Genomic DNA, 103,928 nt, shown 5'->3' with positions numbered 1-103,928 from the left:
TTTTAATTTATTATTTTATGCTCATTCTTTAAATCGATTATATTTTTTAATTGTTTTTTAGATGGATTCTCAATTTGACGGTTCTTTCACTGATTTGCTTATGAGTAACACCGATTTATATGATGATACTATGCGGTCCAATCCCGCAATATTGGCATCAGTACAAGATGAAGTCGTTCCAAAAGTGAGAAAATCGCAAAGAACAAAGAACTTCTCCCAAGAAGAAGATAAATTAATTGTATCTGCGTGACTTAACACGAGTAAAGATGCAATTACTGGAAATGAACAACAAGGTGGTGCTTTCTGGAATAGAATATTGAAATACTTAGAACTTCATGGAGACAATCAAGAAGAACGTTCACAAGCTTCTATTAAAAGTCGTTGGACTGATATAAATGCAAAATGTGCCAAATTTGTCGATTTTTATAGTCAAATTGAAAGACTGCGACAAAGTGGACACACCGAGCAAAATAATGTAATGATTGAGTTTTTTTTTAGATAGACACTACTATGATTTAATATTTGAACTATTGATTTAATGATTTCATATGTTTTTCAGGTTGATGAAGCTAAAGAAATGTTTGCTAAGATTATTGGAAGACCATTTCAATACGAGCATTGTTGGAATATCTTGAAAATGGAGCGAAAATGGACTGATAATCTCACCAGCAACAAAAGAGCAAAAACCCATTCAACTGGTAGTCCTACTGAATCAAATCATGTTAAATTTTGTTATTCAACTCCACATTTAGGGGATGACATTGAACCATCGTCTACTCCCAACCTCAATAGGCCATTGGGCAAAAAAGCTTCGAAGAAACAACTTAAAAATAAAGAGAAGCAAACCGGGGCTGAAAATATACTATATTATCACCACTGGAATCAAAGAATGGAAGTGAAACGACAAAAAGCGGAGCGACATGAGAAAATGTTTGCTCAACAGGAGATAGCATTGGAGCAACATCGTAAACAGTTAGAAATTGAAGAAATGCAATTAGAAGTTCAAAGAAAGAATGTAGAAGTTGAAAAAAAGAATAATGAATGGCAATATGAAATGAAGATCATGGAAACTGACACTACTGGTATGGACCCAATTTCTGCAGCATATTGGAATAACTTGAAGATGGAGATTATGAAAAAACGGGATTTTACTTTTTAGTCATTATTTATTATGTCGTTATTATTAATGAAAAACTATGTATTAAGTTTGATTGTTATGAAAGTATTTTTGAAATTGACTAAAAAATCTTGAAATTGAAATTAGAGTTTGATTGTTATGAAAGTACTTGTGAAATTGAAATACAACTTGAAATTGAAAATGGAAATGAAAATACAACTTAAAATTGAAATTGAAAATACAACTTGAAATTGAAATTGAAAATACAACTTAAAATTAAAATTGGAAAAATTATTCTTCGCCATGGCGTTCCCACAAATGCTCGATAAGATCTGATTGTAGTTGAGAATGAATTACACTGTCCCTAATCTGATAATGGGTTTGCATGAAATCTTCCAATTCTGGTGTATAGGCATGCGACACTTCTACAGGTGGATTTGCATCACTTCCATCAAAGTCATTGTTACCAATATTTCCTTCATCCTCAATGATCATGTTATGCATTATTATGCACGCTTTCATAATATCTGCAAGTGTTTCTGTTAGATATGAGCCCTAAAGACCAGTTCTAGTGACACAAAGGGATTCGATCTTGTAATTCTTTAAATATTATTTAAATGGCAAGTTTATGTTTTTATTTAAATTGCAATATGGTTTAAATTATAAAACATATATCCATTAGTATAATAAGAAGTGGATACCATTCTTAAGTGTTAAGAATACGAGTTACGGATAATCCACAATTTGTTATACTATAAACATGTTCCTGGCCATAGAATTCCTATCATGGATGATAGCAACTCGTAAAGGCCAGCACATTGTCTTCCTCCTTGTTTCAGTATGAGATACTGAAAGATAAGGTTGGTGAGTCTCGTGCCATTCTGTATGAGCTATAGAAGGAAGATAAGTGGGTGCTCGTTACAAGAACGAGTTCACTGAACGGGACTGTTAACATTAAATCACATGGGTTATTTCTCACGGGTCAATGATTTAATGTTAGCTGCGATTTTACAACTAGTCCTTAGACCTGAGATGACATGGATATCTGTGTATTGGTGGATTAGGATATCAACGATATCATGTGGTTGTTCTAATCAAGGATAATCATACGTATCTATGTGCCTGATTCAGTGATACATGAGGTATGTGTGCATTAGACATGGAATCTATCACCTCGAGATTTATGAGGAAGATATCCTATGCGATCCAGTAATCACTTGACGATAAATCCTTGGCCGAGGTAATATGACGATGGAATTTGTTCCATACGGGTTGTGTCATAATTTGTCAAGATTGATTTTGGATTTGGTCATATGACAAGATTAAGAGATTCGACCTACTGACCATGATCTCATATCTTGTCGGGATATAGGATGATAGAAGGACCGTATTGTATGGTAACGTAGTAAAAGGTTCACAATACCCGCTTCACAATAAATTGGGTAATCATGATATATTGCTAGATGTCACTCATGATTTACGAGAATTAATTGTTGATTATTCTTGTTGCCAATTTATTTGTGGACCCAGAAAGTCCCACCCAAAAAGAAATTACTTTCAAAGAGAAAATAAATAAATTAGTAATTTTATAATTACTAATTATAGTGCATTTATTTATTGGATAAATAAGAATAATTAAATAATTATATTATGAATGTAATTATTTAATCATAGATTGGGTTGGGCCTTTTGCTAGTACATTAGGCTTGGCCCAATGGCACTATTGGATTCAAATAAATTCCATTGGATTGGGCTTGGTCCAATTGCATTAAATGGAATGGGCTTGAGAAGCCCAATCCATTTAATGAAGAATAGTTTTTAATTGGAACTATAAATAGCTCCAAACTCTTATTTTCTCTCATAAGTGTCTTCTTGATTCACTTGAATGTAGAGAGAATTTTGGAGAAGTGTTCTTGAATCCAAGAGGTAAGTTAGAAATTTTTGTGAAAAATTTCTTCTACTTATCTTCTCTCTTTGATATTCTTGAATAGAAGTGATTTCGGGTGGACCGACTCGGCATCCTACACTTGGAGGATTATACGGCGGGAAATCTAACGGTGAAATAAGATTTCATCAAAGAGGTATTTTTCGTTTATGCCTTCGTTTTATTAAACCATAATTTCTGAAAAACGGGATACCTCCAAATTAAATTTTAATTTCCGCTGCGCATATGATAAGATCTATGTAACTCAACAGTGGTATCAGAGCCATCGTTTTTCAGTTTTATGGTTTTATTCATGTGATTATTGGACATTGAATTGGTATTTTGAAAAATAAAACAATTTTGGATGAGATCCGAAGAAGAGTTGCATGCCGGCAGCGTTTTAAAACTGATTTAACACTGTTAGACAGTGCTGGAATCAGTTTTGGCGTAGCTGGAAGTATCGAAATTTGTTTCGGGACGGACGGGCAGTACCGGGTGCATCCCGGGGGGCAACCAGCACGCTGGGTGCGTGCTGGGCGCGCCCCAGCGCGCCCAGACGCGAGCGTTGGGCGCGCTGGGCGCGCATGGGCGCGCCCAGATGCGCGCCCATGCGCGCAAGGCGCGGGGCTAGCCCGCGCCGCGCGGGCAGGTGCGCGGGCAGGGCCCGCGCACCAGCGCCGCGCGCTGGTGGGTGCGCGGGCCCCGCCCGCGCACCACCGCGCGGAATGCGCGCGCAGTGCGCGCACTATGCGCGCGCACTGTGCGCGCAGTGGGGGCTGGCCCCCCCCTGTCTGCCATTGGCAGATTTATTTATTTATTATTATTTTTTAATTGTTTTAAATAAAAATAATAATAATAAAATAAATAATAATAATTGTTATTATTATTTGTTTTATTTATTTGTTTTATTATTTAAAAATAAAAATAGAATAAATAATAATAATTGTTATTATTATTTGTTTTATTTATTTGTTTTATTTAAAATAATAATGATAATGAATAAAATAAATAATAATAATTGTTATTATTATTTGTTTTATTTATTTGTTTTATTTAAAATAATAATAATAATGAATAAAATAAATAATAATAATTGTTATTATTATTTTATTTATTTATTTTATTATTTAAAAAAAATACCAATGTATAATTAGTTATACAATTGTCCAATAATCATATGATTGCTTATAATATGCTTTTAATTGTTAATAGCATGTTGTGGATGCCTTGTTGCATATCGGTAATGGTCATGGACTTAGGACACTACATGGATGATGTATGTGTGATGTGGATGTATGGATTATTTTATTTAACGGCCTGCGTGCTGAAGGTAGCCGTCTTTTTCATGACGGTTGTAAAATAATTATTTATTGTTTTTAATTTTATTGTAAAAGTAGTTTATAGTAAATTGTAAAAGCAATGGATTCACACCAATCGAGGCAAGGCTTGGAGTGAAGTCATTGATGGCAAAATAATCAAGGAAATGAAGACCCTATGTGAAAGGGTTATGCTTGTAATAGTTATAGGCGTTTCCTTATTTATTCACCCACGAATGCACCGCACAATTCCAATGGCTGGAATTGCGCTTAGAATGCATGATTGAGTCCATGACCATATCGACTAATTTTATGCAATGTTTATTTACATAGTTGATGTATGTTAAAACGTTGCATGTGAAAAGTGAGACCAATTAATTTAAAAATCTCCCATATTTATAAAATTAAATTGTAACCGGTTGGACCTTAAGAGTTAAGACAATCTAATCGGGGCTCTCCATCACGGTAGAAATTGGGGTTTTTTTTTTTTTTTTTTTTTTTAATTCGTGTGTTGATCGGCTATGGATACATAGGGGTTGCACATTGATTAAAATACTTTAATTTCTATTTAAAACATTTGATGAGATGGGGATGCACAAATATCGTGACCCAAGAATCTATTATGTGAGGCAATCGATATTCAACTGTGCAGACTTGTCATCGTGATGGTATGATTTAACTATGTTCAATTGCCAAGAAACTATTATGTGAGGTATATTGGACTGGGAGCCGAAACAAAATATTTGGGTCGTACATAAGATGTACTGGACAAGCGTTGTCCACTTATTGAATTTATTATTCCAAGAATCTATTATGTGAGGAGTAATAAAATTAATAAGAATCCAAATACCCACTAGAATTCATGCCAATGTGAATTTGCTTGTTCCTTTAAATGGGAGTAAGGAATTTGAAAAGCTTAGTGGGAGGTACTGTTTGATTTAAAGACCAAAATCAGATAGTTAAGAAAACAAGATATCTAATAATCTACTTATTTTCTGCAGATATATCAAATGGCTTCACTAAATGCACTTTCTAAATTTGTTGACGCAAACCGGCTAACTGGACCAAATTTCAACGACTGGCTTCTAAATTTGAAATTGATTACAAACTTGGAAAAAATCACATATATCTTGGAAACGCCTATCCCTGAGCCAACTGTTGAACATATTACTCAGGAGGAACAAGATACACTCAATAAGTGGCAAGATGATGATCTTGTTGCTAAGAGTTACATCTTGCTTACTATGAGTCAAGAGTTACAGCGGCAGCATAATAAGATGCCAAATGCGTATTCGATTATTGCTCGTTTACAAGAGTTGTATGGTGAGCGAAGTCGAAGTGCTAGATATGAGATATCTAAATCAATCTTTCGAGCAAAGATGTCTGCTGGAGGATCAATTGGAGACCATGTTCTCAAAATGATCTCCTGGATGGATAAACTGAATGAATTAGATGCTCCAATGCATCAATATCTTCAAATAGATGCAATTCTTCAGTCTTTGCCAGATTCGTATGGGGGTTTTATTTCAAACTTCTATATGAACAAGATTGAGTGTACCCCGGCGGAACTTATGAATATGCTAATAACGGCCCAGGGTACCATGAAAACAGGCACTGTGATGGCTGTGTCCTCTACTAGTAAGACTAAAAAGGGGAAAAGTAAAAAGAAGGCCACCCAAGCAACTAAAGTGATTGAAAAGAAGAAGGGAAAAACTGTTGCCAAAGGAAAATGTTTCCATTGTGGCAAAGAGGGACATTGGAAAAGGAACTGTAAAGATTACCTTAGTTCCTTGAAGAAGGAAGCGACAGGTATGATGATAGTTCATGAGTATTTTTCCATTGCTTACTCTTCTACTTTATGGATTCTAGATTCTGGAGCGACAACTCATGTTTGTGCATCTATACAGGATCTGGAACAAAGTAGAAGGCTTGCAGATAATGAGATTGTGCTAAAGGTAGCAAATGGGGCAAGAGTTGCAGCCACAGCTATCGGCACTGTATCTTTAATTTTATCGCATGAACATAGTTTAATTTTAAACAATTGTTTATGTGTACCTGGAGCTTTTAAGAACATTATTTCTATTCCTGTATTGGTGAAAGAAAATTATGAATTTTCTTTTAAGAATAATGTTTGTGAAATTTATTTTAGAAATAAATTGATTGCTACTGGTAATTTTGTCAATAGTCTTTACATTTTGAATGTGACTGTTGATAATAGTGAGCATCTGCATGTATCAAATAATAATAAGAGACCACGTGATAACCCAAATTCTAAAATTCTGTGGCATTACAGATTGGGTCATATAGGGGATGACAGAATCACTAAGTTGGAGAAAGATGGGCTTTTGGGTTCATTAGGTTCTGAACCATATCCAACTTGTGAATCTTGTATCCTTGGAAAGATGACCAAATTGCCTTTTACTGGGCAAGGTATAAGGGTCACAGAATTGTTAGGACTTATACATTCGGATGTGTGTGGGCCTATTAATGTAATAGCCCGAGGAGGTTATCAATACTTTATAACTTTTACAGATGATATGTCTAGATATGGATATGTTTATCTCATGAGACATAAATCTGAATCTTTTGAAATATTCAAAGATTTTAAAGCTGAAGTAGAAAATCAAACTGGTAAAAAGATAAAGGCCTTACGATCAGATCGTGGAGGCGAGTATCTTAGTAACGAGTTTGAAGATTTTCTTAAAGTCTCAGGTATTATTTCACAACGGACCCCACCAGGAACGCCTCAACTGAATGGAGTTTCAGAAAGGAGGAATCGGACTTTATTAGATATGGTCCGAAGTATGTTAAGTTGTACAGACTTACCTTTGTTTCTATGGGGACACGCCCTTCTTACTGCAATATATATCTTAAACAGAGTTTCTTCCAAGTCAGTTCCTACAACACCACATGAGATATGGTTTGATAGGAAGCCCAGTCTTAAACATGTTAAGATTTGGGGATGTACAGCTTTTGTGAAAAAGCTTAAATCAGAGAAACTTGAGACACGATCTTTAAAGGGTAGTTTCGTGGGTTATCCTAAAGATACCTTAGGATATGAGTTCTATATTCCTGAACTGCAACAAGTAGTTGTAAGCAGGAATGCCATTTTTCTTGAAAAAGAGTTTATTCAAGAAAGAGGCAATGAAAGGAAAATAGAACTTGGTGAAGGGTTCACCGAGCCTGAAACTATGCCACGAGATGTCCAAGTACCAATTGAGGAGCCAGGGTCGAGTGTTGCACATCCCATTAGAAGAAGTGAGAGGATACCCCATCAACCTGAGAGATATGGTTTTCTAAATGAACAAGAGTTGTTCCTTGTAGGAGACAATGATCACTCAGATGATCCTACCACTTACCAAGAGGCGATATCAGATATCGACTCGAAAAGATGGCTAGAAGCCATGAAATCTGAAATGGATTCCATGTATGAGAACCAAGTCTGGACTCTTGTAGATCCACCAGAAGGTATAGTACCTATTGGATGTAAATGGGTCTTCAAGAAGAAGATAGGTTCAGATGGAAAGGTAGAGACCTATAAAGCAAGACTTGTGGCAAAAGGTTATCGACAAAGACAAGGGATTGACTATGAAGAAACCTTTTCTCCAGTCGTCATGCTTAAATCCATCAGAATTTTACTAGCCATTGCTGCTCATTATGACTATGAGATTTGGCAAATGGATGTGAAAACAGCCTTCTTAAATGGTTATATAGATCAGGAAATCTATATGGAACAACCTGAAGGCTTCACACCTAAAGTTAACGCAGGGAAGGTATGCAAGCTTAAGAGATCCATTTATGGTCTTAAGCAAGCATCCAGAAGTTGGAACATTCGTTTTGATGATGAAGTCAAATCGTTTGGTTTCATACAAAACGTTGATGAACCCTGTGTTTATAAAAAGGCTAGTGGGAGTGCAATAGCATTTTTGGTCTTATATGTAGATGATATCTTACTCATTGGGAATGATGTAGGGTTGTTGTCAAAAATAAAGGTCTGGTTGTCAAGTAAGTTCTCCATGAAAGATTTGGGAGAAGCAGCCTATATTCTCGGTATACGGATCTATAGAGATAGAACCAAGAGATTGATAGGACTCTCCCAAAATAAGTACATAGAAAGAGTGTTGAAGAGGTTCAACATGGAAGATTCCAAAAGAGGACTGTTGCCCTTTAGACATGGAATCCACCTCTCTCGTGATATGTGCCCCAAGACACAAGAAGAGAGAGAACGCATGTCTAGGATTCCTTATGCTTCAGCAATAGGAAGCCTAATGTATGCAATGCTATGTACTAGGCCTGATATTGCTCATGCTGTAAGTGTTACAAGCAGATATCAGTCTAATCCAGGTGAGCAACACTGGATTGCCGTTAAGAATATCCTTAAATATTTGAAAAGAACTAAGGATTTGATCCTTACTTATGGTGAAGGAGAACTGAAAGTGGAGGGTTACACAGATTCTGATTTTCAATCAGATGTTGATGATAGAAAGTCTATCTCTGGATATGTGTTTACCTGCAACGGAGGAGTATTCAGTTGGAAGAGTTCCAAACAGGATACGACTGCCGATTCTACAACAGAAGCCGAGTATATTGCAGCATCGGATGCTGCAAAGGAAGCAGTCTGGGTCAAAAAGTTTGTGACAGAACTTGGAGTGGTTCCTTCTATAAAGTCTGTCGTCCCCTTGTTTTGCGACAACAATGGAGCCATAGCGCAAGCTAAGGAACCGAGGTCTCACCAGAAGTCCAAACATATTGAAAGACGCTTCCATCTCATTAGAGAGATCATTGGTAGAGGAGATGTCAATGTGCAGAGAATAGATACATCAGAGAATGCAGCAGATCCACTGACTAAGGCCATGAACCAGAAGCAACTAGATTTTCATCTAGATAGGTGGGGTATGAGATACCACACTGAATGGTCTTAGTGCTAGTGGGAGATTGTTAGATATGAGCCCTAAAGACCAGTTCTAGTGACACAAAGGGATTCGATCTTGTAATTCTTTAAATATTATTTAAATGGCAAGTTTATGTTTTTATTTAAATTGCAATATGGTTTAAATTATAAAACATATATCCATTAGTATAATAAGAAGTGGATACCATTCTTAAGTGTTAAGAATACGAGTTACGGATAATCCACAATTTGTTATACTATAAACATGTTCCTGGCCATAGAATTCCTATCATGGATGATAGCAACTCGTAAAGGCCAGCACATTGTCTTCCTCCTTGTTTCAGTATGAGATACTGAAAGATAAGGTTGGTGAGTCTCGTGCCATTCTGTATGAGCTATAGAAGGAAGATAAGTGGGTGCTCGTTACAAGAACGAGTTCACTGAACGGGACTGTTAACATTAAATCACATGGGTTATTTCTCACGGGTCAATGATTTAATGTTAGCTGCGATTTTACAACTAGTCCTTAGACCTGAGATGACATGGATATCTGTGTATTGGTGGATTAGGATATCAACGATATCATGTGGTTGTTCTAATCAAGGATAATCATACGTATCTATGTGCCTGATTCAGTGATACATGAGGTATGTGTGCATTAGACATGGAATCTATCACCTCGAGATTTATGAGGAAGATATCCTATGCGATCCAGTAATCACTTGACGATAAATCCTTGGCCGAGGTAATATGACGATGGAATTTGTTCCATACGGGTTGTGTCATAATTTGTCAAGATTGATTTTGGATTTGGTCATATGACAAGATTAAGAGATTCGACCTACTGACCATGATCTCATATCTTGTCGGGATATAGGATGATAGAAGGACCGTATTGTATGGTAACGTAGTAAAAGGTTCACAATACCCGCTTCACAATAAATTGGGTAATCATGATATATTGCTAGATGTCACTCATGATTTACGAGAATTAATTGTTGATTATTCTTGTTGCCAATTTATTTGTGGACCCAGAAAGTCCCACCCAAAAAGAAATTACTTTCAAAGAGAAAATAAATAAATTAGTAATTTTATAATTACTAATTATAGTGCATTTATTTATTGGATAAATAAGAATAATTAAATAATTATATTATGAATGTAATTATTTAATCATAGATTGGGTTGGGCCTTTTGCTAGTACATTAGGCTTGGCCCAATGGCACTATTGGATTCAAATAAATTCCATTGGATTGGGCTTGGTCCAATTGCATTAAATGGAATGGGCTTGAGAAGCCCAATCCATTTAATGAAGAATAGTTTTTAATTGGAACTATAAATAGCTCCAAACTCTTATTTTCTCTCATAAGTGTCTTCTTGATTCACTTGAATGTAGAGAGAATTTTGGAGAAGTGTTCTTGAATCCAAGAGGTAAGTTAGAAATTTTTGTGAAAAATTTCTTCTACTTATCTTCTCTCTTTGATATTCTTGAATAGAAGTGATTTCGGGTGGACCGACTCGGCATCCTACACTTGGAGGATTATACGGCGGGAAATCTAACGGTGAAATAAGATTTCATCAAAGAGGTATTTTTCGTTTATGCCTTCGTTTTATTAAACCATAATTTCTGAAAAACGGGATACCTCCAAATTAAATTTTAATTTCCGCTGCGCATATGATAAGATCTATGTAACTCAACAGTTTCTTCATCCCAAAAGCGTACTGGTCCACGCACGATTACAAAACGGGCTTGAAGTACCCCAAATGCCCGTTCTACATCTTTTCTTACCGACTCTTGTGCTTTAGCAAAATATTTTTTCTTCAAACCTTGTGGGCAGGGAATTGTTTTTACAAATGTCGACCAATTTGGATAAATACCATCAGCTAGATAATATCCCATTGTATACTCATGGCCATTAATTGTATAGTTTACTGGAGGAGCATGACCATTTGCTAATAATGAAAAAACAAGGGACCTATCTAGAACATTTATGTCATTCAGCGAACCAGGAAGCCCAAAAAATGCATGCCATATCCAAAGATCTTGAGAAACCACAGCTTCCAAAATGATTGTTGGTTCATGACAATGACCAGTATACATACCTTGCCATGCTGTTGGACAATTTTTCCACTTCCAATGCATGCAATCAATACTCCCTAACATGTCGGGAAATCCACGTTGTTCCCCTATCTGTAGCAATCAAGTAATATCGCTATTGTTTGGTGGCCTCAAGTAATGGTCGCCAAACACTACAATAACAGCTTTCACAAACCTTCTTAGACTAAGTATGGCAGTACTTTCTCCAATTCTGATGTATTCATCCACAGAATCTGCCGGTGTTCCGTAAGCATGAATTCTGTAAGCAGCTGTTATCTTCTGAAGGGATGACAAATCAAGAACTCCAACAGCATCTGTTGTTTGGATGAAATATGGATCGTGTTGTTCAACTTCATTTGCAATTCGAAGAAAAAGATGACGACTCATTCGGAATCTCCTTCGAAAAAACCCTTCATATACACAAGGGGTTACAAAATAGTCACGATAGAGTCTTTCGTGGCCTTCAACTCTACCACGATTAATTGTTCTACGGCCTGGAACAGAACCACGATGCCTTCTTACCCGTCCACTATTAGATCCTTCTGACCTTCTGGTTGAATCATACAGCATATCTAATTGATCATCATCTTCTTCCTCAATATTGAGGATCCCTCCTAAAATATTAAGATAACGATTCATATTGATGGATGAATGCAAATATGAGAGGATGAATGATTTTAGAGAGAGAATGTAATATAGATGAATGAAAACATGAAAAAGATTATCATATTTATAGATGAATTTAAAATTTTTAAATTTTTATTTTGGCAGTTAAATTTTAAAATTTCAAATTCAATAGTTGAAATTTGAAATTTGAATTTCAGTGGTCAAAATTTGAATTTTGAAATTTAAATTTTTAATTATATTTTTTAATAAAAAATATTAAAATATTAAAATGGCACCTATATTTGCAACCTACCATTGGAGTAGATATAAAATTTAAAAGTACCATAATACTATTTAAAGTTGTAAAATACTAAAATAACACTCCAAAATAGCACTCCCGGACATGCTCTTATTGTTTCAAAGGGACCCCCCATTCAACCCCCCCACCCCCCCCCGCCCCACACACACACACACACACACACATATATACAGAGTTAGTAGTGGAGCACAGCCAGAAGTGAGAATTGCTCATTCCAAATTGATCCCGTAAAAGCTAAGCTCAGCTCAGCTCTGCCATGGATCAGAAACCAAACTCCGATCAGGTCGTTGTCTTCGTCGACCAACCGAACAACATCAGAACCCAACAATCCCACCCCGCCGGCGAGCCCAAGACTACCCCGCCTCCCCAACTCCCTTCTAGAGCCCAGACCCTCCGCCGCCTCAGCTTCTCCAAGCCCAAAGCTCGCAGCGTCGAGTTCAACCTTCCGCCGCCGCCCTACCGATCCATCCCAGAGTCCGAAGAGCTCGAGCCCCTCAAACCTAATTTCTCCGTCAGCGACGACGATTACAGCAGCGATATCGATGACGAAGAGCTCGAGGACGGTGCGTATATATATTAACTAATCCAACTTTCATATACGGCACCTCTAAAAACGATTACTTCCACCCATTAGAGTGCCGAATGCATTGGCCCGTTAACCCGGGCTTATTGCGTGTGCTCAGCTCAATGAGCTTACTCTGTGCGCACCCAAAGAGGACAAGTTCTCTTTGAATTCGATAAAAAAATAAGAAAAATATTTGAACTTCATTACATTAGCATTTCAATTTTCTCCTTCTCTATTGCCGATTTACAGCGATGCAGTATGATATATATATGATATATCTATATATCTATATATCTATATATATAAGTAGGTTTGTCTTATGTATATTATATCTTTATCTTGACTTGCTTAAAAAGGTGAAGAAGGAACGAGAGTACAGTACAGGAAGAAGAGAAGAAAGATCCGGGCGAGGGTTTTGGTGGAATGGGTACTGTTTCTAATCATACTAACTTGCTTGGTCTGCTCTCTCACCATAACTTCGTTCAAGCATCATCAAACCTGGGGCTTGGAGTCGTGGAAATGGTGCTTGATGGTGATGGTGCTCTTCAGCGGCCGGCTGGTCTCCGGCTGGGTGATGGGCTTCATCGTCTTCCTCATTGAGAGAAACTTCATGCTCCGAGAAAGGGTCCTCTACTTCGTCTATGGACTCAGGAAAAGCTTCCAGAACTGTGTCTGGCTGGGCCTAGTTCTCCTCTCTTGGACCTTCATGTTCAACGCCAAAGTCCACAAGAAGAACAAGATGTTGAAAAAGGTTTGCAATTTTTGTTCTACTTTCATTTTTTTCAGGGTAAATGACCAAATAAAATGAAAAGAATGAGTTTGTATGAAGACGATCGATGATGAAGTTAGCCGTGGTGTTTCTGGTTAAATTTTCAAAAACCTCAGTCTTTAGGAAATTTTCTCAAATGTTATAAGATATTTGAGCACACTGCCTGGTGAAACACTCACTAGAATATAAATAACGTTTTATTTACAATAGTAAGTGACCCACCATTTAAATTGCCACACTCACTAGAATATGTCATTGTTTTGTAGCTGTTTTGAACCCTAAAACTCACAAATATTTTGGATTCATCTAATACTAATCTTTCGTGCCCTTCCGGCGCCGGCGGCAGCTGTTTCAAGCTCTGGTGGCTGTGCTGATCGGCGCCACCATATGGCTGATCAAGATCGTCCTCGTAAAGGTCTTAGCCTCTTCGTTCCACGTAGCCACGTACTTCGACAGGATGAAGGAGAGCGTATTCCACCACTACATTCTGGAGACGCTGTCGGGGCCGCCGATGGACGAGGTGGCGCTGGAGGAGGAGGCACGACAGCAGCGGAGCCATCAGGCGAATTCGAAGCTGAGGAAGGGGAAGAGCTTGTCGAAGTCGAAGAAGTTCGGGTCGAGGAGAGTGGACATGGAGACGCTGAAGAAGCTGAGCACGGGAAGCCGTTCGTCGGCGTGGAGCGTGAAGAGGCTGGTGAATTACGTCCGGTCGGTGGGGCTGTCTACGATCTCCAAGACGGTGGATGAGTTTGGCCGGACGGAGTCGGAGATTACCAGTGAGTGGGAGGCTCGGAATTGCGCCAAGAGGATCTTCAAGAACGTTGCGAGGCCCGGTGCCAAGTACGTACTTAATGTTAATTATTCCAAACAGAATAATATAATATTTTGTGTGACATTTAATATTAATATAATTAATAGATTCACATCAACAATCCCATAAAGAATAATTTATCATCAATGTTAATATTGTATTAGCTTAACACTAATTTTGATATTTATTTGATTATATATAGATTTTGTTTTTTCTTTAATTAGTTTTAAGCTTATAATGAATAAACTATAATCACATATGATTTAAACACCAACAAGGCAATATAGCTAACCGTGAAGAAACTAGTTGAAAAATAGAGTTGGTTGTGTGTGATCGTAGATGGAGTATAGTGCTGCACCCATTTGAGTAATGATCATGGCTGTCGGTACATATATAGTCACCTTATAGTGGGCGCGTTTGGTCTATCTAGATAGGGGAAGCTATATAGAACAGTACGATCCTGGATGGATGTGCCGCATGCAAAGTGTACAACAACCTTCAATTCCCACATGTGCAAAGAGTAACTACCACTTTGTGGGTGGATGGTGATGTCATATATAGCGCATGCTGGGGCAAATGTCCATTAATTGTTTTTTCTTTCTTTCTCACTAAAGTATGAATATATATCCCACTTATCTCTCTCATTTGCATGCTTCCAAAAGTAAATGGCTTTCCTTCTCTCTCACTCTCTCTCGACCGGCCCTCTCTTTGTATTGGAGGTCAGCAGCTGGCACTGCAAAGATTTGGTGGTTTCTTACTTGACAACCCAACTGATGGAATATATTCTCTCCCTCCCACATCATAGGCAATGTGTGCTCATTTTCCTATCATGAAACAAACAGCAGAGATAAAGGCCTGCTGATGGCTTGGAAAATTCTATAGATGGGTGCGTGGGATATATATATACAGATATACAGCCAGAAGACAAATAAACCTCAGCCAGTTAACATGCTTGCCAAATTACCTGCAATTAAGCAGGTGGTCTTTGTGTTCAGCTAGCATGAGGTTGGAGAGAGAATATTAAACCTAGGGAGTCTTATCACTAGAATTAGTGTTAAAGCTATTTCTTTCATACATCTGTCAGTCTTAATTAAATTTAGATAATTAAACTTATACAAATTTAAGAATTTAATATTAGTTGATAACTAATCAAGGTATACTGAGTAGACTAATAATTAGCGAGGCCCACCAATCCACAACCTCAACGACAGTTTGGTGTCTACGCAAGGCTAATAGATATGCTTTTGTTGTTAATGTTGGTCTCTTGCCTTGATCTTAATGCAAGCAAAACAAAACCAAAAATAAAAAAATAAAAGAAAAAATGATATTAACTATATATATATACGTACCGTGATCATGATGGTCTGCTAGCTGCTAGTAACTAAATGTGTACGTAAAGTATTTTTTGATGAATTCTAGCTGATCCCATACATACCATATATTTGTATTATTATGGGTGTGGGTTGACTATTAATTAATTCATGAAGGTACATTGAAGAGGAAGACCTGATGAGATTCCTAACAAGGGTCGAGATTTACACCATCTTCCCTCTCTTTGAAGGTGCTCTTGAGACTGGACGGATCACAAAGTCTTCCTTCCGAAATTGGGTGGTAATTAAATCATTAATATTTCTAATATATATATAGATAGATAGATAGATAGATAGATATGTTTCTTATTACTCACAACATGAATACCTACTTTAATTTAATGTGTGTACATGTTTGGAGGATACTAGGTTCGAGCTTACTTGGAGCGAAAAGCCCTGGCGCATTCCCTAAACGACACGAAGACAGCGGTCCAGCAACTGCACAGGCTAGCGAGCGCGGTGGTGAGCGTGATCATAACCGTGGTGTCTCTGCTGGTGATGGGATTGGCGACAGTGGAAGTGATCCTGTTCGTGATAACGCAGCTAGTTCTGGTGGGTTTCATGTTCCAGAACACCTGCAAGACCGTCTTCGAGTCCATCATCTTCGTCTTCGTCATGCACCCCTTCGACATCGGCGATCGCTGCGTCGTCGACGGCGTCCAGGTCCACACTCAAACTATATATCCATCTATCTAATTATATATGTGTGTGTGTATTTATATATCTCCAAATAATGAAATAAACACTTGAGATATTAATGTGGCGTGAGGTTGCTGTATATGCAGATGATTGTAGAAGAGATGAATATATTGACGACTGTGTTTCTGAGATACGACATGGAGAAGATTTACTATCCCAACTCTGTTCTTCTCACGAAGCCAATTAGCAACTTTTACAGAAGCCCAGATATGTGCGACACCGTTAATTTCGCAGTCGATGTCTCCACTTCCATTGAATCCATAAATGGTCTCAAAAAGGCCATTCAAATGTACGTATAATCTTCGATGATTTATATATATATATATATGTATGTATTGGTTTATGTTTTTGAAAGGCTTTTACTATATTTGTGCTTTAACCACAGGTATTTAGAGAGCAAGCCGAAGCACTGGAGCCCGAAGCACTCGGTGATAGTCAAGGAGATAGAGGACATGAACAAGATGAAGATGTGTCTTTGCGTTCAACACACCATCAACCATCAAAACTACGGCGAAAGGAACAACAGAATGACGGATCTAATCCTTGAGATGAAGAAGATGTTCGAGAGCCTTGGCATCAAGTATCATCTTCTTCCTCAAGAAGTCCATCTCACCCAAGTTGCTGCTGCCAACTGGAGGCTACAGCCTGCGCAAGCCTGACACTTTCGAAGAAAATTTTCGTAGCAAAAAGTTGAATATCATCGGCGGCACAAAGCAATTAACTAACTATGAAAAGTAATCCGTAGTGAAGATTGTAGCCAAAGCCGCATAGCTTAATAGTATTTAATTAGCTACGGTTTGGAATCTCCTAGGCTACAAGACGATTTGGCCGGCGTTGCAGTTGAAGTGGTCTTGTTTACTAATTAATATGGAGGCTACCGAGATATATCTTTCATGCCTGGTCTTGCATAAGCTAAGAGGGCATATATATTCTCTACTTCTCTATCCTTGTAATTTGGCCTCCAGCTAGCTAGCTTGTCAAGAAGACACTTGAAAGTTCTTGATTTAGAGCTGGCCAGGGTTAACGGATGGCCAAGATGAGTATATATAATCAAACAAAATAATTGAATTTGCTCGATATGCCCTTATCTTTAACCATCTCTGTTCATAGCCTTTATCTTCATGCCATTCTTGAGATGCCCTCTCTTGCGACTCCCACCACTCGGTTCCACGATTTTTGATAGGAGAATCGAGCCATTCTTCATATGTGAATAAATATTCTTATATATAAAAAAACATATTTATGTAAATAATTTTTGTTTTCATTTCTTTTCTAATGAAATATTTTAACACCCAATGAAGACCAAGTGATTGAATTATCCTCTTCTACATTAATGCAAAAGATTGAAGCATTCATATATATTTAGTTTTCAAATGTTACATATACAATATCTTGTGATTTAACTAGATATAACATATAGTCTCGTAATGGCATAACATATATATCACATAACTTTTCAAGTGACGTAATTATTTAATTGTTGAGTTTTGTAATATAATTAATTAATAATAAATTTTATATGACTACTAAAGCACTAAAAAGTAAAAATAATTTTAAATGTCTTTAATAATGGTTCACGTAGTAATTCATCCTTTATGGTCACTATAAGATCGTAGTGATTCACACATGATCTAAGAGATGATCAAGTAAACCAATCTCTCTTTCTTTTATCTCATTTCTTTTCTTTCTCGATTAGGTGTTTATTAATGACAAGGGTTAAGTGATACGGGCTGATAAAAATAAAAAAAATATAAAAATAATTAAATATAATTTAATGAAACCTCAAAAATAATATGCCAAATTTACCCTTTGAATAATAATGCTATGATAAGAGTTCAAGCCTGTGGACAATTGGGCTGGTCTTGGCCATTTTGGAGCCCCAATAGCGGGCCTGTAATTGGCAAGTTAAATTTTGATGGGCCGGGTTAAAATCCTTTTATAATAATTAATAGCAAACACTTTCTGCTTCTGAATTATGATTATTAATAAGCTATGTTATTTATATAATTATTACGATTGTTGAAAGAGGAAGCAAAAACCTGCTCCCAAACAAGGCCTTGGAATATGAGGCCAGCCCAGCTGACGTGGAAAGCGACGGAAGCTGCACCTCCACCTCATCCCCCATTATACACAGCGGAAAACATTTCCCAAGACTTCTTCTTCCACCCGTTCTTATCAACATGAGGTGTACCAGCCGCCACCAAAGTAGCATTCTGCCGCCAAGCCAACCGTCCGTCTTCATTGCCCACTCCCATGGGAGTGGACCCCCCCACTTTACAGAATATTTGGGAGTCTATGGCCCTAGTGGAGCGGCCAGTGGGAGGTTTACTTTTCTAATTTAATTCATTAATTAATTTCACGTTATAAAGTTCATAGATTATTATGATTAAAGAAAGCGCCAAATCCCCAAATAATAATACATAGAGCTTTTAAGGTAGATTCCTTATATTTACCGTAAGCTAGCAGTGGAGTTTGCGTCTATAATCATACTCGTAATGATTCATAGATTACTCAAAACTTTAGTAATAATATTAAGAGTTATCGTTGATGACAGTGTAACGGGTGATATAACATATCTTCGTTGAAATAAGTATTAAGTAGAAAAGATAATAATTTATGAATTTTAGGACTATAAAATCTTACCAAGAGACTTACAGAATAAGGTTAAAAAAATTAAAATATTATTGCCCAAAATACAAATTTTCAAGAAATACCACTGCCAAGTCTTCGCCTCTCTCCCTTTTCCCTTCTCACATGGTTGCGCGACCATTGCCTGTTGCTCCTCGCCTCGCCTCCAGCATCGTCACCTCGCCGACCGTCGCTCGGCGAGGTGACAATGTTGGCAGCTAGGCGGTCGACAGTCGCTCGGCCATGGAAGAAGAGAGAGGTGAATGCTGGGCGAGGGTATTTGAGTCTTTTTGACTCCATTTGATAAGTCTGTCGAATAATGTAGAATAATCCATAATTTATAATCTTATTAATTTTTTCTAACGAGGAGGTGCACAACATTGATGATAATGTCATTAATGATGAATTCTAATATTATTATTTCAATTAGAGTGTGTCTTGTTTAGCAAAAATTAAATTTTATAACGAAGGTAACAAATTTCACTTAATTCAGCTGAGTGTTTTTTTGTTAATTCAATTTTAAAATTTTAACTTTGTCTTTGTCTTTAATATTATGATTTGATTTTTAATCAAAAAGATAAAAGTGATCAAAATTGAAAATTCTGGGCTATTTACGAAATTACTACTAAAATAAATATAAATTAATATTGATTGTTTTGGATAAGATTTGAATATTTAAATTAATTTTAAAATTTTGATTTGCATTAATTATAAACAAAAAGTTTTGTAAATTGTAATTGTAACTTTCACGTGATAACTCGGAATGTAGCAGATTTCAGCCCTCCGCACTATATAAAGGCGGTGCTCGGTTATTGCCCTTGGCCGCTCATTCCAAATCCAGAAGAATCTTCAAGTCAGAGAAAGAGAGAGATAGGGAGAGAGAAAAGAGGAGCGCGTAGCTCTGGAGCCGACCTTTTCGACTTTAGGTGAAATCGCGTTCTCTTTGTATACGGATGTATAGATGTGATTACATGTTAGTATCTATTTACGGGTATTTATGATTATTGGGTACGAATCAGATTCGTGTAGATTGATTAGGGTTCAGTCGGATTCGATTTGGAATTCGTTTGCTTGGATCTTGGGGTTGCGGTGTTTCATCTGATTAGGCCAAGGGTTTTGGATGCTGTATCTGAGTTTGCGTGCGGAATTATGGTTTCGTGTTGTTTTGTTGGCTTGATGTTTGGGTTAAGGTGATATTTGGGGTCTTCTTCATGAATACGAATGAATCTAGCGTGCAAAATTGTCTTGGTTGATTGGGTTTTTTTCCATTGGTGGGTGTGAGCTGAGAGAATTTACGTGTTTGTTTCTTGGAGTGCATAGCTGATTGCTGCTAGGTTTTAATTTTGAGGACACGTGGATTGACTTGTTTGATCACTGGATTTAATAATAGCAGATGAGATATTAACTCAACTTGTTGATTTGTGTTTTTTGAGTTTTAATTATGATGATTCCCGATAAGAGCTTATATGCTTGGATATACAGTACGGATTTTCATAATCTTTTTGCATGCTTCTCTACTCACATTGTGTTATAATTAAATAGATGACTTAAAATAACTAGGTAGTTGTTTGATTACTTGTGGCAGTTATAGAGACTGGAATTTATTTAGGGTTGGATAAAACTCGATTTTGCCATTTAGTTTCTGCTATATTATTGCTCCTATTCTTGGTTGGCATTGGATTGCTACACACTTAAGCATGATATGGGATGGGATGTAATGGACTTATAAAAGATATCGCCATGGATAGTGATTAATGGCAAGTTAGAATCTATGTAGCTAACCTCACATATATGGCTATGAATTGCAATGAATGATAAGTTTGAATCTAATAGCTAACCTGGGGGTTAAGTTTTTGTGGTGTTTTTGCTCTTAGAATCTTAGCACAAGAACCAACTCTATTGAACCCTGAACCTGAATGTAAAGATTATGACCAAAAAGTTGAAGATATTTTGATTGAACTTTCCCACTTTCTTGAATCACGTTATGAAATTATTTTATTCCTGCTGAAGATTCTTAATAACTTATATTGTAATTTTAAATTTTAACTACAACTTGAAATTATAATTTTAAGTTAGAACAATAACAATCGGAAGCCTTAGTCCCACTAGGTGAGAAAATCACATCTAAGATCTAGCTTGTCCCCTTTCTTCCATAAAATAAATTTTATTTTTCATTATAATAACTAAATCTAATAAGTTTTATATTTGATGCCCTTTCACTAAATAATTTTTATATTTTTTTCCATTATAACTAAAGTGTACAGTCCATTTTTAGCAAAGAGGCTGGCCCATAAAAGAAAAGGCCAACTAAAGGTTTTTGGGCCTTGAAAAAGAAAAGGCCAACCAAAGAGGCTGGCCCATAATGACCAAAACCTTTATGAGGAGCGTAAAAACCCTTTTTAGCTGCCGCCTTCCATTTTCTCTCTTCCCTTCTTTTTACCCCCATTCCTTTCCTCATTCGGAGCACTATTCTCCCTCCCTCAGGACCCTCACTCCCTTGTTTCTTTTCTCTTTTCCCCTACACCTCTCTCTCTCTCTCTCTCTATATATATATATATTTATTTATTTATTGTTCAGTTGGGATGACACTACAGCTTGAAGAAGCAAGACCCACCCAGCACTGCAACATCTCTCTCTTCCATTCTCTTTAATCTGTGTCTCCAATCTAGGCAAACTGGAATGCGTTTCATGGTGTTCCAAGATGCCGAAGCACCACTTTCTGGTGCAGATGAACTGGAATATGGTTCCAGTTTGTCCTTCACAAGAAACTGCCATAATAGAAAAGTGGTCTGCAGTTTATCTTTCACAAGTTCTAATACATGTCTACATCTTGTAAATGTTTCTATTAACCTGTATATAAGCAATTCAAACTCCTTTCAATTAAAGAAATGAGATGAATATTTGGTGGCGGCTTGATGTATTATTGCAGTCATAGACTGGATTTTGTTTGCACTTGGATTAAGTTTCACTAAAGTGTAATATTTGGGCTTGGATTAAGTTTCAAACTGGGATTCATATCAGTTTATACTTTTCTTGGATGGCCTTGAATTTGTAATATTCTCTTGGATTCTAATTGGGACTCATATCTGTTTGTCTCTGTTCTACTATATTTTAGTATATCTTAAATCATCTGCACACATGATATATGCCTCTTGTCTATGCATGTGTAGACATTTTTTTTTTTATCCTTTTTCTTCCCTTTACTATATGTAGAACTAACAAGAGACACTTAAAGAATCAGTGCAGTTGAGTAACATTGGAAGTTATAACTGATGTACATAATTTACATATTTACCCTACAACGAATTAATATCACTCTAAATAGAAATGTTTTAAGTCAGGGTGTGTGAGTATCATTAAAGGGTAACGTGCTCATATTAAGTTTGTGATGTGGGTTCAAGATTGGAGTACCATGTTTGCATTTCTCATTTTTGGTAAATAAATTAACAGGGGAAAGACTGCAGGCACTAGCCCATGTTCCAGTTTCATGTATGAGAAGGATATGCATTTTTGTTTAGAGAGCATTAAAGTTCAAAACAATAATTGGAAACATAGTTGTCAAAGGCACGCTTGAGGTGCGCCTAGGCGTGACCCGCAGCTCTGTGCACCCCATCACCACTGAGGTGCTGCCTAGGCATGAGGCATGCGCCTCATGCAAAGCGCAAGGCGCATGAGGCACATGCCTTGTATATACAAGCGTACTAAATACTATTTCTTGTCCATTTGTCATCTTAGATCGTATTCTTGTTATTCTTGCTGTTTGATTGTATATTCTTATTCATCGGTGAGAGGCGAACCTAGAGGTGTAAGCCAGTGGTCTGCCAGATGTCCCACTTGCTGGAGAACTACTCACATCTGCATTCTGCTTCATTCTTCTAATTTCTTTTGCAATTTAAAAGAAACTACTTATTTGCTGTAATTTTTGTTCACTGTGTTCTACTCTTATTTTTTCTTTCTTTCTTCTAATTTCTGTTGCAATTTAAAAGACACTAATTGCTAAAAAGCAAATGTTTTCATCGTGTGCTCTACTGATTTTTTTTTCTCTCTCATAATTTCTTTTGCAATTTAAAAGAAAATAATATCCAAAGAAACTTATTGTTTTCCTGTAACTGTTTTTTCTGGGTGTTCTGTTCTAATTTTTTTTTTCTTCTAATTGCAAAAGAAATTAGAAGAAACTAATTGTTTTCCTGCAATTGTTTTTTGCATTGTGTTCTGCTATAATTTTTTCTTTCCTCTAGTCTCTTTTGCAGTTAGAAGAAACTAATTACAAAAGAAACCAATTGTTTTCTGCAGTAGTATTAGTTATTATATCGAATTTTTTATTTCTCATTTATGATTTTATGACTTTACATCTACCTCCTTATAGGTACATATTGAAAAGATAGGGTATAAGTATTCTATAAGCATTTTGAATAAATGTGCTCCTCATGTGCCTGAGGCTCACATTCCGCCTTGCGCCTAGGCCCCAAGACCTAATTTGCTCCTCAGTGCGCTTTACGCCTTCGCCAACTACGTTTTTTTTATTATTTTTCTTCAAATGTGTAACTATCAAAGTGTTACTGTTAAACATATAAAATAAATACTTGAAAGTTAAGACTGTCAAATGTGTAACCGTTTCCATTGCTGTTGACACAAAAATAAAGAAGTAAATATTTGAAATGGATGGTACACGTAATTTCCACCATGGCTTTCAATTTCTCATTGGAGAGTGGGACTTATTATTGGTATGGTACATATTGGCGTGATATATTTTAATGAATTGTTGTGGATATATACTGATTACTATTACATCTATAAAGTTAATGAGTATGCATATTCTCTGTTATACTAATTTGAATCTGTCATGCTAATTTTTATATTTTTAAAATTTATGCATGTTCATTTATAAAATTTAGTTCACGGAAGGGAAGTGTGAGATATTCAATTCTGAACGCAGTGAAATATTATACTATTTTCAGAATATTATCACAATATTATCTAATATAATAATGTATAAAACAACTTAAAACTCAAGTTCATTGTTTAATGTAAATCTAAATTCAAAGCATAAATGTAACTTTTTTACATTCTTCCTATCAATTTTTAATTAATAATAATTTTTCTCTTCTATCAGCAAGTGTTAAAATAGCCAATTATTTTAATTGATATAGTATCAATCTTATTTCAGATGAGAAGTGAGAAGTGGCAATAGAAATTAAAAGCTTCAAACGACTAGCATGTTTTGCACCATAGGATATTTCTTTGTTCAGACATAATCTTAAGCTTGCTTGTGCATCATGTAATTCAGAGATGCATTGTTTCCATTTCTTGTATAAGACATTCATATTTTCCTAACAGAACAAAATGGTATAAGAATGCACAGCATTTCTATGTTTGAGTAAATTGTTGCATAGTTTCTTTCTTTCTTTGCCTCTGCTATTTTCTTAACTCAGTGGAGTGATCTTTGTCTGTAGTTGTTAATAAAGACAACAGAAAAGTAAATTATATGAAATCCTGTTCAGCTGCTAATTAGAATTTACCATAGTAATCTTCAATTCAGAATTTTCTTTTCCATGTTTTAATGGTTTTGGGTTTTTTTTGGGGTGGGGGGGGGGTGTTGTGGTAAGTCATTCTTCTCTAATTTGCTCAATGTTATGTTAGTTGAGATCCTGTGTCTGCCAGACTAGCTCCGCTTGAAGTTGCTAATGCTCATTGTGACCAATAAGACTGTCCTTCTATAGAAGTGGTTTTGATGTGTGTGTATCTGTGTGTGCAATTTTTTGTTGCATTGTCAGGTTGCTTTGGAGTTCAATCTCAAGGACGGACACTTTTACTTTTTCAGTAAGTCATGGAGAAACCGTGCCTTCAGTCAGATTGCTGCCAGCTTCGGGTTTCCGCATCTCAGCAAGTTCCTGATTGGCGATCTTTCTTCTTGGGTGATTTCCTCCTTGTTTCCTTTGTCAACTGCACCTAGTGATGAAAGGGAGAACTAATGCAAATTTTTACTGAGGGGAGTTGGAACTTTAGTGCACGTATACTCAAGTAAGCTATATATATACTTCTTACATCAGGGGTTATGCATGAGCATTTTTTCTGATAAATTTCTTACTTGCAGTGCATCATGATACATCATCCAATTGTGATCCACAGAAATGTCTTTTTGGGTATGATATGCTCTGAATGTTTTCCATCATTTACATTTAACCTGGCTGTCTTTAGTTGTTGGATGGCACTGATTTTTTTATGTTGGCTTTTCTTGATCACAGGATTGAGGCCTGCAAAACCAAAAACAATTATTGATTCTTACATTTTTATTAGAGAAGCCTGTTAAATCAAATTTCTGCGGAGTTCATAGTTCTAGCTTTATTGTGGTCTTCTCTCTGATGGCTACTGGTTTTCAGTGACAATAATATCTGTAACAGAAGATTCAGCAAAATATTTTACATGGAAGAGTTGAAGTAGCTATTTTCAAGTTTGTGATAGTATCGGCTGGGTTTTGTCCTGCGCAAAGGATCTGAACTTATGGCTTAAAGCAATATTCTGGCTTGATTAGTTCTTGGATTGTGTGATGTTTAAGAGAACTCAACTTCCCTTTCCATGTATGCCTTGCTGTTGTCTTGGGTCTTTTGTTCCATCATATTTTATGAATAAGCTATGAACCTTGTCCATGGAAACTTGTTTGGTCAATGCTCATGATTGGAGCTACAGAAAATTGACGCCGGGTTCTGCTTGATCAACTAAGCAGAGATTCACATCTTGTAGTTCCTTTTTGTTATTATTTGCATAAATCTTCTACTGAAGATAAGCCTCTGTGTTCCATTCCTTTCTTCAATAAATAGAAGATCACCAGCCATCAGCATCATAAAAAATGGAGAGGTATGTTGGTTGGTCTGATGTTAATTGATTATCCCATTAGTTAATTTAATTGATTGATTATACAGTTCTGGGTGGTACAGGTACAGGGTAATCAATGAAGTTGGTGATGGAACTTTTGGCAATGTTTGGCGAGCCATAAATAAGCAGACTGGTGAAACTGTAAGTCTATTTTATACTTTCCCCTGACCTTAGATCAGGATGGCTCTTCAGTATGCTGGTCCTAATTAAGTGTTTATTTTTAACAGGTTGCAATTAAGAAAATGAAGAGAAAATATTATTCATGGGAGGAATGCATAAATCTGAGAGAAGTTAAGGTAATATAATTTACTGTTTCACTGTTTTGCCTTGATGTATTTAATCTGTGCATCAAGTAATAGATGTATTGGTTTTATTGACAGTCATTGCGCAGAATGAACCATCCCAATATTGTGAAGCTGAAAGAAGTCATCAGGGAAAATGACACATTGTTTTTTGTGTTTGAATACATGGTTTGATTCCTTGCATCCTGACATGGATCTCTTGATATAACCTTAAATGCCATCTTAATTTTACAAAATGTTCTCCCCATTACAGGAATGCAACCTATATCAACTTATGAAAGGCAGGGCTAAGCTTTTCTCAGAGGCTGAAATCAGAAATTGGTGTTTCCAAGTGTTTCAGGGTCTTGCATACATGCATCAGCGAGGATTTTTTCATCGGGACCTTAAGCCAGGTAAACATTGCTGGTGATGCTGAGTGTGAAAACTCTTCATCTGTTTTATGTTGCACGACTATGTGAATCTATGGTTGATTTTATTCAGGACCTGTTTGAGATGAGAAGAGGTTTCATGTCCATCTTTGTACATCAATTGATAAAATCAGAAAAATGAAGTAATATGTTCAGGGTTCTGACATGAATCTAACATAGTGATATATTTTGCTGCATGTTTAGATGCATCTATCCCGACAAGATGGATATAATTTGATCCATCCTGTTGTAGTGGATAGTTTTGTGTGCTCGTGTGTGGATAAAGTATGGATAGGCCTTATCCTTGGTTCTTACTCTTTAGCATGGGCAATGGAGGTAGCTTGAAGGGTATAAATACCATTGATAAAAGGCCAACCTTTCAGTTTGCAGTATCTGTAATGAGGAAACGTCATCTCTGCTAGTGTGGTCAAGGGGAGTTGATTTCTTATATTGAGGAGTCAGATTACTGTTAAAAGTGTGATCGTGCTCATGCTAGGAGCTGGCTGAGAAGAAACTGTTACATCCAGTTTTATAGATGGAACCAGTAACCATCAATTATATCCCCAAAAGAATCAGGTTCTGGAAACAACATAGAGATAGAGGAATAATATATCTTTACTCCTTGTTTTGTACATTTTTGAATTATGGACAATAAGGCAGCTTGAAGATGTAAATACCAATGGAAAAGAGCTGCTCTACCTTTGCCTGACACCCCCACACCCTCCCCCCCCTCCCCTCCCCAAAAAATATAGATATATATATATACAAAGAGAGAGAGAGAGAGAGAGAGCAAGGGGAGAAAAAAGGAAAAGTAATGGTATTTTACATGCACAATCACACTTCAGAGCTGTATCATTGTGGCTGTATGAGATGCACTGGAATGTGTACCATGTCTCCTTATCTACAAAACCCCTGAACCCACCCAAAAGAAGAAAGAAATGGAAGTATAAATTTTCTTGCTTTAACTTTATGCTTTTGTGTCATCATTGCTATCTGAAGATACACATGCACATATGTATACTGGTTCCATGTCTGTATTCTTATTTCCATTTTACATGTAATGAGTGACATTAAAAAATAGTGTAAAAATTACTAGGAAATTATTTAAACTAGAAAAATAAAATTTTTAACTGTTTTTTTAGTATGAAATTTACTAGATATAATTACTGAATTTGAACAGGATTGGGAGTTGAACAAAATACCCAATGAGGATGGGGATGGCGATGGGGACGATAAGTGGGTCCTTGGTCCAAGCCCTCCCCATTGCCATGGTAGTAATTCTGGCTCCAATGCAACCTAGTGGTATTGGTGTCAAAACCACAAAAATGACCTATCTACAGCTGTACAGCATGTGTTTTGTTGTTTTGGTTTTAACTTAAAATTGTTCTTGTCATCAACTTAATGGATGCAGGGCACTTGCTAGTTTTAATTATAACTTCTTGATAAGTTGTGGTGGTATCACAAGGCTTTTGGTTCTATAAGACAATCTACTAGTTTTTTTTATAGGCTATCTACTAGGTTTTTTTTTTTTTTTTATTAGTAGATATTGGAAAAGTTGATACAGAAGGAAGTAAGAATAGAGAACACCAAAACTTCTTTTTTTTCTTTTTTATATGTTTTGTCTGTCCACTTGGCATTCTCATCAAGTTGATTTATATTCTCAGTTCTAGCTGTTTTCCAGTTTTTATTTGGTGATTGAACATGTTTAGATGCTTCTTGTAACCCCACTCCATGTGGGGGACCACATGAACCATTTTAGCCTTTTGTATGCCTTGCTTGTTCATCTATATTTTCCTTTTTTTTTTTTCTTTTCATCTCAAATCAAATTTTCACTGCATGCCTTACAGAGAACTTGCTGGTCTCAAAAGATGTAATTAAAATTGCTGATTTTGGTCTTGCACGTGAGATTGATTCTCAACCACCCTATACAGAATATGTCTCAACACGCTGGTAGGTCCCCCCCCCCCCTCCCCCCCCCAAAAAAAAAAAAAAAAAAGAAAAAGAAAAAAACCCTTTCCTCCTCTCCCAGTAATTGGAATTTGAATTGTGGGCTTGGCAGGTATCGTGCCCCAGAAGTTTTGCTTCAGTCACTGATTTATAATTCTGCAGTTGGTGAGTAATTAATGGAAATAAACTATTTACAGTAACATCTTTAATAATCATGACTTAAATTTGATTGATTTTCTTCCTTCCTATGCTAGATATGTGGGCGATGGGTGCAATAATGGCTGAACTATTTACCCTGCGGCCTCTTTTTCCAGGCTCAAGGTGTATATCTTATCTTTTTGAATTCCTTTTGTTAGATGGTGAATATTTTGGCATGCCAGTTAGTGGTGGTGACATTAGATTGTGATTTTGAATGTGTTTGCTTTTTGTGAGATTGCTGCTGTTATTATGTTTGTCTCCTAGTTAGTTATTAAACAAACCATGACTTGGTTGCTGTAAATATGACCGTGACCTTAAAAGATGCACTCAACGTTACTCCCATCATATACTTGCATTGCCTATGATATAATTGTATACCTGCTCCTGATAGAAATATATGGGTAGGCTAAATTTCCTATTCCATCACATTCATTGCAGTGAAGCAGATGAAATCTATAAAATATGCAGTGTTATAGGCACACCGACTGAGAGCGACTGGGCTGATGGACTGAAACTTGCAAGTGCTATTAAGTATGAGTTCCCACAGGTTAGTTGATATTTGTCTTTAACTCGGCCGTGCAGCTTTGGTCAACCTGAAGGAATAGGTTTAAGTTCTGTTCAAATTCTTGAAATTTTACAATGGTTCTAGTAGTTAATGGATGTGGTCACTTCTTTGATGTGCTTTAGCTTTTCGTTCTGGTTCTACAAAAATGAGCGTTCGGAGAGCTGTAGGGGCCTGAAATCAATTCTATTTCAGACCACCAAATTCAAAATTTTGAATTTGTAGAGATAATTTATGATTTATCCAGACAATTAAAAATATTTTCTCAATCTCCCATTCCAGGATTATGCCTGCACATGTATGGAAAATAGTAGCTAAATCATTTCTATTGGGAATAAAATTCTGTATGTTCTGGAGTTAGTACTTTTTGACACCAGAAAACATTTTCTAATTCATAGATGAGCCAATTTAAAAATTGGTCAGCTCATACAATTTTGGGAATGACCAGGTATGCTAAGAGAATGTTAGAATTTCTAGTGATTGCCTACCTTTTTTTGTGTGTTTGCTGCTTTTTCACACACTATGAATTAGAATGCTTACATGGTTATGTAGGAACTGTTCTGCAAGCTGATGTAGCATTAAGTTTTATTTTTCTTAAGTAAACATAAAGAAGTCATTAAGATTGTGTTTTTAACTTTATGACAGATGAACAGTGTCCATCTATCTGTGTTGGTACCATCTGCCAGTGAGGATGCAATCAATCTTATTACAGTTAAGTATTGGGTGTAGATTACTTCATTGGTTCCCAACTATCTACTTCTTTTCTTGGTTGTAGGTTACTTCATTGGTCCCCAACTATCTACTTTTTTTCATTGCCACCTTTTCCTTTCAGAACTATGATTTTTTAGAAATGGTTCATTTGGAAAATCTTAGCTAATTGTACTATGATGATTGATTTCTTTTAATTATTCATATAATTTGATTTTATGTTATTTCATTCTCTGCCATAAATGTCTTAGTTGCTTTGTTCCTGGGATCCTTTAAAGAGGCCAACAGCCATAGAAGCCCTCCAGCATCCATTCTTCCAGGTAATGTATATGTACACCTGTACATATGTTATATCTACATAGATAACTTTTGGGGTCTACACTACATTTAATATGCAGAATTAATAGGTTAAGAGTGCGGTATTGCTATGTTACTAGCATTTAACCCCTTCTGGTTTTGTTGGTCTAAATTTGTATCCCTTTGATGTAGCAGAGTTGCTTTTACGTACCACCATCTCTCCGTTTCAGAACTGCTGTCAATAGGACACCTCCATCTGGTTTGATTTCTGCTATATATTCTGCTGCTGTCCTTAATGATGATTAATTGCTGGTCCTTAATGTGTTGCTCATGTTGCAGGTGGGATGAGGAGTGTGTTGGAGCAGAAGCCTGTCAGGAGGTGCTCTGGGACTCTGTCAAATTCAAATCCAGCAAATAACTTCATTCCTCCCAAATCTCATGTCTCAACAACAGGTGATGTTCTAATATTTTGAAGTTTCAACTTCTGGTTCTGTGATATAACCAGGAGAAGTGAACTTCTTTTGAATTTAAAATGACACATTCATTGTTGCAAGGATCCTAATTATACTTTCTTAGTTTTGCATTGAGATGGTGAATTTCATGTTCTTGCTAGCACCAGCACTAGGATCTTGTTACTAACGGAATTAAAACTTGAGTTACTAATGGGATTCATTAAGACTATTATATTTTGTTGAATCACTTTATGATTGTTGTCTTACCTTTTCAATATTTGTTGCAGGTGTGCAACGGAAATTGGAAATGAATAATAATAATCAGGTAGAGCATAAATTTTATGTTTTTTGTAATTGTCTAGGTCACTGAATATGACAATGAATGATTTGTTGCGTTTCACTGATTCCTTTTCCGGTTGTTTCCTAATGCTTTATCTGTTTATTTTTGTTGGTATTAGGATGCAACCAAGAATTATAAACTTCCAAAGATGGCAGGCAGACAAGAACCCAGATACCACCCACCTGCAAGAAGCAATCCTGGTAAGTGTGTTGAGCCTTCAAGGGATTCTGGTGTTGTTTTTATATTATAGGGTGCTGTATGTTTTCCCCAATTGTTTGCTACTATTAGATGGTCCTAGTGCTTGGCAAAAATAATTTTCAATTTGGTTTTGTTTCATATTCTGATGCGTGCTTGACACTGTTCCCTCGCTGAAAGTTGCATGGAGATAGAGAGTCCTTTTGGAATAGATCATGTTGTGCTTTACGGTGATCTTGTTTCTGTGCTTGTCCTTGTCCATAAATAACACGTTATAGACTTGCATTGGTTCCTTTGTATATGGATTGTACATCGAGTTACTATAATCCATGGTATGGAACTAGTTGTTTCTCCTCAAATGTTCTGCTAGTTAAATTAGTCCATGCGCCATTTGTTTTGGTTAAAAATTGAGCACAAATACCCTTGATGATGTTTAGTTGGGGAGGTTGTGAGAATACAGGGGGCACTGAAATTAAGTGTTACTTGTAGCAATTATCCATTCCAATATTTTGTTTTGTCATCTTGCATACAGTATGCTGAAATGCATGTTTTGCAGCTTCTAATTACTATGCCAAGGTTGAATGTGAGGTGTCGGAGACAGCTGAGAAGCTGGCAAATATGAGGTTTGGTAGCAGATTACCTAGGAAGCAGGTTTTTCCGGCACCAATGAAGGCTGGAGGATGGCATGGCCAATCTGACTCGTTTGTTGGGCGTTCTCGGGAGGTTCTTCACCCTGCTGGAAGAACCTTCACTAGGAAAGTTGCTGGATAAAGATCGCAAGGGCTGGCTATATAGTGATCTGGGGTAATGAGTTTAATAATGGGCCCCCTGCTTATACAATAAATAAATGGGTCCCCCTGCTTATACAATAAATAAACATGTACTGCGTTGCTGTGGTTCATATATTATGACGTCTGGAGTCTATATGTTGGTTGTTGGATGCGTTGACGTCTGGAGTCTATAAAAAAACCTATACTCATGAATGTTATATTTGCTGAATGGTGGTGTCTTATAATAGCAGATTTCATATCTTCTTTTCGGTTTTTTGTACCGACGTACATCCTTCATTTAGCATCCCCGGTATAATATTAGGTTGGGGCTGTTTAGTATTCTTTTTATAGAGCCAGAAGGGGTACATATTATTTGGTAATGCTTAAAAAAAAAGAGTATCGAGACTACTTAATAGTTCGTATTAGCGGACGTATCATTGTCGACTCTTCCAAGCCAACCACACCCAATTTATTTGTGGACGAAGAGGTTGCCATACTCGAAATGCTCGCTTCCAAGTCAACCAATCTCTACTTGAAGATTTGAGCATTTCGGCTTCCATTATTGCTTGCCAATTGCCATCGTGTTTCAGACTTGAGGCCTTGTATAATTTTCATGGAATCTCGCCCTTGAGAGTTGTAATGACATTGTCCGTGATATTAACCAACGATTCGATTCGTTTCTCTTTTTTATACATGGGGGACTACTGTTTTGTGGTTAAAAATGTACAATTTTAATTCGGTAATAGAAATAACTTTTTAACATTGCTCTTTGCACCATTTTTCTTCCCTTCCCCTTTCGCTCTGAATTGATATCTCAAAGTAGTACATGCTACGAAGAACAGACGTGAAAACTTGAGCCAAATAATTCTAAGACGCCCTAAGACCAATTTTTTTTGAAATTAAGGCTCAGAATCGAGGAGACGTGAAAGAACAGGGAACAAACAAAAGAATCGCAATTGAAAGGCCTTCATAACTGATGCCATTACTCTTTTTTCCTGGCCATTTTGAAAGTGGATACATCTGCATCATCTTGGGAGGGGGGGGGGGGGGGGGGGGGGTGTGGAGAGAGCTTCTACTGTGCAAAACTCGATGCGAAGAGCAAGTATGGCCTCGATCAAAATGAGTCCTGTGAAGATGAATTGTCTCATAGATATTGTGCTTGTATTCTCTCCCTATTCTCCTCCCACCATACCTTTGCATGTGCCTCTCCAAATCTTTCACGACTGTTAAAAAGGCGAGCAAAACATAACGATCATTAGTAAGTAAACTGGAAGCGTCAATTTAGAGCGCCTAAACAGATTGCCAAGGCTGCTTCTGTTAGAACTCTAATAAATGATGAAAGAAAATGGCATTACTAGTAAACAAAGGCCTAGGAGGAACTCAATGGAGCCAACATGAGCATTATTAAGAAATTTTAGTAAGATAAAACAAAATTGAATGGTCTCCATTGTCTCATGCTGAAAATTTAGATTTGGTACCTGAATCTGACACGGCGAAGCTCTCTGGTACCATCGGCCAATTGTCTGATGGTAATGTAGACGCCAGGTTCATCTTCCTCAATCCACTCTGATTCTAAGTCACTTGCATTGCTTATTGAAATGGAAGCCTCATCTCTAGAGGAGGTAGTTGTACGGGATGCATCCATTGAGGATGTCTCACCCTTTGGGCCGCCTGTGCCATAAGTACTTGAGCCAGCGTGGTAGTGGTGACTGCCTCCTGGATCTGAAGAATCAGGAGGAAAATACCCTTTACTGCCATAAGGTTTATGATAGTTTCTTGGCGTCCATTCTTTGCTTATTGATGAAGTCATGGGGCTTTCTCTGACTGATCCTAGTCGGGAGTAAGAACAATCTCTCTGCATTGCAAGAGTATAATTTCTGTTAAGACATTAGGAGTCTTTAATTTCTGTAAGCTACGAGGATTCCAATATCATTTCATCTTGATAATGGTGGCAAATTTTGTAGTTGAACCTAAGTGCTTAGTATAAAGGTAGTTAAGCAATTAGCAACCAGTATTCAAGAACTTAACCGAGAGTAACTTGTGTTCTCTTAGAGGACACGCTTGTATTACCTTTCCTTTCAGCTCGATTTGCTCACTGACACAATGATATGCCTCATTAAGGATTTAAAAGGATTAAACTAAGAATCTCTCTAAAATCAAGCCCACCGCAAGATTCCTAGGTTTTGCTCTATATTTTCTTTCAACAAAAGCTCCAGGACAATATCAATGCTTATTTTGATGTTTGAAGGCATGCAATAACAAAACTTTAACTGTCACAACCTGAAGACAGGTCGGAACAGGACCAAAAAACACCATTTTTCACTTCGATGATAGATGAAAGAAAGAGGAAAGGGGTAATGATAATGTATGCATTCCAATGAAGGATACTGACAGGTGAACTGGGATAGGTAGACAACAAATATAAAAAGGGTAAAAAGTATTGCAGAGTTTTCGGTCTTTATGCGGGAAACTCTTGAGACACATAAGTTACTGCAAATGAAAGAAGCAATATAGCAAGATGGTGTCTAAATGTTTCATGAAAATTGAATGGCTTAGTGTTGTTGGTCTAGCTCTAAAGAGGCAAACTATTACTCAAAATGGGACTATTGACAGAATTAGGAGAAAAGTGGCCGATTGTAGGATAAAAATATGTCATAGGGCAAAAGCTATTGTACCTGAGCTTTTTCTATAGGACCCTTCCATATTGACTGATCTGTTTCTTTTATCATGGGGGAATGAAGGCTGAATTATCTATTTGGAGTAAATAAAATTCTTCTCATTCCCTGAGGCTGAGATTAACTTTCAGATGTGTCGCTAATTAGTTGGGAAGAGCTTACTGAAAAAATAATCATAGCATGCCAAGAAAGAGCACTCTTGTGGTGGCATTCATATGGACAAAGCTAATACTGGAAGAGTCTACGAGTGTGATTTTCATGAGGATTAAGAATGGCCAACGCATAAAAGTGTCCATCAGCATAAGAGATAGATTATTACACCAGGCAAGAGAGATTATTGCACCAGGCAAGAGAATCAGTTGTTAAATGCGATCTTCTTGTGATTTGGGGATCGGTTGTGTTTTCATCTAGGAAAAGCGCAGCTAATAAAATAAATTTACTGGTAACAAACTGATATCAAAACCCCAGGAGTCAAAGGTGGTTTACCTCATCTTCAGACCTTGAAGGGGTGTGAAGAGCTTGCTGGTTGAATCTCCGAACGTTATAGAGCTCCGTTATTCGGTCATAGTTCTCACCCCACCACCGTTGTGCTTGCCATTTATTGAACATGTCTCGGCTTGAAAAAAAAAAAAAGACTAAATAGCTTAAGTGTTGAATCATGGAAGCAAATTAGCCACAGAAGAACGTACATTAAACAATTTGGCATTGAAAATCTATGATTTAAGCACTTTTTGATAAGTAAGTTCAAGCTGTCATTAGCCAGACAACTTTCTCATCATTACATCAGTTCATCTGGGTGGCCAAGTTAACTACACATAATGAATAGGTTTAAAATAACTACACATAATGAATAGGTTTAAAATCTGTGATCTACAACAATCCAACAGCCTTGGTGACTTATCAACTTGCATTCTTAGATATATGGGACTGCATCCATCAGATATACATAAATAGGATTGATGACGGTTAAAGCAGGGGCACAAAAAGCCCAACAAGACATCAAGCATCTTAGAATTGCTTGTTCAACCATGGTGAGCCAGCTTAATATCTACCGAAGATATGACACCTTGATAGATTAAAAAATTTGGTAAAATTCCCCTCCTAAGAAGTGCAAGGACGAGAGACTGAGAGTCAGTTCTTCATTCAGGATTAAACTATGCCATTCAATACTAGGACTTAAAATTTGAGACCTCCTGAATGACAAATAGAATAGAACACCAACATACCTGAATCGGATTCTTTTTAGATCATTACCACCATGGGGGAGAGACACAAACGTAATTTGGACACCTGGCTCCACCTGTGCCACCCATTCTTTGGGCTCGTCTTGATCCGGCACCAATTCACCAGACTGGCCATAGCTGGATTCTAATCTTCCAGGTGTCTGATCACCAATGAATACTCTCGTGAACCTTGAATCAGATGCACCAGTATGATGACCAGTGGTAGTAAAATCCCATGCAGGTGTTGAACTTGAGCTTCCTGGTTGCAAGTAGGGGTAAGGAACCCCTTCTGAAATGGTATCGAAGTCTGGAAAAGGTCTCTGTCCTTTCTTGTAGCTGCTGGAACCTGGTTTGTAGGCACCTGACATTTTCAATGCCATATCCTTGATCTGCATGTTTTTGACTTACTATAAGAATCATATAGTGGAAGATTTAGCTAATTGCATGCACCTATTTGAAATCATAAGAGGTTTGTATGAAAGGAAAGATTACACGACAAATGCTATGATATTCTTTTCTCTTTAAAGTTGTAAGTTTGTCAAATACTCAACAAGTAGCGTGTAGCAGCAAAATTGACCACGTTTTCTCAATTAACCTTTTGTAACCTAATTGGCGAGTGGAGAATGTGCTAAGGCTTGAAAAAAGTTGATAACATGTTCGTTGTTTTCTCAATGGTATCAGCTTTCTCGCTTGTTTGAGACCATAGTTGGCTTTCTTTTCTGTTTTCGGAAACTACTCTTTGATGAAGAACATAAGGCGGAAACAGGAGAGAATGGCAAGAGAAAAAGAAGACAAAATGAACAGAGAGAAAACAAGCAGGAAAACCCACTCTTTGCTTTCAGTCGCTTGGAAAGCATTCAAATGCCTTCTCTTTGTGGAAAGTCTACAATTTGGTGGAAAAACATAAGATCTATATTTTATAGAAACATTTTCTTAGTAGCACTCTTTAATCCTAAACCTTGTACCTGTTTCTAGTCTAGAGTAGGGATGCTGTTTAAATAAAAAAACAGGAATTTCTACATTAAACTAGATTATGGAAACTATTACAGTATCTGCATAACATAGCAAAGAATTGATAAGACTGTCACAGTTGCAAAAGGAAAACAATTCAACTTCTAGCTGGCCACCAATAAATCTTCATCTCTTGCCCCTAGGACCAGGATTTGGTGCAGATTGCTGTGTGTATCCCATACAATGAACAGAACATGGGGCATGTAGCTCCGTGTGTAAGAAAAAAAGCCATAAACAAGAGAGTTCGAAGGGTGCATATGTATAGATATTTGTTACAATTTGGATTTATATTTGTTGTCGTTAAAAATAACCTCCGCATCTCATAATAACATTTAAAACATTTGAATGCAGAGAATACTATTAGGTATTTGATATCAGAAGATTGCCTTAATTTTCCTTTGACAACTGATAATGCCATCAAATTATATAATCAGGAATTTAGCAAGTAATAACACTACTTCATCTTTAATCTTTTTGAGTAACCTCTCCTGCAAAGATTTGCATAAAAAAAGCTGGGGCTGGGTCAGATCATTTCTGAGCTGTTTCAAAGTAGAGAATGCATGGTTTTTTAAGACAGTGAAGACCTCAAAACTGATGGTGTAGTTCTCTACTAATTTCATGTTTAACATGAATCAGCCTAAGGTCTAGAAAATGGCAGCATATGTACTATTGCATCACATAATGGGACACACTTGTGAGGAGTGTGGATAGAATGGAAGAAGCGTGAAGCAAAAGAGGTTGAACGGGATCCAAAAAAAAAAATAGTGGAACCCTCTTAGGAATGATATGGAATGTAATGACCTTACACAAGATATGGTCATGGATAAAGATGTTTGATAAGCTAGAATCTGTGACCTCACAGAACTACTAATTTTTGTTGTTGGCATTCCCCCTCCCCACTCTGGGTATTTATGAATGCTAACTGGTCCAGAAGAATTAAGTGGTGGGTCAGAGCAAGAACGCTAGGATGTATCTTTTCTCAATGTGATTCTTGCCTTTTCCCAGGATTCGTACTCTAGAATGTATCCTTTCTTGACGTGAGTCTTGCCTTTCCCAAGGATTCCCCCTAGGATAACACGTGCAATACATTGTCAATACTGTGTAAGTGCAATTGCATTACTAGGAAAACTGCTGCATCATTTAAACTTCCTTTGAACCTAATAAAACAAAATTTTGACTTAACAGAACTAAAGAATGATCATATCATAAGAAAGAATTGGATTCCAATTTTCTTGTTTGCCTGAAACAATTTTATGTTGGTAATCAAATATCTTGTTGCAGGAAACTGGTGTAGCATTAAGTTGTTATTTTTTGAATTATATGAAAAAATGTAAGGAATAAGAGAGAGGTGGACAAAGCCTCTGCTGAACAATACTATAGCTTGGAAGAATTATCAAGCATGCAGTCAATTGCCCTAACAGAACTTACATATTGGTTTGCATGACTTCACATTGTCCTCATCACCTTCTAGGAGAGACTATGGACAAACTCAGTTAAATATCCTCCTACCAAGGACAAGTTATGTTGCTTTTTCCACAAGCGCATTCAGATTCCCAAGATAGGGATCTGAACAATATCTCAATTTTACTTTCTGATCACAATCATACAAACTATCCAAAAAGATGCACTAGCGAACAAAACAAAAAAATGTTACCAACCATGTGGTACGTCCAACACTTCACCTAGGAACCACGTAAGAGGTGGTAGTTATCACAACAAACTTTGACAAATTGACTATTTACAGTTACATAAGGTGCTGCGAAATGAAAGCTAATCAAAATATTAGTACATGATACCAGAAAGGTCATTTATGTAGAAATTTCTCATCAATATTTAGAGAAATTCAAACATTGACATTATTGATTGAATTAGAAAAATAATCAATTGAACCATTCTGATGGACTGGCCAAAAGAAACATATAGTCTCAACCATTTCAAATTGCTAAAGTAACTTTTGGTGCTTCTTGATATGGAGATGTGCAATAATTTTATTCACCTGACCATTTTTCCCAACCTTGAATGAAATCCATTAAACTAAATTAATCCTTCAAAGTGCATCTCTATATTACACTTTTTATTATTATAGAAGTTCCATACAAAAACTTCATTTTATAACAATAGGTGTTATATTTTCACGAGCTGTTCCTCGTCTATTATGAAGTGACAGCCTTCACTTAGTAGACAAGGTCGATGCACTCAGTTTCATGGTGATGGCATTTAGCACATCACTTTTAGAATATTTATGTCATGAACCCAAGCCTGACTTGTGATTATCTTGAAGATAGAATCGGGAGAATAGGAGAAATGGGAAGGATCAGACAGAATAAGAGAGAATAACAGAGAGAGCTGGAGGATTAGACAGGAAAATAGAGAGAGAGAGAGACGGGAGATGGGGAGAATTAGAGAGAAACCAAGAGAGAGGAGAGAAACCGAGAGAGAGGGAGGATTTCAGAGAGAAGGGAATAACTTTTAATTCATCAAAGCTTAAAATTGGCCAAGAGGTTACAGCTTTATATAGGAGGCTATCCAACAGTTTATTTGTGGCAGTTTCCACTTCTCCACTAGATATAACTGCTCCTAAACACTACACAACTATCTCTAATCTGTAAATAATTAACTAATACAATTTTGCAGAAAGAAAAATAAAATAAAACTAGTCTAAATCGTGACAATTTAATAGTCTACTCAAAAGATACATGAAAAATTGCTCTGAGAGTTCCAAACACAGCATTGACAAGACAGAGTTTAGGGACATATTTTCAAATGGGGAACCAAGTCAGTATCTTAGCTGACCTGTCTCACAGGAAGCTTTATAACCTATGAACTGGATTGGCCCTCCACATGACTTGGGAGATTCACCTTTGTAGGTAATAATTTAAACATTGCACACCACAATATCATTTTCTCTCACCCATTAAAGGATGATACTTGTATACTGCCAGATCACTTTAACTACTGCTAGGCCCATTACAACTGTCAAAGCAACAAAAACATTGCATCTTTATAGTAGATTTAATTAGCATGGCAGTACCCTCATCTATTACTATATTTACATAAAAATGTTCCACAGCAATTTATTACTCATAAACAGATATAAATTGGTCTAGCATATATTTGATTAGCTAAATAAATATAAAAGTTGATCTGGCATATATTTTTCAGAACATATTCCACAACCTTACACGTCGTAAGCAAGAAAACAACAGTGAGAAAAATCATTGAATCTTGTATGCAGCATTATCCTACTATGAACCTAAGAAGAAAATAGTACTAACGATCTTTTGATATACCAATTTGTTGAAAATAATGAGCAACATAGAATTTTTTTTATATCAGATGGATATAAGTTGATCTTGCACCAGTATACACGCATATGTACAGAAAGACATCAAAGGAGGAGCCACCTACTTGACCCATTTTACCGCCTCAATCCACCAGATTCTTGTTATCAAACATATTTTTAAGCACCTTAATGTAAATATTGAACAATAGATGAATTGAGGTGATCCAATAGCTAAGATAATTTATCAAATGTGATCTAATGTCTTTTACCGAAAAATTCAATACCATTGTGTTTGATTTTCTCCAATTCTTGAAAACTATTTTGTGGCAGTTTTATCTCCAAATAATTTATCTATGCTCTTTTGAACCGTGTCATTTTGAATAATGTTTGGATATATACACGTGTAAGTATATGCTTATGGGCTAAAATTTCCAGATTCTCCTACCTGCATCAGGTGAACAATTACCTCAACTCCAACAGCAGTATAGATGTGTGAAAAGGAAGAAAAAGAATCGCGAAAGAGTAAAGACCGGCAAAGGATATTCTGGCACAGATCTAATATAAATTTCCCAACAATTGACTTGTGATAGAACGAAAAAGAATGGAGAAAAAAAAAAATTAAAAAGACTGGAAAAGAGAGATTCTGGCACGGCTCTAAAATAAATTAAGCTCTGACCAATTGCCTTGTAATGTTATGATGATATGAAGTGAAGGACAAGGGGCATCAGAAATTTGCTTGGCAGCATTATTCATGCTGAATCGGGGAAAAACTCCTCAGTATTTTTCTTTTGATTGAAAGTTATTTTGTTCCATGCAATTACTGAAGTGATTAAGCATTTAGGTCAACCAGATTATTAGACCGATGCGTTGTCATATTCATTGTGTATGAAAAATAGAGGTGGACCCACCATTATTGACTAAAGTGTATTATCATTAGTTAGCTGAGAATTTTGTTAGTTTTCTCACCCGAGAAAATTTCACAAGACAATTAGCGAAAGAAAAAAAGAAAATCACAAGACAAGGAAAGAATGAGAGTGCCAAAAAGTAAAATATATGCAAGAGGGAGGTGAGGACATAGGATTAGAACCTGCGCCGTCAGGCTTTTGACGGCTTCTTTTGTTCTTGGCGTACCACGCGCCCCTTCCCCACCGCCCTCCTCCTCCTCCTCCACCCTTTGCTTCGAACACGTAATACACGTCAGCATTTCCTCTTGTTTCTACTTAAACCCTTTTCCTCTTGCGGCTTTTACCTGCACTCACCAGAGTAACCAAAAACAGGAACGATAAGTGATAACCATAAAAAAATGAAATAAAACGAATACCCAGAAAATAAAACGTGTATGGAAGAAGCCTCAGGAGCATCTACCGAAGGGAATAAAATAAAATTTTCCGCTTTGTTCTTCTGATGATATGAGATTCCCGTGAAACACTTCCCAGGATAACATTCCGCAAGGATATTTTACTATTTTTGGCGAATAAGTATGAAAGAAGCGAATATAAATATTAGAACATCCTTGGTAGACATCATTGGACGGGCCATTTCCTAACATTTCCGAATAAAATATTCACGAAGAGTGCTGTTTGGTTGTTGGGAAAATAGGAGGAATAATATCATGACGACCGGGATTTGAGAAAAACGAAAAAGAAAACAGAAAAGTAGACCAGGAGAGCTCGGGATCAGAGAAACTAAAATGGCATAAATAACGGAGTCAATTATTGAAGGGAAAATTTTGAAAGTGGTTCTCAAAAAACGAGTGCAGTGTGAGTGCTTTAATATGTGCAGAGCCTCCGGACGAAATAAATGAATAAATAAAGAATAAGCGGAAGTTTATGACGAGTATATTAAACAAATCGACTCAGTTCTGGTTTTGTTCGTATCGATCATTCCATTCCACATTCTTCAATAAATCAAAAATCAGAAGTGAGTAATTATACACACATATATATATACACACATGTATATGTGTGTAGAAAGAGAAAGATATATACATGTATAGAAAGAGAGAGAGAGAGTGGCTAGAGAGAGAAATAGAATGATGAAGATTATTTACGTTATGCTGATCAAAGTAGAACGACCGATTACAAATCGCTTTAGGAATCGATGGGTGTGGGGGGTGGGGGGGCTCAGTGTGTCGAATGCTGAAAGCGCCCGATGAATCGACAAACAGACAAAAGCACAGAAATCACATTTGATTACTCGTCATTCTCTGTAAAAGTCATTTACATTGCACGTTATTGTCGTCCGCAAACGACTCACCTAACCAAGCACTCTCTGACTTCCCCTCTTCCTTTACCCTCTCTCCTTCAGATTACTTTTATTCCTGTTGAACTTATAGTTCAAAACAAACCGAAATAACAAAAACCTACAAATGTTGATATACGAACTAACAGTTCAAACAAACTGAAAAAACAAATACCTACATATGTAGATATAATATAAAATTGTTGAGATGACTAGAGAAAGAAACCGTGATTTCAACGAAGCGGAAAGCGAATAATCGTGTTGATAAAAGAAAATTCGGAAAATGCAAAATCAATCACGGGAATCGTCGAATTAGGAAATCGCCGATAAGAAACGGATTAAATCCTAACCAACTTGCAGAAACGCAGAAAGTCGGGAGTGCCAAATGTTTATCAAATCGAAATCAGAGATGACTGCAAACTGTAACAGGAACAAACACATTACCTCAGAGCAATCTCTTTCACCGGCAACGCTCTGCTCTGCCTCCGAAAACAACTTCAAAATCCGAGAAATCCTCCACTAGAGATCCAAATACCGCTAACGTTTGCCTATTCCGATCCACTTTAACCATCAAATAACAGTACAAAAAGCCCTAGATCTTCCTATGCATCAGTATATCCCATAGGAAAACCTGGAATTCAATCTAAGCCATCAACACACACTTGCCAAATTCGGAGACGCATTGCCTTCAGTAGCAGAGACTTCAGAGAATCTCCCGAGAACGCCAACGGCGAATCACCGCTGGCGCCGCTCGCCGGCGAGACTATGGCTGTTTGATTGGTTACGAAGAGGGAGAGAGAGCTCCAAAACGGAAAGTTTTGGATGCTTTGCTCCAGGTTTTACGTTACCATATGTATGCACAAACAAATATTTATTGTATGTGTTACCATCTCTCTTCTCTCTCTCCCTGTCTGCACATATATATATATATAGGGAGGCACAGATAAGCGATTGAGACAAGAGAAGAGAATATCTAGGGGCTCTTTTGCATACGCAGAGGAAGAGCAGCGACGCCGTCACTCTTTCCGTTAAGTATGCTTAGACGTAGGGCTTTTAAATTTGTGGTTCATACGAGTCGTATCGTACCCCTCATAAACGGCAGTATTTTGTTGTACGTATAAATTGAGAATACATAATATATTATATAAAAATGATTCGTATTATTTATATTTTTAATATAAAATGGACCTCCAATTGACTTGCAGTGCATATTTGTGGAAAACCGTTAAGTTAGACGTCGTTAACGGGGCAAGAGAAGAGCGGACGCATGGAATAAACAGTTAAGGTCAGTAAAAAAACGGTCTCGGTGATTGAGAGCATGTGGGAGCCACCTGTCTTGCGGGTGACGAATCGTCTAGCGTGTGTTACAAGTAGACCACGTGTTTTACTGTCCCTGGATTCAATGGTCCTGATTGTGTCACCTCATCAAGACTGACTCATCACAGCCATCAAATCCCTTGTCAAATTGATCACCTCATCACTTGTGATCCTTCATTCTATTTTGATTAAAAATATTTTTTGTTCAATACCACACACGAATGTAATAATTTTATAAAATATGTATATATATATTTGGTTTTTTATCAAAACTTAATAATTTTGTTTTCCTGAAGCAAAACATGATAATTAATTGTAGCACATTGTTTATATATTAATTATTATATTATACTCATAATGTCAACGAGTAAAGAAGCGGCACGTGGATTTGAAGGGAACCTAAGATCCGAGAGGTCCAATCAAGAACCACGTTTTGGAAGCACTTTGAGATCCCTCCCTCCCTACAAAAAGCAACATCACTGAAGTACAAAACCTCAGATCCTAATTGGAATGTGCGAAGATCTCATCTCTCCAAGCCTCCTCGGCTGCTCGCCTCCTCCTCTTCGTCTAGTCAAACCACAACCCTAACCAAAAGATTCTAAAAGCCACACCAGCGTCAGACACCCTGCACTGCACGTACCGCAACCATTCGGCATTTCGCCCTCTGACTCCCGGACATGACCCCTGCCCCTGCCCCTGCCCCTTGCCCTCTTTTCGAGTTTTCTCGCAGAGCTTTGCCTCCTTTGGTGCCGGAGCCGCTTCGCCCGATGCCCCCCGCCCCCTGCCGTTTCTGTGTAAAACTTGTAGGTTCGGATCGGATGCGTGCGTCTTGATCCAGCAGCGCCAGAGCTTTGTGAAAAGTGCGCTCAAGGTCCAATAAGAAGATTGGCTGGCCACGGAGTCGTCTTTGTCGTCGTCGTCGTCCTTGCCGACGGCTCTGGATAGTGGATTTGAAATTGAGGTTTGGCGGATTGACCTTTTGCATTATTGAGCTTGCTTTGTCTGCCGGCCTTTGCGGATTCAGGGGGCAAGGGCGCCGTGAGCTTCGCTGGCTTGATGTACGGTTGAGGGCAACGGGAGCCGTACGGTTATGGCGCTATACGGCCATCATCGGTTGCCGGTTGGACTTGACGTTACCTCCCAAATCTTAATTAATAATATATATATATATATATAAATTTATAACCGTTCTGTCTGACTAAATCTATAATTATTCAATTAAAATAAATAATAATATATTTTATCATATTATAAAATAAATAATTATCCCTTTTTGAAAAGCGCGCACTCGGTCAAAAAGCGGAAGAGGCAAAGAGAGAGAGAACCAGCAGTTGAGTTTTCTGTGCTTAAAATGGCTACAAGAAATCTAAAGATATTATAAATATATAATTAGGGTACAATTTAATTATTTTAAAATTTAAGGAATTATATTACAACACAGTTTTAGTGGAGATATTTGAAATTGATCCAACTTTATTAGTCTTAAAATTAAGCCATGCATTTAAGAATAACATATATAATTGAAAGGTGTAATAAATAAATGAATTGAGGTGATACTTTTCACAATCGAGATGGATTAGAATTGCAATTGAACTTTACTGATCTCAACACGAGCTTGAGAACTTGCTAGCGGGCTCAAGTTTAGATTTGTCAAAATTTGTTATCTTGCTTAAATATAATTTTTTATTTTATTTTATTATATATATTATATTATATTAAATGATTAAATTAATATATATAATAATTTTTATTATATTTTTATAATAATTTAAAATTTAACAACTTTATATTAAATAAGATTATTCATGACCTATTCACAATTTTTTAATTAAATATATTTACGAATCTCTAATTGAGTTTATTAATATTTATAAATCTAATCAAACATGTTTGCGAGTTTCAACCAATCAAGTTTTATTAAATTCAAATTCGACTCGTTTATAAATAAAATTTCAAAGTTAAATTCAAGACCGAATCATTTACCTTAATAAAAAAATTTAAATTTTTTTTATTAAATCGAACACCGAATCACTTGCGAATGTGAGGGAGGTTGTATTGAAATGTATCTTACAAAATTTGTTGTACAAAATAAGCCCCTTCACTTCACTCAAAAGGGTATTGTCATTCAGCTCAGTTCCACCCCAATCAAATATTAAAAGGAACGCATAAAATAGAGTCAGAAATATTATCAGTACTACTCTTTAAGCTAAAGCAAAAGCCGACTGAGCTGAACTCAGGAGGCATGCAGTCCCCCGCTTTTTGGTAAGTTCAAGATCTCTGAAGAGTGAATCGCCATCGCCATCGCCATCGCCGGCGCCGGCCAGCAAGCTACCTCTTCTTCCCGGATCCTGGCCCCCAAATGGACTGCCAGAAGACGGGCCAATTCTTCTGCGCCTCCTTCCACCCCAACACGGACCCTTCCCTCAACGGATCCCAGCTCGACGACACGATCCCGTAACTCACCCCCAACAGCGCCGCCCCGAAGAACACGAACGACACTATAAACGGCACCCACGTCGGCACATCGACCTTGGCCACAACCTTCAGGTAGTAAAAGAACGGGAAAAACATCAACCCGATCAACAGCGGGATCCCCACTGAAAACCCCATTCGGCTGATCATTCGGTTCGTCACCACCTCCGGTATGATCCCCGCTTCCCGCTCCTCTTCTTCCTCTTCGTCCTCGTCTTCGTCGTCGGTGTTGTAGCCGCCTTTCTTCTGTGTCTTTCTCTTTCTGGTTTTCTTGGGGGCGGGGCCGAAGCCTCGGGGCCTGTTGAGCGCTGCGGAGATGGGCGGGAAGTGGGTGTGGGTTTGGACTGGGTTTGGCCGGAAGATTGGGGATTGGGCGAGAGATTTGGTTTGGTTTGGTGAAGGAGAGAATGGCGAGGGCAGGGCTCTGGTGGCCAGCGAAGAGGCTTCCATCGTTCGATAGCTGCTGCTGCTTCCCTTGTTTGGAATGGTTGGCGTTGGTGTCTCCTCTATTGGATCTCAGCTGCAGGAGCTTATCCATTCCATTCCCGTTTGGCCGCCGTAATTACGAAGTTGCCCCTTGTATTTTGAGTTTAATGTTTGTCACCTAAAAAAAATATATATGATTCGACTCTACACGATAGTAGTCTACGCCTTATAATATAAATACTTTTCTTTACTTTTATCTAATTTTCTCAAAAAAAAAATATTTTCGCCTTCCATTCTACTTATTCCCATTCTAAGAAACTCTTATATTATTTGCATTGTCCAATATAAAATTTGTTCAATACAAATAAATTGAGAGATAAGAGAAAAGAGAGATCCATGGAGGTGGGATCCGCACACTCACTCTTGTTAGTTCGTGTGGGGCAACCGTTCATCTCCCTTCTATTTTATTATAATGCTAAATTAAAATTTATATTTTTATATAAACAAACAAACTATTTCGATATTATGAAATCTTATCAATAATGTGGATTTTTAAAATACTCTTGGATGTGTCTTGGATCATGACTTGTTTGTAAAAAAATTAAGCCCTATAATAAATAACTCCAAAAGAAAAGAAAGAAAATCATGAAAGTTGAGATACCCCTCTCATCTAGGTCTTTCAAAGACCCTCTTATTATGTATCCAAGAGATCGCTTTGATAATTCTTATTTAGATGTTAAGGGAAGACTCTACGAAAGAGTGATAACTGATAAGTCTCTTGAAAATTGTCTGAGTGTGATCTTTGATCGAAGCGTGCCATCTAATATTTGAAATTGATGCTTTGAAAGCTAGAACAAATATTGTTAAAATGTGCATATACTCTCCTATTTATTAACATCAACCTTTATAAATAAAGAGTGACCCCTTACTCTTTAAATATACAAAAAATACTATATAAAATATACTGTTTTCTCTTTTAATTTATAGCAAAACTAATTTAAATATTAGATAGCTCATGTTGAAGGCCTACTATGCCCTCTAACTTTCTTCCATTTTACAAGTATCTCGAAGATTGTAAATTAATTTGTAATGATAAATTTATTATCATATATAAATTTATAATTTATTTAAAAAACCCTCTATACATTTTATTTAGAAAAACAAAACTAAAATTTACCAATAAGATTCAAACTTACTTATAGTCTTCAAATTATAATATATTTAAATTTAACATCACATTAAATTTAATTTCTATTTAAATTTTATCTAAAAATATAAAAAATTAAACTGTAACTGTCAATAAACTATTATTAAAAATATTTTACTTTTTAACTGACAACATGCGATCACATTTCTAAATCTCCATACAAATAAAGTTTAATCAATAAAAAAATATTATGCCCATAAATAACTCTTAAAAATAACATTTATAAATCTAAGGGACACTATAAAATTTATAATAATAATTTATAATAATTTTATCTAAAATTAATAATAAATTTGACCACATTGTTAATTTTAGAAAATATTATTATAAATTATTATATATTTTATTGATTTATAAAATTTATTTAATAAATTTAGTTTGTGAGCAGTGAGCATAAAACCAATTCCAAGTCAACAAAATGAGTTTGGGCTTGCCCTCACCAGCATGGAAAATGGTAAACCACTTTAAATTTTACATAAACTATTGAGGTTTGAATTAGCACGGTGACTTAAAAAGTAAAATTATTACTGAAATATAATATTTAGTTGGAAGATAAATTTCACATAGACAGTATTGAATATTTAGTTTTGAGTGTGTATAGACTGTGACAGTATTTGAATTTATCCAGAAAATATATCAAAAGAGAAAATTACCATTCCCTAAGAATTAATTGAGCAAAACTCGGACCTAGTGAATGAAAAAAAAAAAAAAAGTTTGGGCGGAGGGATTGGTACATTTGCGGCTTCATTTCATGCTACCAACAGTATATCCATTTCGCACCTCTTTCTTCTTTCTCGCTTTGAGCCATCTCTTTCGAGAACCGCCGGCGTCGCCATAAAGCTCCGCCGTTGAAGCGCCGTTGATGGTAACTCTACTCTGAGTAGCCTCTCTCTCTCTCTCTCTCTCTTTCTGTTCATGCGTGAATAAATTATGACGGTTACTTTGTGTTTGTGTTCAAGGTGCGTTTGTTTTGTTCCTTATTTTTTATTTCTTTAGGTTTGATGAAAATTTGAAATTCCTTAGACGTGTAGAAGCTACGCATTTTTTCTTTTGATAAATGGTATCAGTTAAGTTGCTAAGGAAACGGACAGACTTGGATAGTTATTTCAGTCTTTCAGGTCCGTCTGTGGGCTTCGCTTGGCTATTTTATTTTTGAACGTGCAATTGAATTCATACTATGGATGCCCGATATCTAGGATAATCAACTGGAATCTGATTTGGGTTAGTATGAATTATATTGGTGGTGTTGGCACCCTGAACTGCGCGGCGGATTGGAGTTTCTGCTTTGGAATTCAATTGGACACGCAATGTGTTGAAGTCTCTATTTAGGTGGCGTGTAAGTCCTATGCATGGCATGAATTCAAAACTCCTTCCTTCGTCTATTGTAATAAGCTGATAAAAAACTTAATGCAAAACCTAGCTGTCTGCGAGCTAAGAACTGTTTAATTGGTGTCACCATGTTCTTTTCTGTTGTGCTAGAAAGTTTGATCGATAATTTATGTTATACATGTAGTCAACTCTATTAATGTTATTTCAAAATGAAACAGTCAGCTCAACCCAATTTTAACTTGTTTTGTGGTCATTACGTTGAAACTTCACTATTCAACTTCATTAAGGACTTTAATATATACGAGTTATCTTACTTGGGAGCCTATCTTGTGGATAACAGTAGATATACACATTACTTAGGGAATTTGCTTGAGGTTGTGGTTTGGTGGACACAGTGGTATGCTAGTAGGGGGAGATTCAAGTGGACCTCGCCATTGATATTGTATTGGATTGTAGGTGTTGCTCAGTAGCTAGTGTGATTTTATCTTGAGGAGAAATGTAGGAGGAAGATATGGGACACATCTTTTCAGTTTTCAAGGGAATAGCTCATTCGAAATCTCTCGTCTTTATCACACTTCCTTCTTGTGTATGTAGTCCTATCTATGGAACATAAGCATTTTTACCATCCACTCTTAAGAGAGAATCACTAAGATTGCCCTTAAAAACCTCTGTATTTTGTCTCCCTCTTATCTATGTCTCCCTTTTTTCTTCGTTCTCTAGCATTCTTTCTATCATCACTGCTACCCAGAAATGGGTATACTGTATCCTTTCTCTTTTTTCTCTCCTCTGCTCCCTATCATTTTCATCAGCCACATCTTCATCAGGTCAGTCTGGCTTTATGGGTTCAGGTCCTCTTTCCTCAATCTTCTTCAACGCTCAACATTTTATATGCTACCGAGCCTGAACTTTTCCTAGAGCACCAGGGCATAAAAATACTACTACTTATTAATCTTTTCTTTGTCTAATTAAAGGAAAAGCTACATCAATAAAATAGCGCTTAAATAAGTGGTGCACCTTGTATAAAAAGAATAGGTGGAAACCTTTTAGTAAATCTGCCAAAAATTGCACAGTAGTGCTTGGAACCACATGGTGGTTTTAAGCTAATTGAGTATTGCTTGGTTGAAGGATGAATTCATGGGTTTTATCTGGCTGACATGTTGTTGACGACGGTGTACAGATACAGTTGTATGTGGCAACTGCTTTTCATCATTTGGATATAGTGTTTAGTGATTATATACTGTGGTAAACTATTATTGTTTCTTTTCTTCAGAGAAATCAACATAACCGTAAAAGGGTCCCAAGCCAGCAGCAGTGTTGCAGCTAGTTTTTCAGGGGCCACAACTCGACAGCATTTCTTGATGTTGTAGGTAGTTTCAGGGATTTGAACAGTAAGTATAGTGCACTGGATCAATTAAATGTAACGAAGGTGTATTTCATTTTAGGCATAAAAAAGATATCTTCATCTAGGATTTGTTTTTAAAATATTATTAGAGACATTTCAGTAATTTCATTATATATATATATTTTCTTTTTTTTGGGGGGGGGGTGGGGGGGGGGGGTCATCTATCTGATAATCTGCAGGAGCTCAATTGATTACTTGCTTTTCACTTAAAAAACTGTTGACATTGGCATTGCAGGGACTCTTAACATTCTCAAGCAATACTCATGCAATTCTGCAAGTCATGTAATTATATCTTGTTTATGATAAAGAAACATGCTCCCTTAAGAAGTGGAATCAAGATTGAACAGCAAGTCTGGTTAGTACACAAGTAACTTCTAAATATTGAGATGTTGTTTGAGTAATGATGGTGCCTAAAGATCATCATTAATGGCATTTCTCTTCTTTGTTGTTTGTCTTACATCATTTGGGGGCATTGGAGGTAACCAATGGTGCCTCTCAATAGTATACTTTAGTTCTCGAAAAGAGAGAAAAAGAAAAAAAAAAAAATTTTATGGTATGAAGTGTCAAATTTGGTAATTGTGTTCATATCCCTTCATCTACATTCTGTAGAGATACATGCTATAAAATTTCAGGGACAAGTAGTTTTAGAATCTCACTAATATCGTCACCACACCACGCTTACCTTGATTTCACATCCATACAGTGTTTCTAGTTGAATCAAATTGATTTAGTTGGCATGCTCTGGTTCGCACTTCTGGTGCTGTTTTTCAGTTTGGCGTACAATTTTATATTCTTGACCTTCATGTCCCCTAGGATGGGAGCCGCTTGACAATTTATTTTCTTTTCTTTTTTTCTCAGTTGAATAGATGGTCTTGGTGTTGGCCTCAGCTAGAGTTGTTCCAATAAATTGTCTCTGAACACAAAACATCTCAACCTGGAGGCTCTGGTCCTCTACCTGTAAATCTTCCATTACTTATCTCTATCTCCACCCCCGCCACAAAGTCTGTTTCCGCTTTTATACTTGCCAACTTCCAGTGCCAATCTTAATACCTGTCACACTTCACAAAAGGTTCTCTAAGAGCCTATAATCCTCCATGCTGCAAGTTTGTTATATAGGTAAAGTAAGAATCCTTGATTTTCAATCTCTTGAATGTCAGGAATAAGTATAAATTGTAAAGTGATGTCTTAATATTTGATGGCAATCCCTAATCAGAATAAGGAGTCTGTAACTGGAGCTAATCTTCTGGTCAGTATTCTTTTTGTTGTCTGGGAGTGTCAACCCTATACATGAGGATCGCTTGTTTTTATTTGTGGAAATGGAGACATGTATTTGAAGTTTAGAGTGGACAATTACTGTGATGGTCAGATTTCAGACATTTATATTCACTTAAAAACGGATTTACAAATATATATATAAGCAAAAGAATCTACGTAGGGTGTTTATAGATAAAAGTTTATGATAAGTCTCTAGAGAAGTCTTATGAAGGGTGTGTATGCACATGCGTCCTTGCTTCTTATGTACCATACAGTACCTGTTTAAAACCATTATTTGTCTGCTTTGCGTTTCTAGGTTGCCCATCAGTGGAATAATCTAATTCCTTGCAGCTTGATAAGGAAACTAACTTATCTGATTTCTCCTCTTTAAATGAGCATTAATTTCATTAAATTAGCCTTTCGCTCCTTCTTGTGGAAATGGGAAAAAAATGGCCTCGCAACTTAGAATGAGTCAAGGATTAGTAAAAAGCAAATGCTTCTCTTATAGAACAGCAAGGGTTTTTTAGACATGCATGTGGGTGTGGGTTTAATATAAATAGGCAACAAATACTTAATGCAACTGAAAAAGTAACTATATAATTTTGTTATGTTTTTAAATGAAACCAATTTTGTTGTGTTTACATGTTGTACTGATTGATTTCACAATATCACCTATGTGATGGAACACAACCATGTCAATTATCTTTATTCACCATCATCTCATAAAACTTTTCATATAAAGATGGTGTTAGAACATTTATCTCATCATTCCCTTGCTTCAGGGTGTATCAAAAAGGGCATCCGGCGTAAAATTTTGACACATTGTTCTTTTGCATGGATTTATATTATCAATGCAACTTTTAGAAGCCAATTGACACTATGATTGCCATGCCACCGACCCTAACTTAGTTAGGATAAGATGTAGATAATGATGAATGATGATGATGATCTTTAATTGAAACCAACTACCTAATATGGTGTGTGAGGCACGTCATGAATTGTTGCTTGTAAAAGGTTCTCTTTTGAATCCTTACATATATGTCAATTCTAATTGCAGGTACTTATGATCATAAAAGGTTTATTCAGGAGATATGAAAGATGGAATCCTGTGCACCCAACCTCTGGAGCCTTTTGGGGCATGGGAATAGGCATTGGTTGTGGGGTTGGATGGGGTCCTGGTTTTGGTCCTGAAGTGATTGGCTATGTTGGAGCAGGTTGTGGTGTTGGTTTTAGCGTTGGCATCACTCTGGCTGGTTTTGGTATTGGTCTTCCTGCAAATTATGTCTTCAAGGTTCCTTATAATGGTATTGTCATCATTTCTCTATTAACTTCTTTAATTAGGATCAAATACTTGTTTCTTATTTACTGAAGGCAGCATGGTTACTTTTTTTTTTTCTTTTAATTTTTTTGGCTAGAAAAGAAGCAAGTTCATGAAAAAAATGGAATTCATTAGCCTTCTACTTTGTTTCCTCTCTCTCTCTCTTCTCACCAGCTTTTCTGGCTACTAGAAGTGGTGTATCAATGTTTTCTAGATCCAGTGGTCTACTTAGTTTGAGAAATGCTTCAGCAAATGGCTGGAATAAGATTGCCCCACACATTGGATTACAAAAGAAAGCAGGTGGAAGTTTCTCTACCTTCAACCTTAAAGATTCAGTTGACAAAGTGGCTGATTTTTCTGATATGAAGAGTGTAATATCATCCCATACTAGATCTATTCTTGATCGTTTACAGAAAGTTGGTGCCAACTTCCATCCTCAAAAAGGTATTCAAAAAACAACGGACTTTAAGTAATTTTTGGGACATGTATTTGCTTATAGTTTGGGATCTCTGTCTTCTTATTGCATTGAAATGATCCTTTTCTGATCTTTATCGCCATTGCAATTGTGTCCTGTTTGTATGTGATTCATGTCACCCACTATTTGTAATTATGCTCTTAACTGTTCTTGAGAGGGCTAGATTTGTTAGTGATCCTTCTATAGAGCAATTACATTGTATTTCTAAAGCTATATTACATTGACCCCTCCAAATTGCTGTATCGATATTTGAACATTTGATTCTTTGATTAGGATATGAGATGGTAAATGTGGCTAGTTTTTGATATGCTCATCATGTGTTGAATCTTGATGTCCTCGAGTATGAGAATTGAACGAATCCAACTATAAGATTATGCCCACATTAACACCTTTAACTGAGTCTATGTAACTTAGGCTGGAAACATGGGAAGTATAATTTCTAAAATGTAGATTAATCTCGTGGTCATTTCCCCCTATGACCTTGCAGTTTAGATGCCTCTGTGGTTCTGCCTTCGCTCATTCATGTTATGGCCAATGATCAACTGTGGAACTTTTTGCCTCGTTAATTTTCAGTCTTTATGGAAAGCCTTGAGATACCTTCATGCTGTAAATGTGCAAAAACCCATGAGCATTTGATATATAGATCTGTGTATGGTAAGCTATTTTGGAATAACTTGACTTAATTTTGAAGAAGCCAGGATCACAAACAATAACTACCATTTTGAGGCAACTCCACCTATTTGATACTCTTTATGATATGGTTTTACTCCCTCCTTTTCTCATAATTTTGGTTTCTTGCCATTAATGGGGTAGGCAGCCCCTTTAACCCCATCCCTGCTATCTCCTAAGGCAAACTTATTTTTCCAACCTATGGATGCTTTACTATTCTTATCTTTCTAACTTATTTGTTTGACTGTTGAGAAATTGGGTAAGCAAAATGACACTTGCTGCACCTACTTGCAGGCTTGAAAGATTGATTTCGTGGAAGATTCTCATTCTCAACCCCATTGTGAGAATTATAACCCTTTCATTTGCCATTATATTTCTGAAGCTATTGATTGCAACAATATTTTCTTTCATTAGCACATCATTTTTGTGATACTAAAGGAAAAGGTTTTCTTTTCTTCTCATTTTCCATTCATTTCTGCTTTCCTATTTGTTGTTTTACTTTGGCCTGTAAAAGAAATTGCGAGCATTGTTCTATTGTTCTTCTATGAATTGTTGAACATCTTTTCAAGTTTCTCTTGATTATGAGAGAGAAGCTAAGAGCTAAAAGATAGAACAAAAAAATCCTGTTTGGTTGTACATGTGGTCTTACAGGTTACCCGCAATGGCAGGTAGAGAAGTAAAAACTTTCCTCTGCTTTAGTGTTTCATATTTGAAAAAGGGGTTGGTGAGAGCAATGAAAGGGAAAGTAGCATTTGTCCATCTTATAGAATTTTGGCGCTAAAGAAGCGGGAGAAAGATGATATTCACAAAAAGATTGCAGGAAAATGAGAAAGGAAGGAATGCAATCGAACAGCAAGTCTAGGATGAGAGGATCTCATTACAAGTGAAGCTCAGATGCTTACTTCTGCTGGTTGTGGTATAAACAATGTATCTAAAGATGAACTCTTTAAAATGGTGATGATGTTGCAATTGAGTCTTGCTTTTCATTGAATTTTATTTGTCATAAAAAAGGCATTCTCTCTCAGTGCACTGGAGTTCCCCCTTTATGAGAGTCAGGGAACAGGTTACTTTGTAAAAGAAAGTTATTTCTATACAATTTGAGTTGGTGACCTTCCAGTCAACCCTTGTGTGTTATTTGGCTTTTCACCAAGGTTGTTTCCAAGACTCTCTTGAAGGGAAAATGATGTTTTGATTAATTTCTGTGTCTCTTCTCTTGAATTCTACCACTTTACAGGATTCTTTCAACGGATTTATTTCAAGACAAGAAAGGTTTAATTATAATCCAATGGTAGTTTTCTCCCTCTCCAACCTCTTTTGACTATATATGTTTGTTCGGTGGGAATTGGTTTTGGGGAAGAATATCATGGGGTTCTGAATATTATTATATTTTTAGCACGGAATAAGGAATGTTAAAAATATGTTATTTTTCATATGTACAAGTAAGTTATAATTTACTAAATGTTGCAACAAACAAATTAATGTATAATATGTATGCGTATTATAATATGTCGTCTCAATATAATGTTATTGTAGTATTTCATTACGCACACTTTATGTTTACAAAAATTAGTTCAATTAAAACGAGGGCAAAAGTACCCACACAACAATTGAGTGCAAAAGCATTGTTGAACCTTAATCTAATAAAGATTAGGCTCAATACCCAACTAAACAAGAATATATATACTCCGGGCCGCGCGGTGGCAATGGAGCTGCGCCAAGAAGGTGGCTATGTGACTATGCCCTAAGCTTTGTTGTTGTTTGTACCCCCCTCTGGGGGACATGAAATTCTGGTCTTTTACAGATTGTCGCTTTCTTTTCCTTTCTTCCTTTTTTGGTGTTGATATATAACTAACATTCTATATATGAATCAAAAAAGAAATTAAAAGAAAGGACCCAGAAACTGGCTAACGAGCCCGACGAAAACAAATATAATAGATTGAAGGCACGTTCTATTTTTATTTTTTTTTTAAGATTTTTAACAAAAGGTACCAACCCTGATTGGCCCGTTGGTTTTGTTAACAAAGGCTTACCACACTGCAAAAATACACGACAAGACACAGTCGTTTTTGTAGACAGCCTTACTCATCTTTGCAATGAGATTATTTTCATGTCTTGAACTTGTAAGCTTCCAACTTGCTCCGCTTGTTACTTGAGATTTTGTAGCTGGAGCGGAGAGTAAAGTAAAAATATAATGGATGCAGTGGTCATGTAACGTTAAGATGCACAGTTGATGTAACAATTGAAAATTCCAATTTGTGAAAATTAAATAATTTTCAAGCATATTATATAAAGTTTAATAGCTAAAAAAGGTTAAGAGTTGCCATATCGTTTTAACTGTGTGTGTGTGTGTGTGTGTCCCAAATTAGAGTAAAAAGGACAAGGCGTACCTAGTCCCTAAAATCATAGATCCCCATAAAAAAACTAGAACCTAGAGGCAAAACAAACCCCTTGCTTATTTGAAACACGTTCAAACAGGGTACCTCTATCCTCAGGAGATTCCTCAAATATTACAGACCAACTACAGTAACCATGATGGCGAAGCCAACAAAGCTTAGCAACATCAAAGGCCAATTATGAGTTTGGGAAATAAGAGAAAGCGGAGTACCTCCTCAGAAGCACATTATTTAATCCATCAGACGTTCCACCTTCTAGCATTATCATCTGTTGTTGGCTTCTTTCAATCTTCTGCACCCAACCCTACCAAAACGGAAAACAAGAGAAAAAAGAAAAGTGGATCAGAATCCCAACTTATTTTAGATTTTCCCTACAAATTGGGGCTTGAGAAAATTGGTTTTCTGAATGTCGGCTCACCATTTGGGGAACAAGCACTGGAGGTGGAGATTTCAGACAGAGGTGTTGGAACTGAGATTGATAGTTGAGTGCTGGATGATTTCTTGTCGTATCCCTGATCATCAAGTTCAGGCCATGAATCTCTAGCTCTAGGCCAGTCATCCAGGAAGGGCCTTGCAGCGTGACTCTCCTGTTTCACAGGACCTGATGAACCCACTTCTCTACCAAAAAAGTAATGTGGCTGACGCTGTTTCGATGTTGCAGGAGTACTCATGGACTCAAAATCCTTCCCTATGATTGGTTGACAGAAACCGCTCTTCAAATATGCACCATAACTTGGATTTGGGAAGCGGTTTACCTGACCACTTGATGGCATGAGATGCCATGTGTTGTTGTCTACATTCTGGTCCATGCCAAGTACTTGGAAACTTCCTGGACCTTCTGGATGGAAACCATGTTCATCTGCTTCAGGTTTCAATCCATGTAGATACCTGCATGTGAAATTTGCCAACAGAAACCAAGTCTTAATTTTATTTTCTTCTGCCAGATGATACGATCACATTATAGAATAATTCGTGTTGGATCCACCACATACACCAATGGACATTAATCGAATGCCAGCCGGAAGAGATGGATCTAACACACTAAACTTCTGCACTCCCAACCACCCTGACAATGCATAGATGGGATAGTATAACTGCTTGAACTAAAAACAAGTCCTTTAAATCTCATTACATGCACAACAAAAACCAGAGAGAAACAATCAGAAACATGAAAAAGGGATATTAAAGATTTGGATTCAAACTTTTTAATTGAATTTAACTACTGTCACCAACTATGATTCCTCAAAGAGATTCATCTGAAAAGGACTACACAATTTTGTTGCCAACCATAAACTCATTTCTGTAATCTAAAAGTTCAATGTTAGGAAGAACTCAGGCAACATGACTCAAGAAAACTAAGGGGTTGTTTACTTGTGGAGAATGTTTTTTATTTTCCATCTCTAGTTTTCAACTCTGTTTCTGTATTTTCTTTTCTATAGAAAATTAAAGAAAAAAAAAAAACGCATGCGTTCATTTTTGTCAAATGTGAAACTAGTTTTAGTCTTCAAAAAAAGAGAAAACATGTTCAAATCAATAAATTTTGTACTTGGAAACATTAACTGAAAATAAACTAACATTGACTTATTCTTAACTTTTTTTTTCGTCTATTTTGCAAAACCATTTGTTGTATTTTTATTAAGTAAATAGTAACTCTAATTGGTTCGAAATTGCATGTCTATAAAATTCTAGCAAGGTTTGATAGTGGGTCTTTCATGAATTGGGTGTTTTCACAAAATAAATTGTCAATACAAATCAAAATTAAGTTAAAACAAATGCTCTGCAACTCATGGTGACGGACAGCAGCAAAGCTGAAGAGGAAAGGTTGATGACTCACGGCGGCAACAGATCTATGACAATCGGCAAAGGATCTGTAGTGATTGGCAGCAACGGGTCTGTGAAGCTGAAGAGGAACAGTCACTAGAGGAAGCTGAAGGCTCTGCAATGATCGGCGACGGTCAGCAACTCCTAGCGATGACTAGCGGCTCGTGGTGAGGGATCTGCAATGATGGTGGTAAAGGACCTGCAAATCTGAAGATGAGAGGTCGATGGAGGAAGAGGACAAGATGGCGACGATCGGTGACGATGGACGATGAAGACAGAAGCAATGATCAATGATAGTTGGCTCAGTGACTCTGAACATGTAGAAGACTACTGCAAGGGGAAGAAGAAGACGTGAAGGAAGGCATTTTCCTTTTGATCTCGGGACAATCCAGTTCAATCAACAGATTTTGCGGAGAAGCCAGTTCGATCGGTTTTCCCTTGGAAAACATGGCATAGTTTAACGAAGGAAACAACAGAAAACATCTAAAGTTTGGGAAATAGAAAACTTTAGAAAAAAAAAAATCTATTTGAACATAGTTTGTGGTTTTCTATTCCTATGGAAAATTTTTGTTGGAATCTCGGGTAAAGATAGCATGCAAAACAGCTGTTACAGTAATAAGTATATGGTTATTATGGAAAGGTTGACCCTAATGGTGCAAGGCTGTAAATGGCTGATTCTATGGCAGTAATCAAGGAAGACAACAAAACAATCAATCTAAAATAATCATGAATATATATAAGTTGTAATTAGGATGTTTCTTGTATATGTATTCCTTATGTATTCTTTCCTCTTTTAGATTCCTAAATTGTAGATCCTGAGGTTATAAATAAAGGATAATCCAAAGAGGCAAGTAGTCTTTTTTAGTTGCTGTTATTTTTACATGGTATCAGAGCCACAACTAGGTAGGTGCAGAAAAGACAATAGTTTGAGCAAAAATGTCCCAAGAGGAGGTTAGATCATCTAGTGTCACAAGGGTTGTATTGCCTAGTGAGGGGCCTAAAACTGCAATACCCTCCTAAAATCCATCCTCACTGATTAGTCCAGTGAAACTAGATGGAACTAACTACCTAGTCTGGTCCTGCTCCCACAAATTGTTCATCAAACCCCAAGGATTGGAGGACTACACCACTAGTATGAAAAGTCAAAAACCTGTCGCTGGTGATGATATACAAGCTCAATAATGGGAGATGGAGAACTCCCTTTTGATGTCTTGGTTGTTTAACTCAATGCAACCAAACATTGCCAAGGGATAGATCTATTGCTTGATACAACAGGGAAGATCTGGAATGCTGCATCCCAAACCTACTCTCAAGTAGGACATGATGCACAAATTTATGAGATCTAAAAAAAAGTACATGAAACTAAACGAGGTGAGTGGTCAATTTCTCAATTCTATGCCAAATTAAACAGTTTATGGCAAGAGTTAGATTATTATCAAGATTCCTAGACAGAACGTCTCAAGGATGCTTCTAAGATCTAAAAAATGAATAATAAAGAAAGAGTATTTATTTTTTTTGGCTAGGTTGAATGTAGAGTTGGACCAAATAAGGGTTCAGATCTTAGGTAGAGAGCTTTTTCCCACCTTGAAGCAAGCTTATTCTTATGTTCACCAAGAAGAAAGCAAGAGTAGTGATATACTCTAGCCTGCTGCAACAAACAGATCAACTATGATGGTGAAACCATCACTTAGACAGAACCTCTATCGACCATGGAAGTATCAATAAGAATCTACTGAGGTGTGAATATTGTGGAAAACCTAGGCATACAAAGGAGACTTGCTAGTCTCTACATGGCAGACCTACTAAGGGAAAGGAAAAAAGGCAAGAGGGATGTCGTCAAGTTCATTTGTCAAAAACTGTCAAAACTAAAGGGGAGCCACAATTAGAACTTGAAAATACTAGTCTCTTAAGGGAAGAATTAGTTTTCATACCGCAGCTGATGACTATGATGAAGATGGACTCAAGCATCACTTCTACATCACACCATGCCCAGTCAAGTACAGTTGGGTAGTGCTCCTACTCAAGGTATTGTTATAGCATTCTATTCCTCAAATTCTATAGAACAACCAACCTGGATAATAGATTCTGGGGGCTTCAGCCCATATGATTGGATTATCTAATTCCAACTTGACCTATACCCCATGTTTCGGTAGGAAAAATGTTAGAATTACAATGGTACCCTCTCTCCTATTTCTGGAAAAGGGACTATTAATTGCAACAAAAATCTCAAATTGTCATCTGTTCTTCATGTTCCTAATTTTACAAATAACTTACTATTTATAAGTTCTATCACAAATTCCCTAAACAATAAAATTACTTTTTTCCCTGCCCATTGTGTTTTCCAAGAGGTGAGCACAAGGGAAATGATTAGCTCTCGTAGACTAGTTGACGGCTTGTACTTGTTGGACAATAAATCATTCTCTTAGTCTGAAGACCAAGCCCTAAAGGTTAACCAACTAGCCTCAGCTGAGAAGGAGTTAATGTAGTGGCATCAAAGATTAGGTCATCCTTCTTTTTCAGTGATAGGGAAGATTATTCCTAGTTTGAGTATACAATGTATACAATGAAGGAATAGATAAACAACAACAACAACAACATATCCAGCCTTTATCCCACTATGTGGGGTTGGCTACATAAATTCTAGACTTCCATGTATTTCTATCTTTTGTCATATCTTCATTTAAATCCATATACTTCATATCAAATTTTAATATCTCTCCCAAAGTCTTCTTGGATCTGCCTCTACCTCTTTTTTTGACTAATTGTTTCATTTCATCAACTCTCCTCACAGAATCGTCTCTCAGTCTCCTTTTCACATGACCAAACCATCTTAGTCTAGTCTCTCTCATCTTTTCCTCGATTGGCACTACTCCTACCTTATTACGAATAACTTCATTTCTAATTTTATCTTTTCTTGTATGGCCGCACATCCATCGTAACATCCTCATCTCTGCTACGCTCGTCTTTTGCTCATGGTGGTATTTGACTACCCAACATTCTGAGCCATACAACAAGACTGGTCTTATAGCTGTCCTATAGAATTTTCCTTTCAGTTTTAATGAGATTTTACCATCACCTAACACCCCCGATGCATTTCTCCATTTTAGCCAACCTGCCTTAATTCTATGTGTGACATCCTCGTGAATTTCTCCATCTTTTTGAATCACTGATCCCAAATATCGAAAATGGTCTTTTCTTTGTAAAATTTGGTCTTCCAATTTTATTATAACATCCTCCACTCTTGCATTCTTACTAAATTTGCATTCCATATATTCTGTTTTCTTTCTACTTAATTTAAATCCCTTAGATTCTAAATTGTTTCTCCACAACTCAAGCTTAGTGTTCACTCCTTCTTACGTTTCATCCACCAACACTATGTCGTCTGCAAATAGCATACACCATGGCATCTTTGCCTGAATATCTTTAGTGAGTTCATCCATTACTAGAGCAAATAAGTATGGACTTAGTGCAGAACCTTGATGCAGTTCTATTATAATTTTAAACGGTTTAATATCCCCTCCGCATGTTCTGACCCTTGTCTCTGCATCGTGATACATGTCCTTAAGGGCTTGTATATAGGCTATTCGGACTCCTTTCTTCTCTAAAACCCTCTGTAATATTTCTCTAGAGACCCTATCATAGGCTTTTTCTAGATCTATAAACACCATATGTAGGTCCTTCTGATGATTCCGATACCTTTCCATTAGGCGCCTCAGTAGGTATATAACTTCCATTGTTGACCTACCAGGCATGAAACCAAATTGATTTTCGAGACCTCTGTTTGTTTTCTGAGCCTTTGCTCTATTACTCTCTCCCAGAGTTTCATGGTATGGCTTATTAACTTAATTTCTCTGTAATTTTCACAATTTTGAACATCTCATTTGTTCTATATAGGAACCAAAGTACTCCTCCTCCACTCATCTGGCATCTTTTTTGATTCAAGGATCGCGCTAAATAATTTCGTTAGCTAAGAGATGTCCATCTTCTCCCATGCATTTCCATGCTTCTATTGGTATATTATCCGGTCCAATTGCCTTATGATTTTTCATCTTTTTTAATGATTGCCTTATTTCATTTGAACTTATGCATCGATAAAATGTATAACTCACGTTCCCTTCAGAGTTACTAAGATGTCCAACCAAACTCTTTGTGTCGCCACCATTATTGAATAATTTTGTGAAATACTCCTTCCATCTCTCCTTAATTGCTCCCTCATTCACTAATACATTTTGATTTTCATCTTTTATGCATTTCACTTGATTTAATTCCCTTGTTTTTCTTTCTCTTACTTTAGCTAATTTATATATATCCCTTTCTCCATCTTTTGTATCAAGTTGTTTATATAGATTCTCATATGCTTTTGACATTGCTTCACTAACAGCTCTTTTTGCTGCCTTTTTTGCTTCTTTATAATTTTTTTGATTTTCTTCATTGTTGCACTGATATACAGCCTTATAGCAAGTTTTCTTATTTTTAATTTTCAATTGTACCTCTTCATTCCACCACTAAGACTCCTTAAGGTTAGAGGCTCTACCATTTGTCTCTCCAAGGACTACCTTTGCCATGCTTCTTAGGGCATTAGCCATTTTTCTCCACATTTGGTTTGTCTGTCCTTCTCCATTCCATTCCCTTTTACCTCTTAATTTTTCTTTGAAGATTAGTTGTTTCTCCCATTTTAAATCCCACCACCTGATTCTCAGATTTTGTTTTATGTGATTTTTTCTCTTCCAATTTCTTACTTGGACGTCAAGTACTAGAAGTCTATGTTGAGTAAACAATAATTGCCTCTCTTCTTATAGAGGAAGGATACAAAATATTAGGAAATGATTTACAGAATATACAAAATATTCCTACAATAAAATAAATCAATTGAGGAAGGAATTAGGGGCATCAATCAACAGATTGGAGTTGATTCCCACTAATTGAGGGAATTGGCTCCTTTTTCTACATAATGCAGTAATACAAGTGTATTTTGTGAAGCTTGTGAGTTTGAGTACTTACCCTACAATTAATAAAAGGAATACTAAGCCTTTCATGATTGTCCATTCAGATGTTTGGGAACCTAGTAAGGCTAAAACACTCATTGGATATAGGAGGTTTATTATATTTATAGATTGCTTTAGTTGAACAACTTGGGTTTATCTTATGACACATAAAGGTGAAGCTAGTCATTGTTTCAAGTCCTTTCACAAGATGGTAACTACTCAATTTAATACAAAAATTCAAGTCTTCAGCGGTGATAATGGCTTAGAATATAAGGATGTTGCTTTCCAAGACTATCTCTGGGATCAAGGGATCATAAATCAAACTAGCTGTGTTGATACCCCTACTCAAAATAGTGTAGCAAAAAGGAAAAACAGACATCTCTTCGAGGTCACAAGGTCAATGCTTGTTGCTATGCATGTTCCCAAAGTTAACTAGGGTGATGCAGTTCTTACTGCTGCCTATTTAATCAATAGGATGCTACTCACAACTGTTAATTTCAAAATACCTTTGGAGATCCTAATAGGAGTCTCTCCAAATACTATCCATCCCAAGGTGTTTGGTTGCACCTGCTATGTCGGAAACCACTCTCCTACAATCAACAAATTAGACTCTCAAGCTCTCAAATGTATATTCATTGGTATTATGCTATACAAAAAGGGTATAAGTGCTACCATTCACCTATCCAGAAGTTTTTTGTAAGTATAGATGTCACATTTAGAGTGGATGGCAGTTATTTCCAATTCAACCAATCACTTCTTCAAAGGGAGAATATCAGTACCAAAGTACAAAAAGAGGTGTCAATGCAGTGGACTGATATTGCTAATACTACTGGTACAGTGTTGGATTTGAGGGAAGAAGGCGGAGAGACTACTATTGATTTGAGGGAAGAAGGTCCTGTTGTTGATTTTTATAATTCAACTAATATTGACAAACCTAGACAAGAGAAAGAACCAGGGAATATTGATCAACATCAAGGACCAAACAGACTTGGTAATGGGGAGTTTTTAACTTATTTCCGAAGGAAACAAGCCCATCTGCTAGGGTGATTTTTCTGGAACTAGGACAAGGGCTATAGGTAACAAAGTGATGAGAGAAGGGGGTTATATGATCCGTAGCTCTAGAGTCTAAGATCCAAGAGGTAGAATGATTTTTTTCTGAAGCATATAGAGTAAAAGAATTAGAAGAGATACCTGTGAGACCAAAGAGCAGGCACCCCCTTTTGCAGTCCCTTTTTCGAGAGATTCTAAGAAGTTCTTTAACCTTTCAATTTTTGCCCGATTAAGCTTTAGGGTGTCTCTTTGTTCAAATCCCTTCTGATCCGGTTGCTGATGGCTGCTAGCCATGTACACTTGGCCTTGATTTTTTGGTGATCCACCCTTGGAAGGCTTTCCATAGAGCTTCCAACACTTTTCTATGGTGTGCCTCGGTTTCTTACAGTAGGTACACCACAGAGTATCTCTATCTGTAGCCTTCTTTTCCTCTCTTCCCTTACCTTGACCATGAGTTTTCAAAGAAACCAAGGTTGATGCCTCTACTGAGGTAGTCTCCAACATGACACCCTTTCTTCCTTCTTCTGCACGAACAATAGAGATAACTTAATTTAAAGAAGGCAAATCCTCCTTACCAAGGATTTGCACCCTTACCACATCAAACTCCATGTTTAGGCCGGCTAGGAGATCATATGTCCGCTCTTTCTCCACAAACTTCTTGTGTAAGGCTGCATCTTCGCTACATTTCATCTTTAAGCACTAGTAATAGTCCAGTTCTTGCCACAAAGTTTGTAGTAAATTTGCATACTCTATGACAGATCTGGTGCCTTGTTTTGTGGTTGCCACTTTTGTCCTGATTTCGTAGATTTGAGCTGCATCTCAAACCTTGGAGTAGGTAAGCTTGATCGCCTCCCAAATTTCTTTGGTGGTTGTTAAAAACATCACAATGTCACTAATTTCAGGGGTCATGGAATTCCATAGCCATGACATCACTAGAGAAACCTCTTCGTCCCATGCTGCAAACATCGGATCTCCATTTTTAGGACTGGTCTCTTCCAAATGGCTTAGTTTCCCTTTCCCTTTTAGGAACGTACAAATTAATTGGGACCATTTCAAGTAGTTCTTACCATTTAATCGGTAAGCCACTTGAAGACTTGGTAAGTCTCCTCCGAAGCCTCCACCATTGTTTCTAGCAAACGGAATCTCCGTTGTGCTGGTGCTGCTAAAATCAGCTCCATCAATTTGGGTATTTTGAGAGTTGGACATGGTGTCTGATAATGAAGATTGAAGGCAAAAAGAGAAGAAAACAAAGGCGGAAAAATGACCACAATATTCCCAAAGAAGCGACAACTATTGTCCAAGCTCTGATACCATGTTAAAGGATAGACAAAATAATTCTTCAATCTTATTCAAATCAATAGGGTACATGCTAATATATAAACAATCTTCCTGCTAAGTTAGTAAACTCCTAAAAAACTAAACAAGAAAGTTTCTAAATCTATTTTGGAAATTATACAACTTAGGATACAACTCAAAGATAGAAAGAGACAGCAATATATACTCTCTTATTCTAGAAAAAGGAAAGGATGTCAATCCCAATCTCTTGCTCTGATTGATTGACAAAATCTGGCTCTGATTGACTGATTGATTGACATTAATTGTTGACAGTAATCAACATTGTTAATAATCCTGTTCAACATGACATGACTAAATACATTGAGATCGATAGACACTTCATAAAGGAGAAATTAATCAATAGACAACTGTGCATTCTATTTGTTTAGTCAAGGCATCAACTGGCAAATGCCTTCACCAAGGCTTTACATAGCAAGGAGTTCATGACTTTGACATCCAAGATGGGTATGGAGAATATTCACACATCATCTTGAGGGGGAGTGTTAGAATCTCAGGTAAAGATAGCAAGCAAGACAGCTGTTACAACTATAAGTACAAACTTTCAGACCTGAGGCCATGTTAGCCATTATGATAGATTTTGTCTTAATACCTTCCAATGGCATTTTAATTCTATTAATGGCATTAACTCTATCCCCGATCAAACCCTAATATGAAATTATACTTAAAATCATATTCTAAACGTTGTAAGCAAAAGAGCATTCGTAATTGCGATCTAGGGTTCTTGTGTTTTATGAGGCAATTAAATTTTGTAGTGTTCTTTGAATCTTGATTTGGTGTTTGTTTGGGCATTTACAACTATGTGGGTTCTTCTAATCCATATTTGGGGGTCGATTTGGGTGTTCATGATTGTGTGAGGTTTTTTGAATTTGGATTTGGGCATTTGCGATTGTGTGGGGTTTTCCTAATTGGGATGGAGTTAAAACAATGTTGGACGGTGTTAAGACATTTATTTTCATGGCTAGTGTAGCCCCAATTTTAAAGTATTATGGCTTATTTGCTCAAAGTACAATGGCCATTTGGCGTCGAGTTTGAAAGTACATTTTAGGTGTACTTGGCCCTTTTAAAGTACAATGACTTATTTGGCACTTCACCTAGTATATTTCAATTAGTGTTGCACTAATTGCTTTCTTTGAAGATTTTTAGTTGCTTTAGTGACAGGATTCGAGAATTGTTCATATATTTTGAGAGTAAAAATAGTAATCTAAAAAGATAAAGTTAACCTTATATCTACCAACTTAAACTTTTAGATCAAATGATGGTTAAAAATTCAACATAGTATCATAGCAAACAAAGGTCTTGAATTCAAACCTTACACAATTCATGGCACCCTCCATGAACTGTGTTTTCGATTGCGCAAATCTATTCGTGGTTGGATCACATACTGAAACAAGGAGGGATGCAACTTGGATCGCCAAAATTAGAGATCCAAAAATCATGAACAGTACAAGTGCTGATAAACTGGTTTTTATTCATTCAAATATTCATCTTTAATCACGGTCTAGGTCAAAATTATGAAGTTGGACCTTTCTGGGAAAAAATCTCAATATTGTATTCTCTAGAAGAAAAACAAAAATTGTGTTTCATTATGGTCTTACAGAACAACAATTACTTAATCCGACTTGAGCAAGAATCGAAAGAACCAAATGGATACAGGCTTGAGCAAGAATCAAAAGAACCAAATGGATACATATAAAATCTATACAGTATCAATATCCACACATATATGCACACAAAAATGATATATGAATGATTCTATGTAAGAAACATTTTACTAGATTTCCTTTACTGGAGGTGCAATTAAATTATTTATTGCAAAGAATTCAATCCTTACAACAAGTAAATACTCAGTACCCAAGTAGCTTACAAAGTTAATCATGATATGATCAAGTGCATTCTAGGTTGTCACAAACCTTGCAATTGGTGCTTATCTCCAAAATACTTGGAAACTTTTTACATACACAAAGGGTTTCCTTGAGACTTGTGAGAATTCAGGTCTCTTTGGTTAAACTAGGATCATAGTTCTAGAATTTCTACACAAATCAAGCTCGAGAAAAGGAAGTTTTTCAATCACTAACTCAAACCCATTGTCATGTCCTACTCAGAGGAATAGAGAGGTACTTATGGCATAATAAGTCAATTTGGTCTTTTACTATAAGGAGGTAGACTTGCCATGAAACAACTTATTAGTCGATTAATAGATCACTTCAGAATGGCATACACCACACATCCTAGATCAAGTAAAGAGACTATGCATTTCCAGAAAGCCACTACTAATTCCATTTCATTAGGAATTGATGATCTTTAACAATACCTTCGAAAGGATGGTTAGTTTAGATGTTGAACAACAAAGTTTGATTTTGGAAAAAGGCCACCATTATGGGAATGTACACGTGGTAGATAAATTACATCAATCCATTGAGACATGGTATGTTACAAGTGAATATTTGCGATAAGAAACAAATCCTATTTTAGGATGATTGACCATTTTAATCTAATTCATATAATATCTTTTTTGGAAGCTAGAGGAAATGCATCTTAGGTACATCAATTAGTAGGTACGAGAGGATTAATATCAAATCCCCAAGGACAAATGATTGATTTACCATTCAAAGCAATTTACTCAAAGGACTCTCTTTAACAAAATATATCATTTCTTGCTACGGAGCCCTGTGATGTATGGAATAGATGACAAAGGTGGGGTGTTGGAGTATTGCTATTGATTAGTTATATAAGCCTAAGTCGGACATCCAATTGCTTTCATTTGCATTATTTGAAGCATGCCTTATATATTAAAAAATGAAAAATCAAACTGATTTCTCGATTCAACAGAAGCCAAAAGAGGTGAAAAGGGTCCCAAAGAAGGAGAGATGTGTAAAAAGCAAGTTCGATTACGTCTATTCCAGTCCTAAATGGAATGTAGGGATCCATATGGAAATATAGTATGTAGTTAGATACACCCAAATATAGAAGATGGGATATTGATCCGAATATTGATAACATAGAGGATTATGTTACCAAAATGGAGGAGATGAGATGAAGCTCTCTAGATAGAGAATATACTGAAATGCCAAATGAAAAGGAAGCTACACAAGATTGCTCGAGAGCTTTGCTTGCTGCCACATACAAGCCATCATCTAAGCTTGTGAAAGGAAGCAATTCCAAAGATAGGGGGAAAAAGTAAATTATAAACAAGGTGGTTAGAGATTTGGGATTTAGGTGCTCATATCATTCAGATTTTGAGATAACTGTTAGCTTTAAATTTGTTATGTTAGCATTCAGTTTTTTTCCCCTGTTTCAATTCTACTATTATGATTTTATGTAATTGCAGACTTGCTTTTAGTTAAGTTGAACCTTATTTTCATTGCAATATCTTATGAATTAACAAAATTTTCCTTCAAATTTCAATAAGAGTACCAATACATTATTCAAAGCAAACCACAAACCAAACTAGCATACCAACTAATCTTTACCCCCCACGAATGCATATCTGGCTAAGTAGCATACCTCAAACTCGAATACATACCACAAATCAAAACAAGCCACGTTCCATGTAACTATGGTTTGGACCAGTTATGCAGGGGGCATGCTGAAGTAGAACTAGTAATATAGAAAGATAAAGTTAACCCTTTATCTACTACCTTAAGCTTTTAGATTAGATGGCGGTTAACAATTCAACATTATATCCTAACATAGGCTACAATTCTCAGCCTCCAAAATATTTATAGAACTTGGGAACCAATTGAGGGAAATCTGTGGTACAAGGAATCAGTTCCTGTTGTCAGAGGTGGTTTCTTTAGCAAATTAAACTACTCGTCTGAAATGAGGGGACTTTACCCTAGATAACAGAGAAGGAGAGTTTGGTCAGGAAATCTTTTGGGTGGAAAAGGAAGTTGTAGAGAAAAGTCTTGTCAACTGGTGTCCTGTTAGTAGCAACTACACAGCATTTGAGGCTGTTGCTTTGGATTGTTCACCTTTAGCTGTTACTGAATCGGTCTTTGGGGCAGGAAAGTATCTGAACTCAAGTACTGTAAGTGATGAATCCAAGCATCATTTAGTTACTTTGGATAAGATGTGCCTCTGTTTAGTTGGAGCTGGGGTGGGGATTAAGAAATTTAGATTCTTCACTGTTGCTCCTCATCATCATCTTCAATTACACCATATTCTAACCAAGCTAGGGTTGGTGGCAAGTAATTATGGAGATTTATTAGTGAGAGGGATAGATTGTGGAAAGGGGCTATTGGGGCCAATGTTGACAAGTCAGTTTCCAGAGGGAGTTGCTCTATGAGCTTGATAGGTCTTCCCATTGAGATGGTCTTTGGAAGGAAATTATGAATATATGGGAAATCTTTGCTAGGTTCAATTCTTTTGAGATAGAAAATGGAAGTAGGGTTCATCTTTGTCTGCACGATTGGTGTGGCCTTAAGCCACCCTATGAAATGTTTATGTAGTTATGAAGTTTAACCAGGACAAGATGTGACAATTGATTCATTCTTTCCTTCTCCTTTTGGTAATTTTGTTTGGCCCCTCTTCTCAAGCTTAACCTTTTTGATTGAAAACTGGACTCCTTGATAGCTCAGTTTGATACACTGCACAAACATTTTAGAGTGAGGCACTTCACAGCCATAAAGTGATGGAACCTTTTCCATTCATTCTCTTTATGCAGTCATTTTATGCAAAAAGAAAAGAGGCTTTCCCTTTTAAGCTTCTGTAGAGTCTATGAATTATTAACACTCACAGTATATAGGGCTCAAACTCCACATGTGGATTGAATTATCCCCTCAATACTTCTAGTGTTGAAGCATTTCTTCTCATTTATAGCCAGTCTCAATCCCAAATAAAGGAGGAGAGTTGTGTTAGATAACCAACAACCAATGTAAAATTCATTGAATCAAACATCGTGAATTCTAGACTAGCCGACCCTACTTGGTGGGTTAAGGCTTGTGATCGTTGTTTTTGTATAGTATACAATGGCTCAAATTTTTGGAGCCTTTTTTTATTCTCTTTTTGGGTGGGAAATGGGAGAAGTCAGCTTCAATGCTTGGGTCTTTTCAAGTCATGGAGTTTGCCTTGCTGAAAAAGGAGACAACTTCATGCATGAAAGACTATTTGTCATTTTTTTATGTGTGTGACATATTTGGATGAAGAGAAATTTGAGTGCTTTTAATAATGTTGGTAGTCAATTCTTTTGTCTTAGGGGAGACATTTTCATTTCCCTTGTCCATGGCTTAGGAAGGAATATTTTATTCTTCCTAAATCTTCTTGAGTTTTCTGGATGATTACTCTTTGTAAGTAGCTTGTTTTATTTTTTATAAGGTTTGGCCCCTCCTTTGTAATTCTGTTCTTATTATAATGTTATTTATAAAAAAAATGAATAAAAGTTAGATTCTATGTGTGCATGTGGGTGTGCCTACATGTATGTGTCTCTTCTTTCTTCTTGCCTCTTTGTGGGTAGGAGTATATTGCAAAAATTGAGAGGATCCAGAAGAAGCCCTCTGTCCTATAAAGACAAGTTGTTTAGAAAAATTCTATAAATCCAAAAATTGGCTCAAGTCATCCAGATTTGAAACATTTAGGTTTTCAGTATACGTACACAAAAATATTCAGATGACTAACTAGGACTAATAAGAAACTCTTTTAGCATAGCATCACAAAGGAAAGATCGGGGCTACCTGTATTCTTTGTTATCCATTGCATTGGAGACAGGCTCTGTCTGCAACTTTGATGCGTTATTTCCAAGCAATGAGTCCTGATTAACCATGGATTGCAGAGGCAGATTTTTGAAGCTACTGCTTCCACTACTACTCCCAGTACCACTCTGTGATATCACAGTCAACAATGACTGAGAGGTAGATTGAGATTCCACAGGCTTTCTTGAACGGTTTCGGCCACGGTGCATGTGCCGCTCACAGTATTTAGAGCCAGGATATGCATCTTTGGAGCACCTCCATTTCTTACCATCTGTCCTCCGACACCTACCTGGCTCTGGATCCATTTTCTTCCCATAATAGGAAAAATAACCCACTGCAAACAAGAAACCAGAGTTATATACGAATAACCAAGTTTAGGCCCCCTCCCTCCCTCTAGTACTCTAGCTGCAACTTTGGTTGGAACAATCCAATAAGATTCATCACTAATCATAGAAAAATGAAAAGGTACGTTAATTCCTACAACCAATTTATATCTGCATCAGTTACACTCTTCAGATATCGAACACAAAATAAATGGCATATTCCAAACGGAAAAAAGAAACCCGTGTTTGAGGGAAGTTCACCTCTTGATGAAAAATGGGAACTCCAGCAGTAATAAAAGGTAACAAATAATCGTTCATCAGAGATGCCGTATACAAAATTTCTACCAAAAGGAAATTTTAATTTCTTCAACATTTTCATGCTCAGATTACAAAATTTAGAACGTAAATAGAAAGAAAATCAATTTCAGTTCACGTTGACCAAAAACCAAAAAACACGTCTCTATAATTGCGGAACGATAAATTGTTCAGGTTCCTATTTCCCATCCAATCACAAATTCATTTAAGCAAATAAAATTGCATGCTATACCTAATAAGAATAAACATGAACAGCAAGCATGTTCATACTAAAATGCATAAACACACACACACAGAGAGAGAGAGAGAGTATTTGACTCCTTACAGCTCGAATGCGGGAAGAACCTCGCCGACATGGACTCGAAGCTCTGCCGAATCGGGACAAGGAGTTCGGCCGGCACAGGCACTCCCTCTACCAGGTACTTATACACCAGAGCTTGATGTTCCAGCTCCCGCCACTGCGCCGCCGTGAACGGCGGCCGGAATCCCTCCCCAGCCGCCCCCAACGACGACGACGCACCGCTCATCTCACTTGCTCACTCACTCTCCTCCTCCTCCTACCTAAAGGCCTCTACACAGCTCCTTTCCTTCAGTTCCAATCAAAATCTGCAATAACGCAGCCATAAACGAATACATCCATCCGCAAATATGTAGAGAGAGAGAGAGAGAGAGGAAGAGACAGAGACAGAGAGGGATTGGCGGTTACCTTGAAGGAGGGGACAGGTGTAGGGTTTGGCGGCCATGGTTGTGCGTGAGAGCAGAGCAGAAGCTGGCATGTGTGAAGTACACTGGAATTTGGGATCTATATCTTCTGTCCCTGCCTCCCACCCTCCCTCTTTATTTCTTTTATTTTTCTCCCACCCGACTCAACACTTAAAAGCTAGGGGATTCTTTTTTTTTATTTTTTTATTTTTTGTGTTCTATAGATGAAGATTTATAATTATAATTATATTTTATGAAAATTATTTTCTATAGTCTTATTAATTTAATAAAATATTCTATTATTTTCTAAAACTGAACTATTTTAAGATAAAATAATTTATATAGTCACTAAAAGTTTGAGGATGCATAATCAAACATCTTGATTAATATGGTATATTGACATTAAGAAAAATAATTTTATTAATTTATTTAAAATTTGATTTTAATAAAATAAACATCTTAGATATGTTAAAGGAAGAGTGAGCTCTAAAATTGTTTTAATTTTTTTTAAATAAGAGTAAATAGTTGACTAAATGCTTGAAATTAAGAAAATCTATTTTATTAATAACAAACAATGATTAAAGACTTTTAAAACTTATAAATAATTTTTTATTTTCATCTCAAACTTGATAAAGGGATATGAAAAGGAACTTATAAATTAGTAAAACAAAAATTTTAAATATATGTATGAATTTTTTTTACAAGACCTGAAAAAATCTTGTAAAAATTTTCTTAGATAAAAGAGGAAAAGCTCAAATGAGAGCAAAGTTTGGATTAGTTTTGTAGTTTAACCTCTTGAGACATGTGTTGTTTTCTCAAATGAAGTGTCAAACCTAGGGGAATAAATCCCCTTTGGAGAAGATTGAGAGAATATATCCCCATGAAAAGAATTTTCTTCTGAATACGAATATTCTCTTGGACAACGCATTTACAACATTGGAACCCCAGCATCAACATGTGTCACCTGATTTAATTATTTTATGAAGGGATAACAAAGGAGATGTTATCCAGAACAATTCTCATGTAAAAACAAACTTGTCATTGCCCTACGCAATGGCAGCCCACCTCAAAGCATTATTTATCCTGGAGAACTCACTAGGCTTGTACTCCTTCGGATAGATCTTTTTTAGGCTTAATCCGTGCTTATCACGGGACAACTCCATACACCCCTTGTGCATGTGTGTTACATGTCTCACTACTGACATTTTAAGGGTATAAATACCTCATACCCTTCATTTAGAAAGGACTTATTCATCTTACCTTACACGATTAAGCTTAAGCATTCCATTAACCTACTTACTCATCCGAAAAAATGAAGATTACCTCTCCTAGACTACGTGTAACTCGCTTCTACACAATGATGATGACCACTATTGACTTAAGCACCAAAAAGCTTGCACATAAGGAATCTTCACATACCTTCTAAAAGTGTTATACTTTGCCGCTACTCTTTCTCGAATAGTGTAGTTCTTTCTTGAACAACTTTGTATATCTCACTTTCTTCAACAATACTAATGCTTATTCAAACCACAAATGTTTCTTTTATAGACTCAAGACTATTGAGCTATCATTTGGATAGCGGTGTTGAGCTTTTTTTCCTTGACAACAACAATTCTCTCTTCTCAAAACAAGTGGTCACCTTGAGTTTTTTTTGCCTAGTTTTACCTTGGTCTAACTTCCATACACTATAAATTCAGTTGTTATATTTATGGGAATAACAATTAATTTTGAGGGCGTTAGTCTCATCTCGATCCTAAGGTCATAGGAATAAGGAAATAATTGATAGGAAACCACATTTTTGTCATCCCAAAAATTATAAGAGGGTCATAAACTTATTCATATTAAAAGTAAAAAATAAAAAAATTACGAGCGAATGATAATCATTAATAGAAAAATTTTGGGACAAAGTATTTTAATTGATTTTTTAAAACTTTTTTTCTTTATCATAGTGATTAAATTTTCTTATATTTTTTAGCTATAATAACATAATCCTAAAAATACAAGGAAAAAAAAAACAAATAATAGGCACATTTTAGGAAATACATCTCTTAAAATTTGTCACCACCAATAATTATACAAATAAAAAAATTTGCCTCATCTAAGGTCAAATAATATACAACAAAATAAAAAAACTAATTAGTTTAATTACCAAACAATCATCCCAACATTTTATTTTAAGGTTTTTTCACCTCTACACCTCAAAATGAATTGTTTAACGTTGAAATTATAAATATAAATCAAACAGAGTCAATTTCATCGTTTTATGATGCAGGCTTTGTATTCGCCTGCAATTTCAAAGAAGAAATCACTATTCATCTCAGAACATTTGCAAGAAGCAAGAGAACTTTGCTGCGACGGCCATTCTTGATGATTACCCGGTCCTTGGAAAATCTGGCCGAAACTCATTGCGGGGTTGTTTAAAAACACAACCGGTACGTGTTCTGCTGTTATCCTAGAGCAGATATATAATAGTATCGATGGCAGTATGGCTTTAGTTTCTGAATTTACCCCGTCAACCGCCCTCTATTTTCAATGCCTGGTAGGACAACAATGATGCTGCAGTTAATGCATACGGATGGTTCAAATTCAACGTGTTAACTCACAGTCCGGAGTTGCCGAATCTTACTTCTGCGAGTATCAAATAATTGTATTTTTTAATGATAGTGTGTCTTCAGTCTTAAATGTTCACCAACTGCTTGATGTAATGTCTGGAGTAGGGATATTAATTTATCTGTTTTCGGTTGCCATGTTTTGAATTCCATTATAATCAAATCATGATATATTTACTTAGGAAAATGCTACTGGTAGTCCATGGGTTACCCCATGTGCTACATAATCATAATGTAGCTAAAATGTCTAAAATACCCCTCACTCAAGGTGATGAAGTGAGGCACAAGGGGTATTTTTGTCATTTATGATGCATTGTGTAGCCCATGGAGTACCTATAGCATGGTCCATTTACTTATAACCCCATTTACTGTACTGATGATTAGGTCTATCAAGGGCCTATATGGGTCACGTGTGCAAAATATATTGTTCCTTTAGGGAAGCTAGAATGTGTGGCCTAAGATACATGTGCATATGTATTTTCATAATTTCATTGATGGTGCAGTTGTCAAAGAGCATTTCATTAGGGTGTAACCCTCTTAGTAACACAGCATATTGTTAGAGTACAACTAAAATTGAGCCATGGTCATTGCATCGTTACTCAGATGTAGTGTTAAATTTGTAAGGATTCTTGCATCTTCATGGACAATACGAGCAAAGAATGTAGTTAGGACAAGAAACTCAAGATTGGATCTGGGAACATGAGAAACTCGACAAGAAAATCTATAGAGGTGGTGTATTTGATAATTGAGGGTAAAAATATTATTTGCCTCCAAGAAATGAGATGGGTTGGTGAGAAGGCAAAGATATTGGAGTCAGGATATAAATTTTGTATGGAAAAAAGGACCTTACAAGAAATGGAGAGGCAATTATCATGCAGAGAGGTTTAGGTTTGTTCTAGGAGAAAGAGGCTATAAATGCTATTAGTGTATATGTAGTGCAAGTTAGATTGGGGGAAGCAACAAAAACAAAATTTTGGGGGAATTTAGACTTTTAAGAGGTTGTTTCATGGAATAACTAGAAGAGAGAATATCATTATAAGAGATGACTAGAATGGTTTTGTAGGTAGAAACATTAATGGGTATCGAGATTTGTGGTGGATATGCAGCCATAGAGAGGAAGAAATTAGAAATGTAGTTGTTCACAATAAAACTGGAGAGACTTTTATTGAGGATAAGATATGTGAGACACAATTAAGATGGTTTCGTTATGCGAGAAGAAGATCAATAGATGCTCTTGTGCGGAGAGTGGATGAAGTGGAAGAAGTTTGTTATAAAAGAGGTAGAGGAAGACAAAAATGATTTGGTAGGAAACTCTTAGGAACAACATGAGTTAAAACAACCTTATAGAGGATATGGTCATAAATAGAGATAATTGGTGAGCTAGAATCCACGTAGTTGACTCTACCCAGTGGGATTAAGGCTTGATATTTTCTTATTTTTTATTTGTTGTTGTTCTTGTTTGTAGTGCAGTTGTCAAGTCACTTGAATACAACATATTGCAATGGAGCATCAGAAAAGTAGGTACATGGGAGTTAACTTGCTTTCAGTTAATTTCATGTATCTTATGATTTTAATTTCAAATTTGATTTTGATATCAATGAGTTGCAGTTCAATTTAGATATTTTGAATACTTGTCTTATGTACCAGAACTACAAACAAAAATCAAATTGAAATCTTTTAATTAAAAATGAACCATTACAAATGATTTACCTATAACCATGTTCATGGAGAATGATCAATAACATTCATTTGCATGAGAAGATTACAACAACAACAACAACATATCTAGCCTTTATCCCATTATGTAGGGTTGGCTACATGAATTCTAGACTTCTATGTGGATTACGCCCCAACAAATAGTTTGTCTAGAATTCATATTTGGATCCGTATAGGTTTTACGCTGGCTGTCGGCTACCTAACGCAACCCTTCTCCTTTATCCGGGCTTGGGACCGGCAGTGGATAACATCCCTGGCGGAGTAATGATGAAATAAAGTTTCAACACCATCTTCATATGGAGAAGTTTCATGAGATGGTGGTGAATGAAGATAATTGATATAGTTATGTTCCATCACTTAGTTGACATGAGAAGATTACATTTACATAAATTTTGTTCTTCAAATTTATGAAAATGATAAAATCCCAGAGGAAGAGTCTAAGAGAGCAAAAGGAAAACCAAAGACGGATGCTTGCCATGAGAATCTTCTTCTTCTTTGTTTCTTTCTCCTTTTGGTTTTATTTTTCAAATGCAGAAATGAAAAATCAATTTGAAAATATAAATCACATCAAACGAATTACAAGTGAAAAATTGAAAAAAGGAAAGGGAGTAAGAAAGAGAAAAGAGCAGGGAATCAGAGTGTCAGAGGGCAGATCTGAACCTGACAGAATAATTTATTTTGTAAAGGGCTTAGCAGTATCTAATGCACGGATCTGAGATATGTTGTATTTTTGTGTTATCCCCACCTTTTATTTCTGGATTCAACTTTTCAAACAATCTATGAGACATACCAACCAATTGAAAATCTTGAAGGTTCTTAAGATGCTCAATACCATCAGGCAACTCCTCCATCAACTTGCAGTTCCTGTTGATTAGTGTTTCAAGACTGGGCATTGCACCTTCTTCCAGTCTCCACCCATCTGAGTCCTGCCAATGTACCTAATGCTATATACTTGAGTCTTCAAAATCTTCCAACTTTGAAACACAATTCTCCCCATTCTTTGTGTTAAAGTGAAAGAATATTGTATGCTTGTATTATACTAGAAGGTATCTATAAGGTCTTGGATTAACCTAAAAGGGAATAAGCAACTATGGAAAGATTACAAAGAATATACAAAAGATGTATAAAATATTCTCAAAATATTCTAGTAATATTTTCAAGTTATTCTAACATCACCCCCCCCCCCCCCCCCAAAAAAAAAAAAAAAAAAACCTAAAGAAGCCAAGAAGTTAGCTAATTGAGTTTGGATACTAACCCATGAAAGTGCCGAGTAGGTGAAGTACAATTGCACACTGATTTGGATATCATGATGGACGGTGGCTCTCGCTGGAGGAAGGAGTAAAAATGTTGACTAGAAGTTGCACGATAAGAGGTTGCACGCTGACTGGAGGGGGAGATAGTGGTTGTGCTGGCTAGAGGCTCCGAGGAGGTGGCGACAACTGGGCAGGCAGAATCAGGGATGACCTTAGTGTCAGTGATGGAGACAATGGAGATTTGATTGGGTTGTTGGGAACAAAATGGAGACACTACGGAGTGACTAGAACAAAATTGATTAAAGCTAAACAAAGACAAAACAGAGCAACTGGAGATTGAGTTTGCATATAATCAGTCTCATTTTTTAGAAAACATGAGATTCAAAACACATTACTGAGGCTTTGATACCATGTTAAAGTCAGAGAATATGGTATGCTTGTATTATATTGGAAGGTATACAATGGGTTTATATAAGGTGTTTGACTAACCTAAAAAGGTAAATAAACAACTATGGAAAGATTACAAAAATATATAAAAGATCTATAAAATATTCTTTAGAATATTCTAGAAATATTCTTAAGATGTTCTAATAGTATGCTTGGCTAAGCATAAGGTCAACCATATTCGACATTGGAGAAATGATAGTGTATCATTACTTGCTCCTTCCTAAAGTCCTGTCAAGATTAATCTTTGGAGGAACTCAGGAACTTGAGACACTGATTGTGGATCGATGATTTCCTCCTCTACTATTGAAGCTACATTAACCTTCGAATGTTGACTTGCTTGTCAATAGACAAGCACAGAGCCTCACCATCTTCTCTTCTCTATTTCACTAACCCTAGCCTCCTTAGTTGAGTTAGCTTTCCTAGCTATCTCTTTCTGTATGATGTTGGCACCAGGTTGGTCTACCTGTACAGAGTACGAATTTTGTAGGGATTGCAGCTCTGCTATATTAGATAGAGCCTCAAAGCCATGTATAAATTGTGGGCGAATAAATGTGGCAATCCAAGAAAACACATCTGCTTTCATAACTAATACCAAAAGATGACACGCAATTGTCCTAGCCTTAAAATTTCAACAGCTAGCCTAGTCACTTTGGTATATTGTGAATCCAATATTTGTAGGTTCTGAAGCTTCCAGATGAAGTTTGGAAGCATTTCCACTTTTGTTCCTCTCAGGCCTAGACATGTGAGATGGAAGAGTTTAACTGCTTCATCTGGAAATGTCTACAATGAAGCATTCCTCAATTTCAAAACCAGCAACTTCAATCCTCCTTTGAACAAAAACGGGATTGTTGACTTCAGCACTGGCTCAACAACTCCAAACATGAGTAGTGAACGCAAATAAGGGAAAGATTTGCCTTGTGGTAGTTCTGTAAAGTCTCACGGATTGTTAGATGCCTAATTTTTTCAGGCCACTTCTCTCTTCCTTCTCCTGCAACCATTAGAAAGTTTTCTTCTCTTGACTTTGACAAAACAATTTCACGTAGAAAGTCATGCATGTGGCAACTGCTGGGTTTTCCATCATAACCTGTCTCTGCTACGTACTTGAAGCAGCTTCTACTGAGGCTCATAGAGGTAAGCCTCTGCAACTTTCTCCAGTGTGTTTCCTTCTTTTACTTTTGCAAATCTTCTGCTATCCATAGCAGAATGTCTCCAATGCTCAATTACATGATCCTTTGGGAAACAACTAATAGCATACAAGACTTCAGATTGTAAGACAATTCATTGTAGCTTAGAAACAATATCTTCTTCATTCTCCTTAATTTGTCACTTCCATCCACTTCAGAACCGACACTATGGTTCACCAAAGCCAAACTCATTTGTTGACTTTGAAGCCAAGACACCAATAATAGCCACAATTGCCAATGGAAATCCCTCACATTACTTTGGATACTTCCTAAAATTTCTCTTAAATGTGAAGGGCGATCCTCGCCTTGGAATACCTTTTTGTAGAACAAAGCCCACGACTCATCTTGAGCTAGAGACTCCATTTCGTAGACGTTACCGTGAGTCTCTGATAAAACCCTATGGTTTTTGTGGGAAAATTGGGAAAAATTGAAAAGAGAAAGGGGTTTTGTTCTCTTTGAGAGGATTGACCTCCAAATCGGCCAAAACTTTGAATTGTATTTTGATTGCTTGAGAAATAAACCAAAGGCAATTATACATATATAGAGTTCCCTTAGTGAAGTGGGATTTGTATTCCTTAATTAACTAGGATCTCTAACAAAAAAGGAAACCATTTAAATGTCTAATCTAATCTAATCCCTTAATTAAGGAAACATAATCAAAGATAATCAACTAATTGAAGGTAAATAATATAATCTCTAAAATTAAGGAACTTTATGATAATCAATTAGGATTTGTAATCTAAAATTGAAATAAAAGAAAATTGTCAAATCCCTAAAATTTTGAAATCCTAACATTCCCTGCCTTTTCGAGACAGTCTTGTCCTCAAGGTTGATCAGCATTTAACCATGGAAACCTCTCTTCAAATAACTTGAAAGTGTCCCATGTGACATCTTTGACAGGTAAATTTGGCCCTTTGGTTTAGCAAAGATCTCTATACTCTATAATTGCACTGAAAACCCATGTTGTGCCTTCTGAAGAACTCTCTCCAATTTATAGCTGGTGATAGTTGTGTTTTTGTTGCCACACTTTCCCTTGAGAATCACCTGTTTTCTATTGAGAAAAAATTTCATGATTAATTTAGATAAATTTCAGGAAATATCTCCTAGAGTCCAGAAACATTCAATCCAAAGCACCACTTCATATGCCTCTAATAATCCATGAATAAACTCCTGACCCTGCATCACGATCTTCACTCTGTGACAGTTACTATCACAGGCTAAAACTTGTCCATTAGCAACCTTTACCTCAAATTTGTCACATTACCCAATAGGATAAGCCAACTGCTTAGCAACCTTACCATCCATAAAATTATTAGTGCTGCCGGTATCAATTAAAACATTTACAGGTTGGTGCTTAAAAATCCCTCAATTTTCATAGTTTGAGGATTAGAATAACCAGCAATGAATAGTGTGTAACAGTTTTTTTAATATCATCATTATCAATACCTTCCTGATTTGAGTCAACAGTGTCATCCACCAGTTCATATTTCACTAACTAAATCGTCAAAAGTTTGCCAGCATAAGTCCTTTGTTGAACAGTCTTTGAGTTCTTCTTGGGTCAGCTATCTGGAGGAGGATTTTGGCTAGGAATGACTAGAGCAGTTGACTTGATAACAACTTGCTTACTAGCATTCCTGTTGGCTTGATAGTTTTCTGTATTGATTTTCTCCTCTTGCAACCTTGCAAAAGAAATTGCAGCAATCACATTATGTGGTTGGCGAGTCTTAACTTCACAATGAATACCGGATGAACACCTTCAATAAATGTTCCCAGCAACTGCCTTTCAGTCCAATCTTTAGCTTGGTTGGATAGTCCCTCAAATTGACTTTGGTACTCCAAGACAGTATAGGTCTGGCAGATTTTAGCAAACTCTCCATCAACATTCTCATATTCAGAGGGTCCAAAATGAACAAGAAGCCCGCCCTTAAACTGCTCCCATGTAGGAACTCCATGACAGGTTTCAAACCAATCATACCATTGAATAGTCTCCATCTAACTGAATTGAAGCTATTTCAACTTTTGAAGCTTCCGGTGTTCTATGGAAGCGAAAAAAATTTCTCTGCTTTAGAATCCAGCCCATAGGATCTCCATCCTCCCATCTAGGAAATATCACCCTCATGCAGGGGATGACAATGATCACACTCTTGGTAATCTTTTCCAGCAACTTCAGATTCCCCATGTTGTTTGATTCTACTCCATCATATTGATTTTTGCTGATACTCTCAAGTACTCTTCTTGAATTCATTGAGAGACTCCTGTAGTGTGCGCTCAAATTTTATCTCCAAAGCTTCAAGTAGGGACTTTACAGAATTTTCGGCTGCAATTGCGTAAGAGTGAAGATTTGTGATTCCTTGGTTTTGCTTTCGGTTTTGGGGCTTAGGCTTTCAAAGAACCTTTTGAAAGGAAAATATGGTGATGGTAGCAAAAGAAAATCCTAGGAGAACCTGTTCTGATACCAAATAATAAAACCCTAGGGTTTTGTTGAGAAAATTGGGGGAAATTGAAAAGAGAGGGATTTTGATCTCTTTGAAGGGATTGACCTCCAAATCAGCTAAAACTTCGAATCGTATTTTGATTGCTTGGGTACTAAACCAAAGGTAATTACATATATATAGAGTTCCATTAGTCAATTAGGATTTGTATTCCTTAATTAACTAGGATCTCTAACAAAAAAGGAAACAATTTAAGTATCTAATCCAATCTAATCCCTTGATTTAAGGAAACATAATAAAAGATAATCAACTAATTAAAGGTAATTAATCTAATCTATAAAATGAAGGAACTTTATCATAATCAATTAGGATTTATAATCTAAAATTGAAATCAAAGAAAATGATCAAATCCCTAAAATTTTGAATCCTAACAGTCTCATAGCTAGAAGTATGAACAACATCAAATTTTCAAGTTGTGAGAAGTACACGGCTGCCATAGCCCCAGTTTGGCAATGCATATCTGATAGCATTCCCAGCACCTATTTTCCAAACATCATCATCTAGGACGAGCACATACTTTCTTTGTTGTTGGAACTCTTTGATCAAGGCTTTCAGATCATTATTGCCTATGTTTTCATCCGTTGGAGGAAGTGGTTGTCTAACTTCATCATAGAGCTGTCTAATGAAGTTCTTTAGGAGCTCTTTCAGACTGATTGATTCAGAAACAGTGATCCAAACATGACTTGAAAATGCCTCTTCACCTCTATATCATCATAAACTTTCTTGATGAGAGTAGTTGTCCCCATCCCCACCGCTGAATTCACTTCGAGTTGTGAATCATCATCGAGGAGCCAACATGAGTTGTCTTTTGCACATGCCAATGCCAACAAGCTCAGCTTCATCTAGCAACAGTGCATCACCTCACCCATCAAAAACTTAAGTGTCTGCAGCACGGTGTCTTGACCCTTGCTCTAAATTGTAACCATATCTCTGATGTCTCTCTGCGACACTGAAAACTCTGGCTTTAATTTTCTGCATCTCGGAAGCTGCTCGATGGCGAGCCTTCATGCTTTTGATTTGATTGCCAATCTTATAAAAGAATCCATTGAATCCATGATGGTGATCATAACTAGCCATGCAAAGCATAAATTCATCAAGTGTGTCTTCAGTGTCATAAGCGATGTTTCTCATCACTTGCTTAACCCAAGCCTATAGTTCTACAGCAGGGTCGTTCATTGCATCTTCAACCCTCAATAAAGCCCCCATGCTCTGCAGCTTGTCTCTGATGAAGACGGCATCTTCTTTAACTCCACCCAACAACTTCAACTTTCCTTCAAGAATACGAGAAAGCTTTTCAAGCAAGGAGACCACACTGTCATGGACAGTATGGTCTTTTTCATGCACACATTTTATGTAAATATTTTTTTTTACAGAGTCCTCACTTAGAAAATTTATGTTTAAAATTGGGTTTATTTGCTGGAATATTCAAAGGTTCCTATCAAGGCAAGTGGTTTTAAAAGCATGTGGAGGTTTTTATTTTGATGATATTGGAATGTATCGAACATATTAAATCCGTTATATAAACTAAGTTTTTATTGAAGGCATGTCATTTCATTTTGGTAAAAATAGACAATCTTTATGTTCATATCTTGGATTACATTGACTTAAAAATTTCTTCTAAGAGTTTTCATAAGTTTTCTCGTTGTGACACCCAAATAATGTTTTTTTAATGATTTAACTTTGATATTTTGAAATAAATAAAAATTTTGAGTCTGAATTATAAATTAAATTAGGTTTGATATGTGAAAATAAATGCATACACTAAAGTCTACATTGACAAATTAAACGAAAGGTAAAGGGTTTATGTGAAAAGGTGACTTCATCTCAGATAAAGATTTTGAGTTTAATTTTTATTGTCAATCTAATATTTATATAATGATACTTTTTTGGATTAATTATACAATAAAGTTTGGCCACACATGAGGAAACATGTTGGGAATAAAAATAATAGTGTTAACTCTTTATTTAATAATTTAATCTTTTAAATGAGATGATTAATAATTTAAGAAAACATTAAATGTGAAATTCATGGTGAAAGTTAAAAGAAATTGACGTGTTAAGCTAATTTAAGGTGATTAAGCTTAAGAGAATTAAATGAAGAGAAAATATCGTGGTTATTGGGTAAATAAGTTAAACTTGGCTCATTGAAGTAAAATTAAAAAAAAAAGAAAAGAAAAATAAGAGTCTAAAACTAACTTCAAAATAATATAATAATTTTCTCTATAGAGAATTGGGATAGATTGTATGGCTATGAGACATCAATCAATGGCCAACAGGATAAATTCTTAACGATTCTTAAGAATAAGGGATAGATTTAGTAATGAGCTGTTCTACACTGAATCCCAATCCCAGATAACCCACAATAAAATTTATATTTGTAATGTAAATATTTTAATTTTTTTTAGTAATAGTATAACTTAAATTTAGTTTAATCCACTCCCAACTTTGTCCTGCGGGCCCACCTGCCTCATCCGCCCCTGCAGCTAAGATGATGCTTTAGGTTTTAGGTTTTCAAATGAGGAATTGCATCTTCCTTGTTTGACTGAGTTTTCCAGTCAATCTCTTTCAACTCAGCATATATATTGAGGTGTTGGCGCCAACTTGGTGTACCTTTGGGTAGGACATAGCCCATGTATAGGGTTTCCTATCCTTTACGTGGGGCATGGAGTTTTTATTATAATCATTTATCACCCACCTACCTAACCTCCCAGTTGCTGCAATCATTGGATTGTTTGATCTTGTTCTTCCATTTTATCTGCAATCTTTTACTAATATTTCTTCAATTCTCAGACTTTCTTCCTCTGCTTGAATTTGTCACTTCAATAAGACCTTCCATGAGACTTTCAAGTGAAGTGATTTTAGTATTCGCTAATCAATTGTTGTCCCCCCCCCCTACACACACACACCCACACCCGCACGCGCATCTAATACATCCTTGCATTAGTCTTATAAATCTGATTATGATCGTAATACTTTAGATTATTTTAAAAACATGAAAAAGAACACGTTGGTACTTTTGAGTTTTGACAATTGACCATAAACAAGTAAGATATCAAAATAAAAAATTTATGAAAAAAGATAAAAAATTAGTATAAAAATTTGTTATGTTACTCGACGCAGACAATTTGAGAGGGGCACGACCCTCATGAGATGGTGGTGGAGTCCACATGTCCTATGTTATACTAATTTGATGCAAATAACATATCAACTCTCTAATAATACGATTAAATTGATTGACAAAAATGACTAGGTAGCAACATAATGACGTCAGATGGATGCCAACTAGGCAGCCACAAGGAGTGTCAGATGACGAATGACAGTGACAGAGATGATCGACGATTGATCGTCGTTGTGTGTTGGGTTGTCAAGGTTAGCCTATAAAAAGGTTATTTTCCTTTAGTTTTGAGGCCACATGGAAGAGGATAAGAGAAATAGAGGTAAAAGAGGGAAAAAACCAAGGTTAATAGTCACCTAAAAACCAATCCGATGACCCAATTCTAGCTGAAAAAGATAAACAGTGGGCATTTTAGTTTTTTTTAGTGGCGGCAAGTGGCAGTGATGGCCGACGATGACTGGAGTGCAGTCAGTAGGGAGTTCTGGTAGCAACAGCAGCTGCAGGGGTTGGCTGGAGCATTGCCAGCAACAGTAAACTGAACAGAGAAGAAAAGGGGAGGCTGGAGAAATTTTCTTAAAAGTTTTTAAGTTTCAGAGGTCACACTCCTACTCCAAAAAATTTAGGTTATTGCACATAGACGTGATATTTTCACTTTATTATGCACATAACCTTCGAATTTGTTTAAATTACACCTGAACCTTGTAATTAACATTCTATTATACATAAGACTATTAATTTGACATAAATTGCACTATTTGTCATAATTGGATGTAGTAAATTTATACATATAAAATATTTAATGATATGCACACAAAAAATATTTTGAGCCATCACTAAGTTTTACTTCAACTAATTAGATATATTCAAAAGTATCAACAAGTGATTCAAATGATTCACCCGTAAAAGAAAAGATGGACAACAAAAGATAATTTTCTTTTCCTAATTTTACGTTTAGAATATTTTTTCGTTGCAAGGTTTAGTTTCATTAATTTGTTGTAACATTGGGGTATCAGATGTAAAAACTTAGATTATTAATTCAATATTTAATTTTTGGTGTTACATCTCCACAAGTTTCAATCAAATCACATTCCGTGAAAAACTTTGATTAATTAATTTAATTATAGTTAAAAGGTTAAAAAAATTCATAAAATAATGTAGATAAGAATGTAAATATAATTAAAAAAAAATCTTGGATTTCAAGGATAATAAGGTGCCAAAGAGAGCGGGACAATTCAATGTTGATATTTTTGCTCGCTTCTTCCCATTCGCTCCTCTCCCAGGCTTCTTTAATAGCCAACCATCCAGCATCCTTCATGTCGTAGCCACAACTGGCTGAATTCTACATGGGGGGAGAGGTGTTACAGATACCCCCAGTATTATTAAGAAATTTACGAAAAATAAGGGAAATCTTAAGACATTTCATGCTGAAAATTGAATTTTGATACGAGGGTCATAGGTTCCAAACTGTAGTAGTCAAGGAGAGGTCAAATGGGTTAACTGTTGTCAAAGAAGCAACAAGATCCCAAACTAAATTTAGGCCTACCATGAAGCAAATTACAAATCAGAATGAATCAAAATTAAAAAAAAAAGAGTAAGTTCTTTTTTACATCCAGAGCCCAGCAGATAGGCAACACCCTGCTGCAAAGTGCAAACCCAGGTCAAAGACCAACAACAGGGACTAGAAAAAGGTTATATACAAGAATAGCTAGCTCTTGTTCAACTCACAGTGTTACAAGTCCAATGCTTTCTCTCTACTGCCGCACCTGAACTAGGAAATTTCAGAGGAAAAGAACAAAAAATAGATTATGAATACACCCCCCTCCCCTCTCTTTTTTTAACCAAAGCAAGAAACAAACGTTGTGATGGATAGGTGATCATTTTCTTCCCATCTTCTGGCCCGGCCAAAGAAATAAATACATTTAATTTCAGTTCATTACCAGTTTCAAATACAAAATTCATCCAATCTACAAAATTTACATTTTTATTTTAATGGGACTTAATTCTCCTCCAATTGTAATTTCACATATGTGTTCCAAGGAAGACTCCTCGATCCATTAGTTAAAGATGAAGAGAAGGGAAGAAGAACGAACTCCAAATCAAATTATATATAAGCTAGAAGACAGTATCTACCTTATTTTGACATGTTGTATTTTCCTTGTAATCGGCCACACCACCACAAAGCCAAGAGTAGTACCAATCCAATAAATAGAAGTGAACCACACAACACGCGCGCGCAAGAACACAATATATACATGTTCAGATTCAAACGAATCATATACATGTTTAGATTCAAACGAATCCTACTCACAACAGAGGTTTACACTTCTAGTCAATTCACTATATGAATATGAACAAGGGATTTACATAATACATGCACAAGATCCTTACGGCCATTCCCAAATCAGAAATCAAACCAAATCAAGAAGACAAAACAAACAGAGTACAAAGCTCCAGCATACTCAAGCATCCCAGCACTCAATTTCACCAATCTCTCACTTAAAAGGAAACCCCAAGAGATATACACATACTGTGAGACAAGATCGAAAAATGTCTTATCCTCTTCTTCTCCGTTCTGATCGTTAAGAGCCTTCATTTTTTGGCGTTCTGTTTTTGCGCCTGCTGCTCATATGTGTTGCCTTCAAAATGCTCTCTACTCATTTGCCCCAAATTACATGAATATATATGTGTGGGCCAAGGACATGGATGGAGAGAAGACCGATAAACAGGCTTGGGCTTTGGCCCAATTCAAATCCTAACATGATCCCAGTCAATCCTCAGCTGCATGAAAACTTCTGAGATCAGAATGACCAAACCTCGCAGCCGCAAACCAGTATGATGCAACAACTGCAACAAGGACACCAAGCACAATCACAAATAGTTGGAAATTAGCAAGCAGCTCGCCTTGAACTTGGTTCTCCATTGAGTGACATGAGATCTTATCTCCTTTGAGTTGGCAACCAACTGGCATCATTGGCCCGTACAGAGTAAAAGCAGTCTGATAGAACCAGAGGCCTTGCAGCGTTATACCAATGCCGCTACACAGATCGACAGGGAAGGTAGTTGGAAAGAGCGTTCCTGCAACAGATGATAAAATGCAGAGGGCTATTAGGAGGACAAGGATCACGTGGTAGTATCCCTCAAGGCCCTGGTGGGTAGTCGAGTGGAAGTAGAATAGAAGATACTCTGCACAGAATGAAGTGGCTGCAATCAAGCACAAAGCTCCTTCAGGCAAGGGAAGAAAGCTGAAGAAGAGCGAAGAAAGTATTAGCCTTGCTTCTGAAAGAAAAGTATAGTTATTTGCATATCATTTTTCAGCTATTGAAAATTACAGCACATGACAAGAACTGGGGATTAATGTATTGGATCAAGCTTCTTAATCATCCTTGTGAAGTGTGATCGATTTGATGGTATCAGGCATGCTAGTCGGGCATGAATCCTATACATGTCTATTTTAACAGATATTTTTAAGTGACTTATCATTTATTTTTGCTCAGTCATCCTTACGTAATATGAGATCAGTCCTATAATAAATTAAAGAATGAATGGTAATGAATGTAGTTCAAAGAATCCAATATAATGAAGTTCGGGAGGGATGTAACCATATTACTTTTGTTTAACCTGAAAAGCTATGGAAATTTTGCAACCGTGCCTCCGAATGTATTACACTAAAACCCTTCAGTTCTAAGAGTTTTTCAAGCCTTAAAATGATTTTAGTTTGTGTTAATAACAGAGGCATCCCTGAAGGTTTGAAAAAGTTCTAGACCTGAACCTTTTACCAATTGTTCTGCACTAAACCAGGCAGAAAATATAAAATTTGACCCACAAACTATCTAGAAATGGTCAAATGAAGGGTGCAACAATCTCTTAATCAACAGACATCATCATTGTTCCTCATCTGTGAGGCAAGTGTGATAGACAAATAAAAGGACAAGAAAACAATATATCCCAGTGCTTAAATATTGTTAGATTTATTCTTTGCTCTAACTTAGATTTATTCCCTAAAAATTTAGAACTCCGCCTTCAAGTTTACCAAAGTAATGAATCAGAGGGTAATTCACAAATTTCACAAGCAAAATAATCTAACTCTTGATATTTGCTAGTTTATCAAGAAACTGGTGTGGTAATTTTCACCCACAAACTATCTAGAAATGGTCAAATGAAGGGTGCAACAATCTCTTAATCAAAAGACTTCATCATTTTTCCTCATCTGTGAGGCAAGTGTGATAGACAAATAAAAGGACAAGAAAACAATGGTCTCGAGTGGTTAAATATTGTTACAATAAATTCTTTGCTATAACTTAGGTTTATTCCCTAAAAATTTAGAACTCCACCTCCAAGTTTAACCAAAGTAATGAATCAAAGGGTTATTCAAAAATTTTACAAGCAAAAATAATCTAACTCTTGATATTTGCTACTTTGTGTTTATATTTATCAAGAAACTGGTGTGGTAAGACTTCTAATAACATGGCAATGTCAAAAGGACCGTGTCTCTCAAATTGCAAGGATGAAGAAGTACACTGCAAATCAGTAATATCAGTGGGTTTTAAACAGTAAACTAGATTGAGGGCTAATAAAAAATCTAGTTAAGCAAGAGAAAAAGGCAACGTCCTATCTGATCCTCTTCTAAAAGAACATGCATCACATTATACAATTCATCATTTATTTTCCTACTTGATTTCCTTTTAAAATTTACTTAAAAATGATGCCAAACAAATACTTGTATAATGGACAGTCCTGAGGTCAATCATTCACATTTCAGCTTTCTAATGAAATCTTCATATTTTACATCATCATCTGTCCATTCTGACACGTTTGTCCCAGGTCTAGTTCAATTACTGGGCAGAGGAAGTGAAAATTACAGAAAATATGAACTTCCTACTCTAGTACTTTTGTTGTTTTACCAAATATGGCATCAGAAGAATAACCAAGGATCCAAACTGTTTTGGTTTGCCACAGTTTCACCAAAAAAAGAAAAGAAACAGATTTTGCTTGAAATTACAAGGAAATGGTGAGGCTAGAATATCAAATAGGAGAAACACTGACCTGGTTTTCTCGGAGAGCAGGGTAACGGCACCAAAGATTAAGAACATGAAAAGCATGCCAGAATGCTCGAAATTGTTCATGTGAGATGAGTCCAAGACACCGTGAACGAAGAATTTGAGTTGGGTAGCAACCAGAAGCTCTATACACAAGTCAATGAAACCACCAACCACTATAATGTAAAGCTCCAAGTGCTTAAGCTTTCCGTCAAAACCAGGCACAGGATTCCAAACCCTAACCCGAAAAAGTTTGGGGTTCGACACATATCGGAACACTGCGCTCCACACATGCCATATCCCAACCACAAAAAATAATGTCCCTGGAAGAATATGCCCTATGAAAGACCCCATCTCTCTCCCTCTCTCCCCTCGTCTCTAATAATCAATCAAAGCAAGGAATGGGCCCTTTTCTTTTTTTTTTTATAATGAGAACTGCATTCTGAACAAAATTCTTTAACTAAACATACATTAGAGAATACTACAAAATTCTTCTCCTTCTTCTTCTCTTCAAGACAGCTCAATCTCTACAACTTTTTGCTCTTTTCTCCGATTCAACCACAACCAATTCCCAAACCATATAAATTCATCCTCTACAAGAAAAAATACAGTTGTGGGCTTCAATTGCTGACAGTTTAGTTTCAGTTTTAGTTTCAGTTTCATGCACCGTCTGAATCTTAACTAATCCAAGCTTTCAGCTCTAAATAAGTCAACAACAGAGTGTTTATCATAAACTTGCAAAAAGCTTTCTCCATGGCAATACCAAATAGCTAGCTCGGATTTCCCTAAACGAAAATGAAATTATGTACAAGTGATATGAGATTGGAATACTTATCATTAGGGATTGATGATTCGGGGGCAGCAGAGCCTTGAATTGGGAATGATAAGTGCCCAAAAAGCGGATCACTCTGAACTTTTTGGAGAGAAAGAGAGCTGAAAAAGTTGCAAGAGTGGATGAGATTGAGATCCAAATCACTCCCTGTGTTCAGCTAAGAAGGCTACAGGTATATGTAATTAGTGACTGCGTGATGTTGGCAAAGGATTTGACAGGTGGTTGCTTCTGTTGCGGCTAATTCCTAGGGGTTTTTCTGAACTTGCCTGCACAGTTATACATATTTTAATTTTTTATTACAATTTTATGAATTTTCAATGTATTAATTTTAATTTTATTAATTTTTGTTTTCATCTAAACAAAGTGTAGTACTAAAACTTTCATATAAATAAGAAAGCTATATCATTTAAAAAATTATATATAAAAAAAATAAAACTTATAATTAAACTAAGTTCCAAAAAAATTATAAAACAAGAATTGTAACAATGATGCGTTGAGCCTTCAAAGAAGGTCAATTGTTAACGTTAATTTAGTTTAATCTTTATTTTGTAATTTTAATTATTTTTTTTAAAATATGAGTGAAATCTACGTATATACATAAAAAAAATAATAATATAAAAAATAAAATAACTAATTCAAATTAATAAACAGAGTTTAAAAAAAATTCTAATGTGTACATGTAAGTTTCAGTCATATTTTTATTTTTATAATATGTTATGTGTCATGTCAGCAATAATATACTTTGTAAATCAATTTTAAATATCGGATAAAATTGCATATAATTGTCAAAATTAAAAATTTGAAAAGTTACAAATTCACAAAAAAGATTTGATTTTTTTTTTTTTTTGGTTATTTGCCCAATCTTTTTCTATTTTGAGAGGAGATATTTGATTCAATTTCTACTTTTAAATTCTCTATTGTTTAGTTTTATTTAGCTTTATAATCAAGTGATTCACAGTACTTTCAAAGATGAGGGCTCACAAACTTTAAGTTGCAGCAATACTAATAGGTTGGTCGCTCGAGCCTTATTGCCACCAAAGGCTTTCAGAGTGATTTAGATGGTAGAGAAATATTATAGGTGAGAAGAATTCCATCTTCCAGAAGAGAAAGGGCTAAATAAATGAACAATTCATTTTCACCACCAAATGGAACCTCCAATTGTGGTGGTGGGTACCATTCTCTGATTTCCCTCCCATCCAAATGCTAAAATCTCATTTTTAAATGAATATATTATAAAACTCACATCCGTTTTTACAAGAATATGTTCGTGGTAAGGATGCAATCCTATTTCACATGGTTCCTTCCCATTCCTGTGACTGTGAGTAATTAATAATTCCACAACACAGCTAGCCAGCTGCTTCAGTTTATGAATCCCCCCTCCGCCCAACTTTAGCATCATCAATCTTGCACCACAAAAGCATTAGAAACCTGAAAAATGGCAAATATATCTTAGTATGAATTCAACAATATCTCAATCATTATATTATGGATACAGTGCTTTTGTCTTAGTTTGAACAATGACAGTATGCCCAAAAGTGCAGGCCCATTGCTGTGTCCGACCTGCCGGAATTACCACAATGCCCTTGTGCTGTTAATGGTCCGAAAAAGGCAGCAAAACTCAAAACAACGTACAGATAATACCATGCACTCCAATGGCACCATCCACACCATTCATAGCTAAGTTAATCCTTTAATGCTGCTCTAATGCCATTTGCATCCACAATATAACCATAAAAGTATTTTGTTAAAGTGACTTTTAACTACTACTATGGTTGAACACAACAGATTTGCAATTCCCCCATGGGAATGGCTTCCAAGGCCGACTCTTCGATTAGGAGCAGAGAAAATGTATGAAGAAACAAAGGAAAAGTGAAAGGGGCAGAGAAGGAAATAAGAAGGATGATTCTAAGGGAATGAATGATTAAATAAATCTGCATGACCTACCTTAATCTCCTCAAGTTGATCCCCTGCTGCCTCCAAGCTTCTCAGATCCAGATGCTCGGATCTTGAAGCTGCATAAATGTATGACAGGACAACCATAACAAGGACACCAAACACAATGGCAAACAGCTGGAAGCTAGCAAGCAACTCGCCTTGGACCTGGTAGTCCATTGTCTTGCATAAAATTTCATTTTCCTTGAGTTGACAACCATCAGGCATCATGGGGCCGTAAAGAGTAAACGCAGTTTGATAGAACCAGAGACCTTGGAGAGTAATTGCAATGCCACTACACAGATCAACAGGGAAGCTGGTTGGGAAGAGGGCTCCCGCAACAGTGGACAAAATGCAGAGTGCTATTAGTAGGACAAGGAGAAGATGGTAGTATCCCTCGAGGCCTTTGTGAGTGGTTGAATGAAAGTAGAACAAGACGTACTCTGCACAGAATGCTGTGGCGGCAATCAAGCACAGAGCTCCTTCTGCCAAGGGAAGAAAGCTGAATAATGAAGATGTGTTAGTCTCAACTTTGAAAGCGAAATCTAGTTATGAAATTTTAAGAAGCTTACAAATATTTCAAATGGTTTAAGTAAGTTGTCTGACTAGCCCTTGCATGTCCTCATTAACTAACCTGAAGAAGAATCTCCTTATGCTTTTAACATTTATTCAAACTGAAACAAGAATTATTCCACAGGCAGATCAGCACCTAAAACGCCCCACAAAGTGAACTTCAGAAAGAATTAAGGCATTCTAGGTTTATTGATGCTAAAAATTATTATAAAGCCATGTGATTTTGTTAAAAAGCCATATGAATCTTCTAAATTGTTAGTTTTGCAGGTGACTTCTCCAAACCCATTATAATCTTAAATTCGTTGAATAGAAGAGACAAATCTCTACAAGTTTCTGAAAATTTGCTCTATTGTGACCCTATAGTATTGTTGTGTTTCCATATTGTATTTGTTGGTTTCACCATGTCAACTAAGTGATGAAACACAACTATATCAATTATCTTCATTCACCACCATCTCATGAAACTTCTCCATATGAAGATGGTGTTGAAACTTCATTTCATCATTACTCCGCCAGAGGATGTTATTCACTGTCGATCCCAAACCCGGATAAAGAAGGAGGGTTGCGTTAGGTAGCCGACAGCCAGCGTAAAATCTAGTCGGGTCCAAATATGAATTCTAAACAAACTATCTGTTGGGGCGTAATCCACGTAGAAGTCTAGAATTCATGTAGCCGACCTCACATAGTGGGATAAAGGCTGGATATGTTGTTGTTGTTGTGACCCTATAGTCAAATGGTTTTCATTCAAACTGGTGAAGTAACCATAAGTTTTCACCCATGCAGTTCTAACTTAGCGGATGCTCAGATCAACGATAAATCAACCTCCACTTGAACTTAAAATATGTATAACGATTATTTGCGCTGACTGCTTTTAATTTACAGGCAACTGTGAGCCGTCCACTCATGGTTTTCCTCGTGTAAAATAATTTCTCCATCCCCAGCCATCTGGCTATATTGTTCAAAGATGATTTATTACAGATACAACATTGCAATTTGCAATGGTTACAACCAGGGATGCTTTTAAGTGTAATTCCTAACAAAATGGTTCTGCAAGTTCCTAGAAACATGGAGAGGCCAAAATGTCCAAAAAGCAAGCATTAATTGACAGGTAACACCAAGGAAATACATTGGAAGAAGTCAAATAGAAACATATAGACTTGCTTTCCAAAGTTCTCCATTAGATTGCCCATGGCTCACAACTTAGCCACAACTAAGATATGTCACTGTAGTTTTTCTTAAAAAAGAAAATTGACTTTTCACTATTGTTTAATGAGAAAAGGTGTCACCATAGTTTAAAGGCAAATATTGATATAATGCAGATTTCTGGAATTTAAATTTATAGCACTGACCAATGTTTATACGCAGAACTTGGATGGTTCTTATCACTTAATGCCTACATCATCACTATGACAGAGATCGTTCAAAAGGAATTTGATCCCGAAAAGTAACCCAGACATGAATCCATTGTCATTAACATTAAAAGTGAGCCCATTTCTTCTTCACAAGGTTGGATCTAGAGGAGAATAATGGCACCAATTTTTTCTTGAAACCAAAAGTTAGAGAATAATTAAGTGCTAAATTACATTCTTAATATATACTTCCCATGTTTGCAAATTTAACTAGCTGAGGTATACCCTAAAGCTCATTGTAAAGACAAAACTATGTCCGCATGTGAGTGGAATTAATAGATACAGTCCGAATTCTGCTTCCAATTTGACAGTACACGCATAAGACACTACCATTGTTCAGTTATTCTCCTTGGTTTTCCCTTTACAGTATCACACAAATGTAAATCAAACGCTTTCTAATGGAAATGCTGACTAAATTCCGAGAGGCAATCAATTACATCTCGTAGAAACCAGATTGCAAACTGGATTACCATCTTTGTCATCTCCATAAGAGCCTAAAATATTTATCCTCCATTTCCAGTGCTAATAGCTTTAACGCTTGTAATTTGGACTGTTTGGCTTCTCAAATGCGAATAGCTCAAGTTAAGCAAGCCAGAGTGCACATTTAGATTGATAAACCCAAGCATACAATCAAAGACCCAAACTTTTCTTTGCATTTCCTCTATCCTCACAAATCTGAACAGATTACGAATAAGAAGATATAAAAAATTCTAAGAATATTAGATTGGAAAAAGACTGACCTGGTTTTCTCTGAGAGCAGAGTGACGACCCCGAAGATGAAGAACATGAGAAGCATTCCCGAGTGCTCAAAATCGTTCAGGTGGGAGGGGTTCAAGATACCATTCACAAAGAACTTGAGATGGGTTGAATACAAAAGTTCTATGCACAGATCAATAAAAGCACCAATTGCCACAATGTAAATCTCCAAATACTTAATCCTACCATCAAACCCTGGCACCGGATTCCAAATCCTTACCCGAAAGGATTTGGGGTTTGATGCAAACCGGACCACAGAGCTCCAAATGTGCCACAGCCCAATCACAAGAAACAAGGTTCCTGGCAGAACATGACCCATGAAAGAACCCATCTTTTTCCCTCTTAATCTTTACTCTTTAGTTTCACAAATACCTCTCAAAATGATTACACAAAAGATATAAATGAATCTTCCTGAAAACTGTTAGATTCCTCTTCAAAACACCAACAAGCCTCCAATTCCAACTCTAAAACGGAGTGTTGAGAAAGCTCGCCCTTTTGTTGGAATCAACCAACCAGTTGTTGTTCAAAACAAAGCCAAGCTCCAGATTCAAATAACTTTGCTAAAGCAATCCCCCAAATCATATTTTTGACAACAGATGGAATTGAAGAAGCTTGTGCATCCATTCAAAGACTACAAATTATCATAACTAAACGTCTAGAAAGTCCAAATCGCCGTTAGATTCAACAACAAAGTCAAAAACAGAGGCTGGGTAAGAAGCTTCCGGTGGCAGTACCGTAAATATTGAAACAGAGCCGACTTCCGAGCACTGAGCACAAACACGTGCAATAACACAATTGAGTTCTAACTTGGATGTATTGTTCAGCGCCTTAAAGGGTGTGTATAGATGTACTTACATATGTAATCGATGATTTTCGTGGGTGAATAATTTTGATTGTGGAATGATGAGTTGAGGACCCAGAAAAGCAAAATACTCAAAATCAGAGAGAAAGGAAATATAGAACGAGGGAGGGGGTAAATTATTGTGGGTTGAGGCGAGGGATCAGATCCCGATCAATGGGTCCGTCTGAAAAGGAAAAGACAAAAGCGACGAGAAATTATATAAACATCATTGACAGGGATGAACAGAGTGTAGGCAGTGGATCATGGTGATAGGGTTGACTCGTCAAGAAACGTTGGCCGTCGGATGGGTTGGTGTTGATGGGGCATCGGTGTCCATCCGCAGGGTCATGACGTCCCAACTTTTGGAGAAGATCCGAGTTTTGATTCCCATGTATGTATTATATATATATATATATATATCTGGTTTACCTACCAACTTCGGTAAACATTATCGTATGGAGCCGCCATGACAACCATGACGTAGAGGGATACAGATTTGATATTTATACTTCTAAACTATTATTATGGGCCACGAAATTTTAATATTTTACGTGATATTAGTATTAATGATTAATTAATTATTCACTGATATTATTTACAATATTAGTAAATAATTATTAACTATTAATATTAAATATCACATTGAATATAAAAAATTTGGTATTAGTATTATAAAATAAATGTTAAATTATAATATAAAATAATATTTAAAAATAAACGTTAAATAACAAGTTTGGCTTTTAAAAATATTAAATAATAATGTTAAATAGTTTTGGCCTGATAAAATAAATTTATATTTTTGATAGTTATTTAAATAACAAATTTGAAAACTACTTAATAAATGTGAGGAATTATATTAAATAATAATTTTAATCCATAAATGTGAGAATTTATCTTTATTCATTTAAAAGTTAAATTTGATTATTAACTAATTCATTCATTCCTCACATTTAAATTTAAGAAATAAATTTTATTTATAAATAAAATAAAAATAATATAATATATATAATAATGCACATTATGTTATTATTTAATTTGTAATCTAGTATTTGTATATATGCAATTGTTTTTTAGTAAGAAAAAAGGGTAAGGAGCAATTAATGTGTAATGGATCAAGGTCCATTAAAAATAAAATTAAAATTAGAAAACAATATATAAAAGCAAAGAAAAGAGTCACAAAGAGCTCAAGAGACTCTTAGGAGAGGGTTTTTCGAGAGACCTGTAAGTCTTCCAATAACCTTTTTTGCCGATGCCTTCTGCTACCGTTGACACCTTTGCCTCTTCATCTTCTATCACCATTGACGACGGCCTTTACATCTTCTATCATAGTCGACGTCTTCATTTTTTCGCCTTCTGTTATTGTTCACACCTTCATCTTTTCACCTTCTACCTTTCTTGATTGACGATGGCCTCTACACCTTCCGCCATAGCCATTAGCTCGCACATGCCTTGTTATCAACCATCGAAGGAAGAAGCTATATGAAAGATGGTGGTAATATGAAGGGTAATTTGAATATTTTAGTGCAGAGTGTTGTATATTCTAATTGAAGTATGTAATTAACTTGAAAATATATAATTTAAAAGTGTAATTAAAATAATAAAAAATTTAAATAATCACAATAAAACACCGAAGAAAAATATGTATTTAGCCATTTTGCATCCTACTTGTGCCATACCCTTGTTTATAAAAATAAGTGTACTAACATATTATGATGTAAAAGTCAAGTGTTTTCATCGTCACCTTGGCAATACCTTAGTAGTTTAGGAGTTTTTTTTAATACTTTTATTATTTGGGATTTGAATCTTGAATTCTTTTGTTTATAAAATGATTCAAATCTATGATATCAATCAGAACAATGAGTACAAAGTTTTAACTTTATGTAAAGTGGTAGGACTAAAATTATAGAGTTGTCTTTTTAATAGTAGTTATAGCCCAAATTGAATACTCCTAAAGGAAAAATACCCTTAAAAAGATTGTTATGTAAGGTCGCATTTCTTCTTCTTTACCTAAAAAATATAAAATAAAAAATCACCCACCAATTCCACATGTACCATTTCACATGCTGGACATTACGTCTCATTTTTTTTATTACCTAAAAAATTCAAGAATTTTAGGTCACATTTTTTTTACTTTTTAATTTTTAATTTTAAATTTTGAATTTATTTTCAATTTTCTATATGGGTAGTATGTTTTTAGAAAATTTAAAACACGTTCTCTTTATTATTTTAAAAAAATATTTTTTAAAACAAAAAAATAAAAAAACGTGTTTTTTTTGAAATTTTAAAAATAATTTTTAATTATATTTATTCAATAAATTTGATTATTCAGTGAGTTAGAAAAATTTTATTTTAATATATTATTAAAAAAATATATACATTTTAAAGTTAATGAATTTTGTAATTTTTTATTATAATATTAAAATATAAATAAATAAATAAATATATTTTGAATTTAGAGTTTATTTTGGATAAAAACACTCAAAATAACTTTTGTTATTTTGAGTTTTCTTTATAATTTTTTTTATTTTCAAAAATATATTTTTAAAAACAGTAAAAAGAAAAGCGTTTTCATTACTTTAAAAAATTAAAAACTAAAAATGACTTGAAAATAGTAAAAAGAATACGACCTTAGTTTTTAAAATTATGTTTACATTTATCAATCTTTATAAATTTTCCTTTTACTCCCTTAACAATAATTAGATGATTAATTCAAGTTTTGCATGAAGTTTAGATCAAAACTTGTTGATATGTAATTTTAAAAATTAAACATAGAATTAATAGCTAAAGTTCTCACATCTCATGTTCCAATGTTCAAACAATTTAAACATTACGAATGGAAAATACTTAAAATAAATAAGTTGAAAAAACATTATCTTTCAATTGTTTATCTTTTTTTTTTTCTTCATTGGAGTACTCAGAATCACTTATGACAAATTTAAATATGCAGAACTAAGTAATGAACCACTTGTTAATACCTTCAAAATATTTTTATGTGTATATACATAAACAAAGATATGATATGAACTACTGATTGCACCCATTATAATAAATGATGTGATGATTATTACTTTGTGTTTATTAAGGTAATGTTTGTTAAAATGAGCAGGATAAGGGAGCATTAAGATAAGATCAGAATGGTTTTTGGATCAAGATATGAAATTGTTAAGATAAGGTTGGGCAACATTCTAAGATTTTTATCAAATTGTTTGTTAAATTCTTTGAAATGCATTAAAGGACATAGACATAATTTTTTTCTTATATGTAGGGACCAAGATATGCTTATCTTGAGAGGGAGAAGATATATACATATATTGAAAAAATCAAGATAAGATGTCACAAGATGATTTTCTTAAGAATTGTCAGATAAAATTAACAAACATGTTGGAAATGATAGAAGTCTGTAATGCGTCTCATATCTTGTTTTCACACCCTATATATTGATTAAAAAACACCCTTAAATGGGCGTTTGTTAAAATGAACAACATAAAAGATACTAAGATAAGGTTTAAACATTTTTCGAAATAAGATATGAAATTGTCAAGATAAAATTGTAAAACATTTTAAAATTTTATTAGACTTTTTGTTAAATTTTTTAGAGTTTACTGATAATTGTACTTTTTATTTCTATGTGTTTGTTAATGCATATAATAAACATCAAGATAAGAGATTTTTTACTAAAATATCCCTATTACCAAATTCATTCAAAATTATTTGTTAACATCAACAATAAATTTATGATTAAAATAGTATTTTATGACTAATATGAATTATCACAAAAATAAAAATAAAAAATAAAAAAAATATTTTATTTTCTAAATCTATGTCTAAAAATAGATTTAAAAAGAGTTGAAAAGTAAAAATAATTATTGTTAGAATTAAAATAATTTCACCTAGATAATTAAAAATGGCCAAAACATATTTTCATAATAGATAATAAAATATAAAATTAAATAAAATAATTTAAAAATTGATGAAAGAAATTGTATTAGTTAATAAAATATATAGAGAGAGAAATTTAAATTTTAAAAATCGATGAAAGGAATAATATCATTTAAATTTTAAAAATTGTCAAAACATATTATAATTTTAAAATGTATTAAATAATATTAATTATAAAAATTAAGTGAATAAGTTTTTATAATAAATTTAAAATTTTAAAATGTATTTAATGACATTAACTATCTTACAAGGGGTATATGGGTAATTGAGATTTATCTGTAAAATGCCAAATAAATTTATTCGAGGAGGATGTTAGATAAATTTATTTTAAAAAAAAAAAAGAAATCACGTGAGAACTTTTCTGGAGATGAACAAATAAGTTTAACAAACACGTTGAAAAGATTAAATATCTGAAATACTTTTCATATCTGATATTTTCTCTGTCGATTAACAAACACCCCCTAAGCAAATTTTTATAATTTAGTTTGAGATGAAATGCCAACCACCTTGATAAACAATGCATCTTCTCTTTATTTACTAAGTTATAATAAAATATGATCATATATACATGCATGTCATGTCATGACATATAGGTTTTCGTTTAATAAACAATAATTTTCACGTCATATGTGGATTTTATGGCTACGGTGCAACATTATGCAATATTAATGGACATAAATGTAATAACAAATAATTCGCAGAGTACCCATGAAATATGGAAGCAAACTGAGGACGTATGCATAAAAACTGAATTTAAAGGGTCTAAGTGCAATAAACCAAAGTTGCCAAGTTCAAACTTTTAATGGAATTACGCCCGTGTCCTTGTCTTCTCTATTCACGACAAACCTCCGGCCACTCCTAGTTGCCGCAGCCACTGTAGTTCCTCACGCCGGACCCTTTCAGAGTTGCCGCCAACCACTACTACCCCGCTCTTACCGTCGGAAAATCTGTAAGAAGTTGGAACTTGTTTGTCGTCGCGCCTTGCTACTAGTTCGTTGGATTCTAGCCCAAAACTCACTGAAGTCTCTCACTTCCATAACCTCTTGCTCGTTTGCTCGCTCTTGGATACCTAGAAACGAATATAAACGCCCCATTGTACAGGTTAAAAATTTCCATTTCAACTTCCATATTTGCCATGCATTTGAGTGGTTTCTCACCGAAATTTTTGCCAGATCCTTCCAATTCTTCAAATTTCCAACGCCTCTCTGGTCCTTGATTAGTTCCAATCAATCCTTGCTTTCGATTTGGAAAATTCCAGCAAATTCTCAGAAGATTGTTGCGGCAATTCCTTGTTTCTGTTTTTGATATTTTTTTTTTTTGACTTCTCGTAATTTTTTCCCATTAGTGATCGGACACACTGCCCAGAGTACCATTTTACCCTCTTTCATGTCTCTCGCAAAGCTTGTCAAGTAATTTAGTTACTGACGAGAGAATATTTTATATTAGGGTAAATTTACTTTCCTATTCTCAAAAATTATCATCAACTTGGGGATATGTGTGCTAAGTACGCAATCGTCATGTGTCTATCTTAGAGAACACCACGTGTCCTCCGAATCCCTATCCTAAATTTGAATTGGACGAGAGAGGCTCGATCAATTGAGAATCTCTCAAACATCCTATTTCGAAGATTATCTTATCTTTTTGTATTAAGTTTTACGCTATCTATAAATAGAGATCAATCTTTATAGGTATGGACATCTAACTACTAAGTAATTTTTTATTTCAGGTATTTTCTCCTACAAACTTGATCGTCGGAGTCCTTCCAAAAGAATAAAGCCCCCAAAATACTTGGTTCAAAACTGATCGATCCAATATCATCAGTTAGCTTTGTTGTCTAAAATCACTTTCCTAAACTGTTTGTTGTGTCTGGATAATTATTTTCACAATCTTTCTAACTCAATCAACTTTTATCTAGACTAGATGTTGTTACTGAGATCCAAAGACACCACTATATTTTTTATTATGTCCACTATGACAACACTCGTTTTTAAATTTGTCTCAAACTGCGCTCATTCAGGTTTTATGTGAGTCCAAAATAAGAAACTTTGACATCCAAATTGAGCTCATTCAGTTTTTATGAGTCCAAAATAAAATAACTAAATCATCCATGTTTCAACTACCTTTTTAACTCTAACATCTTTTAATTTGTTTGACAATTATCAACAAAATTAAATTCCACATATTCATCTTTATGCTATCTATGAAGCCCACTATTGTGCTCAACTCAATTTAATCGAGTCTGATCAAATTTTATACTCAAGTTAGCTTTTTTTAACTTCGCAAAATTAGCCTATTTTATAATTTTTCACGAATTACACCTAAACCTTTTCATGAATTCACATTTTATTTCTCCTGAATTCCTCCCAAAACCCATTAATTTGTCAAATTACCACTAAGCCCTTTTTTGGCCTAATTTCAATTAATTCCAAAATTAAGATTGTGTTCTATTTACTTTTTAATTTTTAGTTTTAATTTTTAATTTTTATTTTAATAATTTATTTTTAAAAAATTAAAAATACGTTCTTTTTGTAATTTTAAAAAATTATTTCTCAAAATAAAAAATTAAAAAACATATTCTTTCTAAAATTTTAAAAATAAATTTTTAATGATATTCTAATCAATAAATTTGATTATTTAATAAATTAAAAATATTTAATGTTAATATATTATTAAATATATATATTTTAAAATTAATG

General features: G+C 35.9%; 9 protein-coding genes across 18 annotated transcripts; 3 read left to right on the top strand and 6 right to left on the bottom strand.

The window, feature by feature from the left end:
* Positions 1-11,448: 11,448 nt before the first annotated feature.
* On the bottom strand, positions 11,449-11,916 carry LOC127812807 (uncharacterized). Its single transcript, XM_052353336.1, has one exon. The coding sequence runs from the start codon at positions 11,914-11,916 to the stop codon at positions 11,449-11,451; it is 468 nt and encodes a 155-aa protein (XP_052209296.1).
* A 553-nt stretch (positions 11,917-12,469) lies between these two features.
* Positions 12,470-17,575, top strand: LOC127812503 (mechanosensitive ion channel protein 10-like). The gene is made up of 7 exons (XM_052352906.1): positions 12,470-12,834; positions 13,193-13,587; positions 13,952-14,445; positions 15,904-16,027; positions 16,156-16,449; positions 16,572-16,774; positions 16,871-17,575. The coding sequence occupies exons 1-7, from the start codon at positions 12,528-12,530 to the stop codon at positions 17,142-17,144; spliced, it is 2,091 nt and encodes a 696-aa protein (XP_052208866.1). The 5' UTR covers positions 12,470-12,527; the 3' UTR covers positions 17,145-17,575.
* A 2,334-nt stretch (positions 17,576-19,909) lies between these two features.
* Positions 19,910-32,393, top strand: LOC127812943 (cyclin-dependent kinase F-4-like). 4 transcript variants are annotated; one of them, XM_052353553.1, is made up of 19 exons: positions 19,910-20,039; positions 24,888-25,134; positions 25,208-25,256; positions 25,359-25,968; positions 26,049-26,127; positions 26,214-26,282; positions 26,367-26,456; positions 26,542-26,680; positions 28,543-28,645; positions 28,755-28,807; positions 28,897-28,963; positions 29,279-29,387; positions 30,048-30,113; positions 30,362-30,430; positions 30,600-30,666; positions 30,747-30,860; positions 31,147-31,184; positions 31,318-31,399; positions 31,951-32,393. In XM_052353553.1, the coding sequence occupies exons 4-19, from the start codon at positions 25,961-25,963 to the stop codon at positions 32,163-32,165; spliced, it is 1,368 nt and encodes a 455-aa protein (XP_052209513.1). In that variant the 5' UTR covers positions 19,910-20,039; positions 24,888-25,134; positions 25,208-25,256; positions 25,359-25,960; the 3' UTR covers positions 32,166-32,393. The 4 variants fall into 4 exon arrangements, with proteins under 4 accessions (XP_052209513.1, XP_052209514.1, XP_052209512.1 ...); XM_052353554.1 differs by having other exon boundaries at positions 19,971-20,086; XM_052353552.1 differs by lacking the exon at positions 19,910-20,039 and adding an exon at positions 20,162-20,303.
* Positions 32,394-33,099: 706 nt separating this feature from the next.
* LOC127812944 (protein BREVIS RADIX-like) lies at positions 33,100-43,517 on the bottom strand. 2 transcript variants are annotated; one of them, XM_052353557.1, is made up of 6 exons: positions 43,042-43,517; positions 41,444-41,605; positions 36,066-36,451; positions 35,326-35,455; positions 33,643-34,019; positions 33,100-33,387 (listed from the first exon to the last, which is right to left on the bottom strand). In XM_052353557.1, exons 2-6 carry the CDS (start codon positions 41,558-41,560, stop codon positions 33,309-33,311), a joined length of 1,089 nt encoding a protein of 362 aa, XP_052209517.1. In that variant the 5' UTR covers positions 41,561-41,605; positions 43,042-43,517; the 3' UTR covers positions 33,100-33,308. The 2 variants fall into 2 exon arrangements, with proteins under 2 accessions (XP_052209517.1, XP_052209518.1); XM_052353558.1 differs by lacking the exon at positions 43,042-43,517 and having other exon boundaries at positions 41,431-41,525.
* A 2,424-nt stretch (positions 43,518-45,941) lies between these two features.
* On the bottom strand, positions 45,942-46,963 carry LOC127813290 (protein PAM68, chloroplastic). The gene has a single exon (XM_052354191.1). It carries the CDS (start codon positions 46,834-46,836, stop codon positions 46,243-46,245), a length of 594 nt encoding a protein of 197 aa, XP_052210151.1. The 5' UTR covers positions 46,837-46,963; the 3' UTR covers positions 45,942-46,242.
* A 1,773-nt stretch (positions 46,964-48,736) lies between these two features.
* Positions 48,737-55,612, top strand: LOC127813094 (cadmium-induced protein AS8). Of its 6 annotated transcripts, none has more exons than XM_052353848.1 (6): positions 48,737-48,884; positions 50,619-50,736; positions 53,062-53,308; positions 53,497-53,766; positions 54,761-54,806; positions 55,135-55,612. In XM_052353848.1, exons 3-5 carry the CDS (start codon positions 53,068-53,070, stop codon positions 54,772-54,774), a joined length of 525 nt encoding a protein of 174 aa, XP_052209808.1. In that variant the 5' UTR covers positions 48,737-48,884; positions 50,619-50,736; positions 53,062-53,067; the 3' UTR covers positions 54,775-54,806; positions 55,135-55,612. The 6 variants fall into 6 exon arrangements, with proteins under 6 accessions (XP_052209808.1, XP_052209807.1, XP_052209812.1 ...); XM_052353852.1 differs by lacking the exon at positions 50,619-50,736 and adding an exon at positions 49,138-49,355 and having other exon boundaries at positions 48,766-48,884; XM_052353850.1 differs by lacking the exon at positions 48,737-48,884 and adding an exon at positions 49,138-49,355.
* Positions 55,613-56,879: 1,267 nt separating this feature from the next.
* On the bottom strand, positions 56,880-73,251 carry LOC127813093 (growth-regulating factor 3-like). Its single transcript, XM_052353846.1, has 5 exons — positions 73,103-73,251; positions 72,722-73,002; positions 71,741-72,092; positions 57,278-57,747; positions 56,880-57,163 (listed from the first exon to the last, which is right to left on the bottom strand). The coding sequence occupies exons 2-5, from the start codon at positions 72,921-72,923 to the stop codon at positions 57,144-57,146; spliced, it is 1,044 nt and encodes a 347-aa protein (XP_052209806.1). The 5' UTR covers positions 72,924-73,002; positions 73,103-73,251; the 3' UTR covers positions 56,880-57,143.
* A 14,924-nt stretch (positions 73,252-88,175) lies between these two features.
* Positions 88,176-92,124, bottom strand: LOC127813166 (uncharacterized). The gene is made up of 2 exons (XM_052353972.1): positions 90,958-92,124; positions 88,176-89,156 (listed from the first exon to the last, which is right to left on the bottom strand). Exons 1-2 carry the CDS (start codon positions 91,302-91,304, stop codon positions 88,682-88,684), a joined length of 822 nt encoding a protein of 273 aa, XP_052209932.1. The 5' UTR covers positions 91,305-92,124; the 3' UTR covers positions 88,176-88,681.
* A 773-nt stretch (positions 92,125-92,897) lies between these two features.
* On the bottom strand, positions 92,898-97,658 carry LOC127813165 (uncharacterized). The gene is made up of 3 exons (XM_052353971.1): positions 96,437-97,658; positions 93,727-94,216; positions 92,898-93,210 (listed from the first exon to the last, which is right to left on the bottom strand). Exons 1-3 carry the CDS (start codon positions 96,781-96,783, stop codon positions 93,181-93,183), a joined length of 867 nt encoding a protein of 288 aa, XP_052209931.1. The 5' UTR covers positions 96,784-97,658; the 3' UTR covers positions 92,898-93,180.
* Between the last annotated feature and the right edge of the window lie 6,270 nt (positions 97,659-103,928).

The sequence above is a fragment of the Diospyros lotus genome, chromosome 11 (genome assembly GCF_014633365.1).
Source record: "Diospyros lotus cultivar Yz01 chromosome 11, ASM1463336v1, whole genome shotgun sequence".
In the NCBI taxonomy this organism is placed as follows: domain Eukaryota; kingdom Viridiplantae; phylum Streptophyta; class Magnoliopsida; order Ericales; family Ebenaceae; genus Diospyros; species Diospyros lotus.
The sequence above is the reverse complement of the archived record's forward strand: the minus strand, read 5'-3'. Positions and strand labels throughout refer to the sequence as shown.

Coding starts and splice junctions, on each gene's coding strand:
- LOC127812807 (XM_052353336.1), bottom strand. CDS start 11,916: ATGCTGTATGATTCAACCAGAAGGTCAGAAGGATCTAATAGTGGACGG.
- LOC127812503 (XM_052352906.1), top strand. CDS start 12,528: ATGGATCAGAAACCAAACTCCGATCAGGTCGTTGTCTTCGTCGACCAA. Junction 14,446..15,903: donor GTTGCGAGGCCCGGTGCCAA/GTACGTACTTAA, acceptor TAATTCATGAAG/GTACATTGAAGAGGAAGACC. Junction 16,028..16,155: donor CTTCCTTCCGAAATTGGGTG/GTAATTAAATCA, acceptor GGAGGATACTAG/GTTCGAGCTTACTTGGAGCG.
- LOC127812943 (XM_052353553.1), top strand. Junction 26,681..28,542: donor TCATCGGGACCTTAAGCCAG/GTAAACATTGCT, acceptor CATGCCTTACAG/AGAACTTGCTGGTCTCAAAA. Junction 30,667..30,746: donor CAATAGGACACCTCCATCTG/GTTTGATTTCTG, acceptor CTCATGTTGCAG/GTGGGATGAGGAGTGTGTTG.
- LOC127812944 (XM_052353557.1), bottom strand. CDS start 41,560: ATGCTGACGTGTATTACGTGTTCGAAGCAAAGGGTGGAGGAGGAGGAG. Junction 34,020..35,325: donor CTTCAAGGTCTGAAGATGAG/GTAAACCACCTT, acceptor CTTGCAATGCAG/AGAGATTGTTCTTACTCCCG. Junction 33,388..33,642: donor CTTCGCCGTGTCAGATTCAG/GTACCAAATCTA, acceptor CCTTTTTAACAG/TCGTGAAAGATTTGGAGAGG.
- LOC127813290 (XM_052354191.1), bottom strand. CDS start 46,836: ATGGAAGCCTCTTCGCTGGCCACCAGAGCCCTGCCCTCGCCATTCTCT.
- LOC127813094 (XM_052353847.1), top strand. Junction 53,309..53,496: donor CTTCAAGGTTCCTTATAATG/GTATTGTCATCA, acceptor TCTTCTCACCAG/CTTTTCTGGCTACTAGAAGT.
- LOC127813093 (XM_052353846.1), bottom strand. CDS start 72,923: ATGAGCGGTGCGTCGTCGTCGTTGGGGGCGGCTGGGGAGGGATTCCGG. Junction 57,748..71,740: donor ATGGATAACAAAGAATACAG/GTAGCCCCGATC, acceptor TTTCACATGCAG/GTATCTACATGGATTGAAAC. Junction 57,164..57,277: donor CAGTGCTTGTTCCCCAAATG/GTGAGCCGACAT, acceptor CCGTTTTGGTAG/GGTTGGGTGCAGAAGATTGA.
- LOC127813166 (XM_052353972.1), bottom strand. CDS start 91,304: ATGGGGTCTTTCATAGGGCATATTCTTCCAGGGACATTATTTTTTGTG. Junction 89,157..90,957: donor CTGCTCTCCGAGAAAACCAG/GTCAGTGTTTCT, acceptor GCTCTTCTTCAG/CTTTCTTCCCTTGCCTGAAG.
- LOC127813165 (XM_052353971.1), bottom strand. CDS start 96,783: ATGGGTTCTTTCATGGGTCATGTTCTGCCAGGAACCTTGTTTCTTGTG. Junction 94,217..96,436: donor CTGCTCTCAGAGAAAACCAG/GTCAGTCTTTTT, acceptor TTCATTATTCAG/CTTTCTTCCCTTGGCAGAAG. Junction 93,211..93,726: donor ATCAACTTGAGGAGATTAAG/GTAGGTCATGCA, acceptor GCCATTTTTCAG/GTTTCTAATGCTTTTGTGGT.